At 42.7% G+C, this 144,179-nt stretch overlaps 2 protein-coding genes and 1 pseudogene across 2 annotated transcripts; all 3 read right to left on the bottom strand.

The window, feature by feature from the left end:
* Positions 1-9,025: 9,025 nt before the first annotated feature.
* Positions 9,026-18,836, bottom strand: LOC143984070 (matrix metalloproteinase-18-like). Its single transcript, XM_077484378.1, has 10 exons — positions 18,701-18,836; positions 15,135-15,376; positions 14,248-14,396; positions 14,032-14,157; positions 13,690-13,851; positions 13,464-13,578; positions 11,595-11,728; positions 11,220-11,379; positions 10,831-10,934; positions 9,026-9,279 (listed from the first exon to the last, which is right to left on the bottom strand). The coding sequence occupies exons 1-10, from the start codon at positions 18,800-18,802 to the stop codon at positions 9,140-9,142; spliced, it is 1,434 nt and encodes a 477-aa protein (XP_077340504.1). The 5' UTR covers positions 18,803-18,836; the 3' UTR covers positions 9,026-9,139.
* A 9,678-nt stretch (positions 18,837-28,514) lies between these two features.
* Positions 28,515-35,897, bottom strand: LOC143984069 (matrix metalloproteinase-18-like). The gene is made up of 10 exons (XM_077484377.1): positions 35,672-35,897; positions 34,660-34,904; positions 33,799-33,947; positions 33,585-33,710; positions 33,220-33,381; positions 33,002-33,116; positions 31,582-31,715; positions 31,228-31,387; positions 30,818-30,921; positions 28,515-28,768 (listed from the first exon to the last, which is right to left on the bottom strand). The coding sequence occupies exons 1-10, from the start codon at positions 35,768-35,770 to the stop codon at positions 28,617-28,619; spliced, it is 1,446 nt and encodes a 481-aa protein (XP_077340503.1). The 5' UTR covers positions 35,771-35,897; the 3' UTR covers positions 28,515-28,616.
* Positions 35,898-72,826: 36,929 nt separating this feature from the next.
* LOC143984503 (stromelysin-1-like) lies at positions 72,827-128,920 on the bottom strand (annotated as a pseudogene).
* Positions 128,921-144,179: the final 15,259 nt, after the last annotated feature.

The raw sequence follows: 144,179 nt of genomic DNA, 5'->3' as shown, positions 1-144,179 counted from the left end.
ATATTTCTAAACATAGCATGTACATACCAAAAATGACACCCCAAAATAGATTATTCTACTCCTTCTGAGTACGGCGATACCACATGTGTGAGACTTCCACAGTCTGGCCACATACAGAGGCTGAGTACAGCTGAGTATGGCTGAGTATGGCTGAGCATGGCTGGATATGGCTGAGTATAGCTGGGTATCGCCGAGTATAACTGGGTATCGCTGGGTATGGCAGAGTATGGCTGGGTGTCACCGAGTATTGCAGAGTATGTCTGGGTATTGCAGAATATGGCAGAGTATGGCAGGGTATTGCAGAGTATTTCAGGGTATTGCAGAGTATTGCAGGGTATTGCAGATTATTGCAGGGATGGTTGAGCATGGATGTATGGATGTGACTGCAATTATTACAGAGCAGCGCTGTGGGCACTACAGATCCAGCCTACAGCACCCCTCTCCTCTCACACTGTACCGATCGGTACACAGAGGCACAGAGGGGAGAGAGGAACCGGTGTCACGACGCCGGATTGTTTACAAGTGATCATTCGTCATTTGATGGAGCAATCACGTGGTAAACTGCCGCTGTCAGCGATCTGTGATGCACCGGGTCATCTGGATGTTCCAGGGTGCGCACCCCAGGGGGCGTGCGAGAGCGGGATTCTGGGAGGACATCACTTTACACCACTGTACTTGGTTATGTAACCGCCCTATAGCCGTCATTTGCACAGAGCAGCCCTGATTCTGCTTTGCTGGGGTCCCCCACAAGGATTCTGGCTCCTCCTGCCCTCAGAGTGCCTCAATTGCAAACTGCAAAGTAGTATAGATTGCCCCTATAGCAAGGTAAAGAAAAAACTCTTTAGTACCTTTAGAACCACTCAATTCCTGCCCAGGACTACATTTCCCATGAGGCATTGCTCCTCACACATTCACATTCACAAGTTCTAATGCACTTACCAACATGTATGAATGGTGTACTGAGCTGTATGTGTGCTGTGCGGTGTCTTCTGACATGTATGGACAGCGTTTGGAGCTGTATGTGTGCTGCACTATATTTCCTGATATGTAAAACAATAATGCGTTCTGTATGCAGGCCAACTAATCAGCTGACCAACAAATCGATTTTGGAAATAGTTGACAACTATTTTCATAATCGATTAGTTGTTCATTAATCAATTAGTTGTTTACACCCTACTTTTAGGTACCCTCTTCAGTCTTAAATTGTCCTATTTACTTTTATTAATACATTCTTCCCCCATCATCCCTGATAGCCCAGTGGAGATCTCCTCATTGTAATGATGTGCCCTTACCCTATCTAGATGGCACTACCTGGCCCCAACACCAGATATTTTGAAAACTCAGCAACTATTCTGTAAATGTTTTTTTTATCCAAGAAAGAAACCTGACCTTCTTTCTATCCAAGAAACCAAGCCACCCCCATTTTCATGACCTAGCTACCATTGCAAACATAAGTTGTAATTTGTATTACATAGAAATATGTATAACTTTTGTTCAGGGGTGGATTTCACAGTGAAATGGGGTGGCCTTGACTCAACGCTTTCACAGATCACTATTGCTGCTTCATCATGAGTTTCAATGGAGGAGCAATTTAAAGCGGAGTACCACCCAAAAGTGGAACTTCCACTAATTTGTCTCCTCTCCCCTCCACCAGGGGTAGCCCGTCCATAGGGGTCGCCAGGGCGCCACCCCACCCCCCCCCATCCAGGCAGTCAAAAATATATAAAGCTGGCCCTTTAAAAAAAAAAGTGCACTGTGTTCAGATGCCAGACACTTATAGGAAGCACCACGTCTATGCAATCATGAGACTGCAGAAGTGGCACTTCATTTGCGGACGTTTAGCCCGCCTTGCGGTGCCTTGTGATCTCTCCGATTGTGCCCAGGAGAAAGGAACCAGGAAGTATGAGAGGACAGACCTCTCTACAGGAGAAATCGGTGGAGAGGACAACACACTGCAAGGTAAATAAGGGGGGTTTGATTTGAGGCCGCTGCAACTTGGTGGGACACATGCTGCTGCAACTTGGAGACACATGCTGCTGCAACTTGGAGACACATGCTGCTGCAACTTGGTGACACATGCTGCTGCACCTTGGTGGGACACAAGCTGCTGCAACTTGGTGACACATGCTGCTGCAACTTGGTGGGACACATGCTGCTGCAACTTGGTGACACGTGCTGCTGCAACTTGGTGGGACACATGCTGCTGCAACTTGGTAGGACACATGATGCTGCAACTTGGTGACACATTCTGCTGCAACTTGGTAGGATGCATGCTGCTGCAACTTGGTGACACATGCTGCTGCAACTTGGTGGGACGCATGCTGCTGCAAGTTGGAATGCATGCTGCTGCAATTTGGTGGGGCGCATGCAGCTGCAACTTGGTGGGACCCATGCTGCCGCAATTGATGGTGACACATGCTGCTGCAATTTGGTGGGACATATGCTGCTGCAACTTGGTGGGAAGCATGCTGCTGCAATTTGGCAGTGACACATGCAGCTGCAATTTGGTGGGACGCATGCTGCTGCAATTGGTGGTGACACATGCTGCTGCAACTTGGTGGGACGTATGCTGCTGCAACTTGGTGGGACACATGCTGCTGCAATTGATGATGACACATGCTGCTGCACTTTGGTGGGACATATGCTGCTGCAACTTGGTGGGATGCATGCTGCTGCAATTTGGTGGTGACACATGCTGCTGCAACTTTGTGGGACAAATGCTGCTGCAACTTGGTGGGACACATGCTGCTGTAATTTGGTGGGATACATGCTGCTGCAATTTGGTGGTGACACATGCTGCTGCAACATGGTGGGACACATGCTGCTGCAATTGATGGTGACACATGCTGCTTCAATTTGATGGTGACACATGCTGCTGCAATTTGATCGTGACACATGCTGCTGCAATTTGGTGGGACACATGCTGCTGCAATTTGGTGGTGACACATGCTGCTGCAATTGATGGTGACACAGGCTGCTGCAATTTGGTGGGACACAGGCTGCATTTGGTGGGACACAGGCTGCATGTAAGGACAGACTCTGCTGGGGACACCTGATAGCATCTAGTGGCAGGCGACATGGCTAGTGACACGCTCAGGGCTCCCACTGATTCTGCATTATGGTGAGTTGAATGAATTCATTTTATATTACAATGTTATAATACAAATAATGCGCTTCAATCATCCTGACTCTATAACAACCATGGTGCCGGGATGATTGAAGTGCTAACACCAGGCGTTTGAAATATCTTTATCTGCTGATTGTTAAACTTTCTAGAATACACATATTTCTATTGTTGTGTAGGATCTGGGCCTGCTGTCCCTCCATCCCTCTCTCCCTCTCCCTCCGTACCTCGTTCATCTCAGACACTAACCACACCACCTTAGAGCCACGCCCACTATTTCGCTGAAATCACGCCCATTTTCACCAAGTGGGAGAGGTCAAAAAGGAAGGGCAGGGTCTGACGCCCCCATCCTAAAACTTCCCCAGCCGCCACTGCCCTCCACAATTGGCACCTTTCACCTCTCTTTGACAGGTATCCTGTTCCCAGTTCTGGGAGCCCATGCCATCACCGTGGGGCTCCCTCCTCCTCCCCCTAGCTCCGGGCCAGTAGGAGAGAGGAGCGGGCCGCAAGGCTACACTGATGGGTTCCCTTACCCGCAATGGCGGTGGCAGCACTGGACAGCTGATGGAAACATCAGCTGCGGTGTTGACATCGTTGGTCTCTAGGAAAGGTAAATGTCCTATTGTTAAAAGCCAGCAGCTGCAGTATGTGTAGCTGCTGGCTTTTAATTATTATTTTTTTGGGCAGATCTCTGCTTTAATATGTTCGTGGGCCATGTCATCTCAAAAACCTCACACGGGTGCGTGGCCAATCAGTACTTGCTATATTTATGGCAGGCACAAAAGCATCCAGAAGACAAGGTATCCCCCCTCAGGACAGTATAAGGGATATTCTCAAATAGGTATGATTACTAAAGTCCAGAACCTCTGGGGATTTAGGGAGGCCCCACTACCCGCAAAAAAAGGTAATTGTGTTAGATTTTAATGATGGAAAATGGGGCAAAATCTTTAATGAAGGGGCTGTGCCTGTTTACATTTGTTTGGCTGGATTTGCATTTGCAAAAACTTTAAATTCAATTTCTTTGCTATACTAGTGTAAGTTTATTTTTTTTGTAATTTGTCTCCCTTGTAGTTATGACGTATCACCTTTCTGTATTTAGCAACGACGTTTAAATCATTATATATACCCTGTAATTATACTGAAGCTTAATTTTAACATCCACAAAGTATATGTAATTAAACATAGCAAACACTAATATATTTGTATTTTTTTTTATTTTTTATTTACTCTGGACAAAATGGGGAATTTGGTTTCAATGAGTAAAACCATTTCCTTTCAAGTGACTTTGGGGTTTTTCATGACCAGTTCGGTATAATTCACAAAATTCATGATTTTCATGGGAGTGTCCATTGTGCCTCTTGAAAGGATTGAGGTTTGTCAATAATGTATTTGACAAGTTCATATATGGCCATATTGATACAAATTTAAACTGACTGGAATTTAATCAAATATGCTAAATCTTTAGTTTGAAGTTTTCATAGTTTGGCTTTGGCTCCTGTTCAGGGGCAGATGCAGGGTGGCAATCCAAAAACGCACATTCATTTGTACATACAGTGTCTTGAAAAAATATTCATAATCCTTGAAATTTTCCACATTTTGTCATGTTAAAGCCTAAGATGTAAATGTATTTTATTGGGATTTTATGTGATAGACCAACACAAAATGGCACATAATTGTGAAGTGGAAGGAAAATGATAAATGGTTTGCCAAATTTTTTACAAATAAATATGTGAAAAGTGTGGCTTACATTTGTATTCAATACATTGTAGAAACACCTTTTGCTGCATTTACAGCCACAAGTCCTTTTGGATATGTCTCTACCAGCTTTGCACACTGTAAACAATATTGTGCTGGGTCTACTAGAAAAAAAATTGAGGCAACTATTTGCATCAGATTTTTAAGTACTGTCTACTAAACTTAACCTTGTCTGACTCATTAGACTTTTCATGTCTCCAACTTTGTTGTTTTAACCACTTTCAGACTGGACCATTTTGCTGGCTTAAAGTGGTGTTGCCACCAAAAAAAAAAACTAGTTTAAAATTCTTAAAAAAATATTAAAAATTACTCACCTCTAAATGCCTGTTGCTAGGGAGTCCCTCGTAGTCTGCCTTCTTCATTGCCCGGGCTGGTGACATCACTTCCCCTCGTGCTGCACAGTCATCTGGGACCTGTCACGTGTCCCAGATGACTGTGCGGCGTATCACGGCACCCTGCGCCGCTCGTGCATGTGCAGTGGGTGCCCAGCTGTGAAGACACAGCTGGGTGCCCACAAGTAAGAATGACGGCGTCGTGAGTGGAGCAGAGGGGGCTTCGTTCCCCCGCATCGCTGGACCCTGGGACAGGTAAGTGTCCGATTATTAAAAGTCAGCAGCTGCAGTATTTGTAGCTGCTGACTTTTCATTTTTTTTATTTTTTAGGGGGCACCCCACTTTAAGACCAGAGCACTTTTTGCGATTCAGCACTGCGTCGCTTTAACTGACAATTGCACGGTCATGCGACGTGGCTCCTAAAGAGAATTGATGTCCTTTTTTTCCACAAATAGAGCTTTCTTTTGGTGGTATTTGATCCTCTACGGTTTTTATTTTTTGCACTATGAACAAAAAAAGAGCACCAATTTTGAAAAAAATACATTATTTTTTACTTTTTACTATAATAAATTTCCTAAAAAAATATATAAAAACACATTTTTTTCCTCAGTTTAGGCCAATAGGTATTCCTCTACATATTTTTGGTTAAAAAAAATCGCAATAAGCGATTATTGATTGATTGGCTCAAAAGTTATAGCGTTTTCAAAATAGGGGATAGTTTTATGGAATTTTTTATTAATTTTTTTTTTACTAGTAATGCTGGCAATCAGTGATTTTTATTGTGACTGCGACATTATGGCAGGCACATCGGACATTTTTGACACATTTTTGGGACCATTGTCATTTATACAGCAATCAGTGCTATACAAATGCACTGATTCCTATGTAAATAACACTGGCAGTGAAGTGTTAACCAGGAAGTGGCAGTGTAGGGGTTAAGTGTTCCTAGGGGCGTGTTTATAACTGTGGGGGGTGTGGCTGTGTTTTACAGATCACTGATCTCTGCTCCAATCACAGGGAGCAGAGATCAGTGTCACTTGTTGCTAGGCAGAACGGGGAGATGCTGTTTACATCAGCATCACCCATTTTTTCTGTCCCCGTGAGACGATCGCGGGTTTCCCCGTGAGACGATCGCGGGTTTCCCCGTGCCGATCGAGTCCACGGGACCCACAGTCGGACTCACGGGTGTCCCAATCGGCACGCGCAGTGGCAAATTCAATGGTACGTATCTGTATGGCCATTTGCCTGTCTGTGCCATTCTACTGACGTACATCATTGTGCGCCAGTTGGGAAGTGATTAAGTAAGGCCAACTTAATTTTTTTTAGGTTATAGACTATAGTGTTTTAAGTTAGGAATACATACCTTAACTTTTCTGGAACTATAGTTTTAAATAAAGGCAACTCGATTTTTTTTCCAGTTTATAGACCATAGGTTTAAGTAAAGCCTACTCATTTTTTTCAGTTTATAGACCATAGGTTTAAGTTAGTAATACATACATTAACTTATTTATTTCAGATACTTATATAGCACCGTCAATTTACACTGTATATCCACACCAGTCCCTGCCCTCAAGGAGCTTACAATCTGAGATACCAAACTCACATTTATACATACACATACCAGGGTAAACTTAGATGGGAACCAATTACTCTACCAGCATGTCTTTGTGGGATGAAACCCATGCAGGCACAGGAAGACCATGCAAACTCCATGCAGGTAGTGTCATAGTTGGGATTTGAACCAGCAACGCTTTTGCTGTTAGGGGACAGCGCTAACCACTACACCACTGTGCACTTTTTACTTGTAACTTACTCAATTTTTTTAAATTATTTTCCAATGTATTTGATAAATGTTTAAAGGTTTTTATATAATAATAATACTATAGTATGTTTTTTTGGATTTTTCTAATAACAAAAAGTAGAAAATATCATTTTTTTTCAAAATTTGCGGTCTTTTTCCATTTATATCGCAAAAAATAAAAATCGCAGAGGCAATCAAATACCATCAAAAGAAAGCTCTATTTGTGGGAAGAAAAGGACGCAAATTTTGTTTGGGTACAACATTGCATGACCGCGCAATTACCAGTTAAAGCAGCGCAGTGCCAAATTGTAAAAAGACCTCTGGTCATTTACCAGCAAAATGGTCCGGTCTGAAAGTGGTTAATAATGATTAAAGTGAAACAATAAAAGTGTAATATTCCTTTAAATTTCGTACCTGGGGGTTGTCTATAGTATGCCTGTGAAGGGGAACATGTTTCCTGTGATTAGAACTGTCCCTGCACAAAGTGTCATTTCTGCCGAAAAAAAAGTCCTTTAAAATCACTCGCGGCTATAATGAATTGTAACACAGAGAACACTCATTGAAAGTCATTGATAAAAAAGCGTGGAGTCCCCCCAAATTCAATTACCAGGCCCTTCAGGTCTGGTATGGATATTAAGGGGAACCCCGCGTCAAATTAAAAAAAAAATTGACGTGGGGTCCCCCTGAAAATCCATACCAGACCCTTTATCCGAGCACGCAACCTGGCAGGCCGCAGGAAAAGAGGGGGGGACGAGAGAGCGCCCTCCCCTCCTGAACCGTACCAGGCCACATGCCCTCAACATTGGGAGGATGCTTTTGGGGTCTGTGGGTGGGGGGCTTATCAGAATCTGGAAGCCCCCTTTAACAAGGGGACCCCCAGATCCCGCCCCCCATTTGAAATGGTAAGGGGGTACAAAAGTACTAATGCCTTCCACCCTTGTTGGCATTTAAGAAGCTAGGTATAGCTGTTCTGACTACCTAAATAACTCAAGTGTGCTATTCTCCATCTGGATCCATCTTGCTCAAGGGGTCTTACACCCAAGGCTGGCTTCAGATGAGGCTGAATGTCCACCTGGTAGACTTCTTCCAGGTGGACTTAAGTCAAGCTAGAAGTCCAGGTGGCAACCTTGAATATGTGACAGACAGTCTGAAGCCAAAAACCTCACAAAACACAAATAGCAGATTTAGTAGACTGCATCTTGTCAGGAAAAGATGGAGCCTGCACCCTGGACCATGAGGTTGGATGACAGTCTACTGAGTTACCTCAAGACCGTGGAACTAGAAACTGGAGCATTACAAGATCCATCTTGGAAAACAAAGAAAAAATATCCTGTCTGAAAAAGAAGTGGAGATTAAGAGACAGAATCTACAGCCCCAACCACATCCAGTTAATAATAAGAAACTTCTTTTGGGTGAATTGGAAGTGCACCAAGTGACCGGATAAGGATGTCCTGGTTGGGTTAACAGATAGAAATTACCACAGGCAGGAAGAACTGTGTTTCAACATCACCTTGAAAAGAATAGTGTCTTATGCACAACCATGAAGGGTTCCTTGCCTGATAAGCAAAGGCTACAAAAGATCCCATGGAGAACACAAGGAGGAGCTATATGGGGGCCCCTTTACAAGGTTTCTAATCAAAGAGTGAGAAGCCAAGGTCCTCCAAAACAAAATAGAAATGGGCTGTTGTATGGGTGTCAACATTTTCTAGCTTTGCATTGATCCTGTGGGTGATCATGCGTGCTGCTATGTTGGCATCAGGAAAGCAGGTTACACACAACCCTCTAATGGTCACCCACACTGCACAGATCAAATCAATAAAGAGTGAATTAAAAACTACTGATTTGTATTTGCAGCACACCTCAAGCTAAAAAAAAAAAAAAAATCTATGTTTCTTCGTGTACGCTTGTTGTATTTCCTTTAAATTTAACTGGATTTTGTAGTATAATTTAAGTGACAATTGTGTTCATTTATGAATTTTTTTTACTGCAGGTCTTATAATAAAGAATAAAAAGTTTTACTGATATTAAACAAAATTTATTTGAAAAACAAATAATAAATACAAAAAATATCATAATATATAAGTTAAACATGTAAATGTAAATATGAAAAAAGCTTGTACATATTATTTATTTTATCAGAGCTTTCTTTGGGCTGATGTTCGCATTTCCACACTTCAGCCAGCTGTTGCTCTTCAGTAAACGGGTGACTCTCTTTTTAGAGGTGCTGAATTCATACTGTTGGTGACCAACAAAGAAATAAAGAAGTCCTAAAAAGAAGAACATGTATTTTTTTATCTGTGTTTTTTTCCTCTTTTAAAATTCATTCATTTTATATTGTTTGCTCATATAATTCTTGATTTCGCATTTACAATAGAATGTGTAGATGTTTTTTTTTGTTTGAGCTGATGGTTGAACGAAAAAAAAATCAAAAAAACTCATCTATGGCCATTTAACCAAAAGTAGAGGGTAGTCTTTCTCATTACTGACAGTTACATGGAATAGAGGTGTATATGTGCTGCTGGTGGATCATTAAAATATATGGATGAGCCATAACATTGTGGCCATGCAACTATTATTGTGTGTGACCCCTTTTGCTAAAACAGCCCTGACCCGTTGAGGCATGGACACCAAGGTAACATCCACATTATTGGAGGTTTCCCAGCAGAACATTGCCCAAAGCATCACACTGCCTCTGCCAACTTGCCTTCTTCTACTGCATCCTAATGCCATTTCTTCCCCCGGTAAGTGATGCACACGCACCCCACCATTCACATGATGCAAAAGAAAACGTGATTCATCAGACCAGGCCACCTTCTTCCATTGCTCTGTAGGCCAGTTCTAGTGTTCATGTGACGATTGTAGAAGCTTTTGGCTGTGGACGCGGGTCACTATGGGCTTCACAGCCCCATACACAACAAACTGCAATGCCCATTTTTTTTCAGCTTTCACCACATTAACTTCATGGACAACATGTTCACGTTCTGCCTAATATATCCCACCATATCATATGCAATTGTAACTAGATGTTCCCTTTACCTGTCAGTGGTCATAATGTTATGTCTGATTGGTGTATATGTAAAACCTGTCACTGAAACTATTTGTTCCTCTATTTGTTCACTTTTGAAAAAAATCTGGTTAATTCTGACAGAAATCCAGTGAGCTTGTAAATTCCTGTGGACTCTGTAGCTTTACCCGAAGCAGTCATCTATGCACAAAATACCTCTGTGAACTACAGAACCCCCCCCCCCTCCCCAAAGTATGGAGAACAGGAAGATTTTTCAGTTCTAACACAATTCCTCTCCTAGAGTGACAACACTGTTCCAATATAACTACTCTACAGTCAGTTGTCAGCACAGGAAGTGAGTTACTGGCAAGATAACCAGGTGAAAATAAAGGAAAACATGCCTGATATAAGAAATGTCACCCAGCCACCATATCTAAAGACTGGTAATTTGTAATTTATTATGTTGTTTTTTTTTTTTCTTGAGTTTAAGTAAACTTTAAATAGAACCTGCTGCTAGTGTGAGTTCATTTTAAGGTATACCTAGAAGACAAGACCCATCATTCTTCTCAAAAGGAAATAATTATAGACCATGCCACAAATCTTTTTGAATTCCTCACTGAGTTTTTTACTTTGAGCTACTTTAACGTAAATATCCCTTTACAACTTTAATATAATACTTGTCTTTATCATCTTGTCCTCCTGCTTAGGAAAATAGGTTTAGGAATATATGTTTATATGTTTAGGAAAATATGTTAATCTCATTGCTGTGATTTGTAAAGGGTCCCTAAATAATAGTTTTACTTTATTTACTTACTATCCTTTTGGAAAGCCGCTTGAACCTTAGTTCCAACGCCAGGGAAGGCATCAATTATTTTCTGAGGTGTTACAGAATCCATCTTCTGCCTTTTTTCATCAAAACTGCCAGAAAATAAGAGCAAAGTTACATGAAACATTTTTGTGAATTTTTGTGAAAGTATTCTTTATTAAAGATCCTCAAATATGAAAATGAATTTCTTCACAATGCTTATACATGCAGAGGTGTATGAGTCCCTGCACTGTTTTTACTGCTTGTTCAGAATATATAATTGCTTTAGGGTTTATAAAGATCTAGGCACAGGTTAACTTTAAATTGTATTTGATCTATACCAAGCAGCACCAATTAAAATGCCTCAATGATTTTAGATACATAAACTCTGGTCTTACCTCCAGAATTTGTCATCTACAAAGAAGTAGGTCTTTTCTGTGTTTTCATCATGGACGGCAGCGTCAATTCTCCTAACAGTTCTGGGAAAGTCCAAGTCATAGATGCTTTTGGGTGAATCCTTTGTGACTTGATAACCATTGATAACCCAATAATTAGCACCTAAATTTTTTACAAAAATTATAATATTATATTGGGTTTATTAAAACATAACCTAACCCTTTTATTAACAAAAAAACAAAAAAACTTAATAAATTCCAGAATGTGCTTTGCCATACACTGTATCTGACATGGGCACAAAAAAGGCATTATGTACTAATAATAGGATAGATTATACTATCTCCACAAAATTCCACAGACAAATAGGATGTACACACCTTTAAAGATAAGAAGTTGGTCCTTTTGTTTGTACTCATAAGCAGCTTGAATATGATTTGGAAGGGTAGGCCAAATTTTTTTGATTAAATGATGCTCAGTCTTTGAATTCTGGGAAATCTGGCGCCAAAAGGTTCTAGAACATACAGAGGGGTTAAAATATCAATGTAAGTTCTAGGAGACTATTGCACAAACATAATCCTTTTACATTTGCCTTAATTCTTCACTGTTTTTTGTAACATGTTTACAAAGGTCATTAGAATGTAGCCTTCCATTGTTCCCTCTTTTCAAACTTACAATTCTGTTATTTCTTTAACAATCTATTTCTTTCCAGCCCTTTGAGTTGTGACCATGTGCTCACAGTTTGATCCAGCGGCCAAGTGACAAAATCTATCTGACACATCACTGAATTTATGAAATATGTGAGCTTTCCATTGCACTTTTTCCTCTAAGGGATACTAGGTAGTATATCAACCTTCTTAAAACAGAGGAACCATTGAAATAACCTTCCAGTCTCAGGAAACCCCTGCTAAAATGTACTATATCTATAGCTAATGATACATTAGTGTGATGGTTAGTCAGAAGAATGCTCCTTATATGTGTGGTCATTGGCAAGAATTACCCTGTTACAAATAGCTAAAAAGATCAACGGTATCAGCAGTGGCAGCCACTCCATATGGGGCACCACCCCCCTAATCCATGCTCCCAGCCCCTAATCGACATGCAGAGCATGGGACACATGGATTCCAATGTTTTTTTTTATTTTGAAGCACATGATTAGAGCCTAGGGCTCTAATTAGCTTCAAAAAAAGGTGGGCTCAGGGCGCAGAGAACTGAACCCAGAGTCCACCCAGTTGTGTGACAAAAGTAAATTAATATTCACTATTATCTTCCTGCTTCTCCTCCTGGCCAATCAGGAAGTGGGAGGAGCGTGATTGGCCGAGAGTAGAAGGGATAGTATTGGCTGGGCAGGGGTGAGGAGGTAAAGGAAGATCTGGGACTCGAAAAATGGCCACCCAGAGCAATCTCTCAGTGCTCTGCATCGGCGCCGATTGAGAGCCTGACTGTGTGAGTACCACGCGGGGGGGGGGGGGGAGTTTGGTTGAGGTGGTCAAGTGGTTTGTTCGACGCCTCCTCCCGACTGGGGCACCAGACGCCACTGGGTATCAGTGGGAACTTATCTGAGAGGCAGAAATTGCCCATTGCTCAGGGAATCCCTAGCAACCTCTGGAACTCTCCATGGAACCCTGGTTGATAAACTCTGGAGTAGATATTTTGTAAAATTAAGTTGAATTTACTTATCTTTATAAAGAGTTAACTTTCAGTCAGATCATACTCAACCCATAGGTTCACAGTGAAACAGAGAAGAAGCATAGAACAGTCATGGTGGGTTACTAGTAAACAGGATGCACATAATAACCCAATATGGCTGCATTCATTTAAATATATAACTATTTACAAGCAAAAAACATAAATGTGCTGTTCTCAGACCAACACAGACTGGTCACATTAAAGGAAATATCTTCTAAGAGATTTAAGAAGACTGAAATTACTGAAATCTCCACCTGAAAAAGCAAGTTGCTTGGCTACCATACTGGCCTTCTGGCTTTGAAACTGTGAGTCACCGATCTGGAACTCATATGCAGATAAAAGCCAGGGGTGTACAAAATATTGCAGTCAGTGGTTGAACATTACAGCCAGGCAGTTACCATTTTTAGAAATAAATCAGTAGTGGCAGCCAGGTGTACTTTAGGCTTATTGCACTCTCATATACAGTATAGTCAAAAAAACATAAAAAAAAAATTCTCATTAAAGTATAAAAAAAATAAAAAAAATAAAATTGAAATTTGTTTAATTAGGTTAAAACGTACTTGTTGGTGAAGAATAACATCTCTCCCCGCAGAGTCGTCACAGCATCAAAAGTGATTGGCTCACAGGAAGAAGGAATGCTTGGTGGTTGTGTAACTACTGGGACTTCTCTGGCTCCTGTAATAAAGTACCAAGGTTAAATGGTATGGCACAGCAACCTTTTCTATAAATTGTACAGTCACCCATTCACTTCCTAATAGAGTCTTGTAGTGATGTTGTGTCTCTTACCATAGAGTGACTGAATTCCTCTAATGTCATCATCAGGCAGGTGGAATTCACTTGGCTCAATGAAGTGGTAGGTCGGGTACATGAGAGCACTTGGATCGTTAGAGTGTGAGAGACCCAAGGAATGGCCAAATTCATGAGCAGCCACAATGAACAAATTATAACCTTAAATTAAATAAACAAATTAGAATGGGCATTGTTAATGAATGTATTATAGCTGTAACATATCTAAGTAATGGGCACCATGCAACAGCTTAAGTTATCATACTCCTAAGTATATAACTTTAATATTGCAGTAATTATAAATATTTTGTAAATTACTGAGCACCGAAAAAAAACCCTAACCTTTAGATCCGCTAGTCCATGTTTCATCTTCATCAAAATGAGCATCTCCTCCGATTCCAGTTCCTGGGGCAAAAGCATGTGCCAGAGTTCCATGCTGACCATCAAATGGATAGAAGTCATTGTGCGCTGTAAAGAAAAAACAAAATATAAAATGCATCTCTCTGTGTGTTATAAAGGTTCAGTCTGATATGTTATGACATTGACGTATGAACATACCTTGTGCTGCAAATGAGATCTCAATATCAGCAACACTGTTGTAAATTCGAGTAAAGGTCAAGGGGGTCACATTTGTCCAAACCTGGAAGGCTCTCTGTATAGCTGCATCCACTTCGGCAACGGTCATGTCCGGTGTGTAATTCACTATTCTGAGCAAAGAAATACGTTTGTTCTATTATTTCTAATTCTTTGTGAAGGGACATTGCCATAGAACCACCCATTGTTCTATTTGGACTATATATATGTACTATTTATATGGTCCTATATATAGCCTTTATATATTCCATCACATCCTCCATTCATAGGGCACCTTTCATATTGCTGGAAGCTATAGCATACCTTCTTTGAATGGGGGGGGGGGTGGGAGCTGAAAGAGCAAACATAATCAGCACTCTGGACAAGTGCCTATGATGGGTCCAGCTGCGGGGGTAATGAAGATTTAAACGCAGCCACCAGCATAAGGGACACTTCACATTTAAGTGTAAGTACTGTTCCTTGTGCTAATTTAAAAAAAATACTAAATAAATTAAAGCTTTAAGGGAGGGGAACTTTATTTTCTAGACTTACCTCATCAAAAATGCTAACCCTATTAGAAGATTTTTCCTCCATTCCTGTTCAGATGATATCTATAATATTTTTAATTTCTCACCACCTTCCTTACTGGTGACAGTGGGCATCAAGAAAAATAGAGAGAGTGAATCTTCACAGCAGTGAAAGACAGCCATATAAATACCTGACAGAGGTACTAATACTGAATCTCCCCTTCCCAATTATAAACAAAAAAGATTTTGGCCTGAGATACAATTATGAACTAAGCATTACTGATCTTATCTCGTAATTTGCTGTCGTATTGTTCAGAACCCTTACCCTAATTAAATTTTTTTTACCTGTATGTCAGTACTCTTGTCTTCCAACCCGAGTTTCCTGGGAATACACTGTATTCACCCACATCGACAAACCCACACCTGGGTTGCTGCATCATTTCCATAGTGCCTAAGTCAAGGGTTCCGGTCACCTTCAAACCAAAGGACTCCTGCATCTGGCGAATCTTCTCTGTAAACTGACTATTTTTCTTTCTGGACTGGTGCACCCCATCTGTTTTAAGGTTGTAGTATTTTTTCAAATACTCCTGTAGAGATATAAAAAAAATATCTCTGTTGTAAATGTTATTTTTATAAAGGGGTTCAGGGGGGAATAAGGTAAAAGTATGGATAAAACGGAATATCATTAACCAGGTTGGCACGTTCCTGCAAGTCGTCATAGCTGCACGTCGGCTTCTTTAAGCTGGATAGCAGGCGCACGCATGCACCCGCTGCACTGCGTGGGCGCCGATGCTTATGACCGCCGGCCACAAGTGATCGCGTGCACGAGAGGCAGAACAGAGACGTGTGTGTGTAAACACACAAATACCTGTTCTGTCCTGAGAGGAGATACAGATTGTGAGTTCCTAATGGCTAGGAACACACAATAGGGAACACAGTTAACCCCTTGATCGCCCCCTAGTGTTAACCCCTTCCCTGCTAGTGGCATTTATACAGTGATCAGTGCATTTTTATAGTACTGATCACTGTATAATTGTCAGTCGGCCCAAAGATGTGTCAAAAGTGTTCGATGTGTCCGCCATAATGTTGCAGTCATGATAAAAATCGCAGATAGCCATCATTACTAGTAAAAATAATAATAAAAATGCCATAAATCTATCCTCTATTTTGTAGACGCCATAACATTTGGGCAAACCAATCACTATACGCTTATTGCGATTTTTTTACCAAAAATATGTAGAAGAATACATATAGGCCTAAAATGAGGAAAAAGTATTTTTTTGGGATAACAATGTGGGATATTTATTATAGAAAAAAGTAAAAGATATTTAGTTTTTTTCAAAATTATCGCTCTTCTTTTGTTTATAGTGCAAAAAATAAAAACGCAGAGGCGATCAAATACCACCAAAAAAAATCTCTATTTGTGGGAAAAAAAGGACGTCAATTTTGTTTAGGTACAGCGTTACACGACTACGCAATAGTCAGTTAAAGCGACGCGGTGTTGAATAGCAAAAAACAGTCCAGTCATTGAGCAGCCAAATATTCTGGGGCTGAAGTGGTTAAAGCGGTTGTAAACCCTTTACAACCGCTTTAAACTACAGGTAAGCCTTTAATTAGTCTTACCTGTAGCTGCACCGGCTATCTCCTAAACCTACACGGTTCAGGAGAAATCCCTGTATTTGCATGTGCCAACGTCATCTTCAACGTACGTGCCGTTGCTTCAGTTGTACTGTGCCATTCCCGGCGGCTCCCAGCCACATGCACGGGATTGACATCATCGTGGCTCTGGCCAATCACAGCGCCGGAGCCGCGATACCCAGAAGTCCCCGGGGAGATGTCGGCTGCCGAATCGGTAAAGAAGGACCGCTGCGGGGGCTTCAATTTTAAGTAAGTAATTCGTAATGAGCTAGTATGCTATGGATATTAGCTCATAATGCCTTTATCTTGCAGGTTGTTTTTTTTGGGGATATCTTAAAACAGGTTTAGAACCACTTTAAAGAATAATCCAACATTGTGCAAAAGATTGAAAATATTGAAAATATGTTGTAATGTAAATGACAGTGATCTATTCACCGCCAGTGAATGTTTAGTGAAAGTCATATTCAATGCTTTATAAATATGTCCCCTCCTTGTGTAATTTTTAATGTTATTGTAATTGTAGACCTAAATCAGTGATTTGCAGATGTGCCGTGGGAGTTTTAAAAAATATTTAAAATTGCTAGTGTTTTGAAACCTTGAACATATCGAAAAATTTAATGGAAAATCAATGTTGCAAAAGTAAAAAAACAAAATCTCTGTCAGTCTGTCATTCATTGGGTCCTTTCATAATTCGCGACTTGTGTAGGATCTCGGAAGAACTCGATTGCTCTGTAAATGTACCTGATCCATTACAGTTAGGGAGACGGCCACCAAACTATTTACTAGTTGGTAATATACACCTACTTAACTACACAGAATTTTCCCTACGGTACCCCAAACATGCTTTAGAGATTGTGACTTACTTGTTACATTCTCCCACATATTCTGGGAATGTGATAAAGTCTCACAAATATGGAATCAGTTAAGTAACTTTGCAACATCGATATCAGGTTCTCAAATAAATCTCACACTTCATAACTGTTTATTATTCGCTAAGATCAAAGGACTGTCTAAACCTCATATGAGACTGGTTCACACCATATGTGTAGCAATTAATTGGCTCATAGCCTATCACTGGAAATCTCCCTCAATTCCAATAAATCAATTAAAAATAAGAATTGTACCATTAACCAGATGGAAAAAATCTTTCACTTATTATACAACTCTATACAATTTTATAAAAAAAAATGGGACACTTGGTTCTCACATGGAGGTATATTGTTCAGAAATGCAAACAATTGAATAGCTATGTTAGTTCAAATTTATATTTCTATATTTTTTTTATTTTTTTTTATCATATTCTTTGCACTATTGTACAGGCATTTATTTGTACAAAACCCTTGATAGATTGTATCAATATATTTTCCACTTGTCTATTTTTCAATAATTATTTTTCAATAATTATATAACGGAATAACATGTATATGTTAATTTTACTGTGATTGAAACCTTGTATTGTACCAACCTAAATAAAAAAAAGTTTGTAAACAAAAAAGAACTTGATCACTTTAATTATATTATAATAATAATATATATTATTAATATATAATATATATATAAATATATATTATAATAATAGAGACCCTTCCATTCCAATATTGATGCTTATAAATAAAATTTGTTTATTGTTTAGCGATGGAGAAATACTTAATCAAGCCTGGAACTCTGAAAGAGAAACTATAAAATGAAAAGAAAGGAAACAAGCAAAAGTACAAAGAACATTACAACTGCTTGAATCTGATTCGTTCCTAAAAGCAGAAACATCCTTCACGTTAAATTTAAAATTAAATACGTTTTTTACCACATAAATTATTGAGTCTTTTCACGTAAACCCTGAAATTTTTTAGATCTTTTAGGTGGTGCATGTCACCTAAGGCAAAAAAGTTTAAGAAACACTGACCTAAATTAATAAATTAAATCTCCATTGGCTTATTGTGTTATAATAGGCCTCTATGAGTAAAATTTCAAACACATAGAGAGTCAGAGTTGTCTGATAGATGTTCACTAAAAGAAGGATACAGGAAGGTGCAACCACTATACAGCATTACCCAACGCAACGCATAGACTGTGATCATAATAATGTAATAATAATAATATTAATATTAATAAAAGTAAAAAGTATGATTTGCCCCATTCAGGTATATCATAAGAAATACAAAAAAAAAACAAGGTTTTTAAAACAAGATTTACAGTAGGTTAATTACTTTCATATGAATATTAAAAAAAAACAAAAAAAAACAGATAAGGCTATACTTTCCCTTTAATATACTCACTTCAGCAAACTTGGCATTCTTTTCATTGTCCTGTGAAGTTTCAGCTGGAAAAGCGAAGCAGTATGCTACTGAAAGTAATAAGACAAGAAGCAAGCTCTTCATTTCTGGAAGTCTTAAGATCTCTTAGGGTTCTCAAAAGTGTCCCCGGGCTGTCCTTTTATACCATTACCTGGATGCCTGAGCCAGTCTGCAGAAGGTGACTCACCATTTAAAACTTCCACCAATCACAGCAAAAAAAAACAACAACAACAAAACAAAAAAAAAAAAGTAATTTTCTAACAAGTTAGAACAAAGTACAAACTATGTAAAGCCCACTCTTGTGCAACATATTTTCTTCATACATGATAAATGATCGGAAAGAAGGTATGAAGCTTTCAAAATGGACTTGGTTAATTTGTTATCATTTTTACATACATTATACAAACAGAATTAAATGAATTAGGTAAAAAAAAAATTATTCTAATTAACAATAATAATAATAATATATACAAGTATGCTTTAAATTTTGTTAATAATGCAAATACTACTATTATTACTAACAATAATAATAATAACAACAATAATAATTATTATTGTATTATTACTATACACTTTTCTTTTATCTTTTTCAAAGGATGTAAACAAAATCAGAATCAGAAAATGATGTTTTACAGCCAAAAACTGTCCTCTGTTAAAACCTTCACACTCCTCTTCTGCAAATATTGCACTTTCATACCCTCTGTACTCTTCTACAAATACTGACCAGTGCCAAGTCCTCCACACTCGTGTCTTGCACATATTACATGCTATTACAATCCCCCTTCTGCATTTCTCTGCACATACTGGCCAATGTCATACCCTCCCTTACTGCCTGCTGTCTTCTCCCCTGCACTTACTGCCTGCTCACATACCCGCCACTCCTCTCTTGCACATACTGCGCACTGTTATAACACTTCAATAAGGTGCATAAGTTGAATCCAATGCAATTTTACTTCAGCTAATTGCAGTGTAGAAGATGTTTTTCCAGTCTTTTGAAGTGTAAGAAGACAATGACTCTCTATGCTCGGCCTCTGTGAGAAACCAACACTGATTGAGAGAAAATAGTGGGGAGGGTCTAGCTAGGACTATATTAACTAGCACTAAACAGGAGGAGAGGAGAGAGAAAGATGACAAAATCACATTAGTAAACAGGTTGTTGTGGCCCAAACCTGCCCCTAGATCTCAGCATACCACAGAAAAATAGTAATATTTGGTAGACGTAAACCAAAGTGTCTATAACTGCCTTGGATATGGCAATTCGGGATTGGCTGAAGAGTGCTATGCCATTCAATCCAGATTCCAGGGCCAACCGGCGAAAGCCTGAACAGTATATCTCAGCAGAGATGGGCCCTTTCTGTAATTTACGCAGGGCTGATTCAGCAGCAGCATGATCTGAGTCATCTTATATACCAAACTTAGGACTTCATAGAAGGCATTGACTGTTGGCAGGGATGGATGGTTTGAGGGGTCACCCTGCAATAGCAAAAGAATAAATTGCACCCTTTGTGTTTCAGAGCCAGGCGAGAATGGCTTTCACTTACAATATAATTTGCAATTGTTTTTACAGACTCCCCTTCAGTTAACAGGAAATCAATCAAGCAAATGATTCTTCGGTTCATGTTATTATATTATTATTATTATTACACAGGACTTATCTTGTGCCAACAGTTTGCACAGCACTTTACAATATAAAGGGAGACAGAACAGTTATAATACAATAAAATACAAGACGGGTTAAGAGGGCCCTGCTCATAAGTGTTTACAATCTAATAGGATGGGGTAAGTGGTACAAAAGTTAATGACTGTGAGGCCGCGTACACACGCGGGGACTGTTCGCTCAACTTTGTCCGTCAAACAGTTTCAGCGGACAGTCCGCTCAAAATTAGCATGGACGGACTTGCCCACACACGACGAACGAACAGTCCGCTGAAACCGTGCGCGATGACGTGAACGGCACGTACGACGGGACGAAAAATACAACGTCCTATACACTGCAATGCAAACTTCGGCGTGTAAATCCTTTCTGAGCATGCGCGGAACTTAGTTTGACGAACAAGCCTACACACGAGGGGACTGTTCGCTGAAACAGAGTTTCAGCGGACAGTTTTTCGGAATTTCCGAAAAACTTTGTTCAGCAGACTGTCCGCTGAAACTGTCCGCTGAAAGCCCACACACGAGCGGACTGTCCGCCGAAACACTGTTCAGTGGACAAAGTTGAGCGAACAGTCCCCGCGTGTGTACGCGGCCTGAGAGATGAGCTGATGGGAGAATTAAAAGTTAAGTGGAATAGGCTTCCCTGAAGAGATGAGTTTTTGGGGATTGCTTAACCACTTAAGAACCGCCGCATGTAATTATACGTCGGCAGAATGGCACGGACGGGCACAATCACGTACCCGTACGTGCCTGCCTTCCAGAGGGTGGTGGGTCCGTTTCACTTCAGGAGTGATCTGGGATGAGGGGATGGCCGTTGGTTTCTGGGCATCACCTCTCAATCACTCCTGGCGAATGAGAAGTAGTGTAAACACAGGCAGGAGGAAGTGATGTCACTCTCCTCGGGGCGGTCTTTTTGACCGGACAGCGAGGAGAGAAGACATAGTAAGTGTGCACCAACACTACACTGACATGTAGGTACACATAGGCACACTGTCACCCCCCAATCACCCCCCCGACCCCCCCCCCAGTCACAGTGTCACTGATTGCAGTGATCATTTATTTACTGATCACTGCATTTAGTGTCAGTTGTAACTGTAAAAACTGTCAGGGCAGTTAGTGTTAGGTCCAGGGTAGCCCCCTACCCCCCCTAATAAAGGTTTAACCCCCTGATTGCTCCTAGAGTTAACCCTTTCACCCCTTTTGCCAATGTCACTAAGCATTAGGTACCCCCATATACTACCCAATAAATGTTTTAACCCCCTGATTGCCCCTAGAGTTAACTCTTTCACCAGCAATCACTGTATAAGTGTCACTGGTGATGCTGGTTAGTTATTTAGGTTCCCCGTCAGGTTTTTATATAGCGTCAGGGACCCCCATATACTACCTAATAAAGGTTTTAACCCCCTGATTGCCCCCAGGAAACCCTTTCTCCCCCTTTTGCCAGTGTCACTAAGCGATCGTTTTTCTGATCACTGCATTAGTGTCACTGGTGCCGCTAGGTAGCTAGTTATTTTTTAGGTTCACCGCCAGATTTTTATAGCATTAGGTACCCCCATATACTACCCAATAAATGTTTTAACCCCCTGATTGCCCCTAGAGTTAACTCTTTCACCAGCGATCACCGTATAAGTATAAGGTACCCCCATATACTACCCAATAAATGTTTTAACCCCCTGATTGCCCCTAGAGTTAACTCTTTCACCAGCAATCACTGTATAAGTGTCACTGGTGACGCTGGTTAGTTATTTAGTTTCCCCGTCAGGTTTTTATATAGCGTCAGGGACCCCCATATACTACCTAATAAAGATTTTAACCCCCTGATTGCCTCTAGAGTTAACCCTTTCACCAGCGATCACCGTATAAGTGTCACTGGTGACGCTGGATAGCCAGTTAGTTATTTCGTTATTTAAGTTCCCCGTCAGGTTTTTATATAGCGTCAGGGACCCGTCAGGGTTCCCGCATCGCATGCCTCCCGGCGGCAGTTCACACTGCCCTATGCAAACTGCTGGGAGTGTCAGTGAATAGTTAATGACACCCCCAGATCAGTTCGCATATCGCAGTGCGGTCTGCAAACTCGGACAGGAATCGGATCGCATGGTGTTAAAACCAATGTGATCCGATTCTGCTGCGGACCAAAAAAAGGGTTGGATGCAATGCAAATTCAGCCATACTATCTGTATGGCTGAAGTCGCATCGCACAGAGATCGAATGTGATTTGCACTGCAGTGCGGTGCGAATCACATCCGATCTCGTCACTGCAGCAGTGTGAACCCAGCCTGAACCGTATAAAAAATCAATTGTAAAGGTGTTAGGGCCAAAACTTTACATTTGATTTTTTTATAAGATCCAGAAGTAAGATGAACTCCGGACACTGAGACCCCTGTTGCTGTATTACTGGGGCTGGTGAGAGGGCACTACTGACATTAACTTGCAGCATTATTTACTGCATGTAGACTTTACAGGGACTGTATTCATGTGCACTACCATAAAGACTGTTAGCTGGCTGAGAAACTATGGCTAAAGACTGCTCACTCAGATAGCTGCTTCACAAGAACTGTGCATATTGACCAGACCATAGTCAGAGGTACCTTTTTAAGGATCTTACATTTTATTGCTGGCATCCATATACTGTATACTGTACCCTGTTACCATTTTACACAGGGGGGCCAGGATCTGGGGGTCCCTTTGTTAAAGGGGGCCTCCAGATTCCGATAAGTCCCCCACCCGCATGACCCCCACAACCACCGGGCAAGGGTTGTGGGGATGAGGCCCTTCTCCCCATAAACATGGGGACAAGGTGCTTTGGAGGGGCAGCTACCCCAAAGCACCCTCCCAATGTTCAGGGCATGTGGCCTGGTAAGGTTTAGGAGGGAGGTGCTCTCGTGCCCCCCCTCTTTTCCTGTAGCCTGCCAGGTTGCGTGCTCGGATAAGGGTCTGGTATTGATTTTTGGGGGACCCCACACCGTTTTTTTTTTATTGGAGCAGGGTTCCCCTTAATATCCATACTAGACCTTAAGGGCCTGGTATGGAATTTGGGGGGGCCCCACACATTTTTTTTTAAATTTTGGTTTGGGGTTCCACTGTGGAGGAATTCCATGCCATTTTTATCAATGAACTTTTATGTGTATTGCCAGACCGACAATTCATTATAGCCGTGAGTAGTTTTAAATGACTTTTTTTCCTTTAGAAATGTAATTTTGCTGTCAGACTGTTCTAAACACGGGAAACATGCACCACTTTACAGGCATGCTATAGACACCCCCCAGGTATGAAATTTAAAGGAATATTACACTTTTATTGTTTCACTTTAAGCATTATTAAAATCACTGCTCCCAAAAAAACGGGCATTTTTAAAACTTTTTTTTGCATTGATACATGTCCCCTGGGGCAGGACTCAGATCCCCAAACACTTTTTATGACAGTACAATACATATAATGAAAAACTCCTATTAGTTACACATGTGCTTCATTATATTGAATCTAGAAGTGAATCGGTTAGATAGTGATTAATGCGGCAGTGGTGACTTTTTATAAAATGATATTAGTGCAGTGATAATGAGAAACAAATATATATATATATATTTCCAATCAATATACGTGCATATAAATATCCAAATTTGAATTTACACAACCAAAATTTGCGCACAAATGCATATACCCTAAATGTGAAACTATCCACTTATACATGCAATAAATATTAATGGTGCTGAAAAAATGTATAGTCCAACTAAAATCTTGCAGGTGACTTGTGTAAAAAGGGTATAACAACTTCTTAAGAAAATTCCCCCGGTGCGTATTTCATTATTTGTCCCGCGCATGCGCGGTAGAGCACTGCATCCTATTTAAACTTCTAGATTCAATATAATGAAGCACATGTGTAACTAATAGGAGTTTTTCATTATTTTATTTTAAGGTTGTGAAATGATGTGCCTTTAAGGTATAGCGCCAAGTCTACTCCCCCTTTCTTTCACAAGCTCTATCCCCCCATTTGGGAGGAGATATTAGGTAGAGGCATATATTTCTGGTCCAATCCATAGTGCAATCCCACCCCTTTTTTTACAATACATATAAGCCTTTAAAATTAGCACTTTTGATTTCTCCCATAGACTTTTAAAGGGTGTTCCGCTGCTTTCGAATTTGCTGCAAACATCCCAAATTGTTCGCTATTCAGCGAACAGGTGAACACCCAATGTTCGAGACAAACTTATGTGGGGCAGGACCCAGGCCCCCAAACACTTTTTTAAGAAAATACCATGCATATAAGCCTTTAAAATTAGCACTTTTGATTTTTCATGTTCGTGTACCATAGACTTTAACCACTTTCAGACCGGACCAATTTGCTGGTCAAAGACCAGACCACTTTTTGCGATTCGGCACTGCGTCGCTTTAACTGACAATTGCGCGGTCGTGCGACGTGGCTCCCAAACAAAATTGACGTCCTTTTTTTCCCACAAATAGAGCTTTCTTTTGGTGGTATTTGTTCACCCCTGCGGTTTTAATTTTTTGCACTATAAACAAAAATAGAGCGACAATTTTGAAAAAAACGCATTATTTTTTACTTTTTGTTATAATAAATATCCCCCAAAAATATATAAAAAAACATTTTTTTCCCTCAGTTTAGGCCAATACGTATTCTTCTACATATTTTTGGTTAAAAAAATCGCAATAAGCGATTATTGATTGGTTTGCGCAAAAGTTATAGCGTTTACAAAATAGGGATAGTTTTATAGCATTTTTATTAATAATTTTTTTTTTCTTTTTACTAGTAATGGCGGCGATCAGCGATTTTTATTGTGACTGCGACATTGTGGGGGACCCATCGGACATTTTTGACACATTTTTGGGACCATTGTCATTTATACAGTAATCACTGCTATACAAATGCAGTGATTCCTGTGTAAATGACACTGGCAGTGAAGGGGTTAACCAGTGGGTGGCAGTGTAGGGGTTAAGTGTTCCTAGGGGTGTGTTACTAACTGTGGGGGGGTTGGGCTTTCATTTAGTGAACACTGATCTCTGCTCCAATCACATGGAGCAGAGATCAGCGTCACTAGTTGCTAGGCAGAATAAAGAAATGCTGTTTACAACGGCATTTCTTCATTTGGCCGCTCCGTGAGACGATCGCGGGGATGCCCGCGGCAATCGAGTCTGCGGGTCCCGCGACCAGACTCACGGGGGTCCCGACCAGCGCGGGAGCGTGCCGCCGGCGGCACGCTCCCAATGGCAGGGCGGCAAATTTAAAGGGACGTACATGTACGCCCATTTGCCTGCCCGTGCCATTCTGTCGACGTACATCGTCGTGCGCTGGTCGGCAAGTGGTTAACAGTGTTCAAACACATTTTTTGCCTGTTCGCATGTTCTGGTGCGAACCGAACAGGTGGTGGTCGGCCCATCCCTACATAGTACATATAGTTACATAGTAGCTGAGGTTGAAAAAAGACACAAAGTCCATCAAGTCCAACCTATGTGTGTGATTATTTGTCAGTATTACATTGTACATCTCTGTATGTTTTGGTCGTTCAGGTGCTTATCTAATAGTTTTTTTTAAACTATTGTTGCCCCGCTGAGACCACCCCCTGTGGAAGGGACCCTCTACATAGTTTAAGGTTAAACCTCTTTTCTTTTCATTTTAATGAGTGGCCATGTGTCTTGTTAAACTCCCTTCCGCAAAAATGTTTTATCCCTATTATGGGGTCACCGGTACGGTATTGATAAATTGAATCATATCCCCTCCCAAGCGTCTCTTCACCAGAGAGAATAACTTCAATACTCACAACCTTTCCCCATAACCAATATCCTCCATACCCTTTATTAGCTTTGTTGCCCTTCTTTGTACTCACTCCATTTCCAGTGCATCCTTCCTGAGGAAGGATCCTGGTGCCCAGAACTGGACAGCATACTCTAGGTGCGAACACACCAGAGTCTTGTAGAGCGGGAGAGTTGATCCCCTTTTTAATGTATGCCAATATTCTGTTTGCTTTGTTAGCAGCAGCTTGGCAATACATGTCATTGCTGAGGGGATCAGCTACTAGGACACCCAGGTCCTTTTCCATCCTAGATTCCCCCAGAGGTTCTCCCCCAGTGTATAGATTGCATTCATATTTTTGTCACCCAAATGCATTATTTTAAATTTTTCTACATGTGGCTCTCATTTGAGAATTGCCCGAAATCATATCAGTTAAAAAGTGTTTTAGGCATTCATCCCAGTCTTCCTCAGTCAATGATGGAATATCATCTGGTCACTTCTGGTAGAGAGAAGTCAACCTAGACCTATAAGCGGTAGTTAGCCTAAAGCCGCGTACACACGATCAAACAATCCGGTGGAAAATCTGTGTGGGCTCCAGCGGACTTTTTTTACCCAAAAGTCCGGCGGACTAAGATTGTAGTTTTGCACATCAATCTGTCCGCCGGACTCGCATTTCGGCAGACAATATGGCCGTGTGTGTGCTAGTCGTCCTCATCAACATGGGGACAAGGTGCTTTGGGGTAGGGGGGCCGCGTGGCCCACCCTTTCCCAAAGCACCCTCCCATGTTGAGGGCACGTGGCCTGGTACGGCTCAGGAGGGGGGGGGCGCTCGCTCGTCCCCACCCCCTTTCCTGGCCGGCCGGGTAGTGTGCTCAGATAAGGGTCTGATATGGACTTGGGGGGACCCCCACGCCGTTTTTTCGGCATAGGGATTCCCCTTTAAGTCCATACCAGGTGACGGGGCCAGCGACGCTTCCTTCGCTGGTCTCGGCTACCTGAAGCCACACACAAAATGAGCGGACTTTCCTCCGTGTGTGTGGCCAAGTCCGTTCATTTAAAAAGTCTGCTGAAAAAGTCCTGTGTGTGGGCAGGTCCACACGTTCCGACAGTCCGGCGGACAGTCCGGCGGTTTGTCCGCCAGACTAAGTCCGCCGGATAGTCTGATCGTGTGTACGCGGCATAAGGTGTAGGCACGGGATTTTGTTTAAATTAGTTTATCTGTTTATACAGATTTTCTATAGGGTAAGGGTTTAAGTTATCTGAGCATGCAATTGTGCACCTATTGCCTGTCTCAGCTGTAAAATTAGGAAAACATGGAATTGGGTTGTTGGAAGGGGACTTTACGTCCTGTGGCATGATATATTTTAGAGTCTTTATTCCATCGGTAGCCCAAAGTTGAAGGTCTGGAATATTACGTAAGTGGGGAAAACCATGATTCTCCTGAAGAGGAGTGTGCGGAGAAGAAGTGTCTTCGGTTTTATATCTTGTTCTAGCCTCTCTCCAGACTGTTAGAGTCCTTTTAATGGGAGTGGTAATGGCAGGGTTAGAGCACGGGCCTCTAAAGGGCAGATTGCTCAGTTTTTTGTATGATCCCAAAAGTGTAGCTTCCAAAGTTACTGCTGCATTGTCAGGGTGGGGCAAAGCACCAGAGCACTGTAACCAGGACTCCAGACCAGTAATAGGTTAGAAAATTAGGGAGAGCTGGGCAACCTTCAGTTACAGGTGATTTTAGGGAAAACTTAAAACAGAAGTATGACCAAAGCTTTTTTTTTCTCTTGTGGGTTACAGGAGTCCACATATTTCTGCACTCCTGTGACCCAAATTTATCCACAACAGTCCAGATACAGTTCAGGCTCTGCAGGGATCCAGACTTTAAGGTCGGGATCCACCCAGGAACTTGGACTGGCAGCTGGCTCAGACTCTCAGAACACCACTGAGAGCCTGAGCCAGCGGCTTCCATCCCCTCTACAGCCTGGTGCTCCAGTGAGCGCTGAATGGGTAAAGCAGAAGGCTGGCTGCGCAGTAAAGACTGTGAACGCGATCGCTCCATTTTTAGTCTTAGAACTGGTGGGGGACAGCTGCAGCATTGGTCAGATGCTGCAGCTATATAGGTGAGAAGTACAGTTCTCCTTTAACTGATCTAGGAGTCTTTCCTGCCCATAAAAAGGAAGAAATAATTTGTCAGTTTTGCCAAAAAGGGTTTTGGTAATGGGACAGGAGTTTGTTGAAAAAAATAAAGACATTTCAGTAGTAATTTTTTTTTGAGAAGGTTTACCGGACCTACTGGGGTTAGAGCAAGAGACTTCCATGTTGTGCATATACGGGCAAGACAGCCTAGTAGCCGGTTAAGGTGTAAAGCAATGATTTACCCAATGCTTTATAGTAAAGAACAAAAAGTTGTACTTATATCATAAAAATTTATTTTATAAACATAATATATTATCATAATTTATAAGTTAAACAAATAAATGCAAATATTGAAAAGGCAGCAGACATAAATTATTTTATAAGAGCTTTTTTTAGGCTGACCACTCTGTTGTTATTCACATTTTCACACTTCAGCCAGCTGTTGCTCTTCAGAAAACGGTTGACTCTCTTTTTAGCGGTGCTGAATTCGTACTGACCGGAAGCATCAAAGAAATAAAGTAGTTCTGAAAAGAAAAAAATATATTTTGTTTTATCAGTTTTTTCTCTTCTTTTTTAAAAAATTAAGTAATTTCATATTGGAGGATGAGTAATATGATCACCCTCCACACTTAATACAAAGTAGAGGGTAAGTGGAAATGCCCCAAAATGACTAGATTTTGGATAAGGATCTTTACTCTAATACACTCAGTAACGGAGGTGATCATCCCCACAAAGCCTGAAATTGCCCTTTTTCAGAAACTAGACATTTAAGCTCCTAAACACCAGAAAAAAACATATCCTACATTATCCAGCATTTGCCATTGCTAGGTGTTGGAACCAGTTGTTCGCCTCCCATGAATACTAAACTGGATAATGATTAACAATAAACTTTCAAGTACCCTCAATTATACCCAGTCAAAGTTTGATAAGACCTGGAAACCTTGGCTGCAGTACCTGAAGAGTCTAGTCTAGTGCGACCTGGGGATCTTGGTCACATCGTTTCCATTTCAGTCCTTTCTCTCTAAACCTTCTTCTTGTCTCCCCCTTGCCCTGCCTCTTCCTTCCTTCCTTTGGATGACTAAGTAAAATTTCGACTTTATGGTAATGTGTTTTTGTTTAGGTATTTGGTGCTAGTAAGACAGCAGGCGAGAGTGTGAAATAAGAGAGATGTCCACATTAGAACCTCTCATGTTCTAGCAATTGCTGACATGTAACGGTATTTCTCTTTTTTAACTGAATGCTTTGCCTTTGCTATATTGGTTACACCATGAAGGGACTCTGGACCCAGGTTTATTTCTACTTTTCCCCCTCATGGGGGTTTGTTAAATGCATAAAAACTTATTAAAAAGATTAAAATCTAAAAAGTAGAGGGTAATCTTTTCACAACTGGCAGTTAAATGGAGCAGAGCTGACTATGTGCTGCTGGGAAACCATTAAAATGTATGGAAAACCAGTGAGCTTCTCTTAAGTGATTCTTTTTTGTCTGTTAAAATACACCATTAAAAGGGCACAAAATCCTGATAGTCCTGCAAGAAATCCAGTGAGCTTGTGGAAGCAGTGTTGTGATCCCAGAACATAATACTTGTGATCTGTGAACACAGAACACCTCCATCTATAGAATGGATAAGAGGAAGGAGATTGTGTAGTCCTAACATACTTCCTGTCTTTTATAGATTCTTTACAGTGATTTGTCAATAAAGAAAGTGTGTTACTGGCAGTATCACCAGGTGAAAATATAGATAAAAATGTCCAATAAAAGAAAAGTAAGGCAGCCCAGAGATCTAAGGATTGGTAAGCCGAAATGTATATTATTCTTGAGTTTGGATATAATTTAAAGTGGTTCTAAAGGCTGAAGGTTTTTAACCGTCATGCATTTTATGCATGACAGTAAACAATCTTCTGTATGCAGCAGCCCCCCAGCTTCCCCAATCCTTACCTGACCTACCTCCGATCCAGTGATGTTCACGATTGACACAGCTGTCCCATGACTCTCCCTCCTCATTGGTTGAGACAGCAGCAGGAGCTCATTGGCTCTCACTGCTGTCAATCACAGCCAGTGAGCAAATGAGGAGAGAACAGGCTCTATGTGTCATATGGACGCATAGAGCAGCAGCCCGGAAGTGAGCCCTCAGCATTGCCCTCAGGGCATGGAGCTTTTTCTGGGGCCATTGCTCAAGGGGTAGGGGCCAGGAGTGATGGCGGGGACCCAAAAAGGAAAGGATCAGAGCTGCTCTGTGCAAAACTATTGAACAGCGCAGGTAAGTATAAACCCAAAGCTTTAATACCACTTTAAATGGAACCTGTTGTTTTGCCTTGCATGGCTAAAATCATGGGTTTGTTTTATGGTACACCTAATAAACAAGATCCATCATTCTTCTTGCAGGAAATGAGTTACACACAATTGCACAAAACCTTTGTTTTCCTGCTAAGTTTTTACTTTGAGCCACAAAAAACTAAAACTTGTTTTTATCATCTTGTTTTCCTACTGAATGTTTAGAAAGACGTGTTAATTTTATTGGTCTGACTCATAAGGGGTCCATAAAAAAATACACAGTTCTACTATATTTTCTTACCATCCTTTTGGAAAACAGCGTGAACTCTATCTCCAACACCAGCAAAGCCATCAATTATTTTCTTAGGAGTTACAGAATCCATTTTCTGCTTCTTTTCATCAAAACTAAAAAATAACAGACAGGTTAGAAGAAACGATTTTCCAACATTTGCATGAATTATTGTAAAGTTATTAATTCGCTAATTTCCTTGAAGATGAAAATGTATTTCTTCACAATGCTTATAGATGCAGAGGTGAAGTAGTTCACCAAGTGCTTTTACTCCTTGTTTAGAATATGTAAGTACTTTAGTGTGCATGATCTGGCCACATTTTAATTTCAAATACTATATCATTTTATTTTATCTGTACCAAGCAACACCAATAAAATCCCTCCATGATTTTAGAGAAAAATGTCACTTAAACTGGTCTTACCTCCAGAATTTGTCATCTACAAAGAAGTAGGTCTTATCTGTGTTTTCATCATGGACTGCAGCATCAATTCTCCTAACAGTTCTGGGAAAGCCCAAGTCATAGATGCTTTTTGGTGAATCCTTTGTGACTTCATCACCATTAATAACCCAATATTTAGCACCTAATTAAAAAAAGAAAAAAAATCTATTTATTAGCAACAACAACAAAAAGAACAAAACAATACTTCATACATTCCAGAATATGCTTAGGCATGCATTGTATCCAACAGGAGCACACATAAAGATGTTATCTACTGACAACTAAATAGGTTATACTATTTCCATGAAATTCCACAGAAAAATAAGAAGTACACACCTTTGAAGACAATAACCCTGTCCTTTTCTATGTACTCGTAAGCAGCTTGAATGTGAGTTGGAAGTGCAGGCCAAAATGATTTGATTAAATGGTGCTCGGCCAGTGAATTGGGAGAAATCTGACGCCAGAATGTTCTAGAAAATACAAAAGAGTTAAATCATTTATCTTTGTATATTTTTGGTGTAAATCTAAGACTACTGCATTAACATGATTTTTATGCCCCTCCCTCTGTTTCTTAGTAACATTGTTTACAAAGGGCACTATTCCTTCTTTTCAAACTCATGTTGGTAATATTGCTTTAAAAGGCCTATTTTGAAGCCCTTTGAGATGTAACAATGGGGGTTATGTACGAAAGGTAAATCCATGTTGCACTGCAAGTGCACTTGAAAGTGCAGTCACTCTAAATCTAAGGGGTAGATCTGAAATGAGTAGAAGCTCTGCTGATTTTATCATCCAATCATGTGCAAGCTAAAATGCTGTTTTTTTTTTTCCTTGCATGTCCCCCTCAGATCTACAGCGACTTTTGTGCATTTGCAGTGCAAATGGATTTTCCTTTAGTAAATAACCCCCAATGTGCTTATAGCCTCAGGTTGTGACCAAACAGTGAAATATACATGTGACATCATATAAATTATATCTATTGTCATTTTTTCTAGAGAGTAGCTATTTTTTATAGAGTCCCTTATGTAGAGTCAACTTTCAATCAGGTCATACCCAGCCCACAGGCTCACAGTGAGACAGAAAAGCAGCAAAGAACAATGGGTTTGATTTACTAAAACTGGAGAGTGCAAAATCTGGTGCAGCTTTGCATGGTAGCCAATCAGCTTCTAACATCAGTTTGCTTAATTAAGCTTTGACAAAAAAAAATGGAGGCTGTTTGGTCCTTCTATGCACAGCTGCACCAGATTTTGCACTCCAATTTTGGTAAATCAGCTCCAGTCATTGTGGAGCACTACTAGGCAGAAATCACATAATAAGCAAATATGGCTGCATCCATTTAAATATACTGCTATTTACAAGCAATAAATGTAAATGTGTTTTTCCAAACTAACACAGATTGGTCTTCTAAGAGAGTAAAGGAAACTGCCATTGCTGACTTCTCCACCTGAAAATGCTAGTTGATTGGCTACCATAATGACCATCTGGCTTTGATACTCTGAGTCACTGCTTTGGAACTAGTATGCAGGTAAGGACTTTTCAGCATACTTGGATCGGTCAATGGTTTGGACTGTATTAAAATCAGTAGTTTAGTAATACTGCCAGATAACTTGCATTTTTAAGTATATCAGTAGTGGCAGCCAGGTGTATTTAAGCTCATCACATTCTCATATACAGTATATCTAAAAATAATGTAAAACATCATAAATTCTCAATAAACTAAAAATAAAAAAAATATATTTAATTAAAGGTTAAAGCTTACTTGTTGGTGAAGAATAATATCTCTCCGCGTAAAGTTGTCACAGCATCAAAAGTGATTGGTTGGCAGGAAGAAGGAGTGCTTGGTGGTTGTGGTTGTACTGGGACTTCTCTGGCTCCTGTAATAAAGTATCAACTGTTATGACACAGCAACCTTCTATAAATTGCAGAGTCACCCATTCTCTTCCTAATAGAATCTGTTAGGGATTTTCTTTCTCTTACCATAGAGTGACTGAATTCCTCTAACATCATCGTCAGGCAGGTGGAATTCACTGGGTTCAGTGAAGTGGTAAGTTGGGTACATGAGGGCGCTGGGATCATTGGAGTGAAGGAGACCCAAGGAATGGCCAAATTCATGAGCAGCCACAAGAAACAAGTTATAACCTTAAATGAAAAAAATATATAAAATTAGAATGGGCACTGTGAATGATTGTACTGAAGCTGTAACATATCTAAGCAGGGGGGCACCAGCCAATGACTTTAGCTAGCATAGTCTAACTAAAAAAAAAAGTTTTTATTATATAACTATAATCTTGCAGTGATAACAATTGTTGTGTATATTACTGAACAGAGGGGAAAAAACTCACCTCTAGATCCAATAGTCCATGTTTCATCTTCATCAAAGTGAGCATCTCCTCCAATTCCATTACTTGGAGCAAAAGCATGAGCCAGAGTTCCATGTGGACCATCAAATGGCCAATAGTCATTGTGCACTGTAGAAAAAAAAAAATGTAGAATTTATCTCTCTGTGTGTTATAAAGGTTCAGTCTGATATGGCATGACATTGACTTATGAACATACCTTGTGCTGCAAATGAGATCTCAATATCAGAAAGACTGTCGTAAATTCGAGTAAAAGTCAAGGGGGTCACATCACTCCAAACCAGGAAGGCTCTCTGGATAGCTGTATCCACCTCAGCAGTGGGCATGTCCGGGGTGTAATTTACTATTCTAAATAAAAAACAATAAGATTGTTCTATTATTTCAAATTATTTGTAAAGGGGCATATCCATAGAACCACCCAATTGTCCTATATGATTAATGTGCTAGTTACTATCAGAATGATTTTCATATGTGTAGAGCATCCAGTATGACGAAATCAACTGTTTAACATTATGTAACATTTCAGTCTGATGGAGGCTGATGTCAGTGGGCTTTGCAGGTGTACAACCTTACTTGAGAGGGCCATATTCAGGAAAGAGGTTAAAGTCAACCAAGGTAGAACCAATGTCTGGTTGATCTTTGTTTTTGAGTATACTGCTGAAGACATTTCTCCTTGTTTCCTGTCCCAGAGATACAACAGGAAGTGGGGGGGGGATCTGTTAAATGCAGGGAGATTTCCTTCTTTGATATAGCCATCTAAGCAGTTGTCCACATTGGAAGATTTTCCCTCTATTACTGTTCAGATATCAGCTTTAAAATATTTATTGTCAATGACTATCGATACAGGGAGAGTAAATCTTCCTAGCAGTATAACAACCATAAAAAAACTGACATACTAAGCCTCCTCATCCCAAATAAAAACCAAAAGGTTTTGGCTGGATATACATTCATGAGATAAACATTACTGAAGTTAACTTGCAATCTACTATCACGTTATCCTCCCGAGCCCTACATATATATATTACTTTCTATGAAGGTAACACAATAGAATTTTTTGTACCTGTATGTCAGGTCTCTCTTCTTCCATCCAGAGTTTCCTGGGAATATGCTGTATTCACCCACATCAACAAAACCACATCTGGGTTGCTGCATCATTTCCATAGTGTCTGAGTCAAGAGTTCCTGTCACCTCCAAACCAAAGAAATTCTGCATCTCGCGTATTTTCTCTGAAAATTGACTGGTCGTTTTCTTCCTGGACTGGCGCACCCCATCTGTCTTAAGGTTGTAGTATTTTTTCAAATACTCCTGTAGATTAAAAAAAATAAAAATATCTCTCTTAATTTTATCTTTATATTATTAAGGGCTTTAGAAACAAATATGGCAAATGTATAGATGAAACAGAAAGATGTCAATAAAATGGAACATCATTAAAGATTCATCCAACATGGTGCAAAAGATTGAACATTTGTAATAATATAAATGATAGTGATTGATTAACCACTGGTGAATGTTTGGTGAACGTCACATTCACCGCTTTGTAAATGTGTCCTTTTGAGGATTTTTTAATGTTATTCTAATGTGGTCTTAATTAAATTAATTAAATGTCCATTGGCTCTCTGTGTTATAATATGCCTGTATGAGTAAGAGTTTAAACACATAGAAAGTTTGTACATTTTGGTCAGACTTATCTAGTAGATGTTCACTAAGGGTATATTAAAGAGGAACTCTCTCCCTTCCTCCAGTTTTTCCCCCTGCTTACCAGGAAACTACATTTTATTTGCCTAGCAAACAAAAGCAAAAAAAATAGATGGATATTTGTGTAGCAGAGGGAGGGGGCAAGGTGGAGAGGAGGAAACATATTTTTAAGACTAAATATCCCAGCACTACTTATCAAGAAGCACAGAGAGCATTAGTAATGGTAAAAAGTATGACTTGCCCTGATCACATATACAGATTATAAGAAATACAATAGGAAGAAGGTTTTTAAACACATTGCCAAGATTAAATTGATCCCTTTCATATGAGTATAAAAAAAAACAGATAAGGCTATACTTTCCCTTTAATATACTCACTTCAGCAAACTTGGCGTTCTCTTCATTGTCCTGTGAAGTTTCAGCTAAAGCTGAGTAGTATGCTACTGAAAGTAGCATAACGAGAAACAAGTCCTTCATTGCTGAAAATCTTATGATCCTTCAGGGTTCTCAATAGTTTCTGATTTCCTATGATATTCTGAGTCCCCGGCTTGTTCTTTTATACCATACCTGCTGGAATAATGAGCCAATCTGTAGAAAGTGACTCACCATTTACAACTTCCGCCATTCACAGCAAAAAGTAAACTTCATTCTCTGACAACGAGTTATTACAAAGTGCAAACTAAGTAAAGCCCACTCTTGTGTAACATTTCTTCTGTATACATGATTAATGGTCAGGAAGAGGTTTTGGTGTGAAGCTTACAAATAGGACTTTGTGGTTATGTTTTTTTTTTTTTTTTAATTTTCACATATTTAAAAAAGTTAAATATTAATGACTTTGATTAAAAAAATAGTAAAATCGACATAATAATCATAATAATAATAATAATACAAATTATATTTAAATTATGTTAATACTAATGTACTACTACTGCTGATACTACTACTGCTACTACACCACAACCACTACTACTGCTACTACACCACTCCTACTACTACTACTGATAATATAATAATAATAATAATAATAATAATAATAATAATAATACTTTTTATTATTTTGTTCATTTATTTTATTTTTTTTAGAAGGAAAGTATGATGTAAATAAGATGTTTTGAGCCAAATACTGCTCCCTATTTAACCCTCCACATTCCTCTCCTGTACATACTGCCCTCTGACATACTCTCTGTACTCCTCTGCAAATACTGCCCATTGTTATAACCTCCACAATCTCCTCCTGCACTTACTGCCCTCTATAATACCCTCTGTGCTTTTCTTCTGAAAATACTGTCTTCTGTTATACCCTCCATACTCTTCTCCTATACTTACTGCCCAATGTTGTACCCTTTGTACTCCTCTCCTGCACATACTGCCCACTGTCATACCCGCAACACTCTTCTTCTGCACATACTGTCTTCTAAGACACTTTTCCTTTCTTCTACAAATGTTTGTTATAGCCTCAACCTTTCCCATTCTGGAACATGTACACTTTTGCCAGTCTTAAAGTAGAACTATTGGATAGAGCAAGGGAGGGTTATAACCTATCATATTTTTATTATGCTTATTGCTTACACCTACAACTTATTAAAAAGAAAAAAAGCTTTTAGTTCTATCCATTCTCCAATCCTCTCTCAGATACAAAGTAAAATGCCCTCTGTTTCTAAATACTTTGTTGTCTATGGTTTTGCTTTTTTTGCTTATGCCTTTCCCTTATAAAACTCTCCAGTGTATAAAACATCAAGCCCCCAAACTCTACCCAACTCCCTGTATATATATAGAACGCCCACCCTCTAAATGAACAGGCTCTATACCATTCCGGCAGCCTTTGTGTTGAAATGCTGCCACTTCACTTCTACCCCAGCCGCAGGAGATATTTCACTCTCCAATTCATTTCTAATTATTACTAGACATTTAGAATACTTGTGTTCCAACACAGTGGCCACTGTAAAGCTCACTTGTGGGCTTGAAGGTTTGTGTCAGGTCGGCAAATAGATCTTAAATTGTACACATCAGTATCAATAACATCTCCATGTAAATGGGAAGATTGAAAGTGTATCTGAACCCAGAACCCATAATCAAATTTTGATTATGTGGTAATTCTTTGGTGATTCTGTGAATAGCACATTTCCTGTTCCTGGGTGACTACATTAATTTATACACTGTCATTTATGTAGGAAGCCATCTTTCTGACCTAATACAGAAGGTATGTTCTAGTACCTAACAGTGCTTTCTCTTCTATGCATGAGTTGGTTTCTAGTGATTTTTACTTAAAGTGAGGTTCCACCCTAAAGTGGAACCTCCGCTGATCGGATCCCTCCCCCCCTCCGTTGTCACAATTGGCACCTTTCAGGGGGGAGGGGGGTGGAGATACCTGTCAAAGACAGGTATTTACACCCACTTCCGGGCATAGACTCCCGTGGGAGTCCACGCCATTTCCTGTCCTGCCGCGCTGTCTGCTGGGACACACACGGGTCCCAGTGACAGCGCGGAGAATTAGATAAGTTAGCTTCCAATTTCTCTGAATATAACTAAACTATAGATCTAGTATGCAGTTTCTTTGATGTATCTTGCCTGCACATGAATTATCCTATATGTTACGACATATGTGGGCTCTTGGGCTGCTTAGTATGCCCTTTATTATCACCAACACATTTGTGTGAATTCAGATAGACATGAGTCACTGTGTTGTTGAGTTTATAGACTTCTTCCTTTCCTAAGATTACGATAGCCTGATCTTTACACAGATAGTAACATCCTCCTCGTTTCCTGACATGTTATGGAAATAACAGAATTCTGTTGGGTTAATATTCCTTAGGGTGTGTTTATATCTCACTAAGAGACATATGTTTATGAGGTTAATCATTTTAAACAAGTTGCTAATTCTATAACCATTACCAATGCCAATATAAATGGTTCCTTTTTAGAATTTTCGTTGCATCATTTGTTTTGTTTATTCATTAATAATTTTCTTCTTTCTTAAAGGTATGTCGTTTTTTTGAATGAAGTAGTTGAGGATCAGAACCTCTCTCAACCCCTATATAGCCCTCTCAAGTACACTCCCCAACCTAATTCACATAAACACAAGAAATATGTTCATAATGTAAATCCATTTATTAAAAAAAAACATTTATTACAAAAACAACAATATAAACACCCAAATTATAAATGTGCACAAAGTACCATGTATACCAGCACTGGGATCAAATAGCAAAAATAATCCTCCAACGTTGGTCCAATATCCATCGCATTCATTGCAGATCAACTTCCAGTAGATCAGCTCTAGCAGGATAGTGAGTGTTTGTATGTTTTTTTTCTTTATTTCCTCCCATATACGTAATGTCCTATAATTATAGTTTTTGGTGATTTTATAATATGGATATAGCCTTTATAAAGAGTATACTGTCTTTATAACACCCATATACAGTATATTGGTAAATATTGTAAACACTAGCAAGAGCATTGTTTGTTCCAATAACGTATTTTGACATCTTGATGCTTTAGCAATTAATAAATATATAAAATCATAATACCATAATTAAGAATTTCAGTTTTCTAAAAACATCGGATTGTTTGAAAAGATAACACCTATACAGGAGTAAGGGCTACTAGTTATAAATAAGCTCATATAAAGAAATTATTACTAGCTAACCCGCAAAATTGGCTACTTGGGAAACTAGCCTTCAGAAAGAGGAAATTACCATTAACAATTCTGGTATACTGTATCATAAGCTTTAGTACTAAGTTAGTCCTGAGGATGGCAGGCGATCTTTAGAATAACAGTTCAGGGTTCTAAAGAACTCACAGCTGTAGAGATAGGGAAGCTTTATATGTCAGTTCTTGGGAAAAGAAAATGCAAAGATATGTTTTTGCATAGGTAAAATAAATTGTCTTCATGTAGGTAGAAAATCTTTTAAAATCTACTCCTAAAAAAATCTGTACTCCCTCCTACAAGATCCAAATCTTGCTAATTCTGTAGTTTTGGGGGTTATAGTCCAATAGGTTTCAATATGTTAATAACATGGATATGTTTTAAGTGTGTTTGTTTCACTGGATCTTGAAGACAGAAAACAGAAGAGATACACTACATAGATGAACATGTCCCGGTGTAAACCATGTTAAATGAACTGTAGTACCTTTCTGCAAAAAGCACCAAAAAACGCATAGGTGTGAACCAGGTCTAAGATGTTTAGTAATAGCAGCATGCGTTTTTTGTATCACCTGCCATTAAAGGATTAAAAAAAACAAAAATTTGTTATTTATAGTACAAAAAGAGCAGATAATTGCTACTATAAGGGGTTCATTTATACTGTGCAACAGTGAAAGTAATAATATATATTACTTATAACATATATATAGAAATAAATACACCCAGAAGTAGGATATATAGGCATTTTAACAATGAGTCAGACATGCAGCTATATGAAGGGTGGAAGGGAGATATAAATCTTTCATATTAAAGTAGTTCTAAAAGCTGAGACTTTTTTTTCATGGATATGATCATTTTAAATATATTGCACAATAGTGGTAAAAGTTTACTTTAATTGTAATGCCTTTTATTACCTCCAGTCTATCAGCCTCCACCCTCTCTGGGTTCAGATGCTGATCTTTCCTGCACAGAGTGATTATTTTTAAAATAACAAATATGTTGTTACTTACCTGCTCTGTGTAATGGATTTGCACAGAGCAGCCCTGATTCTCCTTTTCCGGAGTCCCCCACCAATGTTTCTGGCTCCTGGCTCCTCGTGCCCTCAGAATGCCCCAATAGCAAGCTGCAAAGTATAGTATAGAGCGCCCCTATAGCAAAGTAAAAAACACGTCTTCCTTTAGAGCCACTCACTTCCTGCCCAGGACTACATTTCCCATGAGGCATTGCTCCTCACACATTCACAAGTTGTAAGGCACTTACTGACATGTATGGACAGTGTACTGAGCTGTATGTGTGCTGCACTGTATTTCCTGATATGTAAACAAATAATGCATTCTGTATGCAGACCAACTAATTGGCTGACCAACTATTTCATAATCAATTAGTTGTTTCCACCCTACTTTTAGGTACCCTCTTCAGTCTTAAATTATCCTACTTACTTGATTTTTTTCATTAATACACTCTTTCCCCATCATCCCTGATAGCCCAGTGGAGGTCTCCTCATTAGAATGATGTGCCCTCACCCTATCTAGGTGGCATTACCTGTCCCCAACACCAGATATTTTGAAAACTCAGCAACTATTCTGTAAATGTTCTTTTTATCAAAGAAAGCAACCTGATCTTCTTTATATCCAAGAAACCAAGCCATCCCTAATTTCCACGACCTAGCTACCATCATATACATAGGTTGTAATATGTATTACATAGAAATACATATAACTTTTGTTCAGGGGTGGATTTCACAGTGAAATGGGGTGGCCTTGACTCAACACTTTCACAGCTCACTGTTGCTGCTTCATTTATGCCGCATACACACGACCGGACTTTTTGACAGCAAAGGTCTGACGGAACGAGTCAGTCGGACAATTCAAACTTGTGTGGGCTCCATCGGACCTTTGCTTGCCAAAAATCCAGCGGACTTTAGAAATAGAACATGTCTTAAATTTTTCCACTGGAACTCCGCCGGACCGAGAAATCCGTTCGTGTGTTTGCTAGTCCGACGGACAAAAACCGACGCTAGGGCAGCTATTGGCTATGAACTTCCTTATTCTAGTCCAGTTGTACGTCATCACGTTCAAATCCGTCGGACTTGTGGTGTGATTGTGTGTGGCCAAGTCCGTTCATTCGGAAAGTCAGTCGGAACTCCGCCGAAACTCCATCGGAAAGACCACCGGACCTAGTCTCTCGAAAAGTCTGGTCGTGTGTACGCGGCATAAGAGTTTCAATGGAGGAGCAATTTAACTACTTCCCACCCAGCCAATGTACATATACGGCTGGGTGGGAGCCGCCTCCTTCTGACTGGACGTTCAGGAACGTCCTTCAGAAGGAGGGGGATCACGCGCGCGCATGCCCGCGCAGCGGCACGATCCCGATGCGCTCGTGTCACTCGGACACGGCGCATCTCAGATCGGCAGGAGGGCTCTGTGATTGGCCCTCCTTATCACATGACGGCCGTCATATGATCTAAACAAACAGCCGGTTGCTAGGCAATCGGCTCTCCTCTCCTCACACGGAAGTCGTGGCTTAGGAGAGGAGAGCAGATCGCTGCAGCCGGCTGGTGGTCAGTGAGTATGAGCTGTTTTTACAGCTTTTTACTCACTGTTCACTAGTCTAGTGTAAACCTACAGTGTAAACACACATGTCCCCACACATGTCCCCAAATAATAAAAAGACATGTCCCCAAATAAAAAAAACACATGTCCCCGACATATGTCCCACTAAAATCACATGTCCCAATGATTATCTGCACACATATGTACGTGATCACCTGCACACATATGTACATGATCATTTGCGTACATATGTCCGTGATCACACAAACCAATTATTATACACTTAACGGAATTGTTTTTACCAAAAACTGGCTTAAATTTATGCCAAAATTAGATTTTATTGGATTTCTTTTAAATAGAAAAAAGAAAATATATATATTTTTTTCAAATTTCTGCTTTTTTTGCGCTTATATCGCAAAAAAAATAAAATGGAGTCGTGAATAAATACCGCCAAAATAAAGCTCTATTTGTGCAAACAAAATGATAAAAATTTCATTTGGGTACAGTGTAGCATGACCGCGCAATTGTCATTGAAAGTGCGAGAGCGATGAAAGCTGAAAATTGGGCTGGGAAGGAAGGGGGCGAAAGTGCCCTGTATTGTAGTGGTTAAAGCGGAGTACCACCCAAAATTGGAACTTCCGCTCATTTGTCTCCTCTCCCCTCCACAAGAGGCCCTTTCAGGAGGGAGGGGGGACCGGATACAGGTATTCTGTTCCCACTTCCAGGAGTCCGCACTGCAGGCCCTTGTCATCACTGAGAAACGCATCTGGAGGAGAGCACGCAGTGACGTCACAACGCCGTTCGTTTAGGAGGACAGGCTCCATTTGTACATGCCGGCTGGCATTGTTTCTTATATGCATTCTGCTTTTACAAAACTGTAAGTGCAACCTTTAATAAATAAATGTGATACGTTTTAAATATACGACACAATGGCAGTCCTTCTCTTTCTCCTGAGCAATATATGAAAGTATACGGACACCCGGACGGATGTTGTGTACAGTTGTACCTGGTTCCCATTTGAGTTGTGGATATCTGCAAGCTTAAAGGCCCTAGGCTGGGTTTAGCCAACTGCCTTTAATGCTTGCCATCCGGTAAGCACAATTTACATCTGCATTGATTGGGCACTTTTTGGGGTTCATGCATGCGCACTGTGGCTTCAGTATTTTTTCCCTGTGATCATTTAAGCAATATTTTCCTGGGACTTTGTGGGATCATGGACATTAATGTATTCATTTTATAGCACAGCTTTTCTGATCTTAGGTATGATTACTAAAGTCCAGAACTTTTCTGGGAGACCCCACTGATGCAAAAAAAGGTAAGTGTGTTAGATTTTAATGATGGAAAATGGGGCAAAATCTTTAATAAAGGGGCTGTGCCTGTTTACATTGGTTTGGCTTGCTTTGCATTTACAAACACTTTACCACTGTATGGGACTAACCAAAAAAAAAAGGAATTACATTCATATTGGTCAACCCTCCCCATCCATCACATGCCCATCTTTTCCTCAGAAATGCATGCCCAGAACCAGATATCTCATGATTATGAGATTCCTACACTATAATGATAATAACCAGTGCCCTCTCTGAAATGACCCAAATTATGATAAGCTTTATAAAATTCAGCCACTACTAAATTATTTTTTTAAATCTTCCCCCAGTTGTTTACCCCAGACCAACACACATGCGTGGATGAGTCCCTTGTCAAATTTACTGACAGGCTGGGCTTCAAACAATTTATTCCTACCAAAAGGGCCCGCTATGGGGTGAAGCTGTATAAATTGTGCGACCGAACTACATGGCATACAAATGCCTTCATGGTATACGAAGGGAAGGACACTCATCTGCATCCTCCTAATTGCCCAGACTACATGGGATCAAGCAGGAAAGTTGTTTGGGAACTCATAAACCCACTCCTGGAGAAAGGCTACATTTGTACATAGATGACTTTTATACAAGTTTGCCCCTGTTGCGCAACTTTTACAGAAAGAACACTCCAGCATGTGGCACCGTAAAGATGAACCAGAAGGGCTTTCCTCAAAGCCTCATCAAAAAGAAGTTAAGAATAGAGATGGACGAACTTCCGACGGGACGTTACGCAAACCGCGAACGCGGCCAAAAGTGCGTGAACCGCAAAGTTTGCGGCCGGCCCTTTTGACTTCAATGGCAGGCGAACTTTAAAAACCTACAGGTCATATTTCCAGCCACAAAATAATTACTAGCTGTACACACATAGTCCCACCACATAGCCACTGACATAACACATGTATGAAGTGAATCTGGGATCGACAACTACAAGCATTCTTTTTTTATCTGTGAAATTATGACAATTTAGGACTCAGGAGCGCATGAAGGCAATGGAGGAGAGGAAAGGTCAGGGTAGGCTATGAAGAGGGTGCAGGAGATGATCACCAGCACTGTGATATAGAGCACTGATACCAGCACCGTGATAGAGTGCACTGACACCAGCACCGTGATATAGAGCACTGACACCAGCACCGTGATAGAGTGCACTGACACCGGCACCGTGATAGAGTGCACTGACACCAGCACCGTGATATAGAGCACTGACACCAGCACCGTGATAGAGTGCACTGACACCAGCACCGTGATAGAGTGCACTGACACCAGCACCATGATATAGTGCACTGACACCAGCACCGTGATATAGAGCACTGACACCAGCACCGTGATAGAGTGCACTGACACCAGCACTGTGATAGAGTACACTGACACCAGCACCGTGATATAGAGCACTTATACCATGACCGTGATAGAGTGCACTGACACCAGCACCGTGATAGAGTGCACTGACACCAGCACCGAGATAGAGTGCACTGATACCAGCACCGAGATAGAGAGCACTGACACCAGCACCGTGATATAGAGCACTGATACCAGCACCGTGATAGAGTGCGCTGACACCAGCACCGTGATAGAGTGCACTGACACCAGCACCGTGATATATAGCACTGACACCAGCACCGTGATAGAGAGCACTGACACCAGCACCGAGATAGAGAACACTGACAGCAGCACTGATACCAGCAACTCGCTGCTGGGCCCCAAAAATATGACACCGGTCAACCTCTTCAAACAAGAGGCTACGGGCATATAGTACGGTGTGCTTTTTTTGTACAAGGAAGTGAGCCAAATGTAGAAAAAAGGTATGTGTGCTCGATTAACTAAATAGTTTATAGAGATGTACATGGTCTACTGGTCACATGTGTTGAATTCCTCCGAGATCCATGCCTCATTCATTTTTAGAAATGTGAGGTAGTCAACACTGTCGTGAGCTAGGTGAGTGCACTTATCGGTAACGATCCCCCCTGCTGCGCTGAACGTCCTTTCGGACAGGACACTGGACGAGGGGCAGGCCAACAGTTCCATTGCAAATTGGGAAAGCTCTGGCCAGAGGTAAAGCCTGCCCACCCAGTAGTCCAGGGGTTCATCACTCCTCAGAGCGTCCACATCGGCCGTTTACCCGATGTACTCGCACACCTGTCGGTCTAGGCGTTCCCTGATGCTGGAACCTGGATGAGACCTGTTGATGGGTCGGTTGAAAGAATGACCTCATATCAGAAGTCACCAACACATCTTCAAACCGCCCTCTTCTTGCAGGCGCTGTTGGATTGGTACCCGCAACTCTTTCTCTGGGAGTGGGAATTCCTCCTCTGCCAGTGCATGCAAAAGCAGAATGCAGCATTTCTCGAAGCAAGGCCTGGAAGTGCTCCATTCTGACAGCCCTCTGTGACAGTGGTAACATTTCCGCCATTTTGTGTTTGTACCGGAGGTCTCAGTACCTTGCCACCCAGTTCTGGTCCTTGACCCTTATGCTTTTTATACGGGGGTCCCTGTTAAAAGATTGGAGCATGAAGGCACCCATTTGCACTAAACTGGCAACGGTGTGGTGGCCTGGCTCCTGCTCATCATCCAGGATAATGTTGTCCTCCTTGTTCTCCTCTCCCCATCCACGCACAACAACAGGGATCCCAGAAAGGTTGAAAGCATGCTCTTCTTGCTCCTCCTCATCCGCCCCGACACCATCCTCCTCTGACTCCTCTTCAGACTCCTGTTGTTGACTTGTCTCAGATAGAGTAGCCCCCCCGGGAATTCATCTAGCATTTTGACTTCCTCATCTTCCCGCTCCTTCTCCTCCACGGCTTGATCAATGACACAACGCAATGCACGACCCATAAAGAAGGCATAAGGTACCATGTCACTGATGGCGCTATGGCTGCAACCGACCAGTTTGGTGATCTCATCAAATGGCCGCAGAAGTCTGCATATGTCGCGCATGAGCAGCCACTGGCACGGTGAAAAAAAACCCAGATCCCCAGAACCTGTTCTGCTGCAGAGTTCATACAGGTAGACGTTAACTGCACGTTTCTGCTGGAGCCGCCTATCATGCATATAGAAGGTTCCATCGCGTCGGGCAATCGCAAATAAGACGTCTGACCGGCAGATTGTGTCAGCAAGGCGAGCCATGGCCGTGTAAGATCTTCTGAAATGGGCCGAGATTTTCCTTGCCTGCTGCAAGATGTCCTGGACCCCAGTGTATTAAACTGACCTGTCCCTGCTCCACACAGTGTCCTGTCCCTACACTGACAAAAGACAGCTGCAGAATCAGTCAGCAGTGCACTCAGCAATCACCAGCACAGCAGTGCACCAGAACCCTATATACTGTACACCTATACCAGTCCTTAAAAGGACCTTTGTGGTCCTAATAGTAATAGCTAGCTAGTGATTAAACTGACTGTCCCTGCTGCACACAGCATCCTGTCCCTCCCTACACTGACAAAAGACAGGCTGCTGCAATCACCAGCACAGCAGTACACTGAACCCTATATACTGTACTACACCTATACCAGTCCTTAAAAGGACTTTTCTGGACCTAATAGCTAGTGATTTGTGTCACTACAGTCTCTCCCTGCTCCACACAGCAACCTCTCCCTAAACTGACATAAGACAGAATGTAAAATGGCCGCCAGATCAGGTCTATTTATAAAGTAGGGGGAATGTCCAATTGTCCATGTGCTGAAATGTCTCAATTGGCTGTCCTGTACCCCATGATGGATGTGTCATCATGGGTCTAAGTTCTTTCACACTGTAAACACATATGTCCGCCGGGGTGAACAGCGGCAATAGTCCGCCGATCGAGCGAATCACGAATACGCCAAATTCGCAGCGAACCGACCACCGGGCGAACAGTTCGGCCATCCCTAGTTAAGAAGAGGGGAGACAGTGAGTTTGTAGAATGAGGAAATTCTGGCTGTGAAGTGGAGGAACAGAAGGGATGTCTACGTGCTTTCTTCGATCCACAATAATACATTTGTGGAGATCAGAAGGAATGGCCCAATCGAAAAGCCAACATGTATCCACGAATATAATGTGTTCATGGAGGGTGTTGACTTCAATGACTAAATGCTCGAACCCTACCTTGCCACAAGACGAACATACCAGTGATATAAAAAGTATCATTTTATTTGTTTAATTTGGCCATATACATATTATCTATCACAACTCCACTGAAAGCCCCAAGCCCTTCCTTGGCTACCAGGAGGAAATCACCACTGCCCTTATATTCCCGAATTGCCCGATTCAATGTGATTAGCAGACTCTCTGAGCACCACTTTCCCGATAAAATCCCTCCCAGACCAACAGGCCAAAAACAGCAGAAAAAATGCTGGGTGTGCACCAGAGGAGCAGTTAGTAGAGACACCACTTATTATTGTCCCCAATGTCTTTCCCAACCAGGTTTCTGCATAGTTGACTGTTTCCGCCATTACCATACTTCACAAAATTATTAGTGAAGTATAGTAAACATAACCCTCACTTCCTGCCATTTACCTCCACACCTCTTATGCCTCTGCTTGATCTGTAACTGACCCTGGCTTGTTATTCGACCATGCTTCTGCCTACCGATTCTGTACATACCTCTGCCTGATCTGGAACTGACCATGGCTTGCTATTTGACCACGCTTCTGCCTATCAATTCTGTAATACCTCTGCCTGATCTAGGACTGACCCTGGACTATTTGACTATGCTTTTTGCCTCTTGGACTGATCTTGTACCCTGCCACTGGACTAGTGGGATTCATATCACAGGGGTCTCACATATGTGAGGGGATCCAGAATTGTTTTTCAGGATGAAGAAAACTATTTTTTTTTGTTTTCTCATTCCTAGATTAGGGTATGGAGACTCGGAGGCTTCAAAGAGATTTGGGTGGGAGAAGCCTTTATCCCTGTCCCCATTCTGTCCTGAATGAGGCCCTACTTCTGCCTGTGCCTGTAGGACCTATGCCATCATGCCTCTGCCTGTCTCATAAACTGACCACACCATATGGACCATGTTCCTGCCTACTACCAGGACCGATATTTTGGCACTGCTGACAATCTCTGCCTGCACTGACCCTGGACTGTATATGGACAGTATCCCTGCCTGCTGCCTGTACTGACTATGGACAGTATTCCTGCCTGTTGCCTGGACAATTGCATTCACTTTTGCTGACCAAGTCCCTGCCTGCTGCCTGGACCAGTGCTATCTTACTGTGGACAACTGCGCTACTAAAACCACAGGTAATCTTTTGTCTACCCTTTGCTCAGCAGAGTGTATTTCCGGTTGTAATTCTTGGCATGTGTATGCATGTTGGTCCTCTGTATGTAGTCAGGCTGTGTATTATGCTTTTAACAATGGGGTAATTTTGTGGGCATTTCCATTGTCCTGGTGCTCCAGGGCCTTCAAAAGTGTATCGGTGGTTGAGAAATTAGATGTGTAATATATGCTCCTAGAATGCCTGAAGGAGCTATTTCAATGTTGGGCCTCTGTATGTGGCCAGGCTGTGTAAAAGTTTCACACATGTGATATCGCCATACTCAGGAGGAGTAGCAGAATGTATTTTGGGGTGTCATTTTTGCTTGTACATGCTATGTATTGGGAATATCTTATAAATGGGCAAAATTGTGTAAAAATTCCACATTTTCCAAAAACATCTGGAAAAAAATAACCATTCAAAAAGACTCATTATGCCTCATAGATTATATGTTGGAGTATTAGCTTTCCAAAATTGGGTCATTTTGTGGGCGTTTCCATTGTCCCGGTGCTCCAGGGTCTTCAAAAATGTAATAGGTAGTCAACAAGTTAGATGTGTAATTTGTGCTTGTAGAACACCTGATGGTGCTCCCTGCATGTTGGGCATCTCTATGTGGCTAGGCTGTGAAAAAGTCCTAGACATGTGGTATCGCCATACTTAGGAGGAGTAGCAGAATGTATTTTGGGGTGTTTTTTGTGGTATACACATGTCATGTGAGAAAAATAACCTATTATAATGACAATTTTGTGGGAAAAAAAAAATCTTCATTTTGCAAAAAATTGTAGGAAAAAAATTACAACAAAAACCTTACCATGCATCTTACTAAATACCTTGGAATGTCTACTTTCAAAAAAGGGGTAATTTGGGGGGTATTTGTACTTTACTGGCTTGTTCGGATCGCAAGAAATGAGATCACCAGTACATTAGGTATGGTCAATTTTTTATGATTTGCACCACAGCTTGTAGACTCTCTAACTTTCACACAGATCAAATAATATCCACTAATTTGGGTTATTTTTACCAAAGATATCTAGCAGTATAAATTGTGGCCAAAATGTATGAAGAAAAATGTATCATTTGCAAAATGTTATCACAGAAACTAAGAAAAATTTGTTTTTTTTTTATAGCGCAAAAATAAAAAACCCAGAGGTGATCAAATACCACCAAAAGAAATCTATATTTGTATGAAAAAAGGACAAAAATGCATTTGGGTACAGTATTACATGACTGAGTGATTGTTATTCAAAGTGTGAGAGCACTGAAAGCTGAAAATTGATCTGGGCAGGAGGGGGGTTTAAGTGCCCAGTAGGCAAGTGGCTAAATTCAGTTCCTTTAGTGTAAGTTTTTTTTTTTTTTTTAATTTGTCTCCCTTGTAGGTATGACATATCACATTTCTTTTTTTTAACAATTACATTTATATCATTATATACAGTATCTCACAAAAGTGAGTACTAGTGATGGATGAACTTCCGATGGGACGTTTCGCGAACGCGCACCGCGAACGCGGCCGATCGTTCGCGAACCGTAACGTTCGTGGCGGGCCTCATTGACTTCAATGGGAGGCGAACTTTGCAAACCTACAGGTCAAATTTGCAGCCACAAAATAATTAATAGCTGTGCAAACATAGTCCCACCACATGGCCAATGATATAACACATGTGGTGAATCTGGGATCGAAAACTACAAGCATTCTTTTTTTATATGTGAAATTGTTGTGATAATTCAGGACTGTGGAGCGCATGAAGGCAATGGAGGAGAGGGAAGGTCAGGGTAGGCAAAGAAGAGGGTGCAGGAGATGATCACCAGCAGCGTGACATACAGCAATGACACCTGCACTGTGATAGAGTCATCTGACACCAGCACCGTGATAGAGAGCACTGACATCAGCAGCGTGACATACAGCAATGACACCTGCACCGTGATAGAGTGATCTGACAACAGCACCGTGATAGAGAGCACTGACATCAGTAGCGTGACATAAAGCACTAACACCAGCACTGTGATATACAGCACTGACAGCAGCACCGTGATAGAGAGCACTGACATCAGCAGCAGGACATACAGCAATGACACCTGCAACGTGATAGAGTCATCTGACACCAGCACCGTGATAGAGAGCACTGACATCAGCAGCGTGACATAAAGCACTAACACCAGCACCATGACATACAGCACTGACAGCAGCACCGTGATAGAGAGCACTGACATCAGCAGCGTGACATAAAGCATTCAAACCAGCACCGTGATATACAGCACTGACAGCAGCACCTTGATATACAGCACTGACACCTGCACCGTAAGCAGCCCCAGGAGGAAGTCAGCATAGCACAGGGATGGTGGGAGCCCCTCATAATGAGCATAGCACGGGGATGGTGGGAGCCGCTCATAATGAGCATAGCACAGGGATGGTGGGAGCCCCTCATAATATGCACAGCAGAGGTACAGTCCCAGGAGGAAGTCAGCACAGCACAGGGATGGTGGGAGCCCCTCATAATAAGCAGCCCCAGGAGGATGTCAGCATAGCACAGGGATGGTGGGAGCCCCTCATAATAAGCAGCCCCAGGAGGAAGTCAGCACAGCACAGGGATGGTGGGAGCCCCTCATAATAAGCAGCCCCAGGAGGAAGTCAGCACAGCACAGGGATGGTGGGAGCCCCTCATAATGAGCATAGCACAGGGATGGTGGGAGCCCCTCATAATATGCACAGCAGAAGTACAGCCCCAGGAGGAAGTCAGCACAGCACAGTGATGGTGGGAGCCCCTCATAATAAGCAGCCCCAGGAGGAAGTCAGCACAGCACAGGGATGGTGGGAGCCCCTCATAATAAGCAGCCCCAGTAGAAATATGACACCGCTCAACCTCTTCAAACAGGAGGGTACGGGCATATAGTACGGTGTGCTTTTTTTGGATAAGGAAGTGAGCCAAATGAAGAAATAAGGTCTGTGTGCTCGATTAAAAAAATTGTTTATAGACATATACATGGTCTACTGGTCACATGTGTTGAATTCCTCCGAGATCCATGCCTCATTCATTTTTAGAAATGTGAGGTAGTTAACACTGTCGTGAGCTAGGCGAGTACGCTTATTGATCACGATTCCCCCCTGCTGCGCTGAACGTCCTTTCGGACAGGACACTGGACAGGGGGCAAACCAACAGTTCGATTGCAAATTGGGCAAGCTCTGGCCAGAGGTCAAGCCTGCCCACCCAGTGGTCCAGGGGTTCATCACTCCTCAGAGCGTCCACATCGGCCGTTAACCCGATGCAGTCGGACACCTGACGGTCTAGGCGTTCCCTGATGCTGGATCCGGATGACACTTGTCGATGGGTCGGCTGAAAGAATTACCTCATATCCGAAGTCACCAACACATCTTCAAACCGGCCTCTTCTTGCAGGCGCTGTTGGATTGGTTCCCGCAACTCCTTCTCTGGGAGTGGGAATTGCTCCTCTGCCAGCGCACGCAAAAGCAGAATGCAGCATTTCTCGAAGCAAGGCCTGGAAGTACTCCATTCTGCCAGCCCTCTATGACGGTGGTAACATTTCCGCCATTTTGTGTTTGTACCGGGGGTCTAAGTACGTTGCCACCCAGTACTGGTCCTTGACCCTTATGCGTTTTATACGGGGAAGCGGTGTGGTGGCCTGGCTCCTGCTCATCATCCAGGATAATGTCGTCCTCTTCATTCTCCTCTCCCCATCCACGCACAACAACAGGGATCCCAGAAAGGTTTAAAGCATGCTCTTCTTGCTCCTCCTCATCCGCCCCGGCACCATCCTCCTCTGACTCCTCTTCAGACTCCTGTTGTTCACTTGTCTCAGATAGAATAGCCCCCCCTGGGAATTCATCCAGCATTGCGACTTCCTCATCTTCCCGCCCCTGCTCCTCCACAGCTTGATCAATGACACGACGCAATGCACGCTCCATAAAGAAGGCATAAGGTACCATGTCACTGATGGCGCCATGGCTGCGACTGACCAGTTTGGTAATCTCCTCAAATGGCCGCAGAAGTCTGCATGCGTCGCGCATGAGCAGCCACTGGCACGGTGAAAAAAAAACAGCTCCCCAGAACCTGTTCTGCCGCAGAGTTCATACAGGTAGATGTTAACTGCACGTTTCTGCTGGAGCAGCCTATCAAGCATATAGAAGGTTGAGTTCCATCGCGTCGGGCAATCGCAAATAAGACGTCTGACCGGCAGATTGTGTCGCCGCTGAATGTCAGCAAGGAGGGCCATGGCCGTGTAAGATCTTCTGAAATGGGCCGAGATTTTCCTTGCCTGCTGCAAGATGTCCTGGACCCCAGGGTATTTGACAAGGAATCGCTGCACGACCAAGTTTAAGACGTGTGCCATGCATGGCACGTGCGTGATTTTGCCCTGTTTCAATGCGCTAAGCAGATTGGCACCGTTGTCACACACCACTTTACCAACTGTCAAATTGAGCGGTGTTAGCCACTGATCTGCCTGTGAATGCAAAGCTGAAAGAAGTGCCGGGCCAGTGTGGCTCTTGGCTTCCAGGCACAACAGACGCAGCACGGCATGGCAACGTTTCACCTGGCATGTCGAATAGGTTCTGGGGAGCTTGGGCGGCGCAGCGGAAGAGACGCTAGCAGCGGAAAAGGAGGAGTCAGCCGAGGAGGAGAGGGAGGAGGATGGAGTAGGAGGAGGAGGAGAAGAAGGGCCAGGCCTGCATGCAATCCATGGCGGTAAAACCAAATCTACACGGGTGCCACGGGTTACATGCTTGACGGCCGTCAGAAGGTTCACCCAGTGGGCAGTAAAAGTGATAAACCTTCCCTGCCCGTGTTTACTAGACCACGTGTCTGTGGTCAGATGTATCTTGGCACCGACACTGTGTGCCAGAGATACATTGACTTGCCGCTGAACATGGCCATATAGCTCTGGGATGCCCTTCTGTAAGAAATACTTCCTTCCTGGGACCTTCCATTGTGGTGTTCCAATAGCCACAAATTTGCGAAAGTCCTCCGAGTCCACCAGTTTATATGGCAGTAGTTGGCGGGCTATGAGTTCTGACAAGCCAGCCGTCAACCGATGGGCAAGAGGGTTATCTGGCGTCATCATTTTTTTACGCTCGAACGTTAGGCCCACGGAAGCCTGCCTTTTTGCAGAAAAACGTGAGCTTGGCGTGATGGAAGGTGGAGTGGAGGACAATTGTGAGGAGAGAGGAGAAGGAGAAGTGGAAGACGAGGCTGGACGGTGAAAGCCTGGAGTGTGGCTTTGTGTGTTCCATTGCTCCCACTGGGCTCGGTGATGGCTGCTCATGTGCCTTCTTAAGGCGGTCGTCCCTAGGTGAGTGTTGGGCTTACCGCGACTAATGCGTTGACTGCAAAGATTGCAGATGGCAACGCTATTGTCAGTAGCGGACACGTTAAAAAAAGCCCACACTGCGGAGCCATGTGCCGGTGTCCTGGGAGCGCCAGATGTGACCGTACATGGTCGATGACTCGCTCCTGATACATTTGCAGTCTGCTTTGTCCCTCCTGTGCAATGTAAGTTATTCCTGCTTCTCCTCCCTATCTGCTGGTCCATATCTCCCTCTGAACTCCCCTCCTCTTCCTCTCTTGTGGGCACCCACGTGCCATCACTAGACACGTCAACATCGACATCACCTTCCCCACCGCTATAAGTAGAGATCTCGGAGTAGGCAGCAACACCGGGGACCAACCTCCTCCTTGGGCTGATCTGGGTACTGTCGTCAGACTGCTGAGTAGCGGTTGTTGCTACCTCCTCTTCCTGATCCAATACCAAGAGTGGCTGCGCATCAGAAATGTCTTGATACGGATCGGAAAATAATTCCTGTGACTCAAGCGGAAGGTATGTGGTGGTGGTGGTGTTGTTGGTGGTAGTGTCTTTGGGGGTGCACATAGCAGAGAGTGAAGAAGAGGGTGCAGATCGAGAGGATGAGGAGGGTGCAGAAGAGTAAGGCTGAGTGAGCCACTCAACCAAGTCTGGTGCGTCCTTTAAAGTAATTGAACGCACCTTCTGCAACTTCCCAATTTGGCTCAAGCCTGTTGCTCCTGCCCTACCCCTACCACCCCTGCGGAAGGGCCTGCCTCTTCCTCTGCCTGTCATTTTTTAAATGACCCTGTGACAAAACTCTTAGTCCCTATACTGATAAAGGACTGCTGCAGTATAGGGCAGCGGTCAGCAGTAGTGCACCTCAACCCTATGTATTGTGGACCTATACCAGTCCTTAAGGAATAGCAGACTGTACCTCACTCAACCCTATGTACTGTAGCACCCTAGACCTTACCAGTCCTTATAAGGACCTTTGTGGAACAAGTAGGTTGTGACTGATTAGCAGACTGTACGTCAGTCCCTATACTGATGAAGGACTGCTGCAGTATAGGGCAGCGGTCAGCAGTAGTGCACCTCAACCCTATGTATTGTAGACCTATACCAGTCCTTATGGAATAGCAGACTGTACCTCACTCAACCCTATGTACTGTAGCACCCTAGACCAAGTTACCAGTCCTTATAAGGACCTTTGTGGAACAAGTAGGTTGTGACTGATTAGCAGACTGTACGTCAGTCCCTATACTGATGAAGGACTGCTGCAGTATAGGGCAGCGGTCAGCAGTAGTGCACCTCAACCCTATGTATTGTGGACCTATACCAGTCCTTATGGAATAGCAGACTGTACCTCACTCAACCCTATGTACTGTAGCACCCTAGACCAAGTTACCAGTCCTTATAAGGAGCTTTGTGGAACAAGTAGGTTGTGAATGATTAGCAGACTGCAGCAGAAGGGCAGCAGTCAAGTATAATATTCTTTCTATATTTGGAAGAAAGAATATTATACGTGTACAAGCCTATTACCATACCAGTCTTGAAAAGAACCTTTGTGGACCTAATAGTAACAGCTACTGATTAAACTGACCCTCACTGCCTCACACACAGCTTCCTGCCTGTCCCTATATGAACTGACAAAACAGAGGCTGCTGGAACAATAACTTGAATAGCACTTTTGTGGACCTAATAGTAACTGCTAATGATTAAACTGACTGTCCCTGCAGCACACAGCGTCCTGTCCCTTTCTCTAAACTGACAAAAGACACTCAGGCTGCTGCAACAATCACTAGCACAGCACTGCCTCATACCTATATCCTGAACTACACCTAACACCTATACCAGTCCTGAAAATAACTTTTGTGTACCAAATAGCTAGCGATTTGGGTCACTGCAATCTCTCCCTGCTCCACACAGCAACCTCTCCCTATAGTGACAGATGAAAGAATGTAAAATGGCCGCCGGATCGGGTCTATTTATAAGTTAGGGGGAATGTCCAAGTGTCCATGTGCTGTAATGTCTCAATTGGCTGTCCTGTACCCCATGATGGATGTGTCATCATAGGTCAAAGTTCTTTTACACAGTAAACATGGAAGTCCGCCGGGCTAATGGCGGCAATAGTCCGCCGATCGGGCGGACAGCGAATGACCGAAATTCACCGCAAAACGACCGCCGGGCGAACTGTTCGGCCATCACTAGTGAGTACACCCCTCAAATTTTTGTAAATATTTTATTATATCTTTTCAGTGATAACACTGAAGAAATGACACTTTGCTACAATGTAAAGTAGTGAGTGTACAGCTTGTATAACAGTGTAAATTTGCTGTCCCCTCAAAATAACCCAACACGCAGCCATTAATGTCTAAACCCCTGGCAACACAAGTGAGTACACCCCTAAGTGAAAATGTCCAAATTGGGCCCAATTTTCCCTCCCTGGTGTCATGTTACTCATTAGTGTTACAAGGTCTCAGGTGTGAATGGGGAGCAGGTGTGTTACATTTGGTGTTATCGCTCTCACTCTCTCATACTGAGTACAGCCCTAAGTGAAAATGTCCAAATTATGCCCAAATTGTCAATATTTTGTGTAGCCACCATTATTTTCCAGCACTGCCTTAACCCTCTTGGGCACGGAGTTCACCAGAGCTTCACAGGTTGCCACTGGGGTCCTCTTCCACTCCTCCAAGACTACATCACAAAGCTGGTGGATGTCAGAGACCTTATGCTCCTCTACCTTCCATTTGAGGATGTCCCACAGATGCTCAATAGGATTTAGGTCTTAAGACATGCTTGCCAGTCCATCACCTTTACCCTCAGTAGGGATGAGCCCGATGTTCGAGTCGGCCTGTTCAATGAATTGCAAACAATTTGGGATGTTTACGGCAAATTCGAAAGCCATGGAACACTAGACATGTGCATTCGTTTTCGTTCGAATGCATTTTCGTCCGAATTTCAGGTATTTTCGTTATCGTTTTGAAAAACAATAACGAAAGCACAGAATTTGAAAAACAAAAGATCCGACATAAATAAATGCTTTATTTTCGTTATCGTTGTTACAACAGTTCGATACAGATAGGAGATTCGACGTGACTCTGAGAATAACAATCTGTGTCTATAGAACCTGTGGTCGAATGTGCCTAACCTTACCTCTATTAGTCCAAGATTATATATAGAAAATATTCGACAGAGAAAAAAGATTTGACAGAGAAAAGATTCTGCAAGTTACTGTCCTAAAAAGTGTTTGGGGACCCGGGTCCTGCCCCAGGGGACATGTATCAATGCAAACAAATGTTTTAAAAACGGCCGTTTTTTTCGGGAGCAGTGATTTTAATAATGATTAAAGTGAAACCATAAAAGTGTAATATCCCTTTAAATTTCATACCTGGGGGGGGTCTATAGTACGCCTGTGAAGGGGTGCATGTTCCCCGTGCTTAGAACTGTCCCTGCACAAAGTGTAATTTATGCAGGAAAAAAAGTCCTTTAAAATCACTCGCAGCCATTATGAATTGTTGGCTCCGTAATACAGAGAACACTGATTGAAAGTCATTGATAAAATAAATAAATACATAAATAAATAAATACAAAAAAAAGCGTGGGGGTCCCCCAAATTCAATTACCAGGCCCTTCAGGATGGATTACCACCGCTGGAATCTTTTTTTTATTTTTTTTTATTTTTAATAAAGGAATTTTTCAAAAGTGTGTTTGTCATATTTAACTATTTTTTATACTTTCTTTGTGAAATGGTAGGGGTACTTTTGTACCCCCTTACCATTTCAAACAGGGGGGGTGGGATCTGGGGGTCCCCTTGTTAAAGGGGGCTTCCAGATTCTGTTAAGCCCCCGCCCGCAGACCCCCACAACCACCAGCCAGGGTTGTGGGGATGAGGCCCTTCTCCACATCAACATGGGGACAAGGTGCTTTGAGGGGTCACAGACCCCCAAAGCATCCTCCCAATGTTGAGGGCATGTGGCCTGGTACGGTTCAGGAGGGAGGGGGATCGCTCTCTCATCCCCCCTCTTTTCCTGCGGCCTGCCAGGTTGCGCGCTCGGATAAAGGGTCTGGTATGGATTTTTGGGGGGACCCCACGTCAATTTTTTTTTAAATTTGACGCGGGGTTCCCCTTAATATCCATACCAGACCTGGAGGGTCTGGTATGGATATTTAGGGGGAACCCCACGTCAATTTATTTTTTAAATTTGATGCAGGGTTCCCCTTAATATCCATACCAGATCTGAAGGGCCTGGTAATTGAATTTGAGGGACCCCCACGCTTTTTTTAAATGTATTTATTTATTTATTTTATCAATGACTTTCAATGAGTGTTCTCTGTATTACGGAGCTGACAATTCATAATAGCTGCAAGTGATTTTAAAGGACTTTTTTTCCTGCATAAATGACACTTTGTGCAGGGACAGTTCTAAGCACCACAAACATGCGCCCCTTCACAGGCATACTATAGACACCCCCCATGTACGAAATTTAAAGGAATATTACACTTTTATTGTTTCACTTTAATCATTATTAAAATCACTGTTCCCGAAAAAACGTCTGTTTTTAAAACTTTTTTTTGCATTGATACATGTCCCCTGGGGCAGGACCCAGGTCCCCATACACTTTTTAGGACAGTAACTTGCATATTAGCCTTTAAAATGAGCACTTTTTAGATTTTGAACCTTGGAGTCCCATAGACCTTAATAGGGTTCTAAAGTTCACACGAAGTATGCTATATACTTGCTCCGTTGAATCTTCTTTATACATTCGACAGACACCATAAGCCTTCAAAGAAAGATTCGACCGTAATTCATGTGGATTCTCGGACGAATGCAATTTTTGAACGAAAAACAAAATAAATAAAAATGAATTTCGGGAGTAACTAAATAAATAAATTTTTCGGACGAAAATGAAATTCCAAAACAAAATATTTTACTCTGCACATGTCTATGGAACACCCTTTAAAAGTCTATGGGAGAAATCAAAAGTGCTAAGTTTAAAGGCTTATATGCATTGTATTGTCATAAAAAGTGTTTGGGGACCTGGGTCCTGCCCCAGGGGACATGTATCAATGCAAAAAAAAGTTAAAAATGGCCATTTTTTTGGGGAGTGATTTTAATAATGCTTAAAGTGAAACAATAAAAGTGAATCATTCCTTTAACCACTTCAGCCCCGGACCAATTAACAGCCTAAGGACCAGAGGTCTTTTTACAATTTCACACTGCACTGCTTTAACTGGTAACTGCAATGTTGTACCCAAACGAAATTTCCGTTCTTTTCTTCCCACAAATAGAGCTTTCTTTTGGTGGTATTTGATTGCCTCTGCGATTTTTATTTTTTGCGATATAAATGGAAAAAGACAGAAAATTTTGAGAAAAAAATATATTTTCTACTTTTTGTTATAAGAAAAATCGAATAAACTAAATTTTAGTCATACATTTAGGGCAAAATGTATTCAGCCACATGTCTTTAGTAAAAAAAATGTCAATAAGCGTACATTTTTTGGTTTGCGCAAAAGTTATGGCGTCTACAAACTAGAGTACATTTTCTGGAATTTACACAGCTTTTAATTTATGACTGCCTATCTCATTTCTTGAGGTGCTAAAATGGCAGGGCAGTACAAACCCCCCCAAATGACCCCATTTTGGAAAGTAGACCCCCCAAGGAAATTTCTGAGAGGCATGTTGAGCCCATTGAATATTTTTTTTTGTCCCAAGTGATTGAATAATGACACAAAAAAAAAAAAAAGTTTACAAAAAGTTGTCACTAAATGATACATTGCTCACACATGCCATAGTTATATGTGGAATTGCACCCCAAAATATATTCTGCTGCTTCTCCTGAGTACGGGGATACCACATATGTGGGACTTTTTGGGAGTCTAGCCGCGTACGGCACCCCGAAATCCAATCACTGCCTTCAGGATTTCTAAGGGTGCACATTTTTGATTTCACTCCTCACTACCTATCACAGTTTCAAAGGCCATAAAATGCCAAAATAACACAAAACCCCCCCATTGACCCCATTTTGGAAAGTAGACACCCCAAGGAAATTGCTGAGGGGCATGTTGAGCCCATTGAATATTTTTTTTTGTCCCAAGTGATTGAATAATGACACAAAAAAAAAAATAAGTTTACAAAAAGTTGTCACTAAATGATATATTGCTCACACATGCCATAGTTATATGTGGAATTGCACCCCAAAATATATTCTGCTGCTTCTCCTGAGTACGGGATACCACATATGTGGGACTTTTTTGGAGTCTAGCCGCGTACGGCACCCCGAAAACCAATCACTGCCTTCAGGGTTTCTAAGGGTGCAAATTTTTGATTTCACTCCTCACTACCTATCACAGTTTCGAAGGCCATAAAATGCCAAAATAACACAAAACCCCCCCAAATGACCCCATTTTGGAAAGTAGATACCCCAAGCTATTTACTGAGAGGCATGTTGAGTCCATAAAATATTTTATATTTTGCCACAAGTTGCAGGAATATTACAATTTTTTTTTTTTTTGCACAAAGTTGTCACTAAATGATATATTGCTCACACATGCTATGGGCATAAGTCAAATTACACCCCAAAATAAATTCTGCTGCTTCTCCCGAGTACGGGGATATCACATGTGGAGGAGTTTTTGGGAGTCTAGCCACGTACTGGACCCCGAAAACCAAGCACTGCCTTCCGGATTTAAATATAAAACGCTACCAAAAATAACTGTTAGCGATGGCAGGGATCAGGCCTGACTCTGTGATCGCTGTAGTTATGTGTTTAGTGTTTTGTAAGTGACAGTGATCGATCGATACTGCACTTGGGTGGGCTGGGCGGAGGGGCAAAACGCAGGTGCTAGCAGGTATCTGGGCTGATCCCGCTAACGATACGTTTTTTGGAACCCTAAACTGTTGGGGACGCTAGTATAGATCTGATAAGATCAGATATTGATCTGTTCAGATTCTATACCACTACGGGAGGTGTATGCTTTGCGCGTGGGTGTTAGCGGTACTGGCACTAACCTAGTGCTGCCTGGGGTGACGCAGACCATGACCCTAAAACCTAATTGATATCACCCGCCGGGTGATCAGGGGATTAAACCTTTATTGGGTAATAAATGGTGGGTGCCCTGATGCTATAAAAAGCTAACTAACCAGAGTCACCCGTAACACTTATACGGTGATCACTGGTGAAAGGGTTAACTAGGGGCAATCAGGGATTCAAATTTTTATTAGGTAGTATATGGGGGTCCCTGGCGCTATATAAAAACCTGACGGGGAACCTAAATAACTAACTGGCTAACCAGCGTCACCAGTGACACTTATACGGTGATCGCTGGTGAAAGGGTTAACTATGGGCAATCAGGGGGTTAAAAGCATTATTGGGTAGTATATGGGGGTACCTAGCGCTATAAAAACCTGGCGGTGAACCTAAAAAAATAACTAGCTACCTAGCGACACTAATGCAGCGATCAGAAAAATGATCGCTTAGTGACACTGGCAAAAGGGGGTGAAAGGGTTAACTAGGGGCAATCAGGGGGTTAAAACCGTTATTGGGTAGTATATCAGGGTACCTAGCGCTATAAAAACCTGGCGGTGAACCTAAAAAAATAACTAGTTACCTAGCGACACTAGCGACACGAATGCAGCGATCAGAAAAATGATCGCTTAGTGACACTGGCAAAAGGGGGTGAAAGGGTTAACTCTAGGGGCAATCAGGGGGTTAAATCTTTATTGGGGGGTGGTAGGGGGCTACCCTGGCCCTAACACTAACTGCCCTGACACTTTTTACTTTTACAACTCAGTAAATAAATGATCACTGCAATCAGTGACACTGTGACTGGGGGGGGGGGGGGGGCGGGGGGACATCGGGGGGCGATCGGGGGGGTTATCTGGGTGGGGTTTGTGTGCCTATGTGTTATTTAATGTCAGTGTAGTGTTTGGTGCAGAATTACTGTGTCCTCTCCTCGTAGTCCGGTCAAAAAGACCGCCCAGTAGAGAATGACATATACAATACACAGTGGGAGGAAGCTTCTCATTCGCCAGGAGCGATCGAGAGGGGATGGCCAGAAACCAACGGCCATCCCCTCATCCCGGATCGCTCCTGAAGCGAACCGGACCGCTGTATCCAGCGGGAGGGGGTCCGATCGGACCCCCCACCCGCTGGAAGGCAAGCACGTACATGTACGTGCTTGTGCCTGTACATGCCATTGTGATGACGTACAATGGCATGCGGCGGTCGTTAAGTGGTTACATTTTGTACTTGGGGGGAGTTTATAGTATGCCTGTAAAGTGAGGGGACATCAAATTTAAACTGTTATACAAGCTGTACACTCACTACTTTACCTTGTAGCAAAGTGTAATTTCTTTAGCGTTGTCACATAAAAAGCTATAATAAAATACTTACAAAAATGTGAGGGGTGCACTCACTTTTGTGAGATACTGTATACCCTGTAATTATACTGATGCTTAATTTTAACATACAGAAAGTATATGTAGTTAACCAAAGCAAACAGTAATATATTTGTATTTTTTTTTCATTTACTCTGGACAGAATGAGGAATTTGGTTTCAATGAGCAACACCATTTCCTTTCAAGTGACTTGGGGGTTTTGCGTGACCAATTCGTTAAATTCACAACATTCATGATTTTCATGGGAGTGTCCATTGTGTCTCGTGAAAGGATTGAGGTTTGTCAATTATGTATTTGACAAGTCCAAATATGGCCATATTGATACAAATTTAAACTGACTGGAATTTAATCAAATAGGCTCTATTTTTAGTTTACAGTTTTCATAGTGTGGCTTTGGCTCCTTGTTCAGGGGCAGATGCAAGGTGGCAATCCAAAAACACACATTAAATTGCACATACAGGGGGTTATTTATGAAAGACAAATCTACTTTGCACAACAAGTGCAAACTACAAGTGCAAAGTTTACTTGAAAGTGCATTTGGAAGTGCAGTTGCTGTAAATCTGAGTGAAAGATCTGAAAAGAGGGGAAGCTCTGCTGATTTTATTATCCAATCATGTGCAAGCTAAAATGCTGTTTTTTATTTTCCTTGCATGTTCCCCTCAGATCTACAGTAACTTCACTTCCAAGTGCAGGGCAATTTCAAGTGCACTTTGCACTTGTAGTTTGCACTTGTAGTGCAACGTGGATTTGCCTTTAGTAAATAACCCCCAATATCTTTTACTTACTCTTACTTTTACTCTTTGCTATAATAAATATCCCACAATTTTTATTAAAAAAAACAAGTTTTCCTCAGTTTAGGGCGATAAGCGTATATTGATTGGTTTGCGCAAAAGTTATAGTGTCTACAAAATAGAGGTTAGATTTATGGCATTTTCGTTATTTTTTTTTGTTTTTGACTAGTACTGGCGGCAAACTGCGATTTTCATCAGGGCTGCAATATTGCGGCAGACATATAGGACACTTTTGACACATTTTTTGGACCATTGACAATTATACAATCTGTCTCTACTCCCCTGAAAGAACCAGGATCTGTGTGTTTACAAGCGATTTCGGGAGCCCGGCGGTCATCGGGCCTATCGGGCACTCGCATCATCTCCAGGCACATTCTGCGGGCACGCGCATGCCAACAGGGGCGCTCACGTTCCCCTACTGGCCAAAAGACAAAGTGACATAAGGTAATGTCGCTTCGCCCAGCCGTGCCATTTTGCCTCAGTAAAACTGCAGCGGCTGGTCGGCAAGCTGTTAATTATGGTTTATGTATTAGTGATCGGTTCACAAATACTTAATTTATACCTTTTTTGTATAATTTAGTTTTAGTTTTGCTCATTACTGCCATGCATGCACACTTGCGCGGTCCCTTTATTGTTTAGGTCATGTGTTTATTACGGTCATAATTTGCACATAATAATAACTGGTGCATCAGATATTGTCTGTAAACATTGACTTCTTTATGTATTGTAGTTACTTAGTACCTACCAAGTACCCGATGACAGTCTGTGAGAGTGTGAGAAGGACTGAGGACAAGCGCGTTCATTATTCCGGGACCCGGGGATGCTCGCTCGGATTTCCCGCAGCAGCCTGCGACGCGGCGATGCCGGGCGGCTGAGGATGAAGTCAGCAGCTAGCTGGGAGGTGGGAAAAGAGGGCGAGGCTAACTCCCATGGCTCCTTTTTCAAAGCACTCCTTTTGCTGTAAGGAGAGGCATGGTGCGGCGTGCCTTATGACGTAATCCGCCAATCGATGACATTGCGATGCATCGATGCTACGATTATATTCGGCACCCCAAATGTACAATGTATTCACAACCTTTGTCATGACACTCAAAATTGAGCTCAGGTGCATCCTGTTTCCACTGATCATCCTTAAGATGTTTCTACAATGTGATTGGAGTCCACCTGTGGTAAATTCAGTTGATTGGACATGATTTGGAAAGGTACACACCTGTCTCTATAAGATCCCACAGTTAACAATGCATGTCACAGCACAAACCAAGCCAGGAAGTCCAGAGATCGGACCTCTGAGACATGATTATATCGAGGCACAGATCTGGGGAAGGGTCCAGAAAAATATCTGCAGCATTGAAGGTCACAATGAGCACAGTGGCCTCCATCATCCATAAATGGAAGATGTTTGGAACCACCAGGACTCTTTACCACATGAGCTTACCTGTAAGTAACATCAATTCGATCCATATCAATTTCCTCCCTCTTTTGTAGGGCACATTTTACAGTGATATGTTTTTTGCATCCATACTCCCGATTGAGTAAACGTGATTCAGAAAACGCTTATGCCCTATACACATGGTCGGAATTTCCGACAGAAAATGGGCAATCGGATTCTGTTGTCGGAAAATCCAATCGTGTGTGGGCTCCATCTGACTATTTCCGTCTGAATTTCCGACACACAAAGTTTGAGAGCAGGATCTAAAATTTTCCGACAACAAAATCCAATCGTTTAAATTCCAATCGTGTGTAGACAATTCAGACGGACAAAGTGCCACGCATGCTCAGAATAAATTACAAGATGAAATCTATTGGCTACTGGCCCGTTTATAGTCCCGACGTACGTGTTGTACGTCACCTTGTTAAGAACAAGTGGATTTTCCGACAACTTTGTCCGACTGTGTGTATGCAAGACAAGTTTGGCACAAAATCCGTTTGAAAAAATCTGATGGATTTTGTTGTCGGAATGTTAGACCGTGTGTACAGGGCATTAGAGTTCTGACCCTTAGGATGCCAAAACAGTTCGGTCTCGCAATCCCATTTATATTTTTATATATATATCATCTATTTAATAATGTGTATATACAATCATGTATCACATTTTTTGCATATCTTCATGGTAATTTTATCGATATTTCAACCTATTGTAAATGGTTGTGTTTTATATAAATATGTGTAAACTGTATCACGCACTTTTAGACCACGATACTGCGTTTGATAAGCGCAAGGCTGACCGCAGGTCAGCCTGTGTTTGTAGGAGGAGTCAGGCTGCTTAAAGCCTGCCCTCCTTTCCCTCCTCCCCTCGTGGTCGCTGGATCTTGTGATGTCATTTCCAGGTGGCGGATCCTCTCTTGGTGCTCACGCCGGGCGTCTCCGGGGAGACCGTCCGCCTGCCCACCTATCCGGTTATCTCCCCTTGGGTTACCTGATACTGGGGGGGCTGTCTATCCGCCTACCCGCCCACTTCTCTCGGTGCTCACACGGGGGGGGTGTTCGGCCACCCGCCCGCTAGCTCCCCTCTCCTTGTTGTAGGTCCTTGTTGGAGGGCTGTCCACCCACTTCTCCCGGTGCTCACGCAGGGAGGGGGGATGTGTCCCGCCGCCCTTTCTCCCGGGTGCGCCCGCTTCTCATGGTGCCGCCTGCCCATATTGGAATGCGCCATCTGGCATTTCAGGCACTTTTAGACCACGGTACTGCATTTGATAAATAAAAGTTTTAAATCTATGTATATACACTTCATGTTATCTGTTTTCAGAAACTAATCTCATCTATAGTCCCACTGTTTATCTTTTTCTCTTTTATACATGTTAATAGGGATGGAGGTTTGCTGCTGCAGTTTTGCAAGGTCATACCTTTCTTTAGTGTGAATATTTACGTGCATGTGATTTTTTTCGTTTTTTATTTTTAATACATTTGCAAAGATTTCAAACTAACACAGTAGGTGAGGTTGAAAAAAGACACACGTCCATCAAGTCTAACCTATGTGTGTGATTGTATGTCAGTATTACATTGTATATCCCTGTATGTTGTGGTCGTTGAGGTGCTTAGCTATTCGTTTTTTTAAACTATCGATGCCCCCTGCTGAGACCACCGCCTGTGGAAGGTAATTCCAATATAACACAATTTGATTCTTTCACATTGTCTTTATTGTTTGTTTATTGTATTGTTTGTAGAATTTTGAGAAAAATAATGAATTTAATCCATTTTGGAATAAGGCTGTAATACAACAAAATGTGGAAAAAGTGAAGCACTGGGGATAATTTCCGGATGTGCTGTATAAATATGTTCTAAGAGAGCTCTAAGAAAGCAGTGGATTGTTAAATTTTGTAAGGACTAGAGGAGGCAATATTCGACCAAAAAAATCTTGTGCACACTACTATTTTTTTTTTTTTTTCGTTCAGCGGGCTGAACGAAAAAAACCTGACTACTCTGGGCGGATCCACTGTACCAACTATCCGATGTTAGTACAGCGATCTCTCCTGCTGAGTTCTGACAGGGTGGGATGGCCAAGGGCTGAGAGCGCTGAGCAGGAGGCAGTTGGCAGACCTTTTTCGGCTATGCCCCTTAGCCCAACATTTCTTTTGAACGTGATGACGTAAACGGGACTAAACAAGGACGTTCAATAGCCAGTAGCCAATAACTTCCATGCGTCGTATTTGGTCCGTCGGACCAGCATCCAGACAAACTTTTCCTGATTTTAGTCCGTCGGAATTGAGTGTGTCGGATAGATTTGAAACATGTTTTATTTCTAGGTCCGTCTGATTTTTATTTTTTTGATCGGACTAACCCACAACCGATCGGATTGTCCGATGGACTAATCCCTTCGGACCTAGTCTACCGGAAAATCAGGTCATGTGTACGCGGCATTTGAACTGTAACTTTCTGCTTACTATTGATTGCCCTATAAAATTAAAGCATTGGCAGCAAACTCCTAATCTCTTTTTCTATATTACGAAACTTGTTAAATCTTTACCATCAAAAGAGCTCACGTGTCCCTCACTACTCATGTGCATAGTTTTCTGATTCATTGTACCAAATTAGTGCTTACACACGTCTGGTCATGTAGAAGAATTTTAATTTGTAAACTATGATGTACAAAGCCTCACAGCATCTGTTCAGTTTGCCTATAGTGTATCTTCATTTGATTATAGAACACCTTGGCGGAAAGTGACCAAATAAGGGCTCATCGTTTGTCATTTACAGCTAGTGAGTACTGGTTGCAGCCAGATCTTCGTTCAACTAGTAGATATCTGCTGCTCATTTTTTTGTTTTGTTTTTTTAGACTCCAAAAAAAAACAAACCCTAACAGAAAAAAAAAAAGAATTTGCATCATGCCACTAGACTATAAGGGCTTGTTCACAGGAGCCTGCACAGTAAATCGTCTGTGCTGGCAACTGTCAGTTTCAGTTCCGTCAGGGGAAGGGGTAGTGATGCACATTCCAGCACATCATACTGTTTACATTTGTTTTTTACTTTAATTGAAGTGTCTCATAGGGGAGATCAACTAAGGCCGTCCATAGACGGAGCAAATTTCTTTTGTGCAAACACAGACAGTGTTGACGGGGTAATCCCTCCTGCTGAGTCATTGGGGGTTATTTACGAAAGGCAAATCCACTTTGCACTGCAAGTGCACTTGGAAGTGCAGTCGCTGTAAATCTAAGGGGTAGATCTGAAATGAGTGGAAGCTCTGCTGATTTTATCATCCAATCATGTGCAAGCTAAAATGCTGTTTTTTATTCTCTGTGCATGTCCCCCTCGAATCTACAGCGACTTAAATTCCAAGTGCACTTTCAGTGCAGAGTTGATTTCCCTTTAGTAAATAACCCCCATTGTGTTTTCCTGGCAGGGTTGGGTGGGTTTGGGAAGCCGTCCCTGCTGGGAGAACACAGTGATTATTGCTAGCGGCTATAACGCTTGCAATAATTGCATCTAAAAATCCGGGCAGGCTGGTTGTACCCAAATTGATCGATCAATCCACTTGGGTACATTCAGCCTGCCCGTACATGGTTCGAATCTCAGCTGGTTGTTGCTGAACCGGCCGAGGATCGAACACCCTCTATGGCCGGCTTAAAACACGTGCACCCAGAATCTGGTGCAACTGTGCATATTGATTAATAATAGTTGATCTTTTAACTTCAGCTTGTTCAATTAACCACCAACCCCAGAAGAATTTACCCCGTTCCTGACCAGAACACTTTTTGCAATACGGCACTGTGTTGCGGTCGTGCGACGTTGCACCCAAACAAAATTGACGTCCTTTTTTTTCCCACAAATAGAGCTTTCTTTTGGTGGTATTTGAGCACCTTTTTATTTTATAAATAAAAAGAAAAGAGAGAGCCCATTTGGAAAAAAAAGCAATATTTTTTACTTCTTGCTATAATATATATCCCGAAAAAATATATAAAAATATATAAAATATATATAAATATACAAAAAACCAAAATCCGATATGTATTCTTCTACATATTTTTGGTAAAATAAAATAAAAAATCACAATAAGTGTATATTGATTGGTTTGCGCATCTACAAAATAGGGGATAGATTTATGGCATTTTTATTATTATTTTTTTATTACTAATGGTGGCAATCTTCGTTTTTTATCGTGACTGCGACATTATGGCAGACACATCGGACACGTTTGACACTATTTTGGGACCATTATCGTTTATACAGCGATCAGTGCTATAAAAATGCACTGATTACTGTATAAATGACACTGGCAGGGAAGGGGTTAAACACCAGGGGGCGATTGAGGGACCATCCTAGGGAGTGATTCTAACTGTGGGGGGGGGTGATGGGCTTTAACTCTCATACACGTTATTATGGGTTTTAACTCTCATACACGTTTTGTACACATACTGTATATACATTTTACAATGGAAATGGAGAAGAACCCCTGTCAAGTCTTTATTATTATCTATAGCTCCGTTATGGAGAGTCATTGACCACTGTCACTGAGACAGAAAGTAGGGGAAAATCCCAAAACATTTTTGTTGGTATCAGTTTAGGAAGAAAGGGGAAATCTTCCCATGGGGACACCTATTCTGGTGACAACTTCCTAATGCCGAGTACACATGATCGGAATGCCGGCCAGAAAAAGACAGATGAGAGCTTTTCATCGGAAAATGTGACCGTGTGTATGCTCCATCGGAATTTAGCTGTCCGAATTTCCACCAGCCAAAAATTGATAGCATGTTCTCAATTTTCCCGACAGAAAAACTTTCTATCAGAAATTCCGATTGTGTGTATGCAATCCCGACACCCCAAAAATCACGCATGCTCAGATTCAACTACGAGACAGAAGCTATTGGCTACTGGCTATTGAACTTCCTTTTTCTAGTCCTGTCGTATGCGTTTTATGTCACCGCGTTCTAAACTATCGGAATTTGGTGTGACCGTGTGTAGGCAAGACAGCTTGAGTGGAATTCCTTTGGAATTCCATTGGGAAAACCATCAGAGCTTTTTCCGACGAGATTTCCGATCGTGTGTATGCGGCATCAGACTGTGCCACGTACATATGACCAGACTTTCCGGCAGACTAGGTCCGAAGGGATTAGTCCGACGAACAATTCAATCGTGTGTGGGATAGTCCAATCGTTTAAAAAAAAAAAAAATCAGACGGACCTAGAAATAGAACATGTTTCAAATCTATCCGACAGACTCAATTCCGACGGACTAAAATTGGGAAAACCGTCTGTCTGTGTACTGGTCCGACAGACCAAATACGAAGACGGGGAAGCTATTGGCTACTAGCTATTGAACTTCCTTGTTTAGTCCAGTTTACATCATCACATTCAAAACGAATGGACTTAGTCCGTTCGTGTGTGGCCAAGTCCATTAGTTCGGAAAGTCCGTCAGAACTCCGCCGAAAGTCTGTCGGGAAGACTGTCGGACCTAGTCTGCCGGAAAGTTGTGTGTACGTGGCATAAGAGTCATGCCTGTGATTGACAGGTTCTTGCAACGTCTCATGGGACTTATAGTTTCACCACAGCTGGAGGGCCAAGGTTGCCTATCCCTGCATACAGCAACATGTGTTATGTGCACAGCTACAGATTGCAAAAAAGAAAGGGGTTATAACCATGTCTTGCGCTATCCAAAATTTTAAAAGTCTTAAGAGACATTAACTATAGATAAACTTTAAAGAAGAGTTGCAGGTTTGGTTATTTGCATATAGTTACATTGGTCCATCTTGGACCAATGTAACTATGTATACTATATTACCAAAAGTATTGCCTGCCTTTACACCCACATGAACTTTAATGGCATCCCAGTCTTAGTCTGTAAGGTTCAATATTGAGTTGGCCCACCCTATAACAGCTTCAACGCTTCTGTAAAGGCTGTCCACAAGGTTTAGGAGGGTGTCTATGGGAATGTTTGACCATTCTTCCAGAAGTGCATTTGTGAGGTCAGGCACTGATGTGGACGAGAAGGTCAGGCTCACAGTCTCTGCTCTTATTCATCCCAAAGGTGTTCTATCGGGTTGAGGTCAGGACTCTGTGCAGGCCAGTCAAGTTCCTTCACCCCAAACTCACTCATCCATGTCTTTATGGACCTTGCTTTGTGCACAGGTCCAAATCATTTGGTGGAGGGGGAATATGGTGTGGAGTTGTTTTTCAGGGGTTGGGCTTGGCCCCTTAGTTCCAGTGAAGGGAACTCTTAAGGCATCAGCATACCAAGACATTTTGGAAAATGTCATGCTCCCAAATTTGTGGGAACAGTTTGGGGATGGCCCCTTCCTGTCCCAACATGACTGCGCACCAGTGCACAAACAAAATCCATTAAGACACGGATGAGGTGTAGGAACTTGACTGGCCTGCACAGAGTCTTGCCCTCAACCCGATAGAACACCTTTGGGAACACCGCCAAGCTTGTGTGCAGAAGCGAACGCATACGTGAGTAGCGCCGGCATATGGAAACGGTGTTCAAACCACACATGTGAGGTATCGCCGCAATTGGTAGAGAGAGAGAGCATTAATTCTAGCCCTAGACCTCCTCTGTGACTTAAAACATGCATCCTGTAGAATTTTTTAGACGTCGCCTATGGAGATTTTTAAGGGTAAAAGTTTGTCGCCATTCACGAGCGGGTGCAATTTTGAAGCGTGACATGTTGGGCATCAATTTACTTGGCGTAACGTTATCTTTTACAATATAAAAAAATGTGTTAACTTTACTGTTGTCTTATTTTTCAATTCAAAATGTTTTATTTTTTCCAAAAAAGTGCTCTTGTAAGACCGCCGTGCAAATACAGTGTCACAGAAAGTATTGCAACGACCGCCATCTTATTCTCTAGGGTGTTAGAAAAACTTGTAAACAACACATCTCAAAAAGAGACTCGTCCTTAATTGGATAATAATGAAGCTGCTTTGCTGGCGATACTGGTGGAGTTATTGCAAATTCATTTTCAAAGGCTTTTTTTTCTAGTGATATCAAGAATAATATTATTATGCTTTTTTTTTTTTTTGGGCAAGTAAGTACAACACCATTATCCCCTAGTTTTTAAAGGGGTTCTGCACTCATAATACAACATTTGCCCATTCTGTTGCCTCTAGTTAATATATCTCATAATGCCACCTGTTTTTTTTTTTTGATTCACCTACCTTTTGTAATCTTCAGTAGTTTATTTTAAACCCCTGCGGCGATGGGCGGTCTCTTGCGGGGATCAGCGTCATTTCCTGTTGAAGCCCGCACTGTCTCCTGGGATCTCGTTCGTGTAATCCCAGGAGACATTGCGGCTAATGCACCCGACATCTCGCGAGATTTCGGGTGCTACAGCCGACATCTCGCGTGATTTTGGTAATTACAGCCGAGATCTCGCGAGATCTCGGCTGTAATTACCGAAATCACGCGAGATGTCGGCTGTAGCACCCGAAATCTCGCGAGATGTCGGGTGCATTAGCCGCAATGTCTCCTGGGATTACACGAACGAGATCCCAGGAGACAGTGCGGGCTTCAACAGGAAATGACGCTGATCCCCGCAAGAGACCGCCCATCGCCGCAGGGGTTTAAAATAAACTACTGAAGATTACAAAAGGTAGGTGAATCAAAAAAAAAAAACAGGTGGCATTATGAGATATATTAACTAGAGGCAACAGAATGGGCAAATGTTGTATTATGAGTGCAGAACCCCTTTAAGAACAAAGATACAACTATGTTTATGTCCCTTGTCAATTTTACATTGTATCTTTTTAAATGTAACTGCCTACTTCTAAACTGTCATTTGAAGTAAAACACATAGCCAAGTATTATTCTCCACAATTATTTTATTGTGCCTTAAAAAAAGAAAACAAATACAATTAGACATGCTATCTGCCAATAGAACTTACCGTATATACTCGAGTATAGGCCGACCCGAATATAAGCCGAGGCCCCCAATTTACCCCCAAAAAACTGGAAAAAATTATTGACTCGTGTATAAGCCGAGGGTGAGACATGCCTGTCCATCCCTGTGTGTCCGTCCATCCCTGTGGGTCCATCCATCCCTGTGTGTGTGTCCATGCATCCGTGTGTGTGTGTGTGTGTGTGTGTGTGTGTGTGTGTCCATGCATCCGTGTGTGTGTGTGTGTGTGTGTGTGTGTGTGTGTGTGTGTGTGTGTCCGTGCAGCCTACCTGTGTCCAGCCTGCCTGTGTCCGTCCAGCCTGCGTCCCGTCCAGCCTGCGTCCCGTCCAGCCTGCGTCCCGTCCCGGCCCGGCCCGGCCCGGCCCGTCCCGGCCCGTCCCGGCCCAGCCCGTCCTGTCCCGAGCCGAGCCTCCGTCCTTCAGCTCTTCGTCGGCGGCCATTCTAGGATTCAAAAGCCGCGCCTCCGTCGGTGATAGGCGGAACACTCAATTTCCCACTGACTGCTGTTCCGCCTATCGGATGTCCGTGATAGGCGGAACACTCAATTTCCCAGCAGCCTGTGTTCCGCCTATCACGGGCATCGTCTCATCCTCGTTCGTAGTACGAGGATGAGACGATGCCCGTGATAGGCGGAACACAGGCAGCTGGGAAATTCAGTGTTCCGCCTATCACAGGCGAAGGCGGAGCCGGAGGCGCGGCTTTTGAATTCTAGAATGGCCGCTGTCTGTCTGCTCGACACGCTGATCGAGCGGGCAGACAGCGATGACTCGAGTATAAGCCGAGGGGGGCACTTTCAGCCTCAAAAAAGAGGCTGAAAATCTCGGCTTATACTCGAGTATATACGGTAACCAAAAAGGCATTCTATGCAATCCAAAAATATAAAAAATATAACAAATCAAATCATTATTATTCAACCAAAAAAATAAAATAAAAGCCTCATGCATGTGTCCTGCTTTTTGAAAGCAGGGGTCCGTCATCCAGAGATAATACCGAAAATCATCTGGATTATTCTCCTGGAGCTCCCGCAGCAAAGGTATATGACATAATTGGTCATGATTAATAAAGCAACCAATTTTTGGTCCAATAACTCCTCCTCTTCCTTCTCTTCCTGTTCCTGGACTGGACTTGGGTCAAAGGAATAACTCCAAGGCCAATAATAAATAACACGTTATCTCCTCCGATCCCTCTGATCCCGCAACATGTCTGGTTGATGAACGGCTGCTCAGAAACGAACTGAAAGCATGAAATGAAAAATACGAACTAAAAAGCGCTAAATGAAAAGCGCGAAATAAAGAACGCGGAATGAAAAACGCGAATCAACACTCATCAAACTTCTTCTAACACGGAATTTGCAGAAGGAGCCCAAGGAGCATAAGAGCTGAAAAAACACGTAATACGCCACTACGTTCGTGTTTGTTGGCCGACAATTCCTTGCCATTTGTATGCAACACAAATTCCAGGCACACGGCTTTGGACAAAAGTCAGAGGTTTTGTCTGCGGAAAATCCAATCATGTGTACGAGGTTTTACTCTGCCTTTCTCTTGCTCAGCTTCTTCCAGTGTGGTCCTTTTCCATACAGGTGATCTGGGGCAGGTTTTCTGACGAAATAACTGCTTTCTGTGTGGTTACATTAAACTCATACTGTGTCTGACCATTCAGGAAATACAATAACCCTAAAGACAAACATAACAGAAAAAATAAATACAAATATAACAATAAAGAGAACCTGTCACCGGCTTAAAAAAAGCAGGCAGACACAAGTATTTTCGAGTGTTAAATTACAGTCTGTGCTGGTCCAGCTCCTCCATCCCTCCCATAACTTCCCTACATTAGCTGTCATGTAGTCTGCATATAAAAAGATTTGTAATGTAAAAATGTTATTCTTTATTAACAATTAAAATCATGATGCAGTTTAAAAGATTGCAATCAATTAACATCAAGGGTTTTTATATAGCACGTAAACTTTCTTCAGGATCAGTCTTTACCAGTACCTCAACGTGTTTCAACTCATAACAAGTCTTCATCAGGAGCTAAAAAATATGTTCTGGAATACAAAAATGAATAAATACCCACAATATCCACAGAAGACAAAAAACAATATCTACAGGAAACAGGTTGTAAATCAACCAGTTATTTCAATTACTTACACAGAACCCAATGATGCATAGATAAGATAGAATGGAAGTAAATCCGAGGAAAACCAAAAAAAAGGGGCAAGTCTGATGCATTGCAAGGGATACTGGGCCCAGCAAAAAGGAATAATGATTTAGTAGCGCCATTAAAGAACTATACGGTTCCCCAGTAAGCTCACCTGCTGTAAGACAAAAAGGAGAGGCTTTGGATGGTAGGGCTGGTGAGTACTAGATGAAAAAAGAATACCAATGAAAGAGTGGGATCACCACATGGTCTCGACTTGAGGCCCAACACATGCAGCAATGACAAAGAAAGGTGCTGCAGACACTATATACAGTATGCAGACTCCAGTTCATCAGCTGACCGAAGGTCACCAATGAAAATGCAGGATTATTTGTCCAGTCGGGGAGTAAATTGGTGAAATGAATCAGTTGGGTTATGGGAGGAATAGAAAAGAAAGACCTCCCATGGCATCCCCCACTCACAGTTACCCCAGGCAGCGTGTCCTGATCTGGCAGGAGACAATGGGATGACGGCCCACGTCACTTCTGGAAGCGCTCCAAATTTACTCAACGATTAGACAAGTAATCCTGCATTTTCATTGACGATCTTCAGTCAGCTGATGGTTCGGAGTCTTCATATATAGAGTCTGCAGAACCATTATGTGCCATGGCTGTGTGCCTTGGGCCTATGTCGAGACCATGTGGTGATCCCACTCGTTCTTTGGAATTTCTCTTTTCATCTAAATCAGGAAGATGGCTTGTTTTTGAGTACATATATTTTCTTCATCTTTTTTGATGATTTTTTGGATGTTTTTTGTTTTCAGAGGTTAATTACCTTACCAGCCCTACCATCAAAGACCTCCCCTTTTTTGTCTTCGGGTGAGCTCACTGGGGGAACTTATATTTTTTTAATGCCTATTTTGTACAATATGATTTATTTATACTTTGACTCTATAATTACACAGTCATACTGTATATGTTGCCACTAGATTGTTATTTCTTTTTGCTTTTCAAGGCCTTTTTTCTGGGTCCACATCCCTTACACTGCATTATACTTTCCCTTTTTTTGGTTTTCCTTGGATTTACATACCTTCTATCTTATATATGCATCATTGGGTTCTGTGTAAGTAATTTAAATAATTGGTTGATTTACAACCTTTTTCCTGTTTAATATTTTTTTTTCTCTTCTTTGAATACTGTGGGCATTATTTCATGTTTATATTGAAGAACATATTTTTTACCTCCTGATGAAGACTCGTTAAGAGTTGAAACGCACTGAGGTGCTTGTACAGACTGATGCTGAAGATGTCTGCATATGATGGAAAGTATGCATGGTATATGTTAATAGATTGCAATCTTTTAAACAGCATCACAATTTTAATTGTTAATTACTAAAGAGTTAAATTTTTATATTAAAAATCTTTTCATAGGTTTGCTTGGTTACATAGTTACATATAGTTACAAAGTTAGTCGGGTTGAAAAAAGACACAAGTCCACCTAGTTTAACCAAAAAAAAAAAAAAAAAATCATACAATCCCATATACACAATCCTTCACCCACAGTTGATCCAGAGGAAGACGAGAAAACCCCATTAAAGCATGTTCCAATTTGCTCCAGCAGGGGAAAAAAATCCTTCCTGATCACCCGAGAGGCAATCGGATTTTCCCTGAATCAACTTTACCTATAAATGTTAGTACAACTTGGTGCTTGGTACCTATCTAAAGTCCAATTCCATGCTTGTATGATAATATATTAAAGGGATAAGATACCTTATATTATAATTGGCAGGTGAAAGCAATAAGAGTTTAACCTTTTATGTAGCTGTTGGGATAAAAGCCAAGGGGACTACTATAGAGTGTCCCTTGAGTGCCAGCTACGAGTCTGCTGGGCTGCTGACAACACATCGAAGATGGTGGCACCCAGCAGTCTCATGGCTTTTGGATTTTTACATAAGGGAGGCTTTTAAGGGTAAATAACATAAATGCATATACAGGGGTTGATTTACTAAAGGCAAATAGGCTGTGCACTTTGCATAGTGCAATTCCACTCTGCAAGCACAGTGACTCCAGAGCTTAGTAAATGAGCAGAAGCTTTGCTGACTTCCATCATCCAATCATGTTCAAACAAAAAGTGTTTTTTTTATATTTTTCTTGCACGTGATTGGGTATTCTTTGCAAGGTAATTCATTACCTCATTTACTAAGCTCTGGAGCAACTGCACTTTGCAAAGTACACACCCTTTAGTAAATCAACCCCATAGTCCTTGGGGAAGATTTTTCTGAAATTAATGGTGTACTAACAAAGTCTATTTAAAATAGGAAATATCCAACATTTTTTAATCTATTGCTCTACTCATGTCAGATCACAAGTGTGAAGCCATCCAAAAATCCTTTGTCAATACCAACGTTTTGAAAGTCTATATTTTCACAGTGTTAGACGCACACCCTCCACTCCCATATGTAAGTTACTCAGCCACCAAGCACTACATACCCAGAAGTTCAGTTCTTTCACTAGGGCTCTAGTGGCAGGTCAGGAGGGAGAAAGGCAGCATTTGTAAAGTAGGAAAAGGCACCTTGGTGTGCCTGCTATATGCTGCCAATTTTTGTAATCCTACATTTTCTGGAGCTGGAACTGTCACCATATAGTCTGCTAGTATAACACAGCACTGAAAAGGATTTGTTCACTGAATTTTAGTTTGCAATTTCCTATATCTTCTATTTAGGATCACATAAAGATGTATAATAAAAATACAAAAAAAAAGACAAATTTCAAGTTGGTTATTGAGTATTTTTATTATACATCTTTATGTGAGTTGAAGGGTCCTTGATATGGCTATTGGTCGCTTGCATTCTTTTTTCCTCCCATGGCTTTTTCCCTACAGTACCACCCTTTTGCTTTCCACCAAGGAGTCCATAAATATGAACTTCCAAGTGTCTACAAAGTTTTGTTTCTAGTGAAAGTGAGTGTCTCCATTTGGTGGTATAATGTGATAGCTAATATATATATATATATATATATATATATATATATATATATATATATATATATTATATTTGACTGTGGAACTGCAATGTATTATTTACAAACTTATATGTCATTATAAATTTACCAGCAGTTGTTTTCCGTGAAACGCGTAGAGAAACACAGAATTTCTCCATCTTGGATATCTTCCTTTCTATGCAAAATTGTTTATAAAAAATGTATACTGAGAGTTTTGAGTAACTATCATATGGGTGTCTTAGGAGATTTATCTGTATGAGGGTATGAATGTTTTTTTTATACATATGGTTGTTTTGTGGATCCTTGAGCACCACTAACATCCATTATTAGTTTCTAGTATGTGTTTATACATTTGAATGGGAAACTCACCTTAACGTGAGTGCATTGCTACAGCATAATAATGACTTTCCCTATTCCACACCATCTCTTTCTGTACACTGGGCTATGTATTCCATACCACCTCATTCTGTGTTGTACATTTCTGTATTTTTATCTTTCAAAAAGTGTTTCCCAGTGCCAAACCTTTCATCTGATTTTAAAATTTCTTCATTCATAAATGTCAAAAGCCAGTATAAAGAAATAGTAATGGTAAAAAAGCACTTGTAGGTTAAACAAATCATTTTTATTGTACAATTCTCCTTTAAGGGGTCGTGGCAGGGGGCGTGTCCTTTGCCTACATACTTTTACTAATAGGTGTCCCTCGTTCCCATCTCAAAAGTTTTGGCGGTATGCCATACTATGCAAGTCACCTCAGTCCCTATTTAATCACACCCCTTTAAGTCACACCCAATAGTCAGCTCTTTGCAAACCACACAGCATTTTCTTTATCTTGGGAAAGGGGGTCTAACTTATTATTTTGCACACAGGCCCATTGCCTTCAGGAACCACCCCATTCATAATAGGTGAAATATATTAATCCCAATAATACAAATAACTTCTTTATAATATATCAGTACTGTGATCATTTGAAGTATAGTGTATATTCTCAGCTGCAGAAAACGGAAGCTTCCCAGTGAATGGCTGTGCAGCGGGAGTGTGTCAGGTCAAGTTTGATCATTGGAGGAGAGTACACTGAGTTCCCAGCATAGCTAGAGAACCAACCAGTACAGCAGGCACATATCAGGAACATGAATTGTTGGGGTAACAAAGCTTCCATCAGGGTTCACATCAATGAATCAGCATGTGGGCACTTGTCAGGATACAGGCAGATCGGCACATTGTGGCCTGCACCCATTATATTCTCCAAGCACATCACTTCCCTGCTCCTGCCAATTTTGACACAAAACTCTGGTACGTAAAAAGATCTGTGCATGGCTTCCTAGGTTTTTCCTTTAAGATAAGTATATGATAAATGACGACATACCATTTCTCTCATAAGCTGCATCAACTTTTTCTCCAATACCAGGAAACCCATCGCTTATATCTTCAGGGCAGTCTGAGTCCAGTTTTTGCGTTTTCTCATCATAACTGTGCAAGAGAAGCAGTGGTATCAAATTAAATTTAATTATCTTATTTTTACTTTGTGACCAAAAACTAATTCAGGACTTACTGATCAAATCTGAAGAAAAAAAAGAAAAGAAAATCCATATTGCTTTAGTCACATCATTTACGAGTATGCTTTGGGTTTTCAAGAAGAACAGACGTACACAGCCATATGGGGGCACATCTCCTTCTTACTCCTCCAATCAGAATAGTTCTTTCATGTATTATACTGGTTGTAAAATGATCTGTGAATGTGGGAGAGTCTGGTCAGTTACAGAATTCTCTCCCCCATTCACAGATCATGCTACAAGCCCTGTAATCAATGAATGGAGTGGAGAAATAGGAAGGAGGTGGCATGTCCCTATCAAACCATCTGTACTGCTGTTCTCTGTCTGAAGACCTGAAGCTGTTAACCATCATAGTACTGGAAGTACAGAAACAAGAAGAGGACTGGCATCCCTGCAGGAAGGAGGGGCGTATCTGTCAGACCATCTGTACTGCTGTTCTGACTGAAAGCCTAAAGCTGTTAACCATCACAGTACTGGAAATACAGAGACAGGAACAGGGCTTGTATCACTGCAGGAAGGAGGGGGCGTGTCTGTCGGGCCATCTGTACTGCTGTTCTGCCTGAACTCTTTCACCACTTAAGAACCGAGCTTCTTTTTCAGACTCGGTGTTTACATGTTTAAAACAGTTTTTTTGCTAGAAAATTACTTAGAACCCCCAAACATTATATATTGTTTTTTTTTCTAACACCCTAGAGAATGGCGGTCATTTCAATACTTTTTTTCACACCGTATTTGCGCAGTGGTCTTACAAGCACACTTTTTTTGGAAAAAAATCACTTTTTTAAATAAAAGACAGCAGTAAAATTAGCCCATTTTTTTTATATTGTGGAAGATAATGTTACGCCAAGTAAATTGATTCCCAACATGTCACGCTTCAAAATTGTACCTGCTCGTGGAATGGTGTCAAACTTTTATCCTCAAAAATATCCATAAGCGACATTTAAACAATTCTACAGGTTGCATGTTTTGTGGTACAGAGGAGGTCTAGGGCTAGAATTATTGCACTCGCTCTACCGATCGCAGCAATACCTCACATGTGTGGTTTGACTATCGTTTTCATATGTGGGTGCTACTCACATGCGTTCGCTTCTGCGCGTGAGCTCGTTGGGACGAGGTGTTTATTTATTTTTACACTGTTTTAAAACAAAAAAAAATAGATCACTTATATTCCTATTACAAGGAATGTAAACATCCCTTGTAATAGAAAAAAGCATGACAGGTCCTCTTAAATAAGAGATCTGGGGCCAAAAAGTCCTCAGATCTCATATTTGGACTTAAATGCAATAATAAAAAAAAAAATTGTCATTTGAAAAAAATGACATTGAAAAAGTGTGCCTTTAAGAGGTATGGAAGTGTGGCGGAAGTGACGTTTTGATGTCCCATCCACCCTGCTATGGTATAGAGACGGGTGGGGGCCATCTTAGCCTCACTCCATACCACAGACATGACAGGTCCCAATCGCCTCTGCCACTACCGACGGCTCTGGTAAGCGGCGGAGGGTGCGGGAGAGCAGCGGTGGGGTGGCACCTCTCCCGCCACTGATAATGGTGCTCTTGCGGTGAATCCGCTGCAGAGACCACTATTATCGTGCACATGACCGGCGCCTGAAGAGATGGATATCTCGGTTGTGGCAGCAGCTGTTGCCATTACCGAGATATCCCTCTTCAAAAAATGGACATACATCGGTGTGTGCTAGTCTTAAACTGGTTAAGCTCTTAATCATCACAGTACTGGGAGTACAGAGGCAGGAAGAAGGCTGGAAACCCTGCAGGAAGGCTGGCATGTCCCTGTCGGATCATCTGTACTGCTGTTCTGCCTGGTCTCGAAGCTGTTAACCATCACAGTACTGGGAATATAGAGACAGGAAGAGGGCTGGCATCCCTACAGGAAGGAGGGGCTTGTCTCTGTTGGATCATCTGTACTGCTGTTCTGTCTGAAGGTCTGAAGCCGTTAATCATTGCAGCACTTCAGAGATAGGAGGACAGGCAACCCTGCAGTAAAGGTTTCTCCATGATCCAGCTGCCTGCACAACGTGGGGCACCCTTCATTACAGGTAACTGATATGACTAAAGCTGCAGGGTTTTTATATTTTTTTAGCCAAACTTCTGCTTTAACAATTCAATAGGTTTCTAGAAGAAACTCCAAAATAAAAAAAACAAGTCTGGTCAAGAGTAAAAATTATATGTATATAATGTGTTAAAGCGAAGTTCCAGCTGCATACATACTGTAGCTGCTGTCTTTTAATAAGGACACTTACCTGTCCAGGGAGCCCACAATGTTGGCCTCCCGAGGCTGATCAGTCCATTGGATTGGGTGCAGGTGTCACCATTCCAACTAAGGGAAACCGGCAGTGGAGCCTTCACACAACTCTTCCTGAATGGCCCCGTCATTTTCTGGGACACACAAAGGTCCCAGAAGGCAGTGGGGGGAGAAGAGGATGCGACACACTGGGCCGCGGCGAAGCTGGAGCAGAAGTACACAAGGTACTTCATAAAAGGTAAGTAGGGGAAAAAAATAATATCTAAAATTTTGTGGTGAAGGGGTTGTCATTCCTTTAAGATAAAGTTGTAAAAGTGGATGAAACTCCACTTTAAGCCTGTTTGATGGTTGATGCTCCCTTTCATTCAACTGTCCTGACTTCTAACTTGAAACTTGTTCACTGTCCTTGGCTTTTTATGTATATATTTTACAGGCAATGTGTGAAATCAGGCACAAATTACCTAGGTGTTCTACAGAATGCCTGATTTCATACATTGCCCTTAACATATACAAGCAATAGATGCCAGTTCAGGACAGACACAAAAATCAATGATATTGCATTTATCACTACTACATCAATTATTTCATCATTTTATGGTTCTAAAAGTTATTTTTCAATTTCTACCTGCAGCCATCGTGATTTCCAATGCCAGTTACTGTACATGCAACTACAGCTGCAAATACTAACATAAAACAAGGTAAACTGTATAGATCTATTTTGTATATTACAGCAGAAAGGTTTCCTGAATACCAGCGGCATTTATTGGTTGTTCTCACTGAAATGTTTGTGCTAACCCTTTGCACGCTGCTATACTTACCTTACCTATTTCTAGCAAACTTTTGCGTGAAAGCAGGGAATCTTGGTTTGCATATATTGCAATTCATGCTCAAGCTGGCCAGCTGTGTCAAAGTGATCCTTCTCTTGCCAGTCTCGACTGTGCAAATTGCCAAATACTTACTTTCTTTAACCACTTGCCGACCGCCGCACGACGATATACGTCGGCAGAATGGCACGGGCAGGCATATGGGCGTATATATAAGTCCCTGCCTGCCCGCGGGTGGGGGGCCCGATCGGGCCCCCCCCCGGTGCCTGCGGCGGTCGGCATTCCTTCGAGAGCGATCCGGGATGAGGGGGCGGCCATTCATTCATGGCCACCCCCTCGCGATCGCTCTCGACGAATGGAAATCCCCGGTGACATCACTTCCTCTCCTGTAATGTAAACACAGGAGAGGAAGTGATGTATTCTCTCCTCCGTGTCGGTATTTTTCGTTCCGACACCGAGGAGAGCGGATCGGTGAGTTGCACCAACACTCTACACACACAGTAGAACATGCCAGGCACACTCACACCCCCCCTTTACCCCCCGATCACCCCCCCAATTACCCCTGCCCCCCAGTCACAGTGACACCAATGTCATTTTTTTTTTTTTTTTTTTTTTTTTTTTGCATTGGTGTCATTTGTGACTGTAATAACTGTTAGGGCAGTTAGAGTTAGCCCCCTTTAGTTCTAATGTGCCCCCCTAACCCCCCCAATAAAGGTTTAACCCCGTGATCACCCCCCGTCGCCAGTGTCACTAAGGCTGGGTTCACATTGCAGCGGTTTATGAGAACGAATGTGATTCGCACCGCACTGCAGTGCAAATCACATCCGATCTCTGTGCGATTCGAGTTCAGCCATTCGCCGCACCCGCCGCACCCGCCACACCCGCCGCACCCGCCGCAAATTCGCACGGGACCCTTTTTTTGGTCCGCAGCAGAATCGGATCGCATGGGTGTTCACACCATGCGATCCGAGTTTGCAGATCGCACTGCGATATGCGAACTGATCTGGGGGTGTCAGTAACATTTCACTGACACTCCCAGCAGTTCGCATAGGGCAGTGTGAACTGCCGCCGGGAGGCATGCGATGCGGGAACCCGCCGCGGATTCGCGGCGTTTCCGCATCGCTCCAGTGTGTACCCAGCCTAATAAGCGATCATTTTTCTGATCGCCGTATTAGTGTCACAGGTGACGCTAGTTAGGCAGGTAGGTATTTAGGTTCGCCGCAGCTTTTTATAGCGCCAGGGACCCCCATATACTACCGCATAAAGCCCCCTGATTGCCCCCTAGTTAACCCTTTCACCTGTGATCACCATATAACTGTTACAGGTGACGCTGGTTGGTTAGTTATTTTTTTATAGTTTCAGGGCACCCGCCATTTATTACCTAATAAAGGTTTAACCCCCTGATCACCCGGCGGGTGTCATTTGTGACTAATAACTGTTAGGGCAGTTAGGGTTAGCCCCCTTTAGTTCTAAGGTACCCCCCTAACCCCCCCAATAAAGGTTTAACCCCGTGATCACCCCCCGTCGCCAGTGTCACTAAGGCTGGGTTCACATTGCAGCGGTTTGAGAACGGATGTGATTCGCACCGCACTGCAGTGCAAATCACATCCGATCTCTGTGCGATTCGAGTTCAGCCATTCGCCGCACCCGCCGCAAATTCGCACGGGACCCTTTTTTTGGCCCGCAGCAGAATCGGATCGCATGGGTGTTCACACCATGCGATCCGAGTTTGCAGATCGCACTGCGATATGCGAACTGATCTGGGGGTGTCAGTAACATTTCACTGACACTCCCAGCAGTTCGCATAGGGCAGTGTGAACTGCCGCCGGGAGGCATGCGATGTGGGAACCCGCCGCGCATTCGTGGCGTTCCCGCATCGCTCCAGTGTGAACCCAGCCTAATAAGCGATCGTTTTTCTGATCGCTGTATTAGTGTCACAGGTGACACTAGTTAGGCAGGTAGGTATTTAGGTTCGCCGCAGCTTTTTATAGCGCCAGGGACCCCCATATACTACCGCATAAAGCCCCCTGATTGCCCCCTAGTTAACCCTTTCACCAGTGATCACCATATAACTGTTACAGGTGACGCTGGTTGGTTAGTTATTTTTTTATAGTTTCAGGGCACCCGCCATTTATTACCTAGTCTCACTAGTGTACCCCTAAATTTAGGGGTGTCTACTTTCCAAAATGGGGTCATTTGGGGGGGGTTTGTGCCATCTTGGCATTTTATGGCCTTCAAAACTGTAACGCCCTTAGAAAGCCTGAAGGCGGTGCTTGGGTTTCGGGGCCCCGTACGCGGCTAGGTTCCCAAAAAGTCCCACATATGTGGTATCCCCGTACTCAGGAGAAGCAGCAGAATTTATTTTGGGGTGTCATTTCACATATGCCCATGGCATGCGTGAGCAATATATCATTTAGTGACAACTTTGTGAAAAAAAAAAAAAAAAAAAAGTTTGTAATTTTCCCGCAACTTGTGGCAAAATATAAAATATTCCATGGACTCAACATGCCTCTCAGCAAATAGCTTGGGGTGTCTACTTTCTAAAATGGGGTCATTTGTGGGTGTTTTGTGCCATCTTGGCATTTTATGGCCTTCAAAACTGTAATAGGTAGTGAGAAGTGAACTCAAAAATTTACGCCCTTAGAAAGCCTGAAGGCGGTGCTTGGTTTTTGGGGCCCCGTACGCGGCTAGGCTCCCAAAAAGTCCCACATATGTGGTATCCCCGTACTCAGGAGAAGCAGCAGAATTTATTTTGGGGTGTCATTTCACATATGCCCATGGCATGTGTGAGCAATATATCATTTAGTGACAACTTTGTGAAAAAAACAAAACAAAAAAAAAAGTTTGTAATTTTCCCGCAACTTGTGGCAAAATATAAAATATTCCATGAACTCAACATGCCTCTCAGCAAATAGCTTGGGGTGTCTACTTTCTAAAATGGGGTCATTTGTGGGGGTTTTGTGCCATCTTGGCATTTTATGGCCTTCAAAACTGTAATAGGTAGTGAGAAGTGAACTCAAAAATTTACGCCCTTAGAAAGCCTGAAGGCGGTGCTTGGTTTTCGGGGCCCCGTACGCGGCTAGACTCCCAAAAAGTCCCACATATGTGGTATCCCCGTACTCAGGAGAAGCAGCAGAATTTATTTTGGGGTGTCATTTCACATACGCCCATAGCATGTGTGAGCAATATATCATTTAGTGACAACTTTGTGTAAAAAAAAAAAAAAAATTTTTTTTTTGTCATTATTCAATCGCTTGAGGCAAAAAAATAAAATATTCAATGGGCTCAACATGCCTCTTATCAATTTCCTTAGGGGGTCTACTTTCCAAAATGGGGTCATTTGGGGGGGTTTTGTACTGCCCTGCCATTTTAGCACCTCAAGAAATGAGATAGGCAGTCGTAAACTAAAAGCTGCGTAAATTCCAGAAAACGTACCTTAGTTTGTAGATGTGACAACTTTTGCGCAAACCAATAAATATACAATTATTGACTTTTTTTTTACCAAAGACATGTGGCTGAATACATTTTGGCCTAAATGTATGACTAAAATTGAGTTTATTGGATTTTTCTAATAACAAAAAGTAGAAAATATCATTTTTTTTCAAAATTTGCGGTCTTTTTACGTTTATATCGCAAAAAATAAAAATCGCAGAGGCAATCAAATACCATCAAAAGAAAGCTCTATTTGTGGGAAGAAAAGGACGCAAATTTTGTTTGGGTACAACATTGCATGACCGCGCAATTACCAGTTAAAGCAGCGCAGTGCCAAAGTGTAAAAAGACCTCTGGTCATTTACCAGCAAAATGGTCCGGTCTGAAAGTGGTTAACTACTTCAGTTCTGTGAATGTACATAGTATGTTCAAAGTGAGAAATATTAAGAACAAGCTGATGGCTGCAGTAGCAACCATCAGCTTGTACCTGTTTTCCTCAGCTGGTTTATAGCTGTATAGTAAAAGTGATCCAGGCGACTGTATAGCCACTCTATGATTTTCACAGTGCGGACAGCGTGGTTCCCCCTTCCCCCTCATGTGGATCCCAGGCTCTTCTGCTTTTACTAGGATCACATCAACCAGCTTCAGGAGGCCAAGCAGGAGGATACCAAGAAACATCTGTACCCCAATCTCCTATAAACCAGAAGCAACAATGATTTAGTCACTTCTGGTTTCAGAGTTGTCATTTGAACCAAACAGTGTTCTGTTAGTTGCTTTTGGGGGCAAGAAAGACATTATGGTCTAATAGACAACCAATGTCTCCATAAAGAGTACATACCACCTGCCCAATGTTATCAAAAGGGGGTTTGCTAAAGTGGGAGTAACCCCCCCTTTTTTTTTATACTTTTACCTACAGGTAAGCCTATATAAGATTTAGAAGATATTTACACTATAAGTAGCCGGTGATGTCGCTGACGCATGCGCTCTGAAGGCACATCATACCCGTGCTGTCCTTTCAGAGCTCCCTGATACGATCCGTGACTTGCATGAACATGCCAGAAGACGTGGACAGGAAGGAAGACCAGGTGAAGTCCTATCAGCGGCGACAGCGCGCTGCTGGAAGGCTTCGATCTAGGGTAAGTATTTATAATGTTCTAGCATGCGATGCATACTATCACATTAGGCAATTGTCTTGCAGGGATAAAAAAAAAGAAAAGAAAAGTGTGGTTTACTTCCGCTTGCAATTACATTTAAAACATAAATAAAATAAAAAAAGTGTTAAGTAGATATAATAAAATAGTTACAAAACAAACACGTAATTAAATGTATCCCCTTTTGCCCTGCACACACCCACAAATGCAAGTGCATGCACAGGGTACGCATGTGTAAGTAAACCTTGATTGCACCACATGTGATGTGTCACCACTAGCATCTGAGTGACAGCAATCATTTTAATAATAATAACTCTAAACAGATTTGCTGTAAAGGCTTTTAAAGAGGAGATTTTTGGGTACCATCGTTATATATATATATATATATATATATATATATGTCACGTGCGCACTGCGCACATCATTTTAAGACTTTGCATGTTTGGTATCTATTTACCAAAACATTGAATGTTATATTGTGTTCACTAAAATGCATTTTATTATATTATTTCCTGAAAATATTCATTTGATAAATATTTGTGCAAATATTAAAATAAAAAAAATATAAAATTGCAACTGCTATCTTTTTATTCTACAGAGCCACAGGGGCCTCTGCTTTCAGAACATACACTGTATTGTAAAAAGTATTGGGACACCTGCCGTTACATGTAAATAAACTTTAAACGCATCCCAGTCTTAGTCTGTAGGGTTCAATATTGAGCTGTCTATCCTTTGCAGCGATAACAGCTTCAACTCTTCTGGGAAGGCTGTCCACAAGGTTTAGGAGAGTGTCTATGAGAATGTTTGACCATTCTTCCAGAAGCGCATTTGTGAGGTCAGGCACTGATGTGGACAAAAAGGCCTGGCTCACAGTCTCCGCTCTAATTCACCCCAAGGTGTTCTATCAGGTTGAGGTCAGGACTCTGTGTAGGCCAGCCAAGTTACCCCACCCCAAACTCACTCATCCATGTCTTTATGGACCTTGCTTTGTGCACTGGTGCCCAGTTATGATGGAACAGGAAGAGGTCATCCCCAAACTGTTCCCACAAAGTTGGGAGCATGAAATTGTCCAAAATGTCTTGGTATGCTGACATCTTAAGAGTTCCCTTCACTGGAACTAAGGGGCCAAATCCAACCCCTGAAAAACGAATGCACTTCTGGAAGAATGGTCAAACATCCCCATAGACACACTCCTTAATGTTCATGTGCGTGTAAAGGCAGGTGTCCAAATACTTTTAACACTATGGTGTATATAATGGTATGGGGGTTTTATGTCATTTTATGGCCAAAAATGCAGATTTTTACATCTGCGCAAAAACATTTAAAAATTGCTCTAGAGCAGAAGTGGATGTGAATCAAAAAAATAAATAATTTTTTTTGCAGAAATTTGCTGGAAATATGTAAGGATGTTGAGAAATGTGCAAAGGGTCAATTCAGAGTCTTATAACATGTAATCATCCCTTTAGCACCTGTTGGAGCTATATATATATATATATATATATATATATATATATATATATATATATATATATATGTAGCACTAACCCCCGAAGGAGCTGTTGGTTTTTGTTGGGCGTACCGTTACCTCACCTGGTCACTGTGTCCGTCTTAGGGGTCCCGTTGTAGAGTGGATTAAAGAATGTTAGCTCCAACACTTAGTCCTTTTTCCAAATATTTATTTGAAAGAACATGAATTTTGCAATAGAGGGATAGAGGGTTAAGGGAGATTCAGGTACCTTGTAATTGCGGGTTAGAGGTATTTCCTTGATCTGGAGGACAAATGGTTTCCACAGGCTGGATCTAGCAACCACTGGATAGGCCTCTCTCACTGACCTAGCAGCCGATGAGATGCTCGGACAAAGTCTCTGCCACAGACTTGTCAATTCAACTGAATCGTTGTGCAATCCTCTGCCACAGGAAAGCACAACCAGCAACTTGTAAAAATTAAAGAGCTGTCACACAGTACCAGTTTCTTTCAGCCAGTCTGGTGGTACTGTGTGGTAGGTGACCTGGGATGCGTCCTCCAACTGAGTCTCCAGGCTCTTCCAGAGATACCAGCCTTGTTGCTCAGTCCTCTCCTGAAAAAGTCCTCCCTGGGATCCTCCAGTCACCCAGCTTCTCCCCGCAGGCAAGACAGCATGGGACCATCCCTGGATCGGTAGGCCCCAATACTCCTGGGCCTACCCTTCATTTGCAAAGCCTCAGGCCAGCCGGCCCCAAGATATAAAGGAAGACAGCACAGCCTGTACCTTAAGTACCCTCACCCAGAATGCACAGCGGGTGAACCACTCCCACCAGGCTGTTTCTGAGTAAAATGGGTACCCAATGCATTTAGCCTGTTGCATTTCTAATACCTACTGGTGGTGACAGCAACACCCACGGTCAAGTGGAAACTAACACAACCCAGCTGAACTGGTACAGAAACCAGAACTTTAGTATAATTAGTCTGAGCCAAACTGCAGCTTCAGACAAACTTAAATTTACAAAAATTAATAGCGTCTGTATTGAAAATACCAGCGCTACATTATATTCCCGGGTTTTCAGGGAGTTCCGCCTTGAATCCGGTGACGTCACCAGACTCCTCCCCCTTCCCCAAGTGCCTCCGTCTGCTAACGAAGGAAAGGGGGGAGGAGTCCTGTGACGTTGAAGTTTCTGATTGAACGTAATGTGTACGGGGGAGGAGCTACACATGACACCACCTGCTGCTGCCCTACGGAACTAACATGATTGTCGGCTTTACCTGCTGTGTTTTTATCATTTTTATGTGAGTAGTTTGTGTTTGAACACAAAAATTAAATCTTATACTTAAGCGGTGAGCACTTAGATCTTTTCTTTCTACCCATGACCTGAGATTGTGAGAGAAGTTTATGGTCGGTATTAACCCTTTTGATACCCGCATGCATGACCACCTGTTTGCACAGGGGTCCATGCCATAAGGTGAGAGTGATTAGTTAGACCGGAGGGGGAGGGATTGTCACGCTACGGTGGGGAAAAAAAATATTACTTACGTCAGTGCTACAGTTTGAATTTAAAACGTTTGTGTGAACTGTGAAGTTAAGTCATGGATTGTGTAAACTAACTAGTGTCAGGTGATTGTATATAGTGTTTACCACATTTACCACTGAGGCCGCGTACACACGGGCGGACTGTTGGCTCAACTTTGTCCGCTGAACAGTGTTTCAGCGGACAGTCCGCTCGTGTGTGGGGCTTCAGCGGACAGTTTCAGCGGACAGTTTGACGAACAAAGTTTTTCGGAAATTCCGAAAAACTGTCCGCTGAAACTTGGTTTGAGCGAACAGTCCGCCCGTGTGTAGGCTACTTTCGAAATGAGCAAACTGTTCCCGCTCGGAGGGAAGTCTGCTCATTTCGAGCGCGTGTGCAGGTAGGCGGGGCCCGGGACGGAGACGTCGCGGGCTCCGCCGCCTGGAATGGACTTAAAGGGGAACCCCAACGCCGAAAAAAATCGGCGTGGGGGTCCCCCCAAAGTCCACAACAGACCCTTGTCCGAGCACGCTACCCGTCCGGCCAGGAAAGGGGGGCGAGCGAGCGCCCCCCCCTCCTGAGCCGTACCAGGCCGCGTGCCCTCAACATGGGGGGTGCCTTGGGGAAGGGGGGCCCCCCCACCCCAAAGCACCTTGTCCCCATGTTGATGAGGACAAGGGCCTCTTCCCGACAACCCTGGCCGTTGGTTGTCGGGGTCTGCGGGCGGGGGGGCTTATCGGAATCCGGGAGCCCCCTTTAATAAGGGGGCCCCCGGATACCGGCCCCCCACCCTATGTGAATGAGTATGGGGTACAATGTACCCCTACCCATTCACCTGTAAAATAAAAGTACACAAAAAAAACACAACATACGAGATAAAATATTTTATTGCACAGCTCTGGGGGTCTTCCGTCTTCGGGGGTCTTCTCACCGGACTCCTCCGCTATCTTCTTGTAGCTCTTTTGCTAGCGGAGGAGTCCGGCTTTCTTCCTCCCCGCCGCCGGCCTCTTCTCCCGACTTCGGGGGTCTTGTCCCCCTCTTCGGTTCTTCTGCCGGGCCACCGCGCCTTCTTATAGCTCTTTTGCAGGCGGTGGCCCGGTCTTCTGTCGCCGCTGTCGCCGCCGCCTTCCGTTCTTGTTCTTCTTCTTGTTCTTCTTGTTCTTCTCCAGGAGATGTTGACACATCGCTCTCTCCGGCCGGAATGCCAGAGCCGCGCTGTGCGGCCACTTATATAGTGACAATGGGGCGGTGTCACATGGTATATGTCACATGGGTTGGTCACATGGGTTGATGTCACATGGGGACTATGACATCGTAAGGGGGCGGGGTCACCATGTGACCAACCCATGTGACATATACCATGTGACACCGCCCCATTGTCACTATATAAGTGGCCGCTCAGCGCGGCTCTGGCATTCCGGCCGGAGAGAGCGACGTGTCAACATCTCCTGGAGAAGAACAAGAAGAACAAGAAGAAGAACAAGAAGAAGAACAAGAAGAAGAACAAGAACGGAAGGCGGCGGCGACAGCGGCGACAGAAGACCGGGCCACCGCCTCTAAAAGAGCTATAAGAAGGCGCGGTGGCCCGGCAGAAGAACGGAAGGCGGCGACAGAAGAACGGAAGGCGGCGACAGAAGACCGGGCCACCGCCTGCAAAAGAGCTATAAGAAGGCGCGGTGGCCCGGCAGAAGAACCGAAGAGGGGGACAAGACCCCCGAAGACGGAAGACCCCCGGAGCTGTGCAATAAAATATTTTATCTCGTGTGTTGTGTTTTTTTTTTGGGTACTTTTATTTTACAGGTGAATGGGTAGGGGTACATTGTACCCCATACTCATTCACATAGGGTGGGGGGCCGTTATCCGGGGGCCCCCTTATTAAAGGGGGCTCCCGGATTCCGATAAGCCCCCCGCCCGCAGACCCCGACAACCAACGGCCAGGGTTGTCGGGAAGAGGCCCTTGTCCTCATCAACATGGGGACAAGGTGCTTTGGGGTGGGGGGGGGCGCGCGGCCCCCCCTTCCCCAAGGCACCCCCCATGTTGAGGGCACGCGGCCTGGTACGGCTCAGGAGGGGGGGCGCGCTCGCTCGCCCCCCTTTCCTGGCCGGCCGGGTAGCGTGCTCGGACAAGGGTCTGTTGTGGACTTTGGGGGGACCCCCACGCCGATTTTTTTCGGCGTTGGGGTTCCCCTTTAAGTCCATTCCAGGCGGCGGAGCCCGCGACGTCTCCGTCGCGGGCCCCGCCTACCTTGACACGCACTCGAAATGAGCGGACTGTTGCCTCGTGTGTGGGCGAGTCCGCTCATTTCAAAAGTTGCGCGGACTTAGTACGACGAACAAAGTTTGCCGTATTTGTCCGCTCAAAAAGTGCCGTGTGTGGGCGTGTTCGTTCATTCAAAAGTTTGAGCGGACTGTTTGACGAACTTAGTTTCGGCAGACAGTCCGCCCGTGTGTACGCGGCCTCACTTATGCAGAGTTGAAATGCAAGGAGATCAGCTAAAAGTAGTTGAATCTGTATGTGCGTTATAATTAATCGAAATTAGTCGATTAATCGATTAAAAATAAAATTGATTAATCGACCACAACATTTTTAATCAGTAACAGCCCTAATATATATATATATATATATATATATATATATATATATATATATATATATATATACACACATATACAGGCATAACCCACTTTTAAGTACACAATGGGATATATTTACTAAAGCTGGAAAGAGCAAAATCAGGCTCACTTATGGATAAAAACCAATGATCTTCAAGGTTTTATTACAGGCATACCCCACTTTTAAGTACGAAATGGGGTTTATTTACTAAAGCTGGAAAGTTCAAAATCAGGCTCACTTCTGCATAGAAACCAATGAGCTTCCAGGTTTTATTACTAAAGCTTAATTGAAGAAGCTGAGGTTAGAAGCTCATTGATTTCTATGCAGAAGTGAGCCTGATTTTGCACTTTCCATCTTTAGTAAATAAACCCCATTGTGTACTTAAAAGTGGGGTATGGCTGTATATATAACGTTTGTGCACAGACATTGATCCTGCATTTCTATTGTGTGTTCTCATTACCTTTAGTTGCCCTAAATATTTTAATTAAAAGGAGAAGACCAGCCTGAGCTTATTTGGCTGGGCTTCTCCTATAGGTCACAGAAGTGCAATTCATTTTGCACTCCTGTGACCCGTTTTCAGCAGAGAGCGGTCTGCAGTCCGCTCTTTGCTGACATCACCAAGATCAGTTCAGACACTGCATCATCCAGACTTTGGAAGTCTGGATCCACCATGAGCCTGGACTGATGGCAGACTCAGCGCTCCAATGAGCGTGGAGTAGCAGAGCTGGAGAGATGCTGACTGATGAGCAGCAGCAGCTCAGGGAGGTGAGAGAACCGAGCCATCGGCGGTGTTCGGTGGCTCGGTTCTCAGTGGGGGACAGATGCAGAATTGAACTGATGCTGCATTCACCTAGGGAAGTATAAATATGGGATAAAAGAAATCCCATACTTCTTTTAACATATTGGGCACAAGATAGTTCATCATACACCTGACTGGTGTTATTTTTTTCATTACAATAATTTATTATTTATTTTTTAGCTGGACTTACCTCCAGTACTGCTCGTCCACGAAAAAATATGTTTTATGCCTTTTGTGATCATGGAAAGCGGCATCAATTTTCTGTACAGAGGCAGAGAAACCCATCTCGGAAATATCCTTGGGAGAGTCTTTGGTAAGTTTATGATTAGTCATATTCCAGTACTGATTATCTAGGCAAAATAAAAAAAAACTGTGTTTACTTAGGCCTCATTCACACCTGTGGCAGTCTCTACTGCCCTCCTGAAAAGTGATGTACGTTGGACCGCTTTTCAGTTTTCAGGGGGTGGTATAACAGCAGCTGCTGGTTATTCAGGAGGCAGCAGTATCCCTTTTCTTGACAGAGAAACAGGAATGTTTATGTAAATGCTGTGTCACAACAGCAATCCAAGCATTTCTCTTGCAGTTGTGGCTTGGCCCCATTCACTTAAATAGGTTTCATTTGGCCACTAATTAAAAATGTAAGTGGACCAAGCATCAGATATACATGTGCACCTACATAGATTGAACTGAATGGACCGTTGTCTTTATTCAACCTTATCTACTATGTAACTATGTAACCATGTTAAATGCCCAAATGATACAAATACACACACAGACTTTATGTAAAAAAAGCCCCACTTTATATACTGTATATATATATATATATATATATATATATATATATATATATATAAACATAATAAAACATTACCGACAATACAAAAATGTGAAAAAAATGGCGTGGGAGTCTCACTCTGGTATGGATTGTGAGGAGAACCCCCACACCATAATTAAAAAGAATAAATAAATTGGGGCAGCCCCAAAGCATCCACCATGTTGAGGGAACGTGGCCTGGTATGGTTCGGAGGGGGGGAGGGGGGGCGCTTGCTCGTCCCGACCCCTTACTGGCCTGCTTGGATAAAGGTCTGGTATGGATTTTGGGGGGACAGGACCCTACACAATTATTTATTTTTATTTTTGGTGTGGGGGTTCCCCTCAAAATCCATACCAATACCCTCTCCTGAACTATACCAGGCCACATTCCATCAACATAGGGGGGAGGGTGCTTTGCGGCGCTGCCCCCTCAAAGCACCTTGTCCCCCTATTGATGGGGACTGGGGATGAGCCGATTACCCCCCAGTTCGGTTTGCATCAGAACATGCAAACAGGCAATAAATTCAGTCGAGCATCCGAACACTGTTAAAGTCTATGGGACTCGAACATGAAAAATCTAAAGTGCTAATTTTAAAGGCTTATATGCAAGTTATTGTCATAAAAAGTGCTTGGGGACCTGGGTCCTACCCCAGGGGACATGTATCAATGCAAAAAAAGTTTTAAAAACTGCAGTTTTTTCAGGAGCACTGATTTTAATAATGCTTAAAGTGAAACAATAAAAGTGTAATATTACATTACTTTAAATTTCGTACCTGGGGGGTGTGTATAGTATGTATGTAAAGGGGCGCATGTTTCCCATGCTTAGAACTGTCCCTGCACAAGGTGTCATTTCTGAAGGAAAAAAAAGTAATTTAAAAGCACCCGCGGCTATAATGAATTGTCGGCTCCCGGTAATACAGACGAGAACAGTCATTGAAAGACATTGATTAAAAAAAATAATAATGCATGGGGGTCCCCCTAAATTCAATTACCAGGCCCTTCAGGTCTGGTATGGATATTAAGGGGAACCCCGCATCAAAAAAAAAAAACCTGGCAGGCCGCAGGAAAAGAGGGTGCTCGCCCCCCCTCCTGAACCGTACCAGGCCACATGCCCTCAACATTGGGAGGGTGCTTTGGGGATAGTCCACAAAAGCACCTTGTGGAAGGCCCCTTTAACAAGGGGACCCCCAGATTCCGATAAGCCCCCCACCAGCAGACCCGCACAACCACAAGGCAAGGGTTGTGGGGATGAGGCCCTTGTCCCCATCAACATGGGGACAAGGTGCTTTGGGGGCTACCCCCAAAGCACCCTCCCAATATTGAGGGCATGTGGTCTGGTACAGTACTTTTCCTGCGGCCTGCCAGGTTGCATCCTCGGATAAAGGGGTCTGGTATGGATTTTTGGGGGGAACTCCACGCCATTTAAAAAAAACCTAAAGGGCCTGGTAACTGAATTGGGGGTACCCCCACGCTTTTTTTTTTTATCAATGACTTTCAATGACTGTTCTCTGTATTACCAGGGTCCGACAATTCATTATAGCCGCGAGTGCTTTTAAATGACTTTTTTTCCTTCAGAAATGACGCTTTGTGCAGGGACAGTTCTAAGCATGGGAAACAAGCGCTACTTTACAGGCATACTATACACACCCTCCAAGTATGAAATTTAAAGGGGAATATATAACTTTTATTGTTTCACTTTAAGCATTATTAAAATCACTGCTCCCAAAAAAACGTCAGTTTTAAAAAAAAAAAATTGCATTGATACATGTCCCCTGGGGCAGGACCCAGGTCCCCAAACACTTTTTATGACAATAACTTGCATATAAGCCCTTAAAATTAGCACTTTAGATTTCTCCCATAAACTTTTACAGGGTGTTCTGTGGCTTTTTCGAATTTGCCACGAACACCCCAAATTGTTCGCTGTTTGGCGAACAGGCGAACAGGCAATGTTCGAGTCGAACATGAGTTTGACTCGAACTTGAAGCTCATCCCTAATGGAGACATGGGCCTCTTCCCCACAACCCTAGCCGGTGGTTGTGGCGATGTGCATGAGGGGGGCTTACCAGAATTTGAAAGCTCTTAAATAACTAAGGGGCACCTGTAACATCGCTGTTAGACCCAAAGGGCCTGATATGGCTTGTCCCCCCATCCCGTATTTTTTCACATTTTTGTATTGCCAGCAATGTTTTTTTTTAACATTCAGCTGCCAGTGAGGAAGCCCGCTGACAGCTGATGACTCATCTGTTGTTAATGACGCAGCAGCTAAAAAAAACTCTGCTACTTAAAGTGGAACTAAACTCCCTCAATCAACATTAACTATTTTAATCCTTATGCTGCTAGCATTATTAAATAAATAGGACGGTGTATTATATTTACTTGTTTTAAACTTTTTTTATTTTTATTTTTTTACATACATCCCAGGAGTCTTCATGGCCATTTTTTTTCTTCTTTAACCTGAAGATGAGGAGAAGGGGCTTTCTCAGCTTAGCTCCTGCCTGCATGCCTGAGCTAAGGGCAGATGGATCCCAGGAAGTAAATGCTACATAAATCATCTGCCCTTACTCAAGATGGCCTTAGCTAGAAATGCTGGGGGGGGTCCAAAGTGATTTCTCAACAAAATAAAGCATGGATAGATGGATGGATAGGTGAGTACACTTTGAATATTAAAAATGAATTAAATGGTGTTTTCAGTTTGTAGTGCTCAGATACAGTGCAGTTCCACTTTAAGATAACAAACATTCATTGTTTTTTTCAGTACAAACAGAGCTTTTTCTTGGCAATATTTTATTTTCTATGCAATTTACAGACAAAGAAGTGTAACAAAAGGATAAACAAATGCATTTTTTTCTAGACTGAATAGTGTTCCTTTTAAAACAATAAATGTCCCTTTTAAAAGCACCCTTTTTCTATAATTTGTCCAGTTTATAATGACACAAAGTCGTTGTTTCTATTATGCCGCGTACACACGATCAAACAATCCGGTGGAAAAGTCCGGCAAACTCAAGTTCCCCAAACAATCCCCCCGTGTGTAGCCTCCGGCATACTTTTTTGACCCGAAAGTACAGTGGACTTAGAATGCCGTGTTGCACTCCAATCTTCCCGCCGGACTCGCATTTCGGCGGACAATCCGGCCGTGTGTATGCCAGTCCGCCGTACTTTTGAAATGAGCGGACTTTTCCCGCCCGGAGAAAAGTCCGCTCATTTTGAGCGGGTCTCCAGGTAGGCGGGGCCCGCGAAGGAGACGTCACTGGCCCCGCCGCCTGGTATGGACTTAAAGGGGAACCCCAACGCCGAAAAAAATCGGCGTGGGGGTCCCCCCCAAGTCCACAACAGACCCTTGTCCGAGCACGCTACCCGGCCGGCCAGGAAAGGGGGGGCGAGCGAGCGCCCCCCCTCCTAAACCGTACCAGGCCGCGTGCCCTCAACATGGGGGTGCCTTGGGGAAGGGGGGGCCGCGCGGCCCCCCCACCCCAAAGCACCTTGTCCCCATGTTGATGAGGACAAGGGCCTCTTCCTGACAACCCTGGCCGTTGGTTGTCGGGGTCTGCGGGCGGGGGGCTTATCGGAATCCGGGAGCCCCCTTTAATAAGGGGGCCCCCGGATACCGGCCCCCCACCCTATGTGAATGAGTATGGGGTACAATGTACCCCTACCCATTCACCTGTAAAATAAAAGTACAAAAAAAACACAACACACGAGATAAAATACTTTATTGCACAGCTCCGGGGTCTTCCGTCTTCGGGGGTCTTCTTACCGGACTCCTCCGCTATCTTCTTGTAGCTCTTTTGCTAGCGGAGGAGTCTGGCTTTCTTCCTCGCCGCCGGCCTCTTCTTCCGACTTCGGGGGTCTTGTCCCCCTCTTCGGTTCTTCTGCCGGGCCACCGCGCCTTCTTATAGCTCTTTTACAGGCGGTGGCCCGGTCTTCTGTCGCCGCCGCCGCCGCCTTCCGTTCTTCTTCTTCTTCTCCAGGAGATGTTGACTCGACGATCTCTCCGGCCGCAATGCCAGGGACGCGCTGCGCTGCCACTTATATAGGGACAAGGGGCGGTGTCACATGGGTTTATGTCACATGGGTTGGTCACATGGGTTGATGTCACATGGCGACAGTCCCAGCATCCTCCGGGACTGTGACATCGTAAGGGGGCGGGGTCACCATGTGACACCAACCCATGTGACATAAACCCATGTGACACCGCCCCTTGTCCCTATATAAGCGGCAGCGCAGCGCATCCCTGGCATTGCGGCCGGAGAGATCGTCGAGTCAACATCTCCTGGAGAAGGAGAAGAAGAAGAAGAACGGAAGGCGGCTGCGGCGACAGAAGACCGGGCCACCGCCTGTAAAAGAGCTATAAGAAGGCGCGGTGGCCCGGCAGAAGAACCGCAGAGGGGGACAAGACCCCCGAAGTCGGAAGAAGAGGCCTGTGGCGAGGAAGAAAGCCGGACTCCTCCGCTAGCAAAAGAGCTACAAGAAGATAGCGGAGGAGTCCGGCGAGAAGACCCCCGAAGACGGAAGACCCCCGGAGCTGTGCAATAAAGTATTTTATCTCGTGTGTTGTGTTTTTTTTTGTACTTTTTTTTCACAGGTGAATGGGTAGGGGTACATTGTACCCCATACTCATTCACATAGGGTGGGGGGCCGGTATCCAGGGGCCCCCTTATTAAAGGGGGCTCCCGGATTCCGATAAGCCCCCCGCCCGCAGACCCCGACAACCAACGGCCAGGGTTGTCGGGAAGAGGCCCTTGTCCTCATCAACATGGGGACAAGGTGCTTTGGGGTGGGGGGGCCCCAAGGCACCCCCCATGTTGAGGGCCTGGTACGGCTCAGGGGGGGGGCGCTCGCTCGCCCCCCCTTTCCTGGCCGGCCGGGTAGCGTGCTCGGACAAGGGTCTGTTGTGGACTTGGGGGGGACCCCCACGCCGATTTTTTTCGGCGTTGGGGTTCCCCTTTAAGTCCATACCAGGCAGCAGGGCCAGCGACGTCTCCTTCGCGGGCCCCGCCTACCTGGAGACGCGCTCGAAATGAGCGGACTTTCCTCTGCGTGTGTGGGGGAGTCCGTTCATTTCAAAAGTAGGGCGGATAGTACGGCAGACTTAGTACGCCGTATTAGTCTGCTCAAAAAGTGCCGTGTGTGGGCAAGTAGCCCGTTCGGAAAGTCCGATGGACAGTCTGGCGGGAAGTCCGCCAGACTAAGTACGTCGGACATACCGCTACGTGTGTACGCGGCTTTACAAAGCATAGGAAAGTCAGGTACAAATTAAATAAATAGTTATCTGAAGTGCAGCCTGTGTGACAACTATGGCTTCCCCCGCCGATACAATGGAGAAAAAAAAAATGTAGACATGATTGGGCAGAATATGTGCTATTTGTAGGATTAGCAGGTGAAAATAAAAATAAAAAAGTCTTTAAAAAAAAACACTAATGCAGTCACATCCAATCACTGGAAAGGCAACACATGGTTTTGGTTTATATAAACTTTAACCGCTTGCCGACCGCCGCCTGTACATTTACGTTGACAGAAGGGCAGTACAGTGGTGTAGTGGTTAGCACTTTCACCTGGCAGCAATAGGGTTGCTGGTTCAAATCCCGACCACAACACTATCTGCCTGGAGTTTGCATGTTCTCCCTGTGCCTGCGTGGGTTTCCTCCAGGTGCTCCGGTTTCCTCCCACACTCCAAAGACATGCTGGTAGGTTAATTGGACCCTGTCCCAAAAAATTGGCCATAATATGTGTATGTCAATGTTGTAAGTGTGTTGGGACCGCATACATAGCTGCAGATGGACACCGGTGGCAAGAAAGCGCCCTGAGGCGATTCAGTTCGTATAGGTAGCGCTATACAAGTAATTCATTCATTCATTCATTCAGAATGGCACGGTTGCGTAAATGGGCATATCTGTACGTCCCTTTGAATTTGCCGCTGTGCCATCACGTGCATGCCAGCTGTGTCATGCCCGCACCCACCGTGAGCTCCGTGAGTAGGATTGAGGGTCCTGCGCACAGAGACGAAGATCGGGGAGATGCTAATGTAAACAAGCATCTCCCCATTCTGCCTAGTGACAGTGTCACTGATCACCGCTCCCTGTGATCAGGAGCGGTGATCAGTGACGTGTCACACACAGCCACTCCCCCCACAGTTAGAATCACTCCCTAGGACACACTTAACCCCTTCCTAGCCAGCTAGTGGTTAATCCCTTCACTGCCAGTGTCATTTTTATAGTAATCAGTGCAATTTTTTAGCAATGATCGCTGTAAAAATGACAATGGTCCCAAAAATGTGTCAAAATTGTCCGATGTGTCCGCCATAATGTCGGAGTCACGATAAAAATCGCAGATTGCCGCCATTACTAGTAAAAAAAAAATATGAATAAAAATGCCATATAACTATCCCTTATTTTATAGACACCATAACTTTTGCGCAAACCAATCAATAAAAGCTTATTGCGTTTTTTTTACCAAAAATATGTAGAGGAATACGTATCAGCCTAAAGTGAGGGAAAAAAATAATTTTATATCTAATTTGGGGATATTTATTATAGTAAAAAGTTTAAAAAAAATGTCTTTTTTTTTTTTTCAAAATTGATGCTATTTTTTTGTTTATAGCGAAAAAACAAACAAAAAAAATACGCAGAGGTGATCAAATACCACCAGAAAAAAGCTATTTGTGGAAAAAAAAAAAGGACATCAATTTTGTTTGGGAGCCACGTCACACGACCGCGCAATTGTCAGTTAAAGCGACGCAGTGCCGAATCGCAAAAAGTGCTCTGGTCTTTGGCCAGCCAAATGGTCTGGGGCTTAAGTGGCTAAAGAGAAAATATTCACTTTAAAACATTTTTTTAGAAGTTAAATATTAAAAATGAATTACCTTTAAAGATGATAATCATTTCTGTGTTATATTCATAAGCAGCCTGAATGTTACTAGGTATTCCTGAGAACAAAGTCCCAATTGTAATATTTTCATGGAGGCTTTTATTCATTTGACGCCATACATGCCTATGAAAGATAACATTGTTTGCATTATTTTATTATTGGTCCAGGTCATTTTATTGGCAATTCAACACACATTTTAAAGCCCCAAATTATTTGTCACTATCTTCACTACAAATTTGTATCATTAGGTGTAGGAATAGCAGAATGCCAAGCAGAGTAACCTAGAATTTCCTTTGGCTGGTAAAATACCCTCAATATAAGATGAAGGATTCCAGAACCCTTTCAAAGCATCCAGGATGCACTGACAGCACTAAAAACTGATATTTACTTATCTTTGAAGAATAACATTTCAGAAGACATAGTTGTCACATCATCATAAGTGATGTTCAACGGACAATCAGGAAGCTTTTCTAATTTCTGTGATTCTGGCACCGGTCGAGACCCTATATAAAAAAAAAGAAAAAGAAAAAAAGAAACAGTGTACAGTAAATATGCCAACGATTCAAAGAAGGTTTTCTCCATACTCTCATGAGTAGAGGGCGTTCTTAGCTGGAGTAGGGAAAGGTTAGCACTGCGAGTAGGCAGACCTAAAGCAAAGAAGATAATCCAACAATTCAGAGAGGGTTTTCTCCAAACTATCGTAAAAATTCTCCAGTTCTTAGCGAGAACATTGCTTGAAGTGTAATACCCTGTATACACGGTCGGACATTCCGTCGGAAAATGTGCGATCAGATTGTGTTGTCGAAAAATTCCGATTGCGTGTGGGCTCCATCTGGCTTTTTCCATCAGCATTTCCGACGCACAAATTTTGAGAGCAGGATCTAAAATTTTCCGACAACAAAATCCGATTGTTTAAATTCCGATCGTGTGTAGACAAATCCAAACGCACAAAGTGCCACGCATGCTCAGAATAAATTACCAGACGAAAGGTATTGGCTACTGGCCCGTTTATAGTCCTTGTACTTGTTTTATGTCACCTCATTCTGAACAATCGGATTTTCCGACAACTTGCGACTGTGTGTATGCAAGACAAGTTTGGGCCAAAATCCATCGGAAAAAATCCAACGGATTTTGTCGTCGGAATGTCCGACCGTGTGTACAGGGCATTATTGTGCTTAAACACAAACAAGCTCATCTCCACCAGATATGTTGTCTTGCATTTATTAGCACAGGGCACATGAACAGACGCCATTGTCCGTAACAGCTTCTTCCTATTAATACATTGCCTAAGCAAGACATCTGGCATTCTACATTTTGAGTGACAAAGTTTAGCGTTAAAGTCAATCTTTCAAAAATACATTAGCAATGTACTTTAACCACTTTGGTTTTACCCCTGTCCTGACCAGTCCATTTTTTTTTTTTGCGATACGGCACTGTGTTGCTTTAACTGACAATTGCGCAGACATGCGACTCAGTACCCAAATAAAATTGATGTCTTTCCCACAAATAGAGCTTTCTTTTGGTGGTATTTGATCACCTCTGAGTTTTTATTTATTTGCGCTATAAATATTATTATATTTTGAAAAATAACCAATATTTTTTACTTTCGGCTATAAAATATACCCAATGAAAAAATTAAAAAAAATTTAATTTCTTCATAAATTTAGGCCAATATGCATTCTACTCCATATTTTTGGTTAAAAAAAATCCGAAAAAGTATATATCAATTGGTTTGCGCAAAAGTTATAGCGTCTACAAACTATGAGATATATTCATGAACTTGTTTTTATTATTTATTGTTTTTACTAGTAATGACGGCGATCAGCAATTTTTAGCGGATCTGCGGCGGACAAATCTGACAAGTGTACACATGATCGGAATTTTGGTCGGAAAAAGCTCTGATGGTTTTCCCGATGGAATTCCGATGGGATTTCGCTCAAGCTGCCTTGCGTACACACAGTCACACCAAATTCCAACCGTCAAGAACGCGGTGACGTACAACACGTATGACGGGACTAGAAAAAGGAAGTTCAACAGCCAGTAGCCAATAGCTTCCGTCTCCTAGTTGAATCTGAGCATGCGTGAGTTTTTTTGTCCGTTGGAACTGCATACACACGAACGGATTTTCGGATAGGGAGTTTTTCTGACTGAAAAATTGAGAACATGCCCCAAAAAGTGTCACTTATGCCGCATACACACGATCGGAAATTCGGCCAGCAAAAGTCTTTTGCTGGCTGAATTTCCGATCGTGTGTATGTGACATAAGCACACCAATACAGTACAGTACAGTAACATGCACTTTCACTATATAAGTGACACTGGCAGGAAAGGGGTTAACATCAGAGGCGAGCAAAGGGTTAAGTGTGCTCCTAGGGCGTGATTTCTATCTGTGTGGGGGACGAACTGATTGGAGGAAGAGAGACATCTGTGTCCCTGATTATCAGGAACACAAAGGGGTATTATTTACTAAAGGAAAATCCCCTTTGCTCTGAAAGTGAACTGGGAAGTAAAGTCGCTGTAGATCCGAGGGGGACATGCAAGGAAAATAAAAAACAGCATTTTAGCTTGCACACGATTGGCTGATAAAATCAGCAGAGCTTCCCCTCATTTTAGATCTACCCCTCAGATTTAGAGCAACTGCACATTTCCAAGTGCACTTGCAGCGCAAAGTGAATTTGCCTTTTGTAAATAACCCCCAAAATTTCTCTCTTCCTCTCTGACAGAAGGGTGGTCTGCCTTGTTTACATAAGCAGACTGCCATTCTGCCTCTCCTATGAATGATCGGGGGGGTCCTGGCGGCCATCATGCCCACGGGACCCACTCATTGGCTCCCGCTGTGTTGAATCAGCAGCTCGGGTGGCGCACATGCACGTGCCCCAGAGCTGATCCGAGAAATCACGTACAGGTACGTGATTTTGCACTTAAGGGCCGCCCTGCCATAGTATATATACATGGGCGGTCCTTAGGTAGTTAATGCTCAACTCAACTTAATATTTTCCTCAATAGTCCCTCACCATTTGTTTAAAAACAGTTTGTGCTGCAATACTTTCCTTCTCTCCGATGCTTTCATTCACAGTAATTCCTTAACACCACTAGGTGCCCTCAGCCTAACCCGATTGAACCCATTCAACCCAAAAGACTGAGGACATCCTGTGAGTGCAGGGTGTCATGGACCTGCCCCGTGAGGGGGGTGTTACCATGGCACCCTTTATTCAGATAAAATGATGCAGAGAGCAATGCTGATGCAATCGCAACTAAAGCTGGCCAAACATGTTTAGTTGCAGTTCAGTTTTGGGCACCAGTTCATAGAAAGGATATCAGGGAACTGGAAAAAGTGCAGAGAAGGGCAACCAAACTGATAAGAGGCATGGAGGAGTTCAGCTATGAGGAAAGATTAGAGGAACTGAATTTATTCTCTCTTGAGAAGAGGAGATTAAGGAGGGATATGATCAACATGTACAAATACATAAGTGGGCCACATAGTGAACTTGGAGGTTGATTTACTAAGGCAAATATAGTGTGCACTACAAGTACACTTGCTCTAGATCTGTGGGGAAGATCTGAAATGAGGGGAAGCTCTGCTGATTTCTATCATCCAATCATGTGCAAGAAAAATGCTGTTTTTTATTTTCCTTGTACAGGTATGTCCCCCGCAGATCTGCAGCGACTGCACTTCCAGGTGCGCTTGCAGTGCACAGTGGATATGCCTTTAGTAAATAAACCCCTTTTGCGTTGAGTTATTCACTTTAAGGTCATCACAGAGGACAAGGGGGCTCTCTTTATGTCTGAAGGAAATGAGGTTTAATTTCCAAATACGGAAAGGCTTCTTTACAGTAAGAGCTGTGAAAATGTGGCACAGACTCCCTCAATAGCTGCTTCTGGCCAGCTCAGTAGATTGTTTAAAAAAAAAAAAAAGGCCTGGATTCTTTCCTAAATGTACTGGATACTAACATTTATAGGTAAAGTTGATCCAGGGAATATCTGATTGCCTGTTGGGGGATCAAGAAGGATTTTTTTTTCTCGCTGGAACAAATTGGATCATGCTTTATAGGGATTTTTATGCCTTCCTCTTTTTATGCATCAACTGTGGGTATGGGATATTGTATATGGAAGTTCTCTTTGTGTGTTTTCTTTCTATGTTGATTGAACTGGATGGATGCTTGTATTTTTTTCAACCAGACTAACTATGTAACTATATGTTACCACCTAGGCACACGTTCTTCTTGAACGACAGAAAAATGTAAATGTCTTAAACTCAAAATGCTCAAAATGTGATCGATAGAAGTGATGGTATGGTGCATGGTCAGCGTTACAATCAGCTCAGATCATTTATAAAAAATATACAACACTGTAGAATATATATATGGCTAGCTTAACAGAGAAGGCAACTGTTTCCCATTCCTACCGTAAATTTGCCTAATTCTCTCCAGATCTTCCTTAGGGAGGTGAAATGTTTGGGAGTTGATACACTTGTATGTTGGAAACATCAAGGCTTTGGAATTATTTGAGTGTAATAAACCAAGGGAATGGCCAAGCAGGTGAACAGCCATACTGAACAAGTTGTAATCTATTAAGAAACCATAAAGAGAAAGTAAAAGACACATGAAAACTCCCCATTTAGACTTTGAGAACACGGGTTACATAGTGCCCCTCGATTTTCATCCTGGTTTTATTTTTGTGTGGGAGTGGTTAAGAATTTGAGCAAAAGACACTGGGCAGGTCTGACACCAGTGAGCCAACAAAAAGCTGTGTGTTAACCCAACAATAGGGCATAGGAGCTGAGTGCATTTTTGGCAGATCAACAACATTTTTTTTGTACTTGCAGGTTCATTAACCACTTGCAGACCGGACCATTTTGCTGGTCAAAGACCAGACCACTTTTTGCGAATTCGGCACTGCGTCGCTTTAACTGACAATTGCGCGGTCGTGCGACGTGGCTCCCAAACAAAATTGATGTCCTTTTTTTCCCACAAATGGAGCTTTCTTTTGGTGGTATTTGATCACCCCTACGGTTTTTTTGTGCTATAAACAAAAATAGAGCGACAATTTTGAAAAAAACGCATTATTTTTTACTTTTTGTTATAATAAATATCCCCCAAAAATATATAAAAAAACATTTTTTTTCCCTCAGTTTAGGCCGATACGTATTCTTCTACATATTTTTGGTAAAAAAAAAAAAACGCAATAAGCGATTATTGATTGGTTTGCGCAAAAGTTATAGCGTTTACAAAATAGGGATAGTTTTATAGCATTTTTATTAATAATTTTTTATTATTTTTTTTTTTTTACTAGTAATGGCGGCGATCAGCGATTTTTATTGTGACTGCGACATTGTGGGGGACCCATCGGACATTTTTGACACATTTTTGGGACCATTGTCATTTATACAGTAATCACTGCTATATAAATGCAGTGATTCCTGTGTAAATGACACTGGCAGTGAAAGGGTTAACCAGTGGGTGGCAGTGTAGGGGTTAAGTGTTCCTAGGGGTGTGTTACTAACTGTGGGGGGGTTGGGCTTTCATTTAGTGAACACTGATTTCTGCTCCAATCACATGGAGCAGAGATCAGCGTCACTAGTTGCTAGGCAGAATGGAGAAATGTTGTTTACATAGCATTTCCTCCATTCGGCCGCTCCATGAGACCGGACTCACGGGGGTCCCGACCAGCGCGGGAGCGCGCCGCCGCCGGCGCGCTCCCGATGGCAGGGCGGCATTGAATATTGGACGTAGCTGTACGCCAATATGCCTGCCCATGCCATTCTGTCGACGTACATCGTCATGCGCTGGTCGGGAAGTGGTTAAAGGGATAAAACATGGGGAATGCACATGTATTGCACAGATTTACTGTATATGTGTTTTTTGCCCTGATATATACTTTAACCACTTGACCACTGGGCACTTAAACACCCTTAATAACCAGACCAATTTACAGCTTCCGGTGCTCTCACATTTTGAATGACAATTACTCAGTCATACAACACATTTTTGTCCTTTTTTTCACACAAATAGAGCTTTCTTTTGGTGGTATTTAATCACCGCTGGTTTTTTTATTTTTTATACTATAAAAGAAAAAATAAATTTAGCATATTAGTAATTTTTCTTCTTAAATTTTGGCCAAAATTTATACTACTACATATCTTTGGTAAAAATAAGTACAAATTGGTGGATATTATTTGGTCTTTGTGAAAGTTATAGAGTCCACAAGCTATGGTGCCAATATCTGAAAATTGATCACACCTGAAGTACTGGCGGCCTATATCATTTCTTGAGACCCTAACCCTCCTTGTATTAGGAATATGGCATGACAGGTCCTCTTTACAGTGAGATATAGGGTCAATAAAACCCCATTCATGTTCATTCGCTGACCACCCGCTATCCCGTAGGGATGCATTTATGTCCGTATTTCATACGAAAACGGATGGATGAAATACAGACATACTGTCCGCACGTGTGAAAGGGGCCTAACTGATCAAAAAAAAAACTCATCCATCTATGGCCATCCTACCATTCACTATACAATCTGGTTGTACAATATCTTTTGAATCTACCACCAACTATGTAGTACAAGGGCCTGCCTGATTGGATACTACTAACTGGATAATTAATTGTTTAGGTTTGTCCTCATATTACAAAGTTTTGGTAAATTGAAGGGAGATTGTACAATTTCTGCACAATCAGATCGCAAAGTGTATGCTCACCTTTTACTGTTCATGTGCAGGAGTACTAAGAATGACAAATGGTTTCCCTGACACATTGTCTAAAGCTGGGTAAGGATGAGCTCCGGCGTGTTCACACAGCTCACATGCAAAACCCACCAGGAAGTTGGCGCGGCGCTGCACTAATCACAGGCAGTGAGACATTTCCCGATCTCTGTGGCCGTGCATTGGGACAATGTTCCACTGGCTGTGATTAGCGATGCACCGACTTCCTGGCGGGTTTTGCACGTGGGCTGTGTGAACACACCGGATCTCATCCTTAAAGCTGGGTACATGCTACCCTGTTTCCCTGAAAATAAGACCTAACGTGATTGTCGGTGATGGCTGCAATATAAGTCCCACCCCCCAAATAAGCCCTAGTTAAAGTCCTTTTAGGTCTTATTTTCAGGGTAGGGCTTTTTTCGGGGAAACAGAGTATGGCTTATTTGGGGGGTAGGGCTTATATTGCAGCCATCAACGTCAATCACGCTAGGTCTTATTTTCGGGGGAAACATGGTATTCGTTTTTTTTTGTTCAGCCTGCTGGAAATAGATCCCTACATGCACACAAACAAGGTGGATTCAGAAACCCCCCTCTGCTCTATTGTACTCTGACAGCAAGACTACTCCACTGATCAGAATACAATGATCAGTGCTGCAGCCTGCTGATCAAAGGAGGATTTCCAGCAGTACCATTTAACAGAAGCCAAGGTCAGCTAGTTCTTGAGCTCCATTTACAATCTTCAGAAATCACCCTTGGGCAGCCATATTGCTATTACTTGGTTTACTCCTGTAAACTAGGCCATCATCAAAGCAATGTAATTGGCGGTGTGTGTAATATTGGTGCACTCCGCAACTATTACATATGTTTTGGTGTGCTGCACATGCTTCAACTAGCTCCGCCCCCTGCTCAGTAGGGGAACGCATTTTGGCATCTTCGCCCTGGGCACTGAACTACCTTGTCCCGCCACTGATTCCCCTCCTGAGACTCCTCCTCTCAGCGCCTCTGTAGGCAGGCTCCCTGAATTCTGTGACACAGCAGTGGCTACTTACAGGGCATTGTTAATACTTGTCACAGAATTCAAAGAAGTAAATGTATGGGGATCTTCAAGTTTGCAATTACAAACTTCAAGATTGTTCAGATTAATCGGGGTAGGCTGGAAATAATCAAATGTCAATTTGGAAATGAATATATGATTTTACATTTTGACCATAGATATGCTTTAACCAGGGCTTTTTCTCTCAGAGAATAAGTACAGGAACTCCTCCTTTCCAGTCACCCCTTATCTCCACCCCCTACCCACCCCTGAGTACCATCCCGTGGTTCCGCCCCTAACCACCTCCCAGTACCTTTTTAGAGAATATAGAAGCAAGTATCCTTTTGTGGTGCTAAGTAATTTGTATGGAATTTGTAAATAAAAAGCTGTAAAATGGATCCCCTGCAGCCAGCAACAATACACCCCCTTTTCATCAATAGATCCCCCCAGCAACAATATATCCTCACAACAAAATATCCCCCCAGAAACCATAGACCTGCCCCAACAATAGATCCCCCAGCAGCCAGCAAACATAGATCCCTCCTTTAACTGTAGATCCCTATAAACAACAATTGATCCCAAAAATAGATACTGCAGCAGCCAGCATCAATAGATACTCAGGCATGGCCCCTTTCATTACATACATTCAGGGCTGGAGGGGCCCACACTGCCTCCCCCCCCCCCCCAAAAAAAAGCCCTGGCTTTAACTTTTGAGTTTTCTTCTATTGTAGTCATGGGAAAATTGTGTTCCTTGGACCCTTATACTGTCCCTGATGTCACTTAAAGTGGAGGTCCACCCTAAAATAAAATAAAAATATGAAATAAATATTGAAAAAACTTTTTTTTTTTATTTACCAGAAACCCCTGTTGCTAGGCAGTCTTCCTAATCTGCCTCTTCCTATTCCCTATCCTTCTCTTCGCCGAGCTGCCCCGTTGTCTTCTGGGTCATGTGTGTATCCCAGAAATGAACAGGGCCATTCACAAAGCGCAGCATGACGCAAGGCTCTACTGCCTGTTTCCACTTATTAAGATGGTGGTGCCAACAGCCGATCTGATGAACGGATCGGTCTCAGGGTGTCGACATTGTGGGCTCCTTGGACAGGTACGTGTTCTTATTACAAGTCAGCAGCTAAAGTATTTGTAGCTGCTGACTTAAAAAAAAAAAAAATCGTGGCTGGAACACCGCTTTAAACAAAATGCTTTCAAGTAGGGATGCACCAATACCATTTTTTTTACAATGAGTACATGTACCAATACTTTTTTTTTAGTTGTAGCTGATACCAATTACCAATACCTACCTCTACTGTTTTGTTTTAACTTCAGCTGTTAGCAATGGTACAAAGTGCTGAAAAGTTATTTACAAATGAAACAAATTTTCAATGTGAAATGTGTAAATATATGTGTAAAAATATTCACTAACAAAGCATACAAAAAACAAGTTTTAATTGTTTATCGTTTATAAAATAGATGTGAACAAAATGAAAAAAAATCTGGAAAATAATAATTAAATGGAGGAGAATAGGGAGATAATTAAGGCTGATTAGAGTAAATTGAGGGTTAATAAGGGGTTAAACAGAGGAACATTTGTTCATCCATTTGATCTGCAGATGAAGAAATAGAAATATACAAAAAGAAGCAATGTTTCTTTTTATTTTAGTGTTTCAGGGCTGAGCAATGTTGTTAATAAACATTGCCAGCTGCTTTTTTTTCTTTTTTTTTTTTACAGCTCTAATTACCGGAATCTTTAAGACTGAGGAGACGCACTGACAACTCAAAGAACCAAGCCTGAAAGTATCGGTTTCTATTAAAGTTTATTACTGTAAATGAAACTGCGATACATATAAAACAAAATGGTAACTCTAGATATATAACTACTACTGTCCTTAAGCATAGTATAAGAAGTTACAAGTAAATGTCTGAAAGTATTCATGCATAATACGACCTGTACCTTTGAATTTGTGTTTTTTTTCTTTGTTTTGTATCGCAAATACAAACAATAACAAAAAAAATGTATTTGGGAAAAAAAGAAAGTATCAGTTTCAGGTATCGGCGCATTTGCACGTGTACCGGCATCGGTACTAGTATCGGCACAACCCTACTTTCAAGACTATATATATATTCTCTTCTCTTTTAAACTATGAATGTGACCATGGAACGTGTATAACATTTGAAAAGCCCACCTGTTTGATCATATGTCCATGTTTCCATATCATAAAAGTAAATATCTCCACCAATTCCATTTCCAGGTAGAAAAGCATTTCCTAGTATATTGCCAGGGCCTTCAAATGGGTAGCTATCATTGTGAACTGTGGAAAAAAAAAACCATTATATGTCTTACTAAATAAATATCATTATAGGAATAATGGGTAAAATAAAAGTAAGTGCAGGGAATCTTACTCTGTCTTATAAAAAATATATCCATATCAGAAGCACCATCATGAACCTGGGTAAACGTCAGGGGTACAGCATTGCTCCACACCTTGAACGCCTTCTCGATAACTTCATCAACCTTAGATTCAGGCATGTCTGTTGTATAATTCAGTATTCTGGGAAAATAAAACAAGTCAATTAATAATAATGGACAGCTATAATTTAAAGTGGTTCTTCAATCATTTAAAAAAAAGTTAGAAGTCAGCAGCTACAAAAACTGTAGCTGCTGACGTTTATTAAACACACACCTGTCCAGGGATCCAGGGATGTCCTGACCCAAATGTTAATGGCATGTTAACTGGGCCCTGCGCTGCACCCTGTGAGTGGTCCCGCAGCTTTCTGGGACGAAGTCTCCCAGAAGGCTGCCAGAAGGGAGGGAGGGAGAAAAACTTTTGTTCGGATTGCCTAGGCGACCCAAGTGGAAGTGGGATATCCATATATATATATATATATATATATATATACATACATACATACATACATACATACATACATATATTTTTTTAAGATGTTTCCAAGATAAAGTGAGATAAAAAAAATGATGACAAATTGCAATACAGGACTTTAACCGCTTCCTGACCACTGCAGTTATACTGCGGCAGGTTGTATCCCCTGCACGAGTCGTCGTAGCTGTATGCCGGCTTGCGGGGTCGGGATCGCATGCACCCGCTGCACAGTGGGGGTGCCGATGCACGCCGGCCATGAGTGATCGTGAACAAGAGACACAGAACAGGGACCTGTGTGTGTGTGTGTAAACACACACTTCCCTGTTCTGTTCTGACAGGAATGACAGATCGTGTGTGTTCCTATTAGCTAGGAGCCAAGAGTCTGTCACTTCCTCTATTCAGTCCCCTCCCCCTTCAGTTAGAAACACCTCCCAGGGAACAGTAAACCCCTTGATCGTCCCTGGTGTTAACCCCTTCACTGCCAGTGACATTTATACAGTAATCAGTGCATTTGTATAGCACTGATCGCTGTATAAATGACAATTGTCCCAAAAATGTGTCCAATGTGTCCGCCTTAATGTCACAGATCGCCGCCATTACTAGTAAAAAAAATAATAATAATAAAATTGCTATAAATCTATACCCTATTTTGTAGAAGCTATAACTTTTGCGCACACCAATCAATATACACTTATTAGCTTTTTTTTTTTTTTCTAAATGAGGATATTTATTATAGCAAAAAGTACAAAATATTGCCTTTTTTTCAAAATTGTTGCTCTTTTGTTTTGTTTATAGTGCAAAAAATAAAAACCGCAGGGGTGATCAAATACCACAAAAAGAAAGCTCTATTTGGGGGGAAAAAAGGGACGTTTTGTTTGGCTGCAACGTTGCGCAACCGCGCAATTGTCAGTTAAAGCGACACAGTGCCAAATCGCAAAAAGTGCTCTGGTCAGGAAGGTGGTAAATTCTTCAGGGGCTGAAGTGGTTAAAGGGAAAACAAGGCATGAGACTACATTTGAGCACAAATTGTATTTTTAAAGCATATCTAAACCCAAAAACAAAAAATGTTATGTATTGCCAATTACCAGTTCTTGGATGGGTTGCCTGCATCAATTTTCAATTATAGGCTTTTTCTCGTCGTTATAATTTAGTACTGCTGCAAATAACACTGGGTGACTATGCTTGCCTTTTCACTGTACCTATGGTAGCCTCTGTACCTATGGTAGCCTCTGTCTGGACCTCCAATATATCTGCCTTCATTCATCTCCATTACGTAGGAGGTAAGGTGATTGGTCTGTTTTTCATTTTTTTCAGTTCAGCTCACAGAAATTGCCAAAAATCACTGAATTTCTTTCAGGATCTAAAGTTATCCACTTGACGACCCTCCTATAGTGGTTTTACTGTGTGCAGGATCATGTATATATAGGTGACCATGCACTTCCGGGTCTGGGATGCACATGCGCACCACCAGCGACCTGCCTTTTCTGTGATTATACACAGCGGGAGCTGATCTGCGGATACCTTGATGCCGGCTTGCACCCGCAGATTGTTGGGTACACAGCAGAACAACAGCCTGTCTATATAAACAAGGCAGATGACCATTCTGTCAGTAGGGAAGGCATGGATCCTGTGTTCCAGCAAAGCAGAGACACGGATCCATGCCTTCCCCTAGTTAAAGCTCCACACACAGTACACAAAATCACTAACTAGGCACACATTTAACCCTTTGATCACCCCTGATGTTAACCCCTTCCCAGCTAGTGTCATTATTACAGTGATAGTGCATATTTTTAGCACGGATCACTGTATTATTGTCAATGGTCCCCAAAAAGTAAAACGTGTTAGTTAGTGTCTGCTTGTCGCTGATCGCCGCCATTACTAGTAAAAAAGTAAAAATAAAAAATAAATAAAAGTATCCCATAGTTCGTAGAAGCTATAACTTTGTGCAAGTCAATCAATATACTCTTATCATGATTTTTTTTTACCAAAAATATGTATTTTACATACATATTGGCCTGAATTTATAAAGAAGTTCGATTTTTTTTTTTTTTTTTTTTTATTGAATATGTTTTATAGCAGAAAGTAAAAAACGTTGTTTTTTTTAAAAAAAAGGTTATCAAATACTATCACAAGAAAGCTCTATTTGTGTGAAAAAAGGCCGTACATTATATTTGGGCACAGCGTTGCATGACCAGTTAAAGTAACGTAGTGCTGGAGTGCAAAAAAATGGCCTGGTCATGAAGATGGGTAAATCTTCCGGAGCTAAAGTGGTTATTTTCTGTACTCACTGAAAATGTTGTGAAAAGTAAAAAACGAAGATAACCATTACATCTATAGAATCTACATTTTTTTTGTTTGTTTTTAGGTTTAATTATCCTTTATTAATCTATAAACCAGCTGTTTTTTTCTGTGAAAATTATTTTTCAGTCTAACCTGTATGTTAAATTAATCTTTCTCCATTTGTCTTTTCCTGGACCGAGATAGAACCCATCTGAAAATCCACACCTTGGTGTGTTCTTTACTTCTGCAGTATTGTATTCAAGTTTTCCTGTGTTCTTCACATCGGAAAATGAAATCTTTCCATTCTCAGACTTTGATTCAAGCTTTTCATCCATCTGAAAAACAGAATTTAAAAAAAATATTTTTACAAGATTCATCTAAACTGGAAGTATCCGCGTTAAATTATACATTTAAAAGATCTTTTAATGCTCCAGTCCTCTTGTAGACTGCCTAAACCCTTCCTCTTTCAGAATCCAGTGCCTTAAAGTCCAAATCCAGGCTCATATATACCCTATATTGTCAAAAGTATTGGGACACCTGCCTTTACACACAGATTAACTTTAATGGCCTCCCAGTCTTAGTCCGTAGGGGTTCAATATTGAGTTGGCCCACCCTTTGCAGCTATAACAGCTTCAACTCTTCTGGGAAGACTGTCCACAAGGTTTAGGAGTGTGTCTATGGGAATGGTTGATCATTCTTCCAGAAGAGCATTTGTGAGGTCAGGTGGACGAGAAGGCCTGGCTCGCAGTCTCCGCTAGGGTTGCCACCTTTTCTTCAAGTCAAACCCGAACAGTTTAGAGGCGCCGGCATTTTTTTTTTTTCATAGTATAAACTATATACAGTGCCTTGCGAAAGTATTCGGCCGCCTTGAACTTTTCAACCTTTTGCCACATTTCAAGCTTCAAACATAAAGATATACAATTTAAATTTTTTGTGAAGAATCACCAACAAGTGGGACACAATTGTGAAGTGGAACGAAATCTATTGGATATTTTAAACTTTTTTAGCAAATAAAAAACTGAAAAGTGGTGCGTGCAAAATTATTCGGCCCCTTTACTTTCAGTGCAGCAAACTCACTCCAGAAGTTCAGCGAAGATCTCTGAATGATCCAATGTTGTCCTAAATGACTGATGGTGATAAATAGAATCCACCTGTGTGTAATCAAGTCCCTGTATAAATGCTCCTGCTCTGTGATAGTCTCAGGGTTCTGTTGAAAGCGCAGAGAGCGTCATGAAGACCAAGGAACAAACCAGGCAGGTCCGTAATACTGTTGTGGAGAAGTTTAAAGCCGGACTTGGATACAAAAAGATTTCCCAAGCTTTAAACATCCCAAGGAGCACTGTGCAAGCGATCATTTTGAAATGGAAGGAGTATCAGACCACTGCAAATCTACCAAGACCTGGCCGTCCCTCTAAACTTTCAGCTCAGACAATGAGAAGACTGATCAGAGATGCAGCCAAGAAGCCCATGATCACTCTGGATGAACTGCAGAGAACTACAGCTGAGGTGGGAGAGTCTGTCCATAGGACAACAATCAGTCGTACACTGCACAAATCTGGCCTTTATGGAAGAGTGGCAAGAAGAAAGCCATTTCTCAAAGATATCCATAAAAAGTCTTGTCTAAAGTTTGCCACAAGCCACCTGGGAGACACACCAAACATGTGGAAGAAGGTGCTCTGGTCAGATGAAACCAAAATCGAACTTTTTGCCCACAATGCAAAACGATATGTTTGGCGTAAAAGCAACACAGCTCATCACCCTCAACACACCATCCCCACTGTCAAACATGGTGGTGGCAGCATCATGGTTTGGGCCTGCTTTTCTTCAGCAGGGACAGGGAAGATGGTTAAAATTGAGGGGAAAATGGATGCAGCCAAATACAGGACCATTCTGGATGAAAACCTGTTGGAGTCTTCAAAAGACCTGAAACTGGGACGGAGATTTATCTTCCAACAAGACAATGATCCCAAACATACAGCAAAATCTACAAAGGAATGGTTCACAAATAAACGTATCCAGGAATGGCCAAGTCAAAGTCCAGACCTGAATCCAATCGAGAATCTGTGGAAAGAGCTGAAAACTGCTGTTCACAAATGCTCTCCATCCAACCTCCCTGAGCTCGAGCTGTTTTGCAAGGAAGAATGGGCAAGAATTTCAGCCTCTCGATGTGCAAAACTGATAGAGACATACCCCAAGCGACTTGCAGCTGAAATCGCAGCAAAAGGTGGCTCTACAAAGTATTAACGCAAGGGGGCCGAATAATTTTAAATTTTTTTATTAGTTAAAAAAGTTTCAAAAATCCAATAGATTTCGTTCCACTTCACAATTGTGTCCCACTTGTTGGTGATTCTTCACAAAAAATAAAAATGTTATATCTTTATGTTTGAAGCCTGAAATGTGGCAAAAGGTTGAAAAGTTCAAGGGGGCCGAATACTTTCGCAAGGCACTGTATATATATATATATATATATATTTTGCTATTAAATAACATTTCTAATGATAGAAAGTTAATAACAAGAGTCCCCCTTTACATCTGCATCCACAGAGTTCCCCTTTTACATCTGAACTTGCAGAGTTCTTTTTCACTGTAAGGGAGGACTCAGCAGACTCTGATGTAAGGAAGAACTCTGGGGCCTCTAACATAAGGGATGCTCTGGGAACCCTGATTTAAGGGGAGACACTGAACACTCTGATGTACGTAGAGGACTCTGATGTAAGGGGAAACACTGTGGCCTCTGGTGTATAGGGGAACTCTGATGTAAGGGGTGCTCTGAGAACCCTGATTTGCCTCAGTGTACTTACTCAGAGGCAGGGGAGAGAAGAGGGGTAGACTTCAATCACAGACAGGGATGGATGGTGAGCTCACTCACTCCTTGGCAGTCCTCTCATCCAGATGTATCTGAGGCTGCTGGACTTCAATTCTCGGCTCTATGCCTCAGAAGAAGAAAGTTGGGGCTGGAAATTTGGAGTGTGGGGGGGGGGGGAGTTGTTAATGCCGGCTTTATGTGTTGTGAAGGAGTAACAGACACTCTCAACAGACAACTGCAGCCAGCATCCCTGCTGGGAAGCCATAGTCCAGTCTAAATAATGTGTCCGGGTTTCAGTCTAAAACCTGGACGTTCGATTCCAAACCCGAACTGTCCGGGTGAATCCTGGACAGGTGGCAACCTTAGTCTCCGCTCTAAGTCATCCCTAAAGGTGTTCTATTGTGTTGAGGTCAGCACTCTGTGGCATCGAGAAGGGGGGTAGGCTATAGCCCCAAGTGGGCCCCCAAAAAGCCAGGGGTCTCGTATTGCTCATTGAGAATTATTAGCCCCAAGTCCCAAGGCCTGGGATTGGCCGGGAACTCGGGCTATAGTATGCAGTTTGCACACATCACCGGCTTGCTAGTGATCTGGGAGGACACAGTGAGATAAACTTTTATTTTCAGAGACAGTTCCAGCATATGACAAGTTGCCTCTGCACAGCAAGCGGGTCTCCTCTATGCTGCTGGTGATGAGCTGCAGCTGGTGATTGGTGGATGACTCCAGCACTGCTCAGAGGATCGAATTGCTTACATTCCCCCCCCCCCCCACTTGTCAATCACTGTGCTTGTTGGGGACAGAAGTGAAACTGCTGAGTCACAGATCACCCTTGTCCTACAGAACGTCCAATCTCCGACATCTGCTGCTATTAGGCATTCGTTTCGTTCAGAATTCAGACGAATTCGGAAATATCCAAATGAAAACCCGCTTAACAAATTATTTAGACTATTGCTAACTATTAAATTATAGATATTGGAATTTTCTTTCAAATTTGGGTGTTAGTGAACGTAACAAATACGAATTTATCCGAAGTTACGAATGTCGTATCTAAACGAATGGAACGTAATGAATTAATAATAATAAATAACAATAATAATAAAAATGTTTTATTATTATTATTATTATTATTATTATTATTATTATTATTAACCACTTCTTTACTGAGCACTTAAACCCCCTTCCTGCCCAAGCCAATTTTCAGCTTTTAGCGCTGTCACCCTTTGAACGACAATTGCGCGGTCATGCCACACTGTCCCAAATTAAATGTTATCCTTTTTTGCTAAGTAAAACAAAAAAGACCAAATATTTTGAAAAAACAAAACAAAACTTTCAAAGTTTGCTATAAAATTTTGAAAACGGGTAATTTTTCTCCTTCATTGATGTGCACTGATGAGGCTGCGCTGATGGGCATTGATGGGCATGGATAGGCACTGATAAGGCAGCACTAATGGGCACTGATTGGTGGCACGGATAAGCGGTGATGAGGCAGCACTGATTGGTGGCACTAAGAAGTGGCACTGATGGTTGACACTGATGGGTGGCACTGAAGGGCACTGATAGGTGGCACTCATGATCACTGATGATCACTGAGGGGTGGCATTGATGGGCACTGGTAGGTGACACTGATAGGCAGCACTGATCTGTGGCACTGATTATGAGACACTGAAGGGCATTGATTATGAGACACTGATGGACATTGATTATGAGACACTGGTGGGCATTGATTGGCAGCACTGGGGGGGCATTGATGGGTGGCACTGTGGGCACTAGTGGGTAGTGATAGGTGGCACTGGTGGGTGGCACAGTGGGCACTGATAGCTGACACTGGTGGGCCTAGAAAATGCAGCTGCGGCTTTCTGTGTGATGGACCAATGTCCCTCTGAAGCGTGAGGAAAAAAAATACTGATTATCGAGCTTCTGTTTACATCACGTGATCAGCCGTTATTGGCTGACAGCTGATCACGTGGTAAGGGGTCGGGATCGACCCCTTACTCTGATCTGTGATCAGTCGAGTCTCATAGACTTGATGATCACAGAGCACGCTCGGGACCCGCAGGGCTGCGCAGACAATGCTTGCTCAGGAGGACTCCATGGATGCCCTCCCGGCAATTAAGGCCCACGCTTTAGCTGTCTTTTGGCTATAGTGTGGGCAGCAAGTAGTTCATTTGTTCCTCTCTATTTGTTTAGATGTGACATTCGTTATTTCGGATAATTCGGAACTTTGGATAAATTCTTATTCGTTACGTTCACTACCCACCAAATTTGAAAGGAAATTCCAATAACCATAATGTAATAGTTAGTTATTTATTCTTTTTAATTTTCGGATTTCGAATTTATGGATTTTGGATTTTCGAATTTCTGAATTTCAGGATTTCGGATTTATGAATTCCGTATTTCTGCATTTTCAATTTTATAATTTCGATCATAATGAATGACCCGAAAAACTAAAAAACAAAAAACAAATGAAACGAAAACAAACACATTTTTTCGGCAGTGCACATGTCTAGCTGCTATCCACTCTGATACATTTATCATCACATCAGGATGATCGCCGCTGCCTTCCTGATCTTGCTAAGACCCTACAGCATCCAATGCGCCCTTCTTTTAGTGTTTCTTATGCCGCGTACACACGGGCGGACTGTATGGCCTACTTAGTCCGCCGAAACACATTTCAGCGGACAGTCCACTCGTGTGTGGGCTTCAGCGGACTTTTTCAGCGTGCAGTCCGGCGTACTAAGTATTTCGGATTTTTCGAAATACTGTCCGGCGTACTAAGTATTTCGGATTTTTCGAAATACTGCCCCTTGTCCCTATATAAGTGGCCACGCAGTGCGTCCCTGGCATTCCGGCCGGAGAGATCGTCGAGGCAACATCTCCTGGAGAAGAAGAAGAAGAAGAAGAAGAAGAAGAAGAACGGAAGGCGGCGGCGACAGAAGACCGGGCCACCGCCTGTAAAAGAGCTATAAAAAGGCGCGGTGGCCCGGCAGAAGAACCGAAGAGGAGGACAAGACCCCCGAAGTCGGGAGAAGAGGCCGGCGGCGAGGAAGAAAGCCGGACTCCTCCACTAGCAAAAGAGCTACAAGAAGATAGCGGAGGAGTCCGGCGAGAAGACCCCCGAAGACGGAAGACCCCCGGAGCTGTGCAATAAAGTATTTTATCTCGTGTGTTGTGGTTTTTTTTGTACTTTTATTTTACAGGTGAATGGGTAGGGGTACATTGTACCCCATACTCATTCACATAGGGTGGGGGGCCGGTATCCGGGGGCCCCCTTATTAAAGGGGGCTCCCGGATTCCGATAAGCCCCCCGCCCGCAGACCCCGACAACCGGTTACAAGAAGGCGCGGTGGCCCGGCAGAAGAACCGAAGAGGGGGACAAGACCCCCGAAGACGGAAGACCCCCGGAGCTGTGCAATAAAATATTTTTTTCCCTGTGTTGTGTTTTTTTTTTGTACTTTATTTCACAGGTGAATGGGTAGGGGTACATTGTACCCCATACTCATTCACATAGGGTGGGGGGGCCGGTATCCGGGGGCCCCCTTATTAAAGGGGGCTCCCGGATTCCGATAAGCCCCCCGCCCGCAGACCCCGACAACCAACGGCCAGGGTTGTCGGGAAGAGGCCCTTGTCCTCATCAACATGGGGACAAGGTGCTTTGGGGTGGGGGGGCCGTGCGGCCCCCCCTTCCCCAAGGCACCCCCCATGTTGAGGGCACGCGGCCTGGTACGGTTTAGGAGGGGGGGGCGCTCGCTCGCCCCCCTTTCCTGGCCGGCCGGGTAGCGTGCTCGGACAAGGGTCTGTTGTGGACTTGGGGGGGACCCCCACGCCGATTTTTTTCAGGGTTGGGGTTCCCCTTTAAGTCCATACCAGGCGGCGGGGCCAGCGACGTCTCCTTCGCGGGCCCCGCCTACCTGGAGACGCGCTCGAAATGAGCGGACTTTCCTCCGCGTGTGTGGGCGAGTCCGTTCATTTCAAAAGTAGGGCGGATAGTATGGCGGACTTAGTACGCCGTATTAGTCCGCTCAAAAAGTGGTGTGTGTGGTCAAGTCCGTTCATTCGAAAGTATGACGGACTGTCCGTCAGATTGTATGACGGACTAAGTAGGCCATACAGTCCGCCCGTGTGTACGCGGCTTTATGCTGGGGACTAATGCCACAATTTCCTTCCTCTGCTGCTGGCATTGCAAGCTTCAGAAAAGCAGGCACCCTATAAAGACTGTCTTCAGCTACCGACTATCTCCACTCATCACTGCACAGTGCCATACAGGGCCACTGATAAGGCAGTACAGCCAGCCTTCCTGTACTGGGCCACATTAGTTCAAAATAGACATGTGTGATTAGTTTCATACGAATTGAAAATTCGTATGAATTTCTATAAATTTGTACATTCGGGAGGAACCCGAAATACGAATTGCTATGTTTCCGAATTTTGTACGAAATACGAAATTTTGTTTACGAATTTCGGATCCAAATTCCATTACAATGTAAACGTGACTGGTGTTTTGTTGACCAATCAGAGGTTTTCTTCTGCTGCTGAGTGAGGGTTGGGAAAATTACCTTTTTTAATATGGGAATGGGAGATTAGTACTGGTAGTCAATGGGAGATTCAGAATCGGGCAAAATAAGAATTTTCGTTAATTACGATTATGATGAAGTTAAAAACCCAGGAAGTCAGCACAGCACAGGGATGGTGGGAGACCCTCATAATGAGCACAGCACAGGGATGGTGGGAGCCCCTCATAATGAACACAGCACAGGGATGGTGGGAGCTAGAGATGGCCTAGCGGTTCGCCCAGTGGTCGGTTCGCAGCAAACTTTGCTCGTTTGCGATTCGCCAAACCGGCGGATTTCTGGCGCTGTTCGCGCGGCGGAAATATGCGTTTACATTGTGAAGAACTTTGACCCATGACACATCCATCATGGGGTACAGGACAGGCAATTGAGACATTTCAGCACATGGACAATTGGACATTCCCCCTACCTTATAAATAGACCTGATCTGGCGGCCATTTTACATTCTGTCTTTTGTCAGTGTAGGGAAAGGACGCTGTGTGGAGCAGGGACAGTCAGTTTAATCACTAGCTATTACTATTAGGTCCACAAAAGTCCTTTTAAGGACTGGTATAGGTGTACAGTATATAGGGTTGCAATACACTTATAATATACTTTCTTTCAAATATAGAAAGTATATTATGGTGCACTGCTGTGCTGCTGAGTGCTGACCGATTCTGCAGCTGTCTTTTACCAGTGTAGGGACTGAGGGACAGTTTGGTGTTTGGAGCAGGGACAGTCTGCAATTCACTAGCTACTAGGTCCATAGAGGTCCTTTTAAGGACTGGTATAGGTGTACAGTATATAGGGTTGTACACGTATAATATACTTTCTTTCAAATATAAAAAGCATATTATACTCCACTGCTGTGCTGCTGAGCTGAGTGCTGACCGATTCTGCAGCTGTCGTTTCTCAGTGTAGGGAGGGGCAGTTTGGTTTTTGGAGCAGGGACAGTCTGCTATTCACTAGCTACTAGCTAGCTACTACTAGGTCCACAAAGGTCCTTTTAAGGACTGGTATAGGTGTACAGTATATAGGGTTGTAATACACGTATAATATACTTTCTTTCAAATATAGAAAGTATATTATGGTGCACTGCTGTGCTGCTGAGTTGTGACCGATTCTGCAGCTGTCTCTTTTATCAGTGTAGGGACTGAGGGACAGTTTGGTGTTTGGAGCAGGGACAGTCTGCAATTCACTAGCTACTAGGTCCACAAAGGTCCTTTTAAGGACTGGTATAGGTGTACAGTATATAGGGTTGTACACGTATAATATACTTTCTTTCAAATATAGAAAGCATATTATACTTCACTGCTGTGCTGCTGAGTGCTGACCAATTCTGCAGCGGTCGTTTTTTCTCAGTGTAGGGAGGGACAGTTTGGTGTTTGGAGCAGGGACAGTCTGCAATTCACTAGCTACTAGCTAGCTACTATTAGGTCCACAAAGGTCCTTTTAAGGACTGGTATAGGTGTACTATTTGGTGTGCAGTATATAGGGGTGTAATACACGTATAAAATACTTGCACATATAGAAAGCATAGTATAGTGCAGTTCCACTGTGCAGCATTGTGACTGCTGAGCGGTTCTGCAGCGATACTACAAAGATTGATAAACGCAATTAGAAAAAAGTATTATAACTGGTGTGATAGACCAGTGGCCCCTCAAAACAACAGATTGAAGCGGGGTGTTATATACCTTCTTCCACATATACTTCACTTCTCTAGAGACTTTTGTCACAGGGTCATTTAAAAATGACAGGCAGAGGAAGGGGCAGGCCCTTCCGCAGGGGTGGTAGGGGTAGGGCAGGATCAACAGGCTTGAGCCAAAGTGGCAAATTGCAGAAGTGCTCTCTATCATGGTGCTGGTGTCAGTGCTCTCTATCTCGGTGCTGGTGTCAGTGCTCTCTATCACGGTGCTGGTGTCAGTGCTCTCTATCTCGGTGCTGGTGTCAGTGCTCTCTAGCTTGGTGCTGGTGTCAGTGCTCTCTATCTCGGTGCTGGTGTCAGTGCTCAGTCTCTATCGCGGTGCTGGTTTCAGACAATGAGGGAGATAGCAGCGGAGAAGCCAATCAGCAGGCAGTGCCAGCACCATGGCTGATGATCAGGACTGGACTGGCACCTCCAGACCACTGCAGTGGAGCAATGCATAGGTGGGGTAAGGGCCGGGAAGAGGGAGGGGCTCAAGCACAGGTTGGCACACTGGGACACTGGCACAGGACTGTGCTGCCCTGACTGTGACACTGATCATCTCCTGCACCCCCTTCATAGCCTGCTCTGACCTGGCCTTTCCTCCATGGCCTTCATGCTCTCCTGAATTGTCAAAATTTCACAGATAAAAAAAGAATGCTTGTCGTTGTCGATCCCAGATTCACTTAATACTTCTGTAATGTCAGTGCCCATGTTGTGGGACTATGTGTGCACAGCTAGTAAGTATTTTGTTGCTGAAAATATGACCTGGAGGTTTTTAAGGTTCGCCTGCCATTAAAGTCAATGGGGCCCGCCGCGAACTTTGCGGTTCGCAAACTTTTGGCCATGTTCGCGGTTCACATTCGTGAAACATCCCGTCGGAAGTTCGTCTATCACTAGTGGGAGCCCCTCATAATGAGCACAGCACAGGGATGGTGGGAGCCCTTCATAATGAGCACACCACAGGGATGGTGGGGACCCCTCATAATGAGCACAGCACAGGGATGGTGGGAGCCCCTCATAATGAACACAGCACAGGGATGGAGGAAGCCACTCATAATGAACACAGCACAGGGATGGTGGGAGCCCCTCATAATGAACACAGCACAGGGATGTGTGCATGCATGTGCGCACATATAGTCTATCTTGCTCCCTGCATGAGATTACTGCCGTCCTAAATATAAGTTTATATAATACTCTGAATTAATTGCTAATTAATAACAATTCCAATATTTGGTGTCATAATGGGTTCATAGAACATTTTATGGTGGGGCATTGGGCAGGGGTGAAGAGGGGCATTGGCTGGAGCTTGGGCTTACTTAATGTGTGAGGGGTTATCAAATTTACCTGCTGGGTTAGGCCCCTGTTCTTTTTCCCACTTAGCAACAACCCTGGACGCTGTGCTGGCCCACCTTTTGAACCTGTTATAGCTGCAAAAGGTGGCCCAACTCAATATTGAACCCTATGGACTAAAACTGGGATGCCATTGAAGTTCATGTGCATGTAAAGGCAGTAGTCCCAATACTTTTGACAATATAGTATGTGTACCTTTTTTTCAGTAATCCTAGGCCCAGTATAGTGACCTCTCAGGCTCTCCTTACCCCTTTCTTCCTTCAGCGGTGGACAGATCTTAAATGAATACTATGGAGGGTGGCAACAGGGGTGGACTGACCATTGGGCTACTCGGGCACTGCCCGAGGGCCCCATGCCACTAGGGGGCCCCATCAGGGTTGCCAGCCTCAGTAAAACCAGGGACAGTATGTAAAAAATGTGTGTTTTTTTTACATCTGTCTTTGAAATGTCCCTTACCGACATCCTTTTGGTCTAAAAATCCTGAGATTATATCCCGGTTCACACTTGCACTTCCCATCCACTGCGAACTATCATCATCCCCACCTCACCCACTTGTGAGTGCCATTGCTGTTTATACCATGTTTTATCCTTTAATAAAACGTGCTACACGATGCCTGCTTGGTGCTTTTTTCCCCTTCCCTCTTGCATTTCAGATTGTGGATTCCCAGCCCACTTCTAAAGGCAACCTTGCAAGAAATTATAGCCAATCTTTTTATTATTGACATTTATTCCTATACCTCTGGGAATAAGACTTTTTTTATTTTAGCTGTTTATTTCAATCAGTTGCTTACAGTGATTGTAAAGGCTCATTTTATTTTTTAAATAACAAACATGTTATACTTACCTGCTCTGTGTAAATGGTTCAGATCAGTGTTGCCAACCTACCAGATTGAAATTTACTGACATGACACCCAAAATTTACTGGCACAGCCACGTTTTTACTGTCATTTCCAAAAGTTACACAATTACAGTTTTAAGTGCAAATTTCAGCATTTGGGCTATAAATAAGTATAATATGCAATTAGCAATGTGATTTAACCCCCCTAGCGGTAATCCCGAGTCTGGTTCGGGTTAGGAATTTACTGATAGGAGCGGTAACCCCAAGCCAGACTCGGGGTCGCATCGCTGGATGCAGGGAGGACACAGGGAGAGTTACTTACCTTGTCCCCTGGATCCAGCGATGTCCCCCGCGCTGTGTGATCGAGCTGTCCTCCGCTCGATTCACACAGTGCCGAATGCCGCCGAGCTCCATTCCCTGCGACGTTGCAGGGCACGGGAGCAAAGAATGGCGGCAAATTCAAAAAAGTAAAAAGACACAAAACACACATAGCACTGTAATATTACAGATTATCGTGATGTATTAAAAATTTCACACCCCCTTTGTCCCTAGTGGTCTGTGCAGTGCCCTGCATGCACTTTTATATTATAAATACTGTTTTTTCTGCCTGGAATTTGGAGATTGCCCATAGCAACCAAAACATGTCCCTTTTTCAGTGTTTTAGGATTTGATTACATTATTGAATAATTTTTATTATTCTTTATTATATTATAAACTTTATCATACCCGGGATGTCCGCTAGACTCTGGTTTTAAGAGATTTAAGAGCGTTATTCCTAAGAATTACAGGACTACAAAATAAAACGCCAAATTTCCATGCAAAATAATTGTACCGCTTTCAGCACCTAAAACCGGACTGAATCATACCGCCAGGGAGGTTAAGGTAGCTATTCATGCAAAAAGCATATTTATTATTTTATTTTCAATATAATAAGTGGCTCAGGGACAGGAAATTATAATGGGTGGTACACACATGAAATTGACACACACAAAATATCCAGGCACCACCTTCGCCAGATCAGCCCCCACCGGTATCGCCCGAACACACTGTAGCAGACACTTTGCTGCACATGCCCAGTTCTGAGCCAAGCGTCACGGCCATATTTTTTAATGGCAAACTTTTCCTCTTACTGGCATTTACTGGCAGGAGAAAAGTGCCTGTTTTTTACTGGCTGACAGTAAAAATACTGACATTTGGCAACACTGGCCCAGATCCTCCTCTTCTCGCTCCCTCCCTTGCTTCTCCTAGCCCCTCCCTCCTTTGAGTGCCCCTCAGACAGCAGCTTGCTACAGGGGGCACTCAAGCAGAATCAGAGCTCTGTGTATCCATTCAGACACAGCCTCGACCTGGCCCCACCTCCTCTCTCCCCTGATTGGCTGACTTTGATTGAGCCAATGACGCCGCTGCTCTGTCTCAGCAAATCAGGAGGAGTGTACTGAATGGCTAAGGGGATTGTGAACATCGCTGGAGAGAGAAGGGGCTCAAATAGGTAATTGGGGTTTACTGGGGGGGCTGCTACACACAGAATATTTTTTATCTTAATGTATAGAACTCTTTTAATTATATCCTCTGAGCATGGGATCGGCACAGAGATAGTGCTGTAGTGTATTTTGTTTTGTGATTTTTTTTTTTTTATATAAAGTGTATGTTTATTGAAAATGTGTTGGACTGCAGATACAGCAAGTTATACATATTAAAGTCAGAGAAATCAAACATAAAAAGAAATGACAAAGAAATAAAAATAAAAAGGAAAATATGTTGATCATTTTACAGGCAAAACTACCGAAAAGGCTTTAGACTATGACATTTGAGTGTTATCTGGGTATAACCTGGGGACATAAGACCTAAGAGGTGTTAAGCAGTGGGCAGCTATGTGTAAATAGGTCAACAAGGAGATAGTGGGGATGGGTGATGACAGGCTGACATGGAACCGTATGTGAGGTACTGGAGGGATTTAGGGAGGAGAACCATACCCGGAATGATCCCATATATCCCATATATATATATATAGGGGAGAGGGAGCTAGCCAACACAATGGAATCACTCTCTTTGCAGCTAGTAAAATATAGGAAGCCAGTCTATTTGAGGTCTTTCCCAGACACCAAATGGGAGGCCCAGAAGGAGATGTAAAGGATCCAGCAAAATGGGGACTCAAAAATTCGCTGGAGCAGAGACATCACCCTGGACAAGAAAGAAACAATTAATTCACACTGCCAGAAGATATGGTAGTGAGTTCCTCTAGTTTTACCACATCTGCAACAGAGGGGGGAGAGGGAGGGATTAAAATGATGTAATACCTAGGGGGTCCTATACCAAAAAAAAATAACACTTTAAATGTTGTCTCTCTCTGCGCCACACATCTGGATATTTTGGAATATTATAATAAATACATAGAAATGTACACACACACATAAGTTTTAGAAATGTATACATATACATAAATGTTCCTACATAATAGTATATATTTAAAAATGTATTAAATGTAGCGCAAACTTGAATATAAACATAATTGATTGCACACATGATAATATAAAATTGATTCAAAGTTCTTCAAGGTAGTCGCATAGTAAACGCATGGTAGCCGTGGCAATACATCGGTATATAGCTCTCTAATATATAATATAATCTACTGTGTATTGCCACAGCTTCCATGCGTTTACTATGCGACTACCTTGAAGAACTTTGAATCAATTTTATATTATTATGTGTGAAATCAATCATGTTTATATGCAAGTTTGGGCTACATTTAATACATTTTAAAATATATACTATTTACTATGTAGGAACATTTATGTATATGTATACATTTCTAACACGTATGTGTGTGTGTACATTTCTATGTATAGATTTTATTATTATTATGTTATTTGCTACATGTTATTTACTGTTTCACATGCATCCATGTGCACCATTATATATTATTGAGTATCTACCAATTGATTCACCTGGTTTTGGTGTTGTGCTTCATACAAAATCCCACCATTCCCCTTTCCCCTCCTTTCCCCTCTTTTTTTCTATAATTCAGGAAAGGAGACATACAAACTCCGTAGCAGTCGTTGTCTCATATAAAGTCCCAAACATTTTATTAATGACCATTGAGATAACGTTCACCCAATCCTATGCTTTATATTTGGCTTGGGGAACATTTTGTAACATCCGTGGGCCCCTCAATGGCCCTTCCCGATGTTCCTCAGTCTACTAAGGGAAAGGTCAGGGACTTATTTTTTCCAGACACTGACTGCCACTTTCTCCCTTTCCATTAATAGGCACAAAGGGAGAAGCTCACCTGATCCAAATGTGAATGTTTGTAGCATGAACTTTCAACAGAAAAACTGCTAGGCCACCATCTAAGCTGCTAGGCAGCTAGGCAGCTTAAAGTATATCTGTCGCTATTTTTTTTTTCCAGTTTTGGATAGAATGGGGAAACGTTAGATCTCCCTCTTCATTTGTCCTGTTGATCAGTGCCATCTGGGCAGAAAATGATTGAAAATCCAAAATTTTAGGAAGTATGGTAATCTTCCATTGGTGACACCTGTTCCAGAGACGGATGTCTAATGTGCTGTACACATGAGCGGATTTTCCGTCGGAAAAATCTTGGATGATTTTTCTGACGGAATTCCGCTAAAGCTTGCCTTGCATACACACGGTCACACAAAAGTTCTCTGAACTTTCGACTGTCAAGAACGCGGTGACGTACAACACTACAACGAGCCGAGAAAATGCAGTTCATTGCTTCCAAGCATGCATCGAATCGTTTCCGAGCATGCATAGGAATTTCAATCTACTGGCTATTGAACTTCCTTTTTCTAGTCCCGTCGTACATCATCGGGTTCTAAACATTTAGACTTTGGTGTGATCGTGTGTAAGCAAGTCCCTTTTGGTGGAACTCCACCAGAACTCCGTCGAAAAGTCCTTCGGAGTTCAGTCCATTGAGACGTCCGCTCGTGTGTACGTGGCATTACAGATCTCCTACCCTCCCCTATCCTAGACAGCAGTCCTATGAACTCATCTCTTTGCTCTCTTCTCTGCACTACAGTACAGCTAATTGGCTCCTTGTGCTGCTTCTCCCTCCCCCAGTCTGAGCTCTGCTGTACAGAGGCTGTATCAAGTAAAAAATAGGTCCTTATATTGCTTGCATTTAAAATAAAAATAAGGCTGCATTATTAATGACATAGCTATTTCTGCATTTCTCATTTCTGCTTCTGGAGTTCAACTTAGAACAAAGTTTGCAGCTTCTTTGTGATGACAGGTACTCAAAAAATGTGTCAATTAAAACTTATTAGTGCTCTTAGATTTGCACAGGTATCTAAAATTTCATGCATATTGCTGCTGATATACTTACAGCAAGTTTTCATTTCCAGTGTGATTGTGATGAGAAAAATGTAGAAAAATTGCTGATAAGAGCAACATCACAAGAGAGAGGGTCTTCATTGCTGGATGTGGCTTCAGATTAATGCTTCTCCTCCAAACATTTGCAAGCTTTACAGTTTAATGCTGCATCTATTTATAAGGTGTCTCGGAAGCTTAAAACTGCCACCAAGTCCTGATAACATCTATATGTTATAAACAAAAAATGTTATGCAAGACTCGTTTTTTTCTTCATACATTATCTTGTTCAATATTTTTATTTAAAATTTTTCATCAATATAACAAAACAATGGAGAAATAAATATCCCAAACCGGGAGCCAACATAGCCCTTCAGTAGGGTTTATCAAAAACAAAATTTAGGAAGATAACAGCGATGTTAATGTAACAACATATTTATAACATAACAATGCTAATTAATGCCCTGAAGGGTTGTGATAAACCATTGATCAGAGCAAATTAGTGACAATAAATTCTTTATTTGCTATAGAATAATAAGATTGAGCAGGGGTCGGCAGAGTATCAAAATCTGATTTTGTTCCAGAGGGAACAAGGGAGACACACAAGCCACCCCAACTGGGATCTAGCTGTGAACTGTACGTGTCCCCCCGATCCCCCCTGAAATTTCTGTTCTGCCCTCCGCCCCCCTCCCAATTAATTAAATAAATGTAATAACTGCCTAGGTGCATTACTCCAAATGATGTAGTTAATAATAGATGACTATTGATCAAATGGCATGCAAAATAATGTTTTTATGATAAGTAAAAAGAGAAAAGAGTAATAGGAAAGGAAAGAAAAAAGAGAGAGAATAAGTGCATCTGTGATGTGATTATCAAAAAGGAGCGGAGGAGGAAACCAATTATTTGAATCAATCGTTGAGAGAAATTAAGGTAAGTGGCCCGGATATAGGGGAACCTTGACATAGTGAGCCCAAGGATCCCAAGTAGCTTCAAACTTGGGCACCCTGTCTAATAATTTTGCAGTGATTTGTTCTTGGGTCATAATCCAAGTGATTTTCCACTTGGTGACTATCAAAGAAACCTTGTTTGTTTTCCACGCTCTTGCAATAGTAAGTTTTGCTCCTAGGAGCATAAAAAAAATAAGATTATTGGTGTGTTTGGGAGCACCTTCTATTCCGAGGTTCAGTAGACCAATAGTAGGAGTTTGTGGAATTCCAATGCCTGTAACTTTCCGTGCCATGTGGAAAAATCTGTTCCAGAAGCCTCTTATACGTGGACAAGTCCACCAAATATGGTGCATAGTACCCTCCTGCTTACAATCTCGAAAACATAGAGGTGAGGTATCAGGAAAAATCTTAGCAAGCCTGGAGGGGACATAATACCAACGTGTGAAAACTTTAATATTTGCCTCTATTAGGTTTATGTTGAGTATTCCCTTATAAGATTTCTGGAAGAGATTGTTTCTTCATACATTATCAAGAAACATCTCTAATTAAACAGAAAAATTAGGCAATGCTAAAACTTTGCCACTTGCCACTTGCCACCCTGTACAACCACTTTTACCTACAGGTAAGCCTATATTAAGGCTTACCTCTAGGTGCTTGAAATATTTCCTAAACCTCCACGGTTTAGTAGATATTTACTAAAAAGCTGAGCACCGATGACTACGGTGCATGCGCACTTTAGAAAGGGCACATTGTGACGTTTCTAATGTGGTCATGCGTGGGAGTGACTTCATGCGACTCCGGCCAGTTACAGAGCCAGAGTTCACGGCCTCAGAAGGAAGAGGGGTGAAGTTGGATGCTCACTGCTAGTGGGGACAACGGAGACATCGTGGACTTCGGTTTCAGGTAAGTGACACATAATGGAAGACCCGACGGTCACAGACATTCTCGGGTGTGCGGTCTATTCTGGGAAGACGTCATAGTACACCCTCCCAGAGTTATCTGACCGCGCTGTAGCCGTCATTCGGCTATGACCCGGTCGGTAAGTGGTTAATGTAAGGTTTGTGTGAAGCCTTTTACCCAGATCTCATGGATGTAACCTTTAACCTTTTATTGCAATTGCAAAATTAATTTTCAATAATTTTAAATCTGCAGCTTTCATAAAAAATAAAATCTGGTAAATGTATAGGTCCTTGTTCAGGCACTTTTTGTTACAGGATGACAAATCATGGTTACTAAAAAAGTCAGCGCTAGGGAATTCAATAACTAGGCAGCTAACATCAAGGTTTGATATACAAAAACCCAAAAGAATGTTCAACTTGAAAATGTAGTGCAAAAAACAATGAATATTTATATAAACAAAATAGTGTGCAAAAAGTCTCTTTCCAATTCAACTTCATTGTATTTCCTTATTCACCATAACATGTGTATCAAATGAAGGTCCATAAAACTTAAGTGAGTGAAAACTCACCAGAATTAATGGCTGCTTAAACTGCAGGTAACAAAAACAAACGTCAGCAATAAGTGGAGCTCCCCTTTAAATCCACTCCAGCCTCTGTTCATCTAATCCAAAACTTTGGCTCCTCCACAGGTATATCAGATTGCTGTATAGACAAAGCTCACAAAGCAGAGCAACAAAAGGGGGACCATAGTATAGTATTTAAAGTGATACTAAAATCTTGTTTCTCTTTGTTTTAAAAATAACAACATGTTATACTTACCTGTCCTGTGCAGTGGTTTTTCACAGAGCAGCCCACATCAGGGGCGTTGCTATGTGGCTGAAAGATCAGGGGCTTCAGCCAGAAGTCCAAGGCCGGCCTGGGGGATGGGTGTTGTGGGTGGCGATTGGCTCCCGTGGCACTGGGTTTTTTGGTTGTGTGGCAGGGGATAAGCTCACTTGCTGGTTGCTGCCTGGCTTACCAATGCCCAGGACCGTTTTTAAGTCAGGGTAAAAGGGGCAGTTGGCCTGGGTCCCATCATTGTTGTGGGGCCCAAAGCAGCTGCCTCATACTTGCCAACTATCCCAGTTTAAATTCCCTTATCCCAAGAAGTTTTAGTCCCGTGCTTTGTCCCAATATCTCAGTGTAAAGTGATGGTCAGTGTAAATCTCCCCTCACTTTGGTGGTCATTGTAAATGTCCAATTACATTGGTCGAATCCCCCACTATATACTTGCCAACGGTTTCCAGCTTTGCTCTACATCAGGGATATGCAATTAGCGGACCTCCATCTGTTGCAAAACTACAAGTCCCATCATACCTCTGCCTCTGGGTGTCATGCTTGTGGTTGTCAGAGTCTTGCTATGCCTCGTGGGAATTGTAGTTCTGCAACAGCTGGAGGTCCGCTAATTGCATATCCCTGCTCTACATGATTCAGAATTTGCCACAGTGTACTGCCTCCTAACTAATCCCATCCCCACCACTGCCACTGATCCCATCAACCTCCCAGCATTGCCACTGATCCCAGGAGTCCTAGGATCCCTAGGAGTTTTCTGTCTATTGATGGGTCCCCTCACCTCCCCAGTTCATGGTGTGTAGGAAGTGAGGAGATGATGTGCTGTAACCTTTAGCAACCAAATCAGTGAGCAGTAATGCTGTGCACTAACCTCTTGCAACCACAGTGCAGGGAAGAGGGGCCCAAGAAAATGTTTGTCCAGCATCCAGTCAATGTTAAAGACAGCCCTGCCAGTGCCCACCAATGCTGACCACTAAACTGACCTACCTGGCATGCACACACTGACCTACATGCTGGTGCTGCGCTGTTAAAAAAGTATAAGTAACTGAAGCTTCATAAACTAATAAAAAAAACACTGTGCAATATTGCTAAAGTGCTAAAGGTATATGTGCAAAGTAAATGATAATCACAAAGATGAATACTGAGCTGTGAAAAAATAACTAAAACTTCACAAACTAATAAAAACAATGTGCAGTATTGCTAAAATTCTAAAGGTATATGTCCAAAGTAAAATGATGATCACAAGGATGAATACTGACACATACGGTGAGATATAAATCTTCCAACAATACAGTGACTGGTTTAAAAGTGCACAGTGACAGTAAACCAAATAATACAAAGTGCTGAAATTAATAATAATAGTCTTCCATAGGTTCCATGATTCATGATATTGGCCCAGGAGTGTAGCATGAAGAAGCCAGCAACGTGAACACAGATTCTCATTTTTTTAAACACATGCGGTTGCCTCATAACCTCAAGGTAAGAGGCCAGTGCTATTAGTGTGTTTTTGCACAAAGAGGAAATCCTTATTCCTGCACTTTGCAGGACTGAGTAAGACTGAGTAATCGTTTGCACAATTAATTTGCATATTGCACTTTGTTCCATTTATGAAAGAGGACTATTATTATTATTATTATTATTATTATTATTATTATTATTATTAACCACTACAGATCCGCGCTATTGCCAAATGACGGCATCAGCGCGGACCTACATTTCCGGGACTACGTCTATTGACGTCGTCCCGGATACGAGCGGCCTGCGCGCCCCCTGAGGGGCGCGCGCGGCGCGCTCTGTGATCGGCGAGTCCGTGAGACTCGCCTGATCACCGATCCGTGCAAGGGGTCGATCCCGACCCCTTATCACGTGATCAGCTGTCAGCCAATGACAGCTGATCATGTGATAGAACGGAGCCGGTAATCGGCTATTATTCCTCCTCGCGCTGACAGCGCGAGGAGAGAAAAAAAAAGCCGATCACCGGCGGCCGTGATCGGGACATCAGTCCCGATCACGGCCAGCAATACAGCTGACCGTGTAGAAACAGAACGAAACTCTGGATAGCCGCACTCCGGATTGTGTAAAAATTAGATGCCTTTATTTCTTCAAAATGCAAGTGCAAAACTTCATTGAACAAAACGTCACAGCAAAAAGGGAACAAAAAAGGATTTTTGAATAAAATAGCTAACGCGTTTCACGCTACAAACAGCGCTTACTCATAGCTGCCAGTGCCCACCTGCCCACCGCCGTGCCATCCTGAATAAAAGTAAGTGCCCCCCATCAGTGCCCCCCATCAGTGCCCATAGTGCCCACAGTGCCACCTACAGTGCCACCCACAATGCCACCCACAGTGCCATCCAGCAGTGCCACCAACAGTGCCACCCACAGTGCCCACAATCTGCCTCAAAGGTGCTGCGACCCAGTGCCGCCCATCAGTGCCCAGCAGTGCCGCCCATCAGTGCCCAGCAGTGCCGCCCATCAGTGCCCAGCAGTGCCACCTATCAGAGCCACCTATCAGTGCCACCTATCAGTGCCCATCAGTCCCATCTATCAGTGGTACCTATCAGTGCCCATCCGTGCCACCCATCCGTGCCACTTATCCGTGCCACCCATCCATGCCATCTTATCTGTGCCCATCTTTGCCCATCAGTGCCGCCTTATCTGTGCCCATCGGTGCCGCCTTATCTGTGCCTATTAGTGCCGCCTTAACTATGCCTATCAGTGCCCACCAGTGCAGCCCATCAGTGCCCACCAATGCAGCCCATCAGTGCCCACCAATGCAGCCCATCAGTGCCCACCAATGCAGCCATCAGTGCCGCCTAATCAGCGCACTTCAATGAGGGAGAAAAATGACCCGTTTGCAAAATTTTATAACAAACTATTAAAACATGATTTATTTATTTTTATTTTTTTGCATCTTTTTTTGTTTGTTTAGCAAAAAATAAAACTCTGAGCTGTAACTAAATACCACCAAAAGAAAGCTCTATTTGTGGGAAAAAAATGATAAAAATTTCATTTGGGTACAGTGTTGTATGCCCGCGCAATTGTCATTCAAAGTGCATCAGCGCTGAAAGCTGAAAATTGGTCTGGGACTGAGGGGGGTTTAAGTGCCCAGTAAGCAAGTGGTTAATAATAATTTGAGCACTTTGTATTATTTGGTTTACTGTCACTTTGCACTTTTAAACCAGTCACTGTATTGTTGGAAGATTTTATATATCACCGTATGTATCAGCATTCATCCTTGTGATCATCATTTACTTTGCACATATACCTTTAGCACTTTAGCAATACTGCACAGTGTTTTTATTAGTTTATGAAGCTTTAGTTACTTATAATTTTTTAACAGCACAGCACCAGCCATTCATTTTATATTCTTGTGTATGGGTATGGATTGACGACCCACATTCGGTGTTTGCAGCAGTTGTTTCTATTTATATTCACATAATAGCGCAGGAATATATTTGCTTTTTACCTACACTGACCTACCTACGCTGACCTACCTACACTGACCTACCTATGCTGACCTACACGCACTGACCTACCTGACCAGGAGACAGACTTCATGTTGTAGCCTGCAGCAGCAGCTCAGCCGTAGGTGGTGTGCGAGGCAGCCAGAAGAGAGGAGAGCCGCCCACCCGAGTGCCAAGCGGGGATCGATGAGGCGCTTCTGGAGCCTGCAGCACCTATGATGGATGCCACACGTCCCGCGGTCCCGCCATTGGACCAGTGGGACGTTCATCATAGGTGCTGCAAGCTCCAGAAGGCGTGACCTGTTATGTGACTCGGAACGGATCGGTCCCCGCTCGGTGGAGCTCGGGGCTAACAATTAAATTGTTCATGCCTAACACCTGGGGCTTTTCAGGGACCCATTCGGGGCTCCAGCCCCCCTCCCGATGCCCCTGGTCCAGATCCTCCTCTTTTTAGGTCTCCAGCCAGCTCTCCCACCTCCCTCCCTCCTGCTGCGTGCCCCCACAGAAAGCAGCTTGCTATAGGGGCACCCAAGCCAAGCCGTGGCTCTGTGTGTCCATTCAGACACAGAGCTGCGCTCGGCCCTGATCCCTCTCTCTCCTCATTGGCTCACTGACTTTGATGGACAGTAGTGGGAACCAATGGTGCCTGCTGCTGTGTCTCAGCCAATCAGGAGCGAGAGTCCTGGACAGCCGAGTCTCTTATACAACATTGCTGGATCGAGATGGGGCTCAGGTAAGTATTAGGGGGCCTGGGGGGCTGCTGTACACAGAAGATTTTTTATCTTAATGCGTAGAATGCGTTAAGATGAAAAAAAAACTTCTGCATTTAGAACCAAAAACAATAGTGAATATGCTAGTTACACACACTGCTTACCAAATATAAATGTAGGTATGACCACAAAAAAACACATATATCTGGGAGATCTTCCACTGTGATCAAAAGACATCCACCCCAAAAATGTGTTCCACTGATCACCAGACAGAATACAAACTCACCAGAGATATTGCTGCCCAGTAATCATGCCAGTTGAGAATATATGATGTTTCCTTTAAGGCAACTCAGGCTTTCTCACCTCCCTGCCAAGGCCAAATGGTGTCAGATAGTTGTGCAAAATCAAGCTAATACAAGGGAGCAGTACAAAGGAACTGTAGTATGGTACAGTTAAAAACTGTTGCTCTGTTTTCCTCTAAGGCTGGGTTCACACTTATGCAAATTGGATGTGGGTTTCGCTGCATCCAAATCACATGGCAGGAGATTGTGACTGGCTCTCAATGAAAAGGGTCCTGTGTGTCTCAAAGAAGGGTCCTGTGCATCATTGGCTCTGTTTTGGCTCCTGATTCACCCCTGTAATGGAGAACAGGGACGCACCGGACCCCCTGCTGCGAGCTGCTCCACGAATAGTGTGAACCCAGCCTTAACTAAATGAAACTGCAGCATTGTACTTTTATCCAGCCAGTGCAAACTTAGCACTTACATCAGCTGCAACCACTCAGGTTCCAATATGGCCTCATGCACAAAGCTCCACCCAACACATTTCATGACAGTGATCAGTGCTAAAAAATGCACTGTCACTGTACTAATGACACTGGAAGGGAAAGGGTTAACATCAGGGGCAATCAAAGGATTATGTTTGCTCCTAGGGAGTGCTTTATAACTGTGTGGGGGATGTGCTTTGACTGGGGGAAGACAGAGATCTTGTGTTTCTGCTTAGCAGAAACACAAGATCTCCATCTTCTCCTCTCACAGAACGGCAATCTGCCTTGATTACATAGGCAGACCGGTGTACATTGGGTCCGCCAGACCCGCTGATTAGCTCCCGCTTTGTCCAATCGCACCGAGGGCATGCGCGCACTCCCCAGACCCAGTGTACAAAATCATGTACAGGTACATGATTTCACACAGGAGGGCGTTTAAAGGGAACATTGTTTATTTTTTTTTATTTGAAACAAAGATACACCCACGCTTTCCCCATCTACTGCCTATCACCACTGCGCTGAGCAAAAACGTTAAACTAAGCCGCCACTTTATAAAAACAAAATGTGTACAATAATCCTTATCTAAATATGAATCCACAATTAAAAAATATTGAATACTATAGATCCACTCCAGAGAACATGAATTACTCAATGTTACTACACTGTGCAAACCCTGCCCTGTGCATACAAGGATAGAAAAAAATATATAAAAAAAAAAAATTAAAAAAAATAAGTATCAAAATCAATTAACACAAATTATTATATAGTGCATGTCACCAGATGAATAGTGATGGCAAATACATACAATCTATTGAAACAAATCACCCTGTAAGTAAATATTGTTCAACACTGAAAATAAATAAACAGAGAACGAGAATCAAGTGAATTGTTTCAAGTTCTATCAGACGATGTCCACTTCCTACAAAAATTGTTACAATCACCACTGTGAAACTTCCTGAAAACATAATATAATGTAACCCAGTGAAATCATAGTCCATACGTTGAATCTTCAGATCATAATCCAAATAATGAAATAGTGAAAAAAACATAAACCAGTGTCTCTTGAATAAAAAGCAGAATACATCTACACTGCTCCACCACACCGCTCTAGATGTGACTCCTCTCTCCTTATGTGGTTGCACTCACCCGCTGTATATGCCTCTCACTTTTGTGTTTGGCTGGTTACGCTTTTCCCCTTTACAGAGTTTAAATGGGATATCCAAATTTCCAATTCGGAATACAGGGCTGGTGCCACGGCTGTTCTCATAGATGCCACGGCTGTTCTCATAGATGCCACAGCTGTTCCCATAGATGCTCTCATGCAATAAAAGATTTGCTCCCATAGCGTGATACAGTATAAAACTTTTTAATCACACATAAAAAAAACTCTCACATTGCACTCACATCAAAGGATGAGTAAACACGCCAAATATAAAAAGTCAGCACTCTTGGATAGCTCATACTGAAGCATAGGTGGTCACGGCGGACCCAGGATATGCGGGAATGATGGATAGTCTCTCACCACTCCTTAATTGTACCGCCGCTTTGCAAGGATCAATGTAAGATATTCAGCATCCTATATGTACCTCTCTCGTGGAAGGGTGTAGCTATGGGGTCCGTTTCAGATATGGCACATCATCCCCAAATATTTAAAGACAAAAAGAGGTAGTTTGGAGGGAAGGGGGATTATTGCGGTGTCTGGAATAATCATAAACAAAGAAATATATTTAAAAAAACAATTTTATTCACAATAAAACAAGATACTAAATCACAATAATTGTTAAAGAGATTTGTACAGTCATAAATGGGTAGAAGCACATCCAATAACGTAGGGCCAAGATGATATAATCCTGGGTGTGCAGATGAGTCAAGATTCTCCTTACATGTTTCGCCGTACAAACGGCTTCATCAGGGGAAATGGGATGAGACCACCATAAAAAGACAAATTCTATAATAAGGAAAAAAGAAACAAATACAATTTAATACAAAAATATAGACTCCAGTAAATACTGCATCAACCAAAGGAATCCCAACAGTGCTAAAAACCATCAAATGTCCCGCAATTCCCATCCATGGTGGATAATATATGTACCCTATAAGGGGCAAGTACATACCTCCAAAGCCAGTACGAAAGGGACAAGCCCGGCGTGGAACCCGCACATGAGCCCATATACGTACCTCTCTCTTTTCGCCTAGTAGCCAAAATCCGACATGTTTCGTCATACAATTGACTAAATCATGGAACTGGTCACTAGGCAAGACAAACTGACTTTTATTTTCCACAAACTTCTCTTAATGGGCGGTGTGTAATCACCGCACATGCGCATCACCTGTGTCCCCATTCCATCAATGCTTCAGTTCACACTGTTTATTAATACAGAGTCAATCCCTGATACAATCTAACAAACTTTTAAAATGATATGTAAATATCGCTCCAACAATCTGAAGCTCAATTGCACAAAAATAAAATGAAAAAGCAGAATTTTAATCTATACAGATATCGGTAGTGAATAGCAGAGGAGAATTTCCACAGAGGAAGTCGCTCTCAACATGTCAATCTGCATCGGTATGTGTAGCGCCCTATCTCCATAGTGGAGTGGTGTGTGGTGGAGTGTAGATGTATTCTGCTTTTTATTCAAGAGACACTGGTTCACATTTTTTTTTCACGATTTCATTATTTGGATTATGATCTGAAGATTCAACGTATGGACTGTGATTTCACTGGGTTACATTATATTATGTTTTCAGGAAGTTTCACAGTGGTGATTGTAACAATTTTTTAAGGGCCGGTTCACACAGCGAGCCGCGGCGAGGCGTCTCCGACTTCCTCGCCGCGACTTGCAGGGGGGGTCAGCGGCGACTTGCAGAGGACTTCTGCATAGAAGTCAATGCAAGTCGCCCCCGAAGTCGCCCCGAAGTAGTACAGGAACCTTTTTTCTGAGTCGGAGCGACTCGAGTCGCTCCTCTCAGAACGGTTCCATTGTACTGAATGGGGGCGACTTGCGGGAGCGAGGCGAGGCGAGCCGTGTCGCCTCGCCTCGCCTCGCAGTGTGAACCGGCCCTTAGGAAGTGGACATCGTCTGATAGAACTTGAAACAATTCACTTGATTCTCATTCTCTGTTTATTTATTTTCAATGTTGAACAATATTTAGTCACAGGGTGATTTGTTTCAATAGATTGTATGTATTTGTCATCACTATTCATCTGGTGACATGCACTATATAATAATTTGTGTTAATTGATTTTGATACTTATTATTTTTTTATTTTTTTATTTATATATATTTTTTCTATTCTTGTATGCACAGGGCAGGGTTTGCACAGTGTAGTAACATTGAGTAATTCATGTTCACTGGAGCGGATCTATAGTATTCAATATTTTTTAATTCACTGGTGTGGATTTATATTATATTCAGCGCTGCTTATTCTATCGTTTAGATACAGATTATTTTTTTTATTATTTAACTTCTTTAAAAGAGAATAAAAATTTTCTGGTTACAGAGCTTGTGGTGAAGGGGCACACAGAGGTGTGGTTTCCACATAGTTGATTTTTCTGCACTTTTCTATGAGGAAGATTTCTTCTAATCACTTTACACTTGGGACTCTGGATTTTTATGCTTACTTATTTTATATTTCTATATTAGACTTTTATATTTACATGTGGTGATTATTATGTACAGTATATTTATTGCTAAGCACTGCTCTTTTGGTTACAATGTATATGCTCAACTGGTGTGGAATGTTGCCTATTACCGGGCAGCAATATCTCTGGTGAGTTTGTATTCTGTCTGGTGATTGGTGGAACACATTTTCAGGGTGGGTATGTGATCTGATTTTGATCACGGTGGATCTCATGGTTGTACAGTATGTGTTTGTTGTGGTCATACCTACGATTACAGTATCTCACAAAAGTAAGTACACTCCTTACATTTTTGTACTTTTTTTTTATATCTTTTCATGTGACAACACTGATGAAATCAAACTTTGCTACAATGTAAAGTAGTGAATGCACAGCGTTTATAACAGTGTAAATTTGCTGTCCCCTCAAAATAACTCAACACACAGCCATTAATGTCTAAACCACTGGCAACATAAATAAGTACAGCCCTAAGTGAAAATTTCCAAATTGGGCCCAAATTGTCAATATTTTGTGTGGCCATCATTATTTTCCAGCACTGCATTTAGCCTCTTGGGCATGGAGTTCACCAAAGCTTCACAGGTTGCCACTGGTATCCTCTTCCACTCCTCCATGATGACATCATGGAGCCGGTGGATGTTAGAGATCTTGCGCTCCTCCACCTTTTGTTTGAGGGTGCCCCACAGATGATCAATAGAGTTTAGGTCTGGAGACATTCTTGGCCAGTCCATCACCTTTACCCTAAGCTTCTTTAGCAAGGCGGTGGTTGTCTTGGAGGTACGTTGGGGGTCGTTATCGTATTGAAATACTGCCCTGCAGCCCAGTCTCTGAAGGGAGGAGATCATGCTCTGTTTCAGTATGTCACAGTACATGTTGGTATTCATGGTTCCCTCAAGAACTGTAGCTCCCCAGTGCCAGCAGCACTAATGCAGCCTGAGACCATGGCACTACCAACACCATGCTTGACTGTAGACTTGTCTTTGTACTCCTCACCTGGTTGCAGCCACACATACTTGACACCATCTGAAACAAATAAGTTTATCTTCAGACCACAGGACATGGTTCAATTAATCAATGTCCTTAGTCTGTATGTCTTCAGCAGACTGTTTGCACGCTTTCTTGTGCATCATCTTTAGAAGAGGCTTCCTTCTGGAATGACAGCCATGCAGACCAATTTGATGCAGTTTACGGCATGTGGTCTGAGCACTGACAGGCTGACCCCCCACCCCTTCAACCTCTGCAGCAATGCTGGCAGCACTCATATGTCTATTTCTCAAAGACAATCTCTGGATATGATGCTGAGCATGTGCACTCAACTTCTTTGGTCAATCATGGCGAGGCCTGTTCTGAGTGGAGCCTGTCCTGTTAAACCACTGTATGTTCTTGGCCACTGTGCTGCAGCTCAGTTTCAGGGTCTTGGCAATCTTCTTATAGCCTAGGCCACCTTTATATAGAGCAACAATTCTTTTTTTTTTCAGATTCTTAGAGAGCTCTTTGCCATGAGGTGCCATGTTGAACTTCTAGTGACCAGTATGAGAGAGTGAGAGCGATAACACCAAATTTAACATACCTGCTCCCCATTCACATCTGAGACCTTGTAACACTAACGAGTCACATGACACAAGGGAGGGAAAATGGCTGATTTGACCCAATTTGGACATTTTCACTTAGGGGTGTACTCACTTTTGTTGCCAGCAGTTTAGACCTTAATGGCTGTGTGTTGAGTTATTTTGAGGGGACAGCAAATTTACACTATAATCTACGTTATACAAGCTGTACACTCACTACTTTACATTATTGCAAAGTGTCATTTCTTCAGTGTTGTCACATGAAAATATATAATAAAATATTTACAAAAAATGTGATGGGTGTACTCACTTTTGTGAGATACTGTATATTTGGTAAGCAGTGTGTGTAACTAATATATTCACAATTGATTTAAATACTACACTATGGTCCCCCTTTTGTTGCTCTGGTATGCGAGCTTTGTCTATACAGCAATCTGATATACCTGTGGAGGAGCCAAAGTTTTGGATTAGCTGGATAGAGGCTGGAGTGGATTTAAAGGGGAACCCCACTTATTACTGACAAGCATTTCTGCCAACCGCTTACAGAAAAAATACTATGAGTGGGCGGTAGGTGCAGGTACATGTACGTTGTTGGCTTGCTTCCGGGTTTGGGGCACGCCTGTGCTGTGACTGGACACAGAACAAGTTTCGCAGCAGCTTTCAGCCAATGATTTTGGCTAAAACTTGCTAATCTGTTTTATTCAATCAGGAACACACACAGAACAATCTGGCTGCTGCTTGTCCCTGAAAAGCAGGGACAAAAAACAGCCAGATTAGTAAGTAAATGTAGCACACATTACACATATTCCTGGCCAGTGTCTGTTAGCACCAGATTTCTCACCACCCTATCAAAGTCACACTAAAAGTAGCTGATCACCATGATTACAGCATAGCGCATATAGCTGTGTAAATTCCAGTATATATACCATAGTTTGTGATCGTCTGCGAGGATGCCATGGACAAGTCTCCGCCTCTGTGCGGCCAGCCCTCACGCTCTAGGTATGTGAAGTGTGTGAGGGGAGGGGACCAGGTTCACGTGGGATGGTTGTATTCCCTAACGTGATGTGTTTTCTGCCCTTCTCCTTTTTTGCTCTTCCAGGTTGGATCACCAGTTTATTGTCCAAGACAACAGGGACCTTGCCAACATCAACCTTCCTCATCTAGGTCCACTCATGACTCTCTGTCTAGGACACATCAACAGAGGAGATGTTCCCATTCCTCCTCCAGACACCACACCCATCACTATGACAGCCGCTCTGATCGCAGAGCCTGCTGGGAATGTGGAACACGAGTCACAGAGGGCAAATCACTGTGTGATCCATGTTATGCCCGGGCGGTTGGGGAGAAAGAGATGGAGAACCAATAGATGGAGTCTCTTGTTAAGCATGTGGTGCAGCAATCCCTAAAGGAGTGGGGTACAACCCGCACGCAGAGCCAGTTCACCACTCTATCTGGTTCCTTGGTCGACGAGGCACAAAATCCCTCCACTCCTTCGGCTAAGCACAGAAAGTTCTTTAAACACCTAGGAAAGGAACGCTCCAATTTTTCCGCTCCTTTCAGAATTAAAGGACATTATTGATGAAGAGTGGAGCAAGGTAGATAAGAAGACTTCTAAGTCAAGCAAAACTTACAGATTATACCCCTTCAAGGCAGAGGAAGTGAAACATCTGTAAAACGCCCCCCTTTTAAACGCAGCACTGATGCGACTAGCTAAACACGTCACTCTTCCCTGCGGTATCCTTCAAGGATGGGCTTGATCAAGATCTCAAGAGAATTTGCGGGCTAGCTATTATGGCTTGCAAAAACGCCTTGGCCCTCACAGCCATGTCCTAGGCTATGGAAGCCTGGGACATGGCTGTGGATTCTGTACTCAGAAGCATCTCTGAAGAACTGGCCAGGGGCCTGGGCAGTTCAGGAATTGAAACTGGCAACGGCCTTCCTGGGGGAGGCTTCAATCATCCTGATACGCCTGTTGTTCGGACTATGCTATCCTCGGCCGCGGCTAAGCGGGTCTTATGGTTGCACCCTTGGCTTGCTAATCCAGCACCTAAGTGCCTGGTGTAGGATTCCCTTCGAAGGGCCCTAGTTTTTTTGGCAACAGGTTGGATAGCGCTATAGCCCGAGCCATGGGTGGGAAGTTGGGCTTACACCCTTACAACCCCCACCCCTGGCAAGGGAATCGTGGCACTCACAACCCATACCCCCAGCGCGGGAATTCACAGCACTTTCACCCCCCACCCCCGGCGCAGGGATCGCGGAATTCATTCACTATGGTCACACAATTGGGTGGGATCAGGGCAAACTCTCTGTGCTCTGAGCCCACCCTTTTTTGAAGCCTATTAGAGCCTCTGGCCATAGAAGTCAATGCGTCCGGCATCCCAAAAGGTGCCAGGTGCATGGATAGGGAGCCGGCGGCAGGGATGGGGGGTAGCGCCCGTGCACCCACAATGCACGGGCCACCACTGATGCTGTGTGTTTTTAACCAAAGGTTGTAAATAGAAATCCACATATTTAACTATGCGTGCAGTCAATGAGTCAATACCACTTACTATCGGTCTCCCCGGAGGTTTAATCTGATATTTAGGTATTTTAGGGAGATAATAAATAA

The sequence above is a fragment of the Lithobates pipiens genome, unplaced genomic scaffold, assembly GCF_037356315.1.
Source record: "Lithobates pipiens isolate NorthernLeopardFrog02 unplaced genomic scaffold, aLitPip1_a1.2 Scaffold_16, whole genome shotgun sequence".
In the NCBI taxonomy this organism is placed as follows: Eukaryota; Metazoa; Chordata; class Amphibia; order Anura; family Ranidae; genus Lithobates; species Lithobates pipiens.
Note: the sequence above shows the minus strand (reverse complement) of the source record. Positions and strands in the feature narration are given on the sequence as shown.

Coding starts and splice junctions, on each gene's coding strand:
- LOC143984070 (XM_077484378.1), bottom strand. CDS start 18,802: ATGAAGAGCTTGCTTCTTGTCTTATTACTTTCAGTAGCATACTGCTTC. Junction 14,397..15,134: donor ACAAGAGTACTGACATACAG/GTAAAAAAAATT, acceptor TTCTTTGCTCAG/AATAGTGAATTACACACCGG. Junction 14,158..14,247: donor GATCTCATTTGCAGCACAAG/GTATGTTCATAC, acceptor TTTTCTTTACAG/CGCACAATGACTTCTATCCA.
- LOC143984069 (XM_077484377.1), bottom strand. CDS start 35,770: ATGAAGGACTTGTTTCTCGTTATGCTACTTTCAGTAGCATACTACTCA. Junction 30,922..31,227: donor GTAGATGACAAATTCTGGAG/GTAAGACCAGTT, acceptor GTTATTTTTTAG/TTTTGATGAAAAGAAGCAGA. Junction 28,769..30,817: donor CGCTGTTTTCCAAAAGGATG/GTAAGAAAATAT, acceptor TTTTCTTTTCAG/AACTACTTTATTTCTTTGAT.